Below are 144,179 nucleotides of genomic sequence, written 5' to 3'. Positions count from 1 at the left end.
GTTGTGTCATAATACCAGAATTGTTTTTCTGATTCTTTCTCATTTGAGTAAACTATGTCAGAGGGAAGATCTAGGACTCAAGGCTGCTGTTCAGGTTCTTTTGTCCCAGAGGGTGCTCCCTTGATATGGTACTCTCCCCTTTCCCCTAGGGATGGGGCTTCCTGAGAGCCAAACTGCAGTGATTGTTATCTCTCTTCTGGATCTAGCCACTGAAGAAAGCTACCAGCCTCCAGACTGGTACTGGGGAGTGTCTTCAGAGTCTTGTAATGTGATCTGTCTTCAGGTGTCTCAGTCGTGGATACCAGCACCTGCTCCAGTGGAGACAGCAGGGTAGTGAAGTGGACTCTGTGAGGGTCCTTGGTTGTATTTTTGTTAAAAACACTGGTTTTATGTTGGTTGCCCTCCAATCAGGAGGTGGTACTTTCAAGAGAACATCAGCTGTGGTAAAATAGGAGGAATCTGGTGGTGGGCAGGGCCATAGAAGTCTCAAGGGGTTATGTTCCTTGTATTCTAAAAGAAGCTCTAAATATTGAAACAAATCTTTGAAATATACCAAAATAGAATCTTCTTAAACAACACAATGAAAAAAAGAAGCCAAGGCATACAGGCAACAAATAATGTGATGAACAGAATAGTATCTCACATCTCAATACTAACATTGAATGCAAGTGGCCTAAATGCTTCATTCAAAAGACACAGAATGGCAGAATGGATAAGAATTCTCTAACCAAATATCTGCTGGATTCAAGAAACTCACCTGACACATAAAGATTCACAGAAACTTAAGGTGAAGGAGTAGAAAAAGATATTCTATGTAAATGGACACCAAAAGTGAGCAGGAGTAGCTATACTTATATAAGACAAAACAGACTTTAAAACAACAGCAGTTAAAAAAAGACAAATAGGCACATTATATAATCATAAAAGGACTAGTCCGAAAGGAAAATATCACAATCCTAAATATATATGCATCTAACACTGGCGCTCCCAAATTTATAAAACAATTACTATTAGATCACAGAAATAAGATATATGGCAACAAAATAATAGTGGAGGACTTCAATACTCCACTGAATCAGCATTAGACAGGTCATCAAGACAGAAAGTCAACAAAGAAACAATGGACTTAAAGTATACCCTAGAACAAATAAACTTAACAGATATTTACAGAATGTTCTACCCAACAACTGCAGAATATACATTCTATTCATCAGCACATGGAATATTCTCTAAGACAGACCATTTGATAGGTCACAAAACAAGTCAACACATTTAAAAAAATTGAAATTACAGCATGTACTCTCTCAGACCACAGTGAAGAAAACTGGAAGTCCACTCCAAAAGGAACCCTCAAAACCATGCAAAAACATGGAAATTAAATAACCTGCTTCTGAGTGATCATTGGGTCAACAATGAAATCAAGATGTAAGTTAAAAAATTATTTGAACTGAATGATAATAGTGACACAACCTATCACAATCTTTGGGATACAGCAAAGGCAGTGGAAAGTTCATAGCATTAAATGGAAGCATTAAGAGGAAAGTTCATAGCATTAAATGCCTACCTCAAAAAGTCTGAAAAAGCACAAATAGATAACCTAAGGTCACACCTCATGCAGCTAGAGAAACAAAAACAAACCAAACCCAAACCCAGCAGAAGAAAAATAACAAGATCAGAGCAGAACTAAATGAAATTGAAACAAAACAAAACAAAAAATACAAAATATAAATAAAGCAAAAAACTGGTTCTTTGAAAAGATAAATACAATTGATAGACCATTAGCAAGATTAACCAAGAAAAGATGAGCAAAGAACCAAATAAGCTCAATTAGAAACAAAACTGTTGGGAAAAAGCTGAGTGTTGGAAAGAAAACTGAGGCAGGGCATGCATGTCTGACATAATGTCCTCTGGAATGTGTCTAGACTTGCTGGCTCCTTGCTTCTAGCCCTCCTAAGCTCCTAGATCGATTGTATTCACATTATCTCAAGTAGCAGAACATGTTCTTTATAAATGCTAAACTGTCACAGATGTAGCTCTTGCTCCTGCCCTTTTGACCCCCATTCTCACCACCTGTTTCTTTGTTGGATTACTAATAAATAGCGTGGGCTCCCAGAACTCAGGGCCTTCTCTGTATCCATGATTGTGATGGCCCCCTAGTGCCCACATTTCTGTCTCAAACTATCTTTTCTCAATCCTTTGACTCCGCCGGACTTTGTCACCCCCAGGACTTTGTGTTGGATCTGATCACCCAAACACTAAACAACAGATATTACAATAGATACCACAGAAATACAAAAGATCATTCAAGGCTACTATGAACAGCTTTACACACATAAAGTACAAAACCTAGAGGAGGTGGGTAAGTTTCTAAAAATATATAACCCTCCTAGAGTGAACCAGAAAAATATAGCAATTCTGAACATACCAGTAACACTCAGTAAAATTGAAATGGTGATTAAGAAATTACCAAAAAAAAAAAAAAAAAAAAGAAAAAAAAGAAAAAAAAAAGAAAAAAAGCCAGGACCAGACAGATTCACAGCTGAATTTTATCAGACATTCAAAGGATTGGTACCAATCTTATAGACACTATTCCAAAAGATAGAGAAAGAGGGAATCCTTCCTAAATCATTCTGTGAAGCTGGTATTACCCTAATACCAAAGGACAGAACATAGCAAAGAAAACTACATATCAGTATCTCTGATGAACATAGAGATGCAAAAGTCCTCAACAAAACACTAGCTAACTGAATATAACAGCATATCAAAAAGATAATCCACCATCATCAAGTAGGATTCATACCAGGGATGCAGGGATGGTTTAACATCTGCAAGTCAATAAATGTGATACATTACATAAACAGAGCAAAAATCGCATGATCATCTCAGTAGATGCAGAAAAAGCATTTGACAAAATCCAGCCTTCTTTATGATTAAACCCTCAGCAAAATCAGCATAGAAGGGACATACTTTAAGCTGATAAAAACCATCTATGACAAACCCACATTTGACATTATAATAAACAGGGAAAAATTGAAAGCATTCCCCCTGAGTACTGGAGTAAGACAAGGATGCTCACTTTCACCACTTCTATGCAACATATTACTGGAAGTCCTAGCCAGAGCAATGAGACAAGAGAAAGAAATAAAGGGCATCCAAATCAGTAAAAAGGAAGTCAAATTGTCCATATTTACTGATGACATAATCATATATGTAGAAAACCCTAAAGACTCATCCAAAAAGCTCCTAGAACTGGTAAATGAATTCAGCAAAGTTTCGGGATACAAAATTCAAGTACACAATCAGTAGCCCTGCTATATATCAATAGCAAACAAGCCAAGAATAAAATCAATAACTCAATCCATTTTCTAACAGTTGCAAAAAAAAAAAAAAAAAAGTACTTAGGAATATATTCAACCAAGCAGGTGAAAGTCCTCTACAAGGAAAACCAGACAACACTGCTGAAAGAAATCATAGATGACACAAAAAAATGGAAACACATTTCATGCTTATGGATGAGTAGAATCATTGTGAAAATGACCATTCTGCCAAAAACCATCTGCAAATTCAATGCAATTTCCATCAAAATACCACCAGCATTTTTCACAAACTAGAAAAAAAATTCTAAAATGTATATGGAATCAAAAAAGAACCCACATAGCCAAAGCACGACTAAGCAAAAAGAAGAAATCTGGAGATATTACATTACCTGACTTTAAACTATACTATAAGGTCACAGTCCCCAAAACAACATGACACTGGTGTAAAAATAGACATATAGACCAATGGAACACAATAGAGAACTCAGAATCCAAATACTTACAGTCAACTGGTAGTCAACAAAACAATGAAAAACAAAATGTGGGGAAAAGATGCCCTATTCAACAACTGGTGCTGGGATAATTGGCAAGCCACAGGAAGAAGAATGAAACTGGATCCTTATCTCTTACCTTATACAAAAATCAACTCAAGATGGATCAAGGACTTAAATCAAGACATGAAACCATAAAAATTCTAGAAGATAATGTTGGAAAAACCCCTGGACATTGGCTTAGGCAAAGACTTCATGACCAAGAACCCAAAAGCAGATGCAACAAAGGCAAAGATTAATAGATGGGACCTAATTAAACAAAAAACCTTTTGCACAGCAAAAGAAACAATCAGCAGATTAAACAGACAACCCACAGAGTAGGAGAAAATCTTTGCAATCTATACATCTGACAAAGGGCTAATATCCAGAATCTACAAGGAACTCAAATGAATTAACAAGAAAAAAACCAAATAATACCATCAAAGTGGGCTAAGGACACAAATAGAAAATTCTCAAAAGAAGAAATACAAATGGCCAATAAACATGGAAAAATGCTCAATATCACTAATGATCAGGGAAATGTAAATCAAAACCATAATGTGATACCACCTCACTTCTGCAAGAATGGCCATCATCAAAAAAAAAAAAAAAAAAAAAAGGCCAGGCATGGTAGCTCACTCCTGTAACCCCAGCACTTTGGAGGCCAAGGCAGGCAGATTGCCTGAGGTCAGGAGTTCGAGACCAGCCTGGCCAACATTGCAAAACCCTGTTTCTACTAAAAATACAAAAATTAGCTGGGCATGGTAGTACATGCCTGAAATCTCAGCTCCTTGGGAGGCTGAGGCAGGAGACTCGCTTGAACCTGGGAGGCAGAGGTTGCAGTGAGCTGAGATTGCACCACTGCACTCCAGCCTGGGAGACAGAGCAAGACACCATCTCAAAGTAAGTAAATAGATAAATAAATAAATAAATAAATAAATAAATAAATAAATAAATAAAAGATGTTGGCATGAATGTGATAGATGTGGTGAAAGGGAACACTTCTTTTTTTTTTTTTTTTCCTCTGTCACCAGGTTGGAGTGCAGTGGTGCGATCTCGGCTCACTGCCACCTCCACCTCCTGGTTTCAAGCGATTCTCCTGTCCCAGCCTCATGAGTAGCTGGGACTACAGTCACATGCTCGGCTAATTTTTGTATTTTTAGTAGAGACGGGGTTTCACCATGTTGTCTAGGATGGTCTCGATCTCCTGACCTCGTGGTTTGATCTCCTCAGCCTCCCAAAGTGCTGGGATTACAGGCATGAGCCACAACACCCAGTCAAAAAGGGAACACTTTTACACTGTTGGTGGGAATATAAACTAGTACAACCACCATGGAAAAAGTGTGGAGATTCCTTAAAGAACTAAAAGTAGATCTAACAGTTGATCCAGCAATCAATCCCTCTCCTGGGTATGTACCCCGAGGAAAAAGTCATTATACAAAAAAGATACTTGCACATACATGTTTACAGCAGCACAATTCACAATTGCAAAAATATGAAACCAGCCCAAATGTCCATCAATTGACAAGTATATAAAGAAAATGTGATACATATATACACACCGCAGAATACTTCTCAGCCATAACAAGGAACAAAATAATGGCATTTGCAGCAACCTGGATGGAATTGGAGACCATTATTCAAAGTGAAGTAACTCAAGAATGGAAAACCAAATATTGTATGTTCTCACTCATAAGTGGGAACTCAGCTATAAGGACACAAAAGCATAAGAATGATACAATGAAATTTGGGGACTCAGGGGAAAGGTTGGGAAGGGTATGAGGAATAAAAGCTCACACATTGGGTACAGTGTACATCGCTTGGGTGATGAGTCCACCAAAATCTCGGAAATCACCACTAAAGAATCTATTGATGTAACCAAACAACACCTGTTCCCCCATAAACCTATTGAAAGAAAAAAAAATGATAGTAATATATTATACCTCATTCAGTGAATTTAATATCCATGATTTGCTACTGATATGAAATAGATAGGTAAATAGATGAATTGACAGACAGATAGATAAGGGATAAGGGAAAGTTCTTCCTTACAGCTAATGCTAATCTAATAAATATTGAAGGAATAATGGGTTTAGAAAAATCACCATTTTGCAACCATCATCCTAACAGCTAACTTTGCAAGAATCATTCATGGATGCTAATGGTAGTGGATACAAATTTGATGATATTTCATAATTTCAAAATATCACTTCACTCAGTAATTATGAAAGGGAAAATAATAACTACCAATAAATGGACTTAATGAATGTAACCAGTTCAACAGTATCACCAACCTCAGAACAGACAGACATCACGTGACTGGGCTGTTGAGTGAGGTCTCTTCACTGTGGCTCATTGGAACTTCCCTGTTTTTAGCACTGAGGTTCATAGAATTTCAAATCTTCCAGGGCAGTTATTGTAGAAATATTCATACACACAAGTTTCAGATTATTTGCTATAGAGTTTATAGATATAGACAGATATCTATATTTTATAGATATAGACAGATATTTATATCTGTCTCTTACTGGATAACGATATTATTCACTATGACAGGGAACATGAATGAAATTGTGACTCTTTCCCCACAATTTGAAAACTTCAATTAGCAATACATGTACAGACTCATATGTCTCCTAAGCTTCACAACTGTCAAAAATTAACTATAGAATATTTTGACTATGCTTATAATTTGTTTTTGATAAAAATCCCACCCTGCACTTTTGCAATCCATGATTTGGTTTACACTTTAAGGAGACCTGCATACATATTTATGCATGCATGGCAGTTTTCTCACTGGTATTCTGCCCAGCAGTCCTGGACTTTGATATCTGATTTCCCAGTTCTGCAAGTTCACTGTACCCTGCCTGGGTTCCTCCTCTCTGCCCAGCAGTTCAAAAAGAACCTCCGGGGAGAAAATAAGAGCCATTGGGAGGCTCTCCTCAAGTATTCCCCTCCTTTCAGGCATCACAGTTCTGCACCACTTGCTGTCCGACATTTGAAAACAATTGTCTCCTAGGTACCTGACTAGTTTTGTAGGCAGCGATGGTAGGAAGGACAATCTGGTTATAATAAGTACTCTGTTGTGAATGAAAGGAGGAATCTACTTATTTGAGTTTTAACTAAAACTTTTAATACTTTCTTAAGGCTCTAAGTGAGGCTTCATGGGTAAAACAAAAGAAGACTGTACTAGTTTTCTCCTTCTGTGTGATAAATTATCACTAACTTAGGAACTTAAAGCAATGCAAATTTATTATCTCATGTTTATAAACTCAGATTTCAGTTTATGTGGGTCTAGAGTCTGGAAATGGTTCAGTTAGGTCATCTGTTCAGGATCTCACCAGGTGAAATCAAGATTTTGGTCAGCTGTATCCTTATTTAAAGGTTTAATTAGGGAAATGTTCAGTTCCAAGCTCCCTTAGATTGTTGGCAGAACTTAGTTATTTGCTGTTGTAGGACTGAGGCCTTCAGCTCTCTAGAGGATGATAGCTGTTTCCGTCCACATGGTCCACTCTACAACATGGTAGGGTGCTGCCTCAAAGCCAGCAGGAGAGTGTCTGCTGCTGCTTTCAATCTATATTAAGGACTCAACTGATTAGTTCAGGCATACCCAAGATAATCTCCCTTGTTATTAACTTAAACTCAACTGATTAATGACCTTAATTTCATATGAAAAATTCTTTTGACATATAAAGTGACATAATAACAGGAGTAATGTCCCATTATATTCACAGATTCTACTTACATTTAGGTGAAGGCTGTATAAGCCCTCTCCTACATTACTACACAGAAGTATTTGAGACTAAATAATTTATAAAGAAAAGAGGTTCAATTGATACTGGTTCACAGTTCTTCAGGACATATGGGAACCAAGATTCTGGCATCTGCGTAAATTATGGGGAAGTCTGAGGAAACTTACAATAATGGCAGAAGCCAAGGGGGAAGCAAGGCATCTTCATATAGTGGAAGCAGGAGCAGGAGAGAGACTGGGGAGGTGTTACGCACTTTTAAACAACCAGATCTCATGAGAACTCACTGTCACAATGATAGCACCAAAAGAGATGGGGTTAAACCATGACAAACCACCCCCATGATCCAATAATCTTCCACTAGGCCTCCAACATTAGAAAATACAATTCAATATGAGATTTAGGAGAGATCACAGATCCAAACCATATCACTCCATCCCTGGTGCCTTCAAATATCATGTCCTTCTCACATTGCAAAATACAATCCTGACTTCCTCATGGTCCCCCAAAGTCTTAACTCATTCTAGCATTAACTGAAGTCCAAAGTCTCATCTGAGACAAGGCTAGTCCCTTCTGCCTATGACCCTGCAAAATAAAAAACCTTAGTTACTTTCAAGATACAATGGGGGTATAGGCATTAGGTAAATACTCCTATCCCCCACGGAAGAAATCTGCCAAAAAAAAAGGGGCTACAGGCCCCATGAAAATCTGAAACCCAGCAGGGCAGTCATTACATCTTAATGTTCCAAAATAATATCCTTTAACCCCACATCATACATCCAGAGGATCCCAAAGATTTGGGCCACTCCAGGGATGTGACATTGCAGAATTCAGCCCGCAAGACTACTCTCACAGGCTGGTGTTGAGGGCCTGTGGCATTTCCAGGTACAGGGTGCCAGATGCTGGTGGATCTACCATTCTGGGGCCTGGAGGACAGTGGTCCTCTTCTCACAGCTCCACAATGCAGTGCCCCAGTGGGGACTCTGTGTGGGAAATACAATCCCACATTTATCCTCTGCTTTACCCTAGTAGTGGTTTACACTACTCCCTCCCATGAGAGCTCCACCCTTTCAGCAGGCTTCTGCCTGGACATCTGGGCTTTTCCATACATTCTCTGAAATTTACACAGAAGCTCCTAAGTATCAACTGTTGCACTCTGCACACCTGCAAGCTTAACACCACATGGAAGCTGCCAAAGATTATGCTTGCATGCTCTGAAGCAGTGGCTTGAGCTGTACTTGGGCCTGTTTTAGCCATAGCTGGAGCTGGAGCAGCTGGGATGCAGGTACCAGCATCCCAATAATCCCAAGGCTTCACAGGGCAGTGGGGCCCTGGGCCTGGCCCACAAAATCATTTAGTCCTCTTAGGAGTCTGGGTCTGTGATGTGAGGGACTGCTGCAAATGTCTCTGAAATGCCTTAGAGGCCTTTCCTCATTGTCTTGGTATGAGCACTTGCCTTCATTTTAGTTATGTAAACTTGTGTAGTCTGCTTGAATTTCTCCCCAGAAAATGGGCTTTTCTTCTTTCCCACATGGCCAGGCTGCAAATTTTTCAAACTTTTATACTCTGCTTCCCTTTTAAATACAAGTTCCAGTTTTAGGTAATTTATCTGCTCATGCATATGAACATAGGTTGCTAGAAGCAGCCAGGTCACATCCTGAGTTCTTTGTTCCTTAGAAATTTCTTCTGCCTGTAACACTAAATCATCACTCTCAAGTTCAAAGTTCCACAGATCCCTAAAGCAGGGGCACAATGTAGCCAGGCTCTTTGCTAAAGCATAGTAAAAGTAAACTTTACTCCATTTTTCAGTAAGTTCCTCATTTTGATCTGAGAGCTCCTCAGCCTGGACTTCATTGTTCATATCACTACCTGAATTTTGGTCACAATAATTTAACAAGTCTCTAGGAAGTCCTGTATCAGTCCATTTCTCACTGCTGTAAAGAAATACCTGGTCTGGGCATGGTGGCTCATGCCTGTAATTTGGGAGGCCGAAGTGGGTGGATAACCTGAAGTTAGAAGTTCAAGACCAGCTTGGCCAACATGGTGAAACCCTATCTCTACTAAAAAAAAATCAAAAATTAACTATGAATGGTGATGGATGCCTGTAATCCCAGCTACTTGAGAGGCTGAGGCAAAGGAATCACTTGAACTGGGGAGTGGAGGTTGCAGTGATCCCACATCATGCCACTGCACTCCAGCCTGGGTGACAGAGGGAGACTCTGTCTCATAAAAAAAAAAAAAAAAAAAAAAAAAAGAAAAGAAAAGAAAAAAAAATAAAGAAAGAAATACCGGAGACTGGGTAGTTTATAAAGGAAAGAGATCTAATCAACTCACAGTTCTACGTGGCTGGGTAGGCCTCAGGAAACTTACAATGATGGTGGAAGGTTAACAAGAAGCAAGGATCTTCTTCACTTGATGGCAGAAGAGAGCAATGCAAGCAGGAGAAATACTGGATGCTTATAAAACCATCAGATCTCATGAGAACTCATTCACTATCATGAGAACAGGATGGGGGAACTGCCCCTATGATCCAATTACCTCCCTCCCTTGACACATGGGGATTACAAGTTCCTCTTGACACATGGGGATTACAATTTGAGATGAGATTTGATTTGAGCCAAAGAGCAAAACCGTATTATTCTGCCCTGGCCTCTCCCAAATCTCATGTTCTTTATACATTTCAAAACCAAGCCTGCCTTCCCAACAGTTCCCCAAAGTCTTAACTCATTCCAGCATTGACTCAGAAGTCAAACTGCAAAGTCTCATCTGAGACAAGGCAAGTTCCTTCCACCTATGAACCTGTAAAATCAAAAGCAAGTTAGTTACTTCCAAGATACAATGGGAGTATAGGCATTGGATAAATACTTTTATACCAAATGGGAGAAATTGGCCAAAACATAGGAGCTACAGGCCCCATGCAAGTTCAAAACCCAGAAAGACAATCATTAAATCTCAAAACTTCTAAATAATCTTTGACTCCCTGTCTCACATCCTGGTCATGCCGACACAAGAGGAGGGCTCTCACAGTCCTGGGCAGCTATGCCCCTGTAGCTTTGCAGGGTAAAGCCTCCCTCCTGGCTGCTTTCATGGGCTGGTGATGAGTGTCTAGAGTTTTTCCACATGCACAGTGCAAGCTGTTGGTTGATCTATAGTACTGGGGTCTGGAGGATGCTGGCCCTCTTCTTACAGCTCCACTAAGCAGTGCCCCTGTGGGACTGCTGTTTGAGGGCTCCAGCCCACATTTCCCTTCTGCACTTCCCTAGCAGAGGTTGTCCATGAGGGAACCACCCCTGCAGTAGGCTTCTGCCTGGACATTCAGGTGTTTTCATACATCTTCTGAAATCTAGGTGGAGGTTCCCTAACCTCAATTTTTGTCTTCTGTGCACCTGCAGGTCCAACATCATGCGGATACCTCCCTCCCTTGACATGTGGGGATTACAGGTCCCTCTCTTGAAATGTGGGGATTAGAAATCAAAATGAGATTTAAGTGGGGACACAGAGACAAACCATATCAAGTCCCAAATGTTCCCTCGTCTTCCTATCTATTTCTAAGCCCTCCACAATTTTTCAACCTCTGACTATTACCCAGGCTCAAAATTACTTCCACATTTCAGTTGTAATGCCCTACTCCTTGGGACCAATTTTCTGTATTAGTCTGTTTTTGCATTGCTATAAAGAAATTCCTGAGACTGGGTAATTTATAAAGAAAAGAGGTTTAATTTGCTCATGGTTCTGCAGGCTGTACAGAAAGCATGATTCTGTCATCTTCTTAGCTTCTGGGGATGCCTCAGGAAACTTAAAATCACGTTGTACAAGGCAAAGGGGAGCAAGGCGTTTCACATGGTGAGATCAGGAGCAAGAGAGAGTGGGGAGGAGCTACACACTTTTGAATAACCAGATCTCATGGGAACTCACTATCACTATACAGCACCAAGGGGGAATGTGGTAAATCACAAGAAACTGCTCCCATGACCCAGTCACCTTCCACCAGGCCCCACCTCCAACATTGGGAATTAACATTTGAATGAGATTTGTGCAGGGTGCAGATTCAAACGATATTAGAGGGTGTAATACAGGATGTGGGCACCAGGGAATGGTAATCTCCAGAGCCATTTTTATACTTCTTCCTATTAGAAATATGAAAAAAAAATCACAACTATAAAAACTGTTACCGTAAAAATACACACACAAGTTTCAGATTATTTGCTATAGAATTCTGTATATCATTAGATATCTATATCTGCCTATCACTTATTTTGTTCTCATACTGCTATGAAGAAATACCTGAGAATAGGTAATTTATAAATGAAAGAGTTTTAATTTATTTCCGGGAGGCTGGGGAGGCCTCAGGAAACTTACAATCATGGCAGAAGCCAGAAGCCAGCTCTTCACAGAGCATCAGTGAGAGAATGAGTGCCAATAGGGAAAATGCCAGATGCTTATAAAACCATCAGATATCATGAGAACTCACTCACTGTCAGGAGAACAGCATGGGAGAAATTGCCCACATGATTTAATTACCTCCCACCAGGTGTGGATAATGGGGATTACAATTGAAGATGAGATTTAGGCGTGAACACAGCCAATCCTTATATTACATTATTCACTCCTATGGCAGGGAACATGAATGAAACAGTGACTCTTTTTCCACAATTAAAAAAATTCAATCAGCCATGTATGTAGTCTCATGTCGCCTATTCTTCACATCTATCAAAAATTTACAAATTTAGAATATACTGCTTATGCTGATATTTTGTTTTTTATCAAATGTATAATGGAATATTAAACTTGTGGAAAATGACTCCATTAACAGATCCCAAGATGTACTGGAAATATGAAAACTAAGAAATTACAAAAATTATGAAAATTGGTTCTTTAAGAAAGGAATTGACTAAATATCTTTTTTCCTCACAATAACCTTATTCAATATTTTTGAAGGTTTAAAACTGTAAGTAAAATTTTATCATGTTCAAATGCAAATACAGTAATGAAACTATATGTTCTATATACTTCAATGGCAATTATAGAGAATTATTATCTAATATAACTAATTTGGTTTGGATCTATGTCCCTGCCCCATATCTCATGTCAAATTGTAATTTCCAATGTTGAAGGTGGGACCTAGTTGGAGATGATTGGATCATGGGGACAGATTTTCCCTTGGATAGATACTGTTTCACAATAGTGAGTGAGTTCTCATGAGATCTGGTTGTTTAAAAGTGTGTGGTACATTCCTCACCCTTTCTCCTACTCTGACCATGTAAGACTTACCTATTTCCCCTTCAAATTCCACCATAATTGTTAATTTTCCTGTGGCCTCTCCAGAAGCAGAAGTCACTATGCTTCCTGTACAACCTGCAGAAACATGACTCAATTGAATATCTTTTTTCTTTATAAATTATCCAGCCTCAGGTTTTTTTTTTTTTTTTAGACGGAGTCTCTCTCTGTCACCCAGGCTGCAGGGCAGTGGTGTGATCTCAGCTTACTGCAATCTCTGCCTCCTGGATTCAAGCAATTCTCCTGCCTCAGCCTCCCCAGTAGCTGAGATTACAGGCATGCACCACCACGCCTGGGTAATTTTTGTATTTTTAGTAGAGACAGGGTTTCACCATGTTGCCCAGGCTGGTTACAAACGCCTGACCTCAAGTGATCCACCTGCCTTGGCCTCTCAAAGTGCTGGGATTACAGAAATTAGCCAGCACTCCTGGCCTTAGGTATTTCTTTATAGCATTGTAAGAATGAACTTATATAGAAAATTGGTACTGAGAAGTGTGGCATTGCTTTAAAAGTACCTGAAAAGGTAAAGATGACTTTGGAACTGGGTAATGGGCAGTGATTGAAAGAGTGTGGAAGACTCAGAAAAAGAAAGAAAAATGAGGGAATGCTTGGAAATTCCTAGAGACTTGTTAAATGGTTGTGACCAAAATGCTAATAGTGATAGGGACAGTGAAGGACTGGCTGAGGAGGTCTCAGATAGAAATGAGTAACTTACTGGGAACTGGACCAAAGGTAACTTTTTTTATGCATTAGCAAATAACTTGGAGGTGTTGAGCCCTTTGTCTAGGAAACTGTGAAACTTTGAAGTTGAGAGTGATGACTTCAGGTATGTGGTGGAAGAAATCTAAGCAGCAAAGTGTTCCAGAGATAGCCTGGCTGCTTATAACAACCTATGTTCGTGTGTGAGCAAAGAAGTTACCTTATAAGGTAATTTAATGTATAAACTTTATATTATATGGTAATTATAAGGAACTTATGTTTAGAAGGGAAGCTGTGTGAAAATTTGGAAAATATGCAGCTTAGCTACGTCGCAGAGAAGAGAAGATTTTCAGGGAAGGAATTCAAGGAGGCTGCTGAAATATGTGTAATTAAAAAGGAGGAAAATGCCGGTAGTCAAAACAGTGGGGAAAAGGACTTGAAGACATTTCTCAGAACTTCATGGAAGCCCCTGCCATCACAGGCAAGGAGGCCTAGAAGGGAAGAATGGTTTCATGGGCGATGTCCAGGGCCTCACCATCCTGTGCAGCATCAAACACTGCCTCCTCTGTCCCAGCTGCTCCAGCTTCAGCCATGACTAAAAGGTGTCCAGGTACAGCTCAAACCACTGCTTCTGAGAGTGCAAGTAATAAGCTTTGGCACTTTCCACAAAATGTTAAGACTGGGTGCACAAAGTACAAGAGTTGAGGTTTGGAAGCCTCTGCTTAAGTTTCAGAGGATGTATGGAAAAATCTGGATATCCAGGCAGAAGTTTGTTGTAAAGATGAAGCCCTCTCAAGGAACCTCTACTAAGGCAGTGCTGAGGGGAACTGTGAAATGGAAGCACTGCCTAGTGGAGCTGTGGGAGGAAGGCCACCATCCTCCAGATCCTAGAATGGTAGGTCCACTGGCATCTTGCACCCTGCCCCTGTAAAAGCTGTAGGGACTCAATGACAGCCCAGGAGAGCAGCCTTGGGGGATGAACCCCACAAAACCACAGCGTTGGAGCTGTTCAAGGCATTGGGAGCCCACCCCTTGCACAACTATGCCATGGACATGTGATATAAAGTGAAGGGAGATTATTTTGGAGCTTTAAGATTTAACTACTGCAGTGTTGGGTTTCAGACTTTCTTGGCACAGTTAATGCTTTTGTTTTGGCTGATTTTTCCGTTTTGGAAGATGAGTATTTACCCAATCCTTGTAATCCCATTGTCTTGAGAGTAACAAACTTGATTTTGATTTTACCGGCTTATAGGTGAAAGAGACTGTCTTGTTTCAAATGAGACTTTGGACATTGAAATTTGGTGTTAATGTTGAAATGAGTTATGACTTTGGAGGACTGTTGGGAAGACACAATTGTATTTTGCCATGTGAGAAGGACATGAGATTTAGAGGAGTCAAAGGGTGGAATGATATAATTTGGACCTTGTCCCCATGCATATCTCATGTCATATTGTAAATCCAATGTTGGAGGTGGGGTCTGGTGTGAGGTGACTGAATCATGAGAGGAGATTTTCACCTGGGTACTGTGTTGCGATAGTCAGTAACTTCTCAATAAATCTGGTAGTTTAAAAGTGTGTGGCACCTCCCCCTGCCTTCCTTTTTTTCTGCCCATGTAATTATTGGCTGATTCCCCTTCATCTTCCATAGTGATTGTAAGTTTCCTAAGGCTTCCTCAGAAGCAGAAACAACTATGCTTCCTGTACAGCCTACAGAACTGTGAGTCAATTAAACCTCTTTTAAAAATTACCCAGTCTCAGATATTTCTTAATAGCAGTATGAGAATTTTCTAATATAAAAAATTTTTGATGGGGCCTCGTGGCCCATGCCTATAATCCTAACACTTTAGGAGGCCTAGGTAGGTGTATCACTTGAGGTTGAACGTTCAAGACCAGCCTGGCCAACATAGTGAAACCTTGTCTCTACTAAAAATATAAAAATTAGCTGTGCATAGTAGTGCACACCTGCAATCCCAGATACTTAGATGGCTGAGGCATGAGAATCACTTGAGGCTGGGAGGCAGAGGTTGCAGTTAGTCAAGCTATGCTACTGCACTCCAGCCTGGGTGACAAAGCGTGACTCTGTGTTAAAAAAATTGGTACTGAGGAGTGGGTCATTGCTCTAAAGATATCTAAAAATGTGGAAGCTATTTTGGAGCTGGGTAATAAGCAGAGGTTGGGAAGATTGTGGAGGACTCAGTAGAATATAGGAAGACAAGGGAAAGTTTGGAACTTCCTAGAGACTTGTTGAATGGTTGTGACCAAATGCTAATTGTGATATAAACAGTAAAGGCCAGGCTGAGGAGGTCTTGATAGAAATGAGAAACTTATTGGGAGCTGGACAAAGGTAGCTTTTATTATGCATTAGCAGAGAACTTGGAGGCATTGAGTTCCTTTCCAAGAAAACTGGAACTTTGAACTTGACAGTGATGGTTTAAGGTATCTGGTTAAAAAAGTTTCTAAGCAGTAAAGTATTCCAGAGGTAGCCTGGTGGCTTGTAACATCCTATTCTTATGTGTGTGAGCAAATAAATTACCTGAAATTGGAACTTATATTTAAAAGGGAAGCAGAGCATAAACGTATGGAAAATTCTCAGACTGGTCATGTTGTAGAGATGAAAAGCCCATTTTCAGGGGAGAAATTCAAGCAGGCTGCACAAATTTGCATAATTAAAAAAGTAAATGCTCATAACCAAAACAATGAGGAAAAGGCTTTAAAGCCATGTCAGAGACCTTTGTGGCATTTCCTCCCATCAGGTGATGAAGGCCTAGGAGGGAAGAATGGTTCATGGACCAGGTCCAGGTCCTCACCAACTTACGCAGCCTTGGGACACTGCTTCCTACATTCTAGCTGCTCCAACTCCAGTTGTGGCTAAAAGGTGCCCAGGTACAGCTCAAGCCATTGCTTCAGAGGGTGCAAGTCATAAGCTTTGGCAGCTTCCACCTGATGTTAAGACTGTGGGTGTGTATAGTGCAAGAGCTGAGAATTAGGAGCCTCTGTATAAATTTCAGAGAATGTATAGAAAAACCTGCAGAGTCAGGCAGAAGCTGCTGGAGGGATGGAACCCTCATTGAGAACCACTATTAGGGTAGTGTAGAGGAGAAATGTGCAATTGGAGCCTCCACACAGAGTCCCCACTGGGGTACTGCCTGGCGGAGCTGTGAGAAGAGGGCCACCATCCTCCAGACCCCAGAATGGTAGATCCATTGGCAACTTGCACTCTGCCCTGGAAAAGCTGTAGGCACTCAATGTCAGCCCATGAGAGCAACCTTTGGTGTTGAATTTTATAAAGTCACAGGGGTGGATCTGCCCAAGACTTTGTGAGCCCACCCCCTTGCCCCAGTTTGCCCTGGGTATGTGATGTGAAGTCAAAGAAGATTATTTTGGGGATTTGAGATTTAATGACTGCTCTGCTGGGTTTTGGACTTGTATGGGGCTAACAACACTTCAATTTTGGCTGATTTCTTTCTTTTGGGATGCGAGTATTTAGTCACTGACTGCCTGTACTTCCATTGTATCTTGGAAGTAACTACTTGCTTTTGATTTTACAGGCTGATAGGTGGAAGGACTTCCCTTTTCTCAGATGAGACTTTGGACTTTGAACATCGATGTTAACTTTGGCATGAGTTACTGTGGCAGGCCAGGCCTCACTAACAACTCTTTCAGTCCTGACTAAGGGGTAAAAGCCAGTGCCCTTATACAAAGGCTGGGATGTAATGAAAGCCCATCAGGGGTTTTGTCTAGACCTTTTCTGGGCCTTAAAGCATGACAAAATAATGATGAAATTCTTAACAGGACCCAGTTAGGGTTAAACAAGTTTTATTGTGGGTCTGAAGAACCCTGCCAGGCTTTCACAGTCAAGTTTATTGGGTGTCTGAAAGAACTCCTGAAACCTCTGTGATTTAGCAGGAGACAAGATAAAGATAATCACCCCAGCACCTGGACCCATTTAGATTAAGTATTCATTTTTTATTTATTTATTTATTTATTTTTAAAATTTCAACCTTTATTTTAGATACAGGGGGTACATATGCAGGATTTTTACGTGGGTATATTACACCAGGTAGTGAACATAGTACCTAATAGGGAGTTTTTCTTTTCTTTTTTTTTTTAATTAATTTATTATTATTATACTTTAAGTTGTAGGGTACATGTGCATAACATGCAGGTTTGTTACATATGTATACTTGTGCCTTGTTGGTGTGCTGCACCCATCAACTCGTCATTTACATCAGGTATAACTCATAATGCAATCCCTCCCCCCTCCCCCTTCCCCCCTCCCCATGATAGGCCCCGGTGTGTGATGTTCCCCTTCCTGAGTCCAAGTGATCTCATTGTTCAGTTCCCACCTATGAGTGAGAACATGCGGTGTTTGGTTTTCTGTTCTTGTGATAGTTTGCTAAGAATGATGGTTTCCAGCTGCATCCATGTCTCTACAAAGGACACAAACTCATCATTTTTTATCGCTGCATAGTATTCCATGGTGTATATGTGCCACATTTTCTTAATCCAATCTGTCACTGATGGACATTTGGGTTGATTCCAAGACTTTGCTATTGTGAATAGTGCCGCAATAAACATACGTGTGCATGTGTCTTTATAGCAGCAGGATTTATAATCCTTTGGGTATATACCCAGTAATGGGATGGCTGGGTCATATGGTACATCTAGTTCTAGATCCTTGAGGAATCGCCATACTGTTCTCCATAATGGTTGAACTAGTTTACAATCCCACCAACAGTGTAAAAGTGTTCCTATTTCTCCACATCCTCTCCAGCACCTGTTGTTTCCTGACTTTTTAATGATTGCCATTCTAACTGGTGTGAGATGGTATCTCATTGTGGTTTTGATTTGCATTTCTCTGGTGACCAGTGATGATGAGCATTTTTTCATGTGTCTGTTGGCTGTATGAATGTCTTCTTTTGAGAAATGTCTGTTCATATCCTTTGCCCACTTTTTGATGGGGTTGTTTGTTTTTTTCTTGTAAATTTGTTTGAGTTCTTTGTAGGTTCTGGATATTAGCCGTTTGTCAGATGAGTAGATTGCAAAAATTTTCTCCCATTCTGTAGGTTGCCTGTTCACTCTGTTGGTAGTTTCTTTTGCTGTGCAGAAGCTCTTTAGTTTAATGAGATCCCATTTGTCAATTTTGGCTTTTGCTGCTGTTGCTTTTGGTGTTTTAGACATGAAGTCTTTGCCCATGCCTATGTCCTGAATGGTATTACCTAGGTTTTCCTCTAGGGTTTTTATGGTATTAGGTCTAACATTTAAGTCTCTAATCCATCTTGAATTAATTTTCGTATAAGGAGTAAGGAAAGGATCCAGTTTCAGCTTTCTACTTACGGCTAGCCAATTTTCCCAGCACCATTTATTAAATAGGGAATCCTTTCCCCATTTCTTGTTTCTCTCAGGTTTGTCAAAGATCAGATGGCTGTAGATGTGTGGTATTATTTCTGAGGACTCTGTTCTGTTCCATTGGTCTATATCTCTGTTTTGGTACCAGTACCATGCTGTTTTGGTTACTGTAGCCTTGTAGTATAGTTTGAAGTCAGGTAGCGTGATGCCTCCAGCTTTGTTCTTTTGACTTAGGATTGTCCTGGCGATGCGGGCTCTTTTTTGGTTCCATATGAACTTTAAAGCAGTTTTTTCCAATTCTGTGAAGAAACTCGTTGGTAGCTTGATGGGGATGGCATTGAATCTATAAATTACCTTGGGCAGTATGGCCATTTTCACGATATTGATTCTTCCTATCCATGAGCATGGTATGTTCTTCCATTTGTTTGTGTCCTCTTTGATTTCACTGAGCAGTGGTTTGTAGTTCTCCTTGAAGAGGTCCTTTTCATCCCTTGTAAGTTGGATTCCTAGGTATTTTATTCTCTTTGAAGCAATTGTGAATGGAAGTTCATTCATGATTTGGCTCTCTGTTTGTCTGTTACTGGTGTATAAGAATGCTTGTGATTTTTGCACATTAATTTTGTATCCTGAGACTTTGCTGAAGTTGCTTATCAGCTTAAGGAGATTTTGGGCTGAGACAATGGGGTTTTCTAAATATACAATCATGTCATCTGCAAACAGGGACAATTTGACTTCTTCTTTTCCTAACTGAATACCCTTGATTTCTTTCTCTTGCCTAATTGCCCTAGCCAGAACTTCCAACACTATGTTGAATAGGAGTGGTGAGAGAGGGCATCCCTGTCTTGTGCCAGTTTTCAAAGGAAATTTTTCCAGTTTTTGTCCATTCAGTATGATATTGGCTGTGGGTTTGTCATAGATAGCTCTTATTATTTTGAGGTACGTTCCATCAATACCAAATTTATTGAGCGTTTTTAGCATGAAGGGCTGTTGAATTTTGTCAAAAGCCTTTTCTGCATCTATTGAGATAATCATGTGGTTCTTGTCTTTGGTTCTGTTTATATGCTGGATTATGTTTATTGATTTGCGAATGTTGAACCAGCCTTGTATCCCAGGGATGAAGCCCACTTGATCATGGTGGATAAGCTTTTTGATGTGTTGCTGAATCCGGTTTGCCAGTACTTTATTGAGGATTTTTGCATCGATGTTCATCAGGGATATTGGTCTAAAATTCTCTTTTTTTGTGTGTCTCTGCCAGGCTTTGGTATCAGGATGATGTTGGCCTCATAAAATGAGTTAGGGAGGATTCCCTCTTTTTCTATTGATTGGAATAGTTTCAGAAGGAATGGTATCAACTCCTCCTTGTACCTCTGGTAGAATTCAGCTGTGAATCCATCTGGTCCTGGACTTTTTTTGGTTGGTAGGCTATTAATTATTGCCTCAATTTCAGAGCCTGCTATTGGTCTATTCAGGGATTCAACTTCTTCCTGGTTTAGTCTTGGAAGAGTGTAAGTGTCCAGGAAATTATCCATTTCTTCTAGATTTTCCAGTTTATTTGCGTAGAGGTGTTTATAGTATTCTCTGATGGTAGTTTTTATTTCTGTGGGGTCGGTGGTGATATCCCCTTTATCATTTTTAATTGCGTCGATTTGATTCTTCTCTCTTTTCTTCTTTATTAGTCTTGCTAGTGGTCTGTCAATTTTGTTGATCTTTTCAAAAAACCAAGTCCTGGATTCATTGATTTTTTGGAGGGTTTTTTGTGTTTCTATCTCCTTCAGTTCTGCTCTGATCTTAGTTATTTCTTGCCTTCTGCTAGCTTTCGAATGTGTTTGCTCTTGCTTCTCTAGTTCTTTTAATTGTGATGTTAGAGTGTCAATTTTAGATCTTTCCTGCTTTCTCTTGTGGGCATTTAGTGCTATAAATTTCCCTCTACACACTGCTTTAAATGTGTCCCAGAGATTCTGGTATGTTGTATCTTTGTTCTCATTGGTTTCAAAGAACATCTTTATTTCTGCCTTCATTTCGTTATGTACCCAGTAGTCATTTAGGAGCAGGTTGTTCAGTTTCCATGTAGTTGAGTGGTTTTGATTGAGTTTCTAAGTCCTGAGTTCTAGTTTGATTGCACTGTGGTCTGAGAGACAGTTTGTTATAATTTCTGTTCTTGTACATTTGCTGAGGAGTGCTTTACTTCCAATTACGTGGTCAATTTTGGAGTAAGTATGATGTGGTGCTGAGAAGAATGTATATTCTGTTGATTTGGGGTGGAGAGTTCTATAGATGTCTATTAGGTCTGCTTGCTGCAGAGATGAGTTCAATTCCTGGATATCCTTGTTAACTTTCTGTCTCGTTGATCTGTCTAATGTTGACGGTGGAGTGTTGAAGTCTCCCATTATTATTGTATGGGAGTCTAAGTCTCTTTGTAAGTCTCTAAGGACTTGTTTTATGAATCTGGGTGCTCCTGTATTGGGTGCATATATATTTAGGATAGTTAGCTCTTCCTGTTGAATTGATCCCTTTACCATTATGTAATGGCCTTCTTTGTCTCTTTTGAACTTTGATGGTTTAAAGTCTGTTTTATCAGAGACTAGTATTGCAACCCCCGCTTTTTTTTGTTCTCCATTTGCTTGGTAAATCTTCCTCCATCCCTTTATTTTGAGCCTATGTATGTCTCTGCATGTGAGATGGTCTCCTGAATACAGCAGACTGATGGGTCTTGACTCTTTATCCAGTTTGCCAGTCTGTGTCTTTTAATTGGAGCATTTAGTCCATTTACATTTAAGGTTAAGATTGTTATGTGTGAACTTGATCCTGCCATTATGATATTAACTGGTTATTTTGCTCGTTAGTTGATGCAGTTTCTTCCTTGCCTCGATGGTCTTTACATTTTGGCATGTTTTTGCAATGGCTGGTACCGGTTGTTCCTTTCCATGTTTAGTGCTTCCTTCAGGATCTCTTGTAAGGCAGGCCTAGTGGTGACAAAATCTCTAAGCATTTGCTTATCTGTAAAGGATTTTATTTCTCCTTCACTTATGAAACTTAGTTTGGCTGGATATGAAATTCTGGGTTGAAAATTCTTTTCTTTAAGAATGTTGAATATTGGCCCCCACTCTCTTCTGGCTTGGAGAGTTTCTGCCGAGAGATCTGCTGTTAGTCTGATGGGCTTCCCTTTCAGACTGTGGGTAACCCGACCTTTCTCTCTGGCTGCCCTTAACATTTTTTCCTTCATTTCAACTTTGGTGAATCTGGCAATTATGTGTCTTGGAGTTGCTCTTCTCGAGGAGTATCTTTGTGGCGTTCTCTGTATTTCCTGGATTTGAATGTTGGCCTGCCCTACTAGGTTGGGGAAGTTCTCCTGGATGATATCCTGAAGAGTGTTTTCCAACTTGGTTCCATTTTCCCCCTCACTTTCAGGCACCCCAATCAGACGTAGATTTGGTCTTTTTACATAATCCCATACTTCTTGCAGGCTTTGTTCATTTCTTTTTCTTCTTTTTTCTTTTGGTTTCTCTTCTCGCTTCATTTCATTCATTTGATCCTCAATCGCTGATACTCTTTCTTCCAGTTGATCGAGTCGGTTACTGAAGCTTGTGCATTTGTCATGTATTTCTCGTGTCATGGTTTTCATCTCTTTCATTTCATTTATGACCTTCTCTGCATTAATTACTCTAGCCATCAATTCTTCCACTTTTTTTTCAAGATTTTTAGTTTCTTTGCGCTGGGTACGTAATTCCTCCTTTAGCTCTGAGAAATTTGATGGACTGAAGCCTTCTTCTCTCATCTCGTGAAAGTCATTCTCCGTCCAGCTTTGATCCGTTGCTGGCGATGAGCTGCGCTCCTTTGCCGGGGGAGATGCGCTCTTATTTTTTGAATTTCCAGCTTTTCTGCCCTGCTTTTTCCCCATCTTTGTGGTTTTATCTGCCTCTGGTCTTTGATGATGGTGATGTACTGATGGGGTTTTGGTGTAGGTGTCCTTCCTGTTTGATAGTTTTCCTTCTAACAGTCAGGACCCTCAGCTGTAGGTCTGTTGGAGATTGCTTGAGGTCCACTCCAGACCCTGTTTGCCTGGGTGTCAGCAGCAGAGGCTGCAGAAGATAGAATATTTCTGAACAGCGAGTGTACCTGTCTGATTCTTGCTTTGGAAGCTTCCTCTCAGGGGTGTACTCCACCCTGTGAGGTGTGGGATGTCAGACTGCCCCTAGTGGGGGATGTCTCCCAGTTAGGCTGCTCAGGGGTCAGGGACCCACTTGAGCAGGGAGTCTGTCCCTTCTCAGATCTCAGCCTCCGTGTTGGGAGATCCACTGCTCTCTTCAAAGCTGTCAGACAGAGTCGTTTGCGTCTGCAGAGGTTTCTGCTGCGTTTGTTATAGTTTACTGTGCCCTGTCCCCAGAGGTGGAGTCTACAGAGACAGGCAGGTTTCCTTGAGCTGCTGTGAGCTCCACCCAGTTCGAGCTTCCCAGCGGCTTTGTTTACCTACTTAAGCCTCAGCAATGGCGGGCGCCCCTCCCCCAGCCTCGTTGCTGCCTTGCCGGTAGATCACAGACTGCTGTGCTAGCAATGAGGGAGGCTCCGTGGGTGTGGGACCCTCCCGGCCAGGAGTGGATATGATCTCCTGGTGTGCCTGTTTGCTTAAGGTGCAGTATTGGGGTGGGAGTTACCCGATTTTCCAGGTGTTGTGTGTCTCAGTTCCCCTGGCTAGGAAAAGGGATTCCCTTCCCCCTTGCACTTCCCAGGTGAGGCAATGCCTCGCCCTGCTTCAGCTCTCGCTGGTCGGGCTGCAGCAGCTGACCAGCACCGATCGTCCGGCACTCCCCAGTGAGATGAACCCAGTACCTCAGTTGAAAATGCAGAAATCACCGGTCTTCTGTGTCGCTCGTGCTGGGAGTTGGAGACTGGAGCTGTTCCTATTCCGCCATCTTGCTCCGCCCCCAGATTAAGTATTTATTGAGGCTCTCAGATGAAGGTCTTCAGGACTTAGACCTTAGTTATTCATTAAAAGAAGTTAATCTCTTACATCTTTAGATGAATGCACAGTTACATGTAGACATATAGCTTAGAATGTATATAAGCTCTGGAAAACGTTGAATTTTGAGTTGGTCTGGTGATAATTTCCAGGCCTTCTCTCTGTAACCAGTTACAGAAATAAAAACTCTCTTCCTCTCCAGTTCATCTGCATCTCATTATTGAGTCACGAGAAATAGCAGCCTGACCTTCAGTTTGGTCCGGGAACATTATGACTTTGGAGGACTGTTGGGAAGGCATGATTGCATTTTGCAATGTGTGAAGGACATGATTTTTTCAGGGGCCAGGGGTGGAATGATATTGTTTGAATTTGTATCCTTGCCCAAAACTCAGTTTTAATTGTAGTCTCCAGTTTTTGAGGTGGAGCATGGTGGTAGGTGATTGAATCATTAGGGTGGATTTTCTGCTGGGTACTGTGTCACAATAGTGAGAGAATTCTAGTGAAATATGATAGTTTAAAACTGTGTGGCACCTCCCCTGCCCTTTCTTCCTTCTGTTCTGGTCATGTAAGATGTGGCTTCTTCCCCTTCACCTTCCACAATGACTGTAAGTTTCTTGAGGCATCCTAAGAAGCGTAAGCTGCTGTGTCCCTTGTATAGCCTGCAGAACCATGAGCCAATTGAACCTCTTTTTTTAAAATAAATTACCCAGTCTCAGGTAATTCTTTGTAGCAGTGAGAGAGTGGACTAATACAACTATATTGCCCGAAGTGACTTAGCTGGATTTCTGGTTACAGAAACATCAGGCTAGTTACCTCAGTAATTGGGCTGTTGTCTCTCAGCTTTGGCTTTGATCCCACCTTTCCATGTCCTACTCTGCATCTTCACCCCATGAAGATGGGGTGAAGACTCTGAAGATTGCATCCCAGCTCACTCCCTATTGGGATCCACTAATAGTGGACATATAGGGATACTGGAAGTCTTCAGGGACAAAAAAGGACTTGTTCCTTCTTGCTTGCTCCCTGTTCTTCTTGTAAACACAATAGCTATGTTTTTTTTGTTTGTTTGTTTGTTTGTTTTTTAATTGTGGTAGTGATGGTTTTAAGCACAGGAATTGTTTTCTGCTTGCAGCTTTTCTAAATAACTGGAGTTAGCCTCACTGGGCCCCTTCACAGATATTAGAACTGGCAGGCTGGTGATCCCTCCTCAAAGGTCTAATTTCAGCTCTGTGGATTCCCTCTCTGAGTTCCTAAGGCATTAGTACCAGCTAAGCAGGATTCTTGTCCTTCCCCACAAGCCTTGCAGAACCTCCACTTGCAAGGCTCTAACTTTTATCAATTCTTTCTTCTTCCTTCTGTTTCCTTAGCCTTAGGAGTGGTAGTTGCTTTCCTTAGCTACTAACTCTAATATCTCAGTGTCTCTTATTTGCCTTCTCAGTTCTCCAGTATCTGGTTAACAAGTCTTTATTTTCAATTTCCTTGGTTAGAATAATTGAATAATTAAATAATTGAATGTGGCGTCTGTCAATGAAATGTCAAACTCTGTAAAATATTTAAAGAGATTCATTCTGAGCCAAATATGAATGACCATGGCTCATGACAGAGCCCTCAGGAGGTCCTGCGAACATGTGCCTAAGGTGGTTGGGGTGCAGCTTGGTTTTATATCTTTTAGGAAAGCATTAGACATCATTAAGAAATACATTGATTTGGTCCAGAAAGGCAGGACAACTCGAAGCAGGGGTTGGGGGTAGGATTGCGCCGGGATGGTGCTTCCAGGATGTAGATACATGTAAACATTTTCTGGTTTACAAATGGTTGAGTTTGTCTAAAGACCTGGGATCAAAGAAAGGAATGTCTGGGTTGAGGTTGTGGAGACCAAAGCTTTATCACGCAGATAAAGCCTCCAGGTAGCAGGCTTCAGAGAGAACAGGTTTTAACATGTTTCTTCTCAGACTTAAAGTTGGTGTTGATATTAATGCTGGAGAGGTATAATGAGGTATGTTGGACCCCCACTTCCTGCCATGGCCTGAACCAGTTTTTGAGGTTAAGTTTTAAAAGAACCCTGGCTGAGGAGGAAGTCCATTTAGATGGTTGTGGAGGGAGGGGGCTTAGAATTTTATTTTTGGTTTATACTTCTCTCTCCATACTGAAGTTCAACTGACATATCAAGTTATTCAGACCATTCTCCCACAGGAAACAAGTTTTAAAAGTTGGATAAAAAAGAAAAAAAGAATCTTAAAAGCACCAAAGAGCTAACAGCATAATAAGAAATTACCAAGCCAAATTCAAAAGAAAAGCTGGAATTCTTAGAGGCAAAAGGAGGAAAAAACCTTTTGCCCCAAGGGTTTGTTGATCCCTGGTAGATTTGGACTTAGACTTTGGTTGTGAGAGGGGTAAATGTCAAGCCCAGAGATGAAGAGGCTGCATCTTCAAATTAATGATGAACTAGAGATAATTCTATCCCTCCCCCCTTACCCTCATGGGTCTGCATGGCATGCTGTCTTGGTGCTGAGCAGAGTAGGAGTTAAAAAAAAAAAAAGATAAATAGATAAATAAATAAAAAGAAAAGAGAAGAAAAAAAAAGAAAAGGAATCTTATCCCTGAGAAGCTGTCATTATGGGTGTGGAAGGAAAGATAAAATGGGACAGAGAAATATGTAGAGGAATAATGAAAATGTTTGGATACTTTTCTAGAACTGATAAAATGATATCAATACATAGATTCAAGGGGTCAAAGTAAGAGATACATTATACAGAAATTTTAGAACCCCAGCAACAACAGAAACATCTTTAAAGCTGCCATGGGTGGGGGTGGAGGGAGATAGATTAAACTCATGGAGCCTCAGTTAGACTCCCAGCAATTTTTCATGATACACAAAAATGGAAACAGAAAAGATGGTGGAAGGATATCTTCAATGTGCTAAAAAGAAGTAGTAAATTTATCTTTTAATTATGAGGATGAAAAAAGTCACTATCAGGGAAAAGAAAAGGAGAAAATTCTCACTGTCTGATTCTCAATAAAGGAAATGCTATAGGATATACTTTAGGAAGAGGTGATTCCAGGAAGAAGGTCAGGGTGGAAAGAAAATACAAAGAATAACAGGATTATGGTGGCTCACACCTGTAATCCCTGCATTTTGGGAGGCCGAGGTGGGTGGATCACTTGAGTTCAGGAGTTCAAGACCAGTCAGGCTAACATGGTGAAACCCCATCTCTACTGAACATACAGAAAAAAATTAGCTAGTCATGGTGGCAGGCACCTGATATTCTAGCTACTTGGGAGGCAGAGACAAGAAAGAGAATCTTGAACCCAGGAGGCAGAGGTTGCAGTGAGCCACTGCACTCCAGCCTGGGCAACAGAGTGAGACCCCATCTTAAAAAAAAGTAAATGGAATGGAAAATACATGGATAGATCTAAGCAAGCATTGGGAATAAAAAATTTAAATAATAATATATGATGATAAAATTATTAAGTTATATATAATTTGTTTGGGTGCAGTAGATCATGCCTGTAATCCCAGCACTTTGGGAGGCTGAGGCAGGTGGATTGCATAAGCTTAGGAGTTTGAGACCAGCCTGGGTAACATGGTGAAACCCTGTCTCTACAAAAAATACAAATATTAGCCAGGCATGGTGGCATGCACCTGTAGTACCAGCTACTCGGGAGGCTGAGGTGGAAGAATGACTTGAGCCTGGGAGAGGGACGTTGCAGTGACATGAGATCACGTCACTGCACTCCAGTCTGGGTGACAAAGCCAGACCCTGTCTCAAAATACACACACACACACACACACACACACACACACACACCCCTTTCACAATATAGTTCATAATAAAGTTTACACATTAGGTATTCCAATGGTATAATCACTTAGCTTCAATCTTTGTACCACAGACAAGCATTGAAGATGTTAGATGGCATATAGAGGCATTAACAAATTACACCCCAAAAGCCCTAAATGATAGCTGCATGATCTCTCTTTGCTAAATAATGAAGTCATGCTTATGAGGAAAGCTGTGCTGCCAAATCTTATGGCTTTAAGTATACTCAAGACAGCCCAAGGGGAAACCTGCACCACCATAAAAATTGAATGCTGTGTTTATATTCCAGATGAATCTAAGAACATAACCTGACTTATGACTAATATGAAAACCCAGATAACCAACCTGTCAGATCCAAAACCCTCACTAATCAATTGGTTAAATGGTTGGTTTAAATCCTTGGGAACTTGGTGGCAGAAGCTAAGTGATCATACCATCGGAATACTGAATGTGTCCAAAAAGATTGTAAATAAAGAAGATTTGCTGATTTTTGCAAGGTTTGAATTACTTATCGTGGTGCCCAAGCATAACCTGAAAAACATTGTCCTAACCACCCTGGAAGTAACCACAGCCATAAGTTAGTGCCACATAGCCAATATGTCCCATCTGGAGCTAGTCAATAAATACCTAGTCACTGCATACCATCAGTGGCATGCTAGTCAGTGTCTTGTAATACGATAATGTGGTCACCGCATTCTCCAGGTTTCCACCCCATATCTCTTGTACTTTTTGGCCATAGGTTCTTGGTGTGGTTTCTTTGCTCCCAGTATAAAGAAGCATTTTGACTGAGTTGGCCAAATGAAGGGGTGAGCCAGATAAATCCATCCCAAATTTGCATTATCTCATTTTGAAAATGGGCTGTTGTTTGGGGTGTGGTTACCACTTCCTGTTTTTGTTGGGGGGATGCTAAAGTGAGAGCTAATGAGCTGATCCTTTCCCTTGAAATACTTTTCCTATGTCCCTTGTTCTTAAACATGTTTTTAATGGGCCAATTCTATATATTGTCTTTTGTTATGCCATTACTAAGGATACCAGGCCATTTCTGTGATGTAATAAATTTTTGGTATTCTATCCAGTCCTGACCTTGGAAGGGGGATACCCACCGTGGCAGACCAGAGCCACTGGAAAGAGGCATGAGTCCACATATCCAGTAGGTATCCTTTTATAATCTGTCTGTATAATCCTGAGCCCATTGTAGAAACAGGTTCATTTCATTGGCATCGGTGATTGGCAGTGGCACGAAGGTGTATGGACCTAGGATCAATGAATCAGTGATAGCAAGGTTGGGAAATTCACTTTAGTTACTAAAGGATGTTAAATCAGACAGTTTAAATGCCCTGTTCTTTATAAGATAGGAGTTGCTGTTATATCTAGGACAATAATTGTAACAGTTATTGTACAATAAACGTAGGCATTCCTTTGTATACATACCTGGTCCTGTGTCTTGGGGTTAAACAGTCCACAACAGCTGTCATCTGTTTTTAATCGTGGGTCGAAGATTTATGTTTAGTAAACTGGAGGTAAAGGTCTTTGTTAGGAGTTACAGTCCACTCAGGAGGTTGTGCCTTTCTAAGATGAGAGATGTGAATCCATGAGTCTATATCCTCTAATTTTGCGGCATATGGATTTGTCAATGGTATCTGGTATGGGACCTTCCATCGTGGTTGAAGGGAATCCTTTATTAGATGTCTTTTCCAATAGACAAAATCTCTGGGTTACAGATCATGACCAGGCATCTCATCTTCAGGGAGCACACTGTAAAAGGAATTCTTTAATGAATCTTGGCTTTTTGAAGAGATGATAAAGGAGTCCCTCACAATATTGCAATATACCTCCCTTGGGAAAAGTTGGATTGGTTATCTTCATTTCCATATACATGGCCTTCCTGTTGTAATTTCATAAGGGGACAGTTACTGTTTACCAAAAAGGGTGGATTGGGGTGTAAGCAGCACTAGGAGGAGTGCTTTGGGCCAGGGGAGGTGAAATGCCTTTGTGAACTTAGATAGATATGTTTTAATTATTCCACTGAGCCTCTCCACCAGGCCTGAGGACCAGGGATAGTAGACACATGGAAATGTTAAAATATGGGCCGAATTTTACAAATATTTTGAATAACCTGGCCAGTAAAGGGAGTTCCCCTGTCATTGTGAAGTACGCAGGGGACTCTCCGCGGTGGCATAATTTTTTTCTAGTAGATTTTTTCCAGCTGCCATAGCTGTTACTTGCCTGCAGGGAAAAGTTTCAACCCAAAGGGAAAATATGCAGACCATTACTAAAACATACTTGTAATTTTGAGATGATGGCAGCTGGATAAAATCAATCAATACCTCAAAAGGTCCAGCTGGAACAGGAAAATGACCCTTGGCCCCATGGAGAGACTTTCCTGCGTTATATTTGGACAAATATCACGTGAAAAGTAAACCATTTGCCACCATGAAGGATGGTTTCCAGTAATATTTTTTTACACAAGGGTTTCATTTTATCTGGAATCCAATGGGTCAGATTATGAATATATTCCATAAGGGCATCTGATATCCCATTGGAATAATGGATTTATTATTAGGTCCACATCATATTTTAGTTTCGAAAGTCAAGGATCCCCCTGCTTGTTTCCAAGTGGATTTCTTTTTTGTTGGAGCTATGCTCTTGGTTTCTTTCAACATGTTCTTTAAGTGTTTCAGGTTTTATGGCCATTTCCTGGATTGGGGCTGGTGGCTCGAATGCTGCTTTTTCAGCTGTGGCATCAGCCAATTGGTTGCCCTGACTTTCTGTGGAGTCTAGTTTTGAGTGACCTGAGATTTTTATAATTGTCAAACGTTTTGGTTTTAGTATAACTCCTAACAGCTCTGATATTTATTGTATATTTTATTATTATTATTATTTTGAGATGCAGTCTTGCTCTGTCGCCCAGGCTGGAGTGCAGTGGTGTGATCTCGGCTCACTGCAAGCTCTGCCTCCCGGGTTCATGCCATTATCCTGCCTCAGCCTCCCGAGTAGCTGGGACTACAGGCTCCCACCCCCACACCTGGCTAAATTTTTTGTAGTTTTAGTAGAGACAGGGTTTCACCGTGTTAGCCAGGGTGGTCTCGATCTCCTGACCTTGTGATCTTCCTGCCTTGGCCTCCCAGAGTGCCGGGATGACAGGTGTGAGCCACTGTGCCCGGCCTATTGTACATTTTTTATGGGTTGCTTTGAGGAGGTTAAATACTCTCTCTCTTTCCATAGCATCCCAAAGTCATGAGCAACCCCAAAAGCTGTCAGTGTAAATGTTTGCAGCCTTCTCTTTTGCCAATTGACAAGCTCAGGTCAGTTAGGGCAATCAATTTGGCAACTCCACTTGAGCTGATCTGGCTTAGGGAAGAAGACCGGCTTCAATTACCTCTCATAAGGAAACCACAGCATATCCTGCTCTAAAATTTCCATCCTCTCCTCTTAAATAAGATCCATCTGTATACTATTCTATCTTAGCATTATCCAGTGCCATCTATTGTAGGTCTGCCATGGGGGTAACAAGTCGGTCAGTCATTACAACACAGTCATGAGGGGTTTTGTTGGAAGGGCCCAGCAAGACAGTGGCTGGATTAAGATCACTATAGTGGGAAATAGTTATATTGGGAGATAATAAAAGCAAAAATTTATAAGAGGCTAACCAGTTGACAGACAGATCTTGAGTGGGATGACAGTTTAGAAGGGTCTCCAGAGAATGTAGCACAAAAATGATAAGGGGGTAACCCATAATAATTTCTTCAGCAGACTTGTACAGAAGGGCCATAGCTGTGATTGCTCTCATACAAGGAGGCAGCCCTTGAGCCACAGGGTCCAGCTGTTGGCTACAATAGCCAATAGGTCTCTGATGATCACCATGTTTATGGGTCAGTACTCCAAATGCAGCACGTACAATTTCGTGTGCAAAAAGGGAGAAAGGAAATTTGTAGTTTGGGTTTTCTAAGGCAGAGGCATTACTTAGAATTTCCTTTATTTGTTATACTGCTGATTGTCCCTCTGGAGTCCACGTGATGGGATCAGATTGTTCATTTTTTTAGGTATGCATACAGAGGTTAAGCCACAGGGAAAAAAGTCGGTATCCAGTTTCTATAATAGCCTGCCAGGCCCCAAAATCCTCTAAGTTGTTCCTTAGTGACAGGCATGGGGATAGCTGAAATTCCTCTTACACTGTCAGGGTTCATACTCAGTCCTTTGACAGAGATAATATGCCCCTGATACTTAAGTCTCAGTAAACATAGCTGAAGTTTGTCTTTGGACACTTTGAGTTCTTTGGTGGCTGTTTGAGTAAATATAGTCTATCTTCTTAAGAGGAAGAGAGTGTGTCTGAACAAAGGAGAAGGTCATCCACATACTGGATGAGTGTTGAGCCCTGGGTAAAAATTAAATCCTCTGGTTTGGTGCTGTGGTTCGTGCCTGTAATCCAGCACTTTGGGAGGCCAAGGTCAGGAGTTTCAGACCAGTCTGGCCAACATGGCGAAACCGTGCTTCTACTAAAAATACAAAAGTTAGCCAGGCATGATGGTGGGCCCCTGTAATCCCAGCTACTCTGGAGGCTGAGGCAGGAGAATCACTTGAACCTGGGAGGCAGATGTTGCAGTGAGCTGAGATCTGCCATTGCACTCCAGCTTGGGTGACAGAGTGAGATTCCATCTCAAAAAAAAAAAAAAAAAAAAAAATCAAATCCTCTAAATCAGCTTTTAATATTTGGGAAAAGTAAGTGAGACTTTCTGTACACTCTTGGGGCATTTCTGTCCATGTGTATTGTTATTCTTTCCAAGTAAAGGCAAATATCCAAATATTGGTAGTCCAGACCTACAGGAATACTAAAGAAGGCCCTGCAGAGACCCACAACTGAGAAATACTGGCTGTAGTGAGTATAGTTGATAGAAGCGTATGTGGGTTGGGGACTACTGGGTGCCTGGGTATTATGACATTGTTTATTGCCCTCAAGTCCTGCACACGTCTCCATCTTCTCCTGCTTAGTTTCTTTACAGGGAATATAGGGCCATTGCAGGGGATTGTGCAGGAAATAATGAGCCCCTTTTTCAGATAATCTTGTGTGATAGGGACAATTTCATCTATGGCTCCCTGTCATCGAGGATATTAAGATTGAGTAGGGGTTTCTTTGGGTTTTTCTCTACCTTTATTGGAGTAGTTGAGAATATATTCCCTATATCTGTATTTGACTGAGACCATAAGTGGGATGGGACATCCTTTAGCAAGTGCTCTGCTTCTGTTGTTAACAGGAAGATTGGGGAAGCTAAAAGGAGTTTTGCTGCTTTCTGCTCTTTATTCCAATGTTCTTTCTTCTCCCCTAATATTTCCTTCTCTGTCTTCACTTCACTTTCCTGGTCACAAGAGAATGTTTTAACATTACTGGTACTAAATTGTGGTACATTGTCAGGACCTTTTTTAATTTGGTATTTTTGGTCCCCGGACTCTAATTCTTAAAAAAGTTCAACTTTTGATGAAAAAGAGATATGGGCATTATGGATGTTGAGGAGATCACAGACCAAAAGATTGACAGGGGCCCCAGGGCATATTAGAAACACATGGGACCTACTAACCGTGTCACACTTAGAGCCTGTGTCAAGGGGGCTGATTCCGATGAAATGGTAAGGTATACGTTTTGACTTAAAACATGAGATTGTTTTATTAGACACACCCAACATGTTAATTATTTTATTATGCTGAAGAATGAGGTTTCTAAATAAGGTGGGATTTATCAGAGATATAGTCATGCGTGTGTCAGTTAAGGCAGTTGTAAGCTCATGGTTTATTATTATATGAATCTCTACCAATTTGTTTGTCAGGGTAGAATATTTGGAGAAGTGAAACCCCTGTACTTTCTCAGAGCATCCTAGTCTTCCTGAGTTGCATTCTCCTGCCTTTTCTTTTGTTTCAGCCTAAGGCAGTCTCTCTTAAGGTGTCCTGGTCTTTTACAATAGTAACAGACTGAGAGGCAAGAGTCTTCAGATGGAGGGAGCTTAAAATCTTTCTGGGGCTGAGAGATTTGAGAGGTTAATTGCTTTAGCTGTAAATGCATAACCCGGGCAATCTTCTATTTCTCTTTTTTTTCATCATAGTGCAGGAGATTTGATCAGCTAAGTTAACTAGTTCATTAGTCCAATCATGGCCCAATTTGTCATGTGGCATTTTATAAGGGTGGCTAAATCATCATCCAGTCTGTTTAAGAAATTTGCATTTTATAATGTATCATTTTTTATTGTTTTCAAAGCAATCAGCTGACATCCTGCAATACTGTCTTAAAGTTTTATTGAAATGTGTTAAATAATTTAAAACTGATTCATTTGGGTTCTGGTAGCATTGTCGAATTTTATTCCAATTCACAACCCTTTGGAACACTGAGGGAAAAATATTTAACAGAGCGGTCACTCATTCCCATGCCTCTTTATGCCTGTCTTCTGGATTTTGGGGGGTTGGTTGTTTGTGGCTCTATTGGGTCTTCAGGGGTTAAATCTGCTATAGGGTCTGACCATTGTGCTTTTTCCAGCCATTCCTTAGCTTTAGCTTCTGAGACCAACATGTGGACTAGCTGATACAGGTCTGAATGACTTGGGTCATAGCTTCTGATAATGATCTCATATTTTTGGGCAAACCCAATTGGATCTTCATGGAGGTCAGGAAATTCTTTAACTATGCCTCGTAATTCAGCCTTTGACCAGGGTTGGTAAACAATTGGCAGGGATCCCCTACCTGTTACAGGTTGTTCCTGAAATGGGGCAATCATGAGAGATGTCCCTGCGGCTCCCTCTTTTTCACCCAGATGAGATGCTGCCATTGGGGCTGTCAGGGAATCGTCAGGGAGTGGGGTCTTTGAAGTCAGACTACTGTTGAGTGGTAGACATGGAGGACAAGGGGGGAACAGATCTGATCAGGGAAGTTCAGAGAGGTCAAGGTAGAGTGAAGGTGGAGATGGAGGTAGAGGAGGTGCCAATAGCTCTTTAAGAGAGAGAAAAGATTAGAGAGTTCTTGATGAGCATTTCTAAGTTTTTCGTTGGCCTCCTGTAGGGAGATGAAGCAGTCTTCCTCCCTTTTGTGACTCTCCAGATACCATTGAAAGTAGCTCCCCCATTCTGGTTACTTAGTTTTTATGCCTGCATTTTCCACCCTGGTTCACAGGTACACTAATTTGGGCATATCAAAAGATCCTCATTTAGGTCATGGTAACTTAGAATCTGCTTTAGTTATTGTGGTCCACTTGGTTAAATATTTGCATGACTATTTGCCACAATACCCATCCGGAGTTTCTGAAGGGAGAACTTTATGTTCTTCTAGGGTCTTAGAGACCTCATTCTCCATAATTTAGAGTTCCTTTTTGGATTTCACCAAGTTGGGATGTATGTTGGACCCCAAATGTGCTGCTTGTAGACCTAGCTTTTCAGGGCCATCACACCCTGAACTGGTTTAGTCCACCCATATCACGGCTACCTGGCATATGTGTCAGGGGCCCAAGGTGTGGGAGGGGTCAACTCCTTATATGCACCTGTCAGTTGAGATTAGACCCTAAGTATGTTCTCCTGAGGGGGAAACCTATTCAGAGGCACTGAACATCTTAGAGGGTGTTTCTCTCCATCACCCTCAAATGATTCTCAGTCACCTGAGAATGCCCCAAAAGGCTGAGAGGAGCAAGGTGCTCTTATTTCTTTTTCAGAGTGGAAAATTCCACCCTCATGAGCTAGAGGGTTTGGAGTTGGTCAAATCTGATAGGGGAAAGAACCAACACATACACACACACACACAAAACAAACAAAACTGGCAACAAACAACAAAATCGTTAACCAAACTAACAATAATGACACAAATTATATGATTTCTGAGTGCTCTGTTAGCGGGAAATTAACACCAGCTGATTGTTGATGCTAATTTTAGTCATTTAAAAGAATTTGCAAGGCAGAATCCCAAACCCGTTCTTTACCTAGTGATGGAGATCCAAGCTGAAGTCTGCTTTCTGCTGATACAAAAGCAGACAGGCTCACCTTCCTTGATGGAAATGAGTGGAAACTCCCACAAAAAAAAGGATTTTTTTTTTTTTTTTTTTTTAACAGCAAATAATAAACCTCAGACCCCTAGATCCCTGAAAAACTTTGGAAGATCAGGGATCCCTGGAGGAAAGAGGTCCTGGACTTCAGAAAATTGTCCTATTGGTTTGGGCTATGAGGTGCCCAAGCTGGTACCAAACACTGAGAGATGAGAGACTGCAGGCTGGGTCACTTTCACTCAGGATCCCTCCATGGTTACTAGATGTCAATAGAGAAGAATGATGAGACAATACTCAATCATTTTAGGAGATTTATTTGCCAAAGTTAAGGATGCGCACCAGGAGATAGGTCTTTGCCTTTCTCCAAAGATGATTTTGAGGGTTCTAAATTTAAAGGGGAGATGGTAGGATATTGAGAAGTACACAATTTTCATGTAAGGGGTGGGTAGGGAAAAATAGTCATTCACACCTTTGTCTGGCTCAGTGAATCGGAGTCTCGCTCTATCACCAGGCTTGAGTGCAGTGGCGCGATCTTGGCTCACTACAGCCTCTGCCTCCTGGGTTCCAGCGATTCTTCTGCCTCAGCCTCCAGAGTAGCTGGGGTTATAGGCACGTGCCACCATGCCCAGCTAATTTTTGTATTTTTAGTAGAGACAGGGTTTCACCATGTTGGCCAGGATGGTCTCAATCTCCTGACTTTGTGATCCACCCACCTCGGCCTCCCAAAGTGCTGGGATTACAGGCATGAGCCACTGCGCCAGCCGATCTGCATTTTTTATATAAGATGACATAAAACAAATGGAGCAGAGAAAAAAATGCAGGGAATCTGCATTTTTACATAAGATAACATAGACAAAATGGGGCAGATATGCATTTATATGTGGTGGACTGGGGGTGACTGCACCTGTAAAAATAAGCTATCAGTTTGCATTGCCACCACAAAATTTTAAGAGCTCATTAGGAATTTTCTTGTGGGCAACATATGGGGGCGGTGTGTAGCTTTCCATCTTGTAGCCATCTCATTTAGGAACCAAAAGGGAGAGGCAGGTTTGTGCGACCCAGTTCCAAGCTTGACCTTTCCCTTTGGTCAAATGAGTTTGGGGTCCCCAAATTTAATTTCCTTTCATAATAACATAAAATTCTTCTCCAAAGCAACAGTAACTACTTAATATCATCAAGTATTGTGCTCATTTTTCTCTCATACTCCAGTAATTTTTTAGAGTTGGTGTAAATCATACTAGACCTTTCATATCTCTTTCCTTGTTTGCTTTCTCTTGGTAGCATTTCCCAAGAATATATTATGTATTTCATTTCTTATTGTGTTTAGCATCTGTCTGACAAGCAAACAATAACTGGTGTAATAATTAGCTGTCAAAATAATTGCTGAATAAATGAAGAGCTTGGAGCTTGATAGCAAGTCCTTTATTTTGCTAATGCATTATAAAAGGTATAAGAATAGATGGACTGGAGTCTTGTGATGACCGGTAAACCTTCCCTCGCCACACTTCTCTTTCCCCTTCTCCCTTTCCCTTCCCCCAGCCCGTGTGTGTGTAAGTGTGTGTGTGGGTGTGTGTATGTTTGTGCATGTGTCTGTCTAACTCTCTCTCTTTCTCATTTCCTCCCTCTCCACAATGGACATGTCTAGGTGAGGGATGCACAAATGCAATGCTTTAAACAAAATGTAATGCTTTAAATTCAGATTAAAAATATAATACTTGTAAACTGAAGGCAGGAATAGGACAAGCAGAATTCAAGGGCCCATTGCAGCCGGTAGATATAATCCATGGAAGGATTTCTCTGCCTATCTAGAATTGCTCTGAAAGCCTTTCCTAAAGGAAGTCTTGGTTTGAGGATAGAGAGTACAAAGGTGACCATATCTGGTATAGTGATCCCTGTCCTTCCCAGGGTTTACCTTTCAAGGGGGTGGAATTACAAGCTATTCTCAGTTTGTGCTTTGGGGAGATTATCAAAGTATCACCAGGTCTATTTTATGATACACATTCAGAATCATAGTCTCTGTGTTTGAATTTCAGTCTCCAGGTACAGACCCAGAGTGACTTCCAGAATTAGAACACTAGTAGCTCCTCTTCATGAACGTTATCTTCTAAAGAGGCCCTCAGAGAGGGTAGATCAGTTTCCCTTAAGGATTTGCTCTCGGGGACATCTTGAGCTTGCGACACTAGCTAGAGATTTTCAGCAGGTTTCTGGGGAAAATGGGGGCATGGAGATGGCACTGTGAGGTAATAGAGGCAGCTGGAAGGGAAGTAGAGTACCATAAGTTCAGACAGCTCCACAAAAGACAGGCAGTTTCCTTGGGGATGGAGCCTTCATTAACGTGGTTTACTCAGGCTCCTGTCATTCCTGGCTCTTAGTAAGGATTTTCCAGATAGGACAGCTGTGATTACACAGGCAGAGAAAGATTACAGATCAGGTTACCAACCCCCTCCTACTGACTTCAGGTAGTTTGATAGGGTGAGGGCAGATTAACGCATGGAGCATGCACCCAGGGAGGAGGGGCAGAGGGAAAGAGAACGAACAGAAGGGCAAGAGAATTGGCAGAATCCTCTCTCCTACGTCTTCCTAGGCCCACAGCCGGTGCCTTTGGCGCACTGAGGTGCACAGAGTTCCTTAGCCGGGCGCAGGGCGCGCAGCCCAGGCTGAGATCCGCGGCTTCTGTGGAAGTGAGCATGGCTGGGCAGCGGGTGCTGCTTCTAGTGGGCTTCCTTCTCTCTGGGGTCCTGCTCTCAGAGGCTGCCAAAATCCTGACAATATCTACACTGGGTGAGTGCTTGGCCGGAGAATTCCCAGACAGGCGCGTCCCGGATACCCGCACTGCCAGGGCTCCAGCGAACGGCGCTTGATCAGAGTCATCCAGGCGATTTTCCAGGCTGGGCTTGCGGACCCGGCTGGAGGAGGGGGAAGCCCATCCAGCTGTGGGGCAGAGAGGGGCCTCTGTTGCTGAAGAGGGGAAGATAGTTTTGGAGAAAAGAGACTCTCCTTTCCTCTCTCTTCTTGTTCAGGACGCGCTCCCCATCCCGCAGGGTTGGGGCCAGAAATTTGAGACCAGGACCAGAGCTTGAGTTCCTGCGCTGCCTTCTCCAGAGCGCAGTGGGACTTTCAGAGGCTCACCCTAAGCTCCATGGGGCGGGGGTGCGCAGTAGCTTCCAGTAGAAACGGTGGTGAGCGTTTTCAGGCTCTTGGAGACCAGGGAAAGGCGCTCCTGAGGGCAGGACCGCAAATGTTGTGAAGCTGCGTCCGGAGCCAGGGTGGCGCAGGCAGGTATTTCATGGCTGCAAGGCCAGTGGAGTGTTTTCCTCCACGGGAAACCTGGAGAACTGCCCAGGGCTGAGGAGAGGACTCAGGTCATTCGGATCTTTTGGAGCCTCCTTCTTTTACCTGTGCCGCTGACCGTTTTTGAGGGATTCATGGAACTGTTAATTCAGCATTTTGGGCCTCAGTTTTATTTTACTTTTATTTCAAAGGAAGTAGAAGATGAAAGAGAATTATATATGAGCTCAATCCGAGGATCGAGCCTCCCCAAGACTTTATTTCAATCCGTAGTGGGCTCTAATGGAGTCCTTTTAGATCACGGAGAATCAGGGCTTGTAGAGCTGGAAGGAACCACGGATCATCTAATTTAGTGTCCACTTTGGTTTTCTGAGAGGGCAACTGAGGGACAGGAAGTGAGATGCCTTTCTTAAGAGCCCACGAGGCCTCCCTAATGTCCCATGAAGAATTGTTTAGGGTTTCTTACCCCAAGACCACGCTCACCACAAGTTCTGCTCTGAAGCCCTTTTGACTAAGGATTTTCAAAAATCACTAAGAAACCGTGTTAGTCCATTGCAACAGAGCTTCTTGACTTCTTGAAAGTACACCGTCCTCCTTCCTCAGACTCCAAAAGGAAGCTGGTGTCATTTCTGAATCCAGGGGCTGGAATCCTGGTCTTTGCCCCAGAAAGCCATTTGACCTCTTAAGACTCACTATGAATGGCTGTTTCTGTGAGGACCCCTTCTTCCCGATTCCCTGTTCTTACATGGATTAAAATTTGAGCAAGACCTGTTGCAGATTTGTACTTTATACATCCCTCGTTGCTTTAGACTATTCACGTCTGGGTATAAGTAAACCGAGTCATTCAGAGAGCTGCACAGTACTTCTCTACTCCCCTTCCACCTCCATCCTCAAACTCTTGGCATTTTTCCATTAATTTCTCTTCTGATCTTCCTTTTCTTTTGCTGCTGAGACCCTTAGATTCTAGTGAAGGATCTTCTAAGAGAAGATATTAACGTGATAAAATTTTTACCTCTTTTGAGGACCAAGCTTCTCTTTCCTTAGCGTGGTAGGGTTTTCCTCGAATCAGTGATTCCTTAGTTTTTGGTGCAACCAGGATCTTGTAGGCCCACCCCAAGGGCTTCACAGTTGTCCTCAGATATCTTAATTATAAGTTGAATACTGGCCAAATTGAGTAATTTCCTGCCAAATACATTTGAATCACAAAGATTTGGGCTCTAAGTAGTAGCTTCTGTCCAATGGCAGTTTCTTAGACTCACCTTGTAACTTCTATATTTCTGTCTGCTACAGTAGCATACTTTTCCAGAATAGAATGACAGATAGCTCTGACTGATTGCTCATTAGGAACTCTTCATACTAATGTTGACACTACTGTGCTGTATTTTCTATCATTGCAGTTATATTTTGGAGACAGTGTCTCTCTAGGGCCCCAATTAACATGCAGTATGTACCTTAAGATGAGCAACTTTTACAGGCGTAATCACAGAGAAGCTCATTATACTGACACAGAGACTTTGAGCCACAGATGGAAATCTTTGATGGAGGATTGCCACAGATCCTGCACATAGGACAGGAAGGCTTTGGGTGCATGTGCCAGGCATTACCCAAAGTGAGATTGAGGAACAGGAAGCGCTTGTGTCCATCTGCTCACTGTTCACCTTTCCTCTTCCCTAAACTTTTTCTGCTGAATTTCCATTCCCTCCTGCCAACTCCCATATTGTCATCAGAAACTCTATTTTCATCTGTACAGAATGACATTGTGCATTGTTTCTAGGTGGAAGCCATTACCTACTGTTGAACCGGGTGTCTCAGATTCTTCAAGAGCATGGTCATAATGTGACTATGCTTCCTCAGAGTGGAAACCTTTTAATCCCAGGTATCTTTTTAAAAACTAATTTTTATATTCTTTTACTCTAAGAAAAAAGTGATAATATCTTTTTTATAGAGCTGCATAGTAAAATCTTTTTTGAATGTAGTCTTATTTCGGGATGAATAAATGTGTGTGTGGGTGTGTGTTCATGTTAAGTATTGGAATTCTTATTGGGGTCTGTAGACTAAGACTTCACATGCCATACTTCTGTGTTTTACCACTTACCTGAGTGTCATCCTATTCTAGACAACTTTCCACACATTATTATTAATAATTTTGAGGAACACTACACAATAGTATGGCTTAAATTTTTTTTGAACAGAAATATTTTGCCATATTTCAAGCTTTTATTATGTAAGTATAGAAGTTCTTCCTATCCCACAGGTTACTTTCTATTCTTGAGAGACTTGAAATTTATGAAAGATTTCCCAGGGAGCCTCTTAATTATGAACTGAGATGGGAATATATGATTAACATGACCTCATATGCTTGAAAATTTTGCAGCTATACATAAATTGTGCATAATGATGTCAAAAGTTCTTAATTGACTCATTGCCTCCAAAGAATGGTAACTAAAATGAACCTCATCAAATTCTGTTGACAGACACGTAGAAGGAGGACCAGAGAACTTAAATAATTTGTTTAATGTCAAATGAGAAATTAATAACAGAGTTGGGTGAATCTGGGTCTTCAGGTTCTGGGTTTCTCATTCTGAGGGTTTCTGAAACTTTGAACAACATCAAAAATTAACCATCTTGGGAGAAAAAGTCTGAGTCATTATAAAATTCTGAAGGTAAACTTTAGGCCTTGTTAATGTTCAGATAGTTTTAATGCACTCTTGATCACCCTCTAGATTGAGTTTCAGAATGTTCACTGAATATCCTTTTTATACATTTCCCTTTGTATCTGCCTTATAGTCAATCTGATTTCTCAGCAGTAATATATGGTCATCTTATTTTGGTGGTTCCAGTAGCCTTTGAGAAACTGCTGAAAGCTATAGACCCACTACTTTAACAGACCATGCACACCAAAATCCACAATGATTCTGTGGATCCATGGATCTGTTCAGTTTTATCTTTAGGTTCAAGTGTTGGGGTTCAGTTGTTCTGGAGTTTCTTTCAGTATTCCTCAATCTTTGGACAGTTCTGAGGTTGAGATGAAATATTCTTTCTTCTATTTTGCAGTCGTATTTGGGTAGAGCTCTGAAAATAGGAAAAACACTTGATTGGGTTGTTTTTGATAGTCTGATAGCCAAATCAGTGTATTGAAATATTTCAACATTTGTTAACTACATGTTTCCATCCCTTCCTTATTTAAAACTTTAATAACTGAATGACTTCAGGGATACTGAAGAAGTGTAGGTTTCTTGTGCTCACATGTAATATTTTTCCAATTCATAACTGAAATATCAAGTATAGGATAGCAGCCTAAAGGAGAACATAATTATTTGAGGTTCTGACTCTTTTTCCTTTTAAAAAAGATTTATACTTTTTTATTGCTGCATAATAGATGTACATATTTTCAGGGTACATGTGATAACTTAATACATTTATATAATTTGTAAGGATCAAATCAGTATAATTGGGATATGCATGACCTTGAATATTTGTTCTTTCTTTATTCTAGAAACATTCAAATTATTCTCTTCTAGCTACTTTGAAATATACAATAAATTATTGTAAACTATAGTCACCCTACTTATCTTTCAAACACAAGATCTTATTTCTTCTGTAAAGCTATAGCTGTGTACTCATTAATCAACCTCTATCCATCTCCCCTCTACACTACCATTTCTGGTCTCTAGTAATCACCGGTCTACTCTTTACTTTCATAAGATCCACTTTTGTAAGCTGCTACATATGGATGAGAACATGGGATATTTCTCTTTCTATGCTTGGCTTATTTCACTTAATATAATGGCCTCTAATTCAATCCATGTTGCTGTAAATTACAGGATTTCATTATTTTCTATAGCTGAATAATATTTCATTGTGGATTTAAATCACGTTTTCTTTATCCATTAGTCCACTGATGTGCACTTAGGTTGATTGCCTTATTTTGGTTATTGTAAACAGTGCTGCAATAAACCTGAGAATGCAGCTATCTCTTCGACATACTGACTTTTTTCTTTTGGATTGTATATCCAGTAGTGGAATTGCTGCATCATGTGGTAGTTCTGTCTTTAGTTTTTTGGAGATTCTTAGTAGAGTTTTCCATAGCGGCTGTACTAATTTACAGTGTATGAGGGTTCCCCTTTCTTGACTTTCTTGTCAGCATTCATTATTCCCTGTCTTTCAGATAAAAGCCATTTAACTGTGATGAGATGATATCACATTGTGATTTTGATTTGCATTTTTCTGATGATAAATAATGCTGAACATTTTCTTATATACCTGTTGGTTATTTTGAGAAATGTCTATTCAGATCTTTTTCCTATGTTTAACTAAATTATTTGCTATTAAGTTGTTTGAGCTGCTTATATATTCTGGTTATTAATCCATTGTGAAATGAATAGTTTGCAAATATTTTCTCCATTCTTTGGTTTGTCTTTTCATTTTGTTGACTGTTTCCTTTGCTGTGCAGAAGCTTTTTGGCTCAATGTAATCCCATTTGTCTATTTTTGCTTTGGTTGCCTGTACTTTTGACGTCTAACTAAAAAAGTCTTTGCTGAGACCAATATCTTGGAATAGTTCCTCAATGTCTTCTTCTAGTAGTTTCATAGTTTTAAATCTTAGAATTAAGTTTTAAATCCACTTTGACCTTATTTTTTTGTATGGTGAGAGATAGTGGTTTGGTTTTATTGTTTGTATCTATCCAGTTTTACAGTTTCTCCAGCATCATTTATTGTAAAGACTGTCCTTTCCTCATTGTATGTTCTTGGTATCTTTATTGAAGATAAGGTCACTATACATGTGTGAGTTTTTATCTAGGCTCTTCTGTTCCGTTGGTCTATGTGTTTGTTTTCATGCCAGGACCATGCTGATTTGGTTACTATATGTTTGCAGTGTATTTTGAAGTCATGTAGTTTGATGCCTCTGGCTTTAATCTTTTTGCTGAGGATCACTTTGGTTACTTAGGATCTTTTATGGTTCCATATACATTTTATAATTTTTTTTCTATTTCTCTGAATAATGTCATTGATAATTTGATAATAATTGCATTGAATTTGTAAGTTTGCTTTGGATAGTTTTGGCATTTTAACAACATTTATTCTTCTAGTCCATGAACAAGGAATAGCTTTCAATTTCTTGTGTCCTCTTCAATTTCTTTCAGTGGAGTTTTACAGTTTTCCATATATATCTTTTACATCTTTTGTTAAATTGATTTCTAGGTATTTTATATTTTTTTGTAGCTATTATAAATGGAATTTCTTTATTGCTCTCTTTTTCAGGTTGTTTGCTGTTGGCACATGGAAATGCTACTGATTTTTGTATGTTGATTTTTTTATCCTGCAACTTTACTGAATTTGCTTATGAATTCTAATAGTTTTTTGCTGGGGTCTCTAAGTTTTTTAAGTATAAAATCATGTTTTCTGTGAACAAGGCTAATTTGACTACTTCCTTTCCAATTTGGATGTCTTTATTTCTCTTGCCTAACTTCTCTGTCCAGAACTTCCACTATGATGTTGAATAAAAGTAATGGAAGTGGGCATCCTTGTCTTATTTCAGATCTTAGCTATTTTCAATTTTTCGCTATTTGATATGATGTTAGTTGTGGTGTCTCATATATAGCCTTTATGATTTTGAGGTATGTTCCTTCTATACCTAGTTTGTTGAGGGTTTTTTTTTTTTAAATCATAAAAAGGTGTTGGATTTTGCTGAATGCTTTTATGCATCTATTGAAATGATTATATGGTTTTTGTTCTTGGTTCTGTTAATGTGATGTATCATGTTTGTTGATTTGCATATGTTGAACTACCCTTGCATCCTTGGGATAAATCTCACTTGATCATGGTGAATGATCTTTTTAATGTGTTGTTGAATTTGATTTGCTAGTATTTTGTTGAGGATTTTGCATCTATCTTCATCTGTTATATTGGCCTATAGTTTTTTTTTTTTTTTTCCTTATTATGCCCCGGTCTGATTTTGGTATCAGAGTATGGCTGGTCCTATAGAATGAGTTTGAAAATAGTCCCTGATCTTTAATTGTTTTGAAGTCTTTGAGTAGAATTGGAATTAGTTATTTGGATGTTTGATAGAATTCATCAGTGAATTCACCAGGTCCTGGGCTTTTCTTTAATGAGAGACTCTTTATTATGGCTTTGATCTCATTCTTCATCATAAGTTTGTTGAGGTTTTCTATTTCTTCATAGCTCAGTCTTGGTAGGTTTTATGTGCCTTGGAATTTATCTTTTTCTTCTAGGTTTTCCAATTTGTTGGCATATTGTTGTTTGTAATAATATAGAGACTTTTAATGATACTTTGTATTTCTGTGGTCTCAGTTGTTATATCTTTTTTTCTGTTTCTGATTTTATTTTTTTGATCTTCTTTTTATTTTTTAGTCTGGTGTATTAGTCTGTTTTCACATTGCTGTAAAGAACTACTTGAGACTGGGTAATTTATGAAGAAAAGAGGTGCAATTGACTCACAGTTCCACAGGATGTATAGGAAGTGTGGCTGGGAGGCCTCAGGAAACTTACAATTGTGGCAGAAGGTGAAGGGAAAGCAAGCACATCTTACCATGGTGGAGTAGGAGAGAAAGAAAGCAAGGCAGGAAGTGCTACACACTTTCAAACATCCAAATCTCATGAGAACTCAGTCACTGTCACGAGAACAGCAAGGGGAAATCTGCACACATGATCCAATCACCTCCCACCAGGCCTCTTCTCCTACACTAAGGATCACAATTTGAGGCGAGGTTGGGTGGGGTCACAAAGCCAAGCTGTGTCATTCCACCCCTGGCCCATTCCAAATCTCATGTCCTTCTTATAATTCAAAACAAAACCATGCCTTTTCAACAGTCCCTCAAAATCTTAACTCATTCCAGCCTTAATTCAAAAGTCCAAGTCCAAAGTTTCATCTGAAGCAAGACAAGTCCCCTCTGCCTGTGAGCCTTTTAAATCTAAAACAAGTCAGTTACTTCCAAGATACCATGAGAGTGTAGTCATTGGGTAAATACTCCCATTCCAAATGGGAGAAATTGTCCTCAACAAAGGGAGTATAGGCCCCATGCAAGTCTTAAACCCAGCAAGGAAGCCATTAAATCTTAAAGTGCCAAAATAATTTCCTTTGATTCCATATCTCACATCCAGGGCATGCTGATGCAAAGGATGACCTTCCAAGACCTTGGGCAGCTCTGTCCCTGTGGCTCTGCAAGGTATAGCCCCTATGACTGCTTTAGTGATCTGGTGTTGAGTGCCTAAAGCTTTTCCAGGGGGATGGTGCAAGCTGTTGGTGGTTCTACCATTCTGGGGTCTGGAGGACAGCTCCACTAGGCAATGCCTCAGTGGGGACTTTGTTTGAGGGCTTCAGCCCCACATTTCTCCTCTGCACTGCCCTGGTAGACGTTCTCCATGAGTGCTCCACCCCTGCAGCAGACATGAAGGCATTTTCATATGTCCTCTGAAAACTAGATGGAGGCTTCCAAATCTCAACTCTTGCCTTCTGCATACCTGCAGGCCTAACTCCACATGGAAACCACCAAGTCTTGGTGCTTGCACCCTCTGAAGCAATGACCTTAGCTGTACCTGGGCCTCTTTTAGCCATGACTGGAGCTGGAGCAGCTGGAGGTGCCATGTCTCCAGGCTGAACAGAACAGTGGGGTCCTGGGCCTAGCTCACAAAACCATTTTCCCCTCCTAGGCCTCTGGGCCTGTGATTGTAGGGGCTGCCATGAAGGTCTCTGACATGCCTTAGAGATATTTTCCCCATTGTCTTGGTTATTAACATTTGGCTCCTCTTTACTTATACAAGCTTCTGCAGGTAGCTGCTTGAATTTCTCCCCAGAAAATGGGTTTTTCTTTTCTACCACATGGTCAGGCTACAAATTTTTCAAAAGTTTATACTCTATTTCCCTTTGAAATATAAGTTCTTTTTGCTTATGCAAATGAACATGGGCTTTTAGAAGCAGCCAGACCATGTCTTGAATGCTTTGCTGCTTAGAAATTTCTTCAGCCAGATACCCTAATTATCTCTCTCAAGTTCAAAGTTTCAATCTCTAGAGCAAGGTCACAATGCCACTAGTTTCTTTGCTAAAGCATAGCAAGAGTGACCTTTGCTTCATTTCCCAGTAAGTTCCTCATTTCCATCTGAGATCACCTCAGCCTGGACTTCATTGTCCATATCACTGTCAGCATTTTGGTCAAAATCATTCAGCAAGTCTCCAGAAAGTTCCAAACTTTTCCACATCTTCCTGTCTCCTTCTGAGCCCTCCAAACTGTTCCAACCTCTGCCTATTACCCAGTTGCAAAGTCATTTCTACATTTTTAGGTATCTTTATAGCAATGCCTCACTTCTCTGGTACCAATTATCTGTATTAATCTATTTCCACACTGCTATGAAGAACTACCTGAGATGGGTAATTTATGAAGAAAAGAGGTATAATTGACTCACAATTCCACAGACTTCACAGGAAGCATGGCTGGGAGGCCTCAGGGAACTTACTTTTACATACAGCAGAAGGCAAAGGGGAAGCAAGAATGTCTTACCATGGTAGAGCAGGAGAGGAAAATGAGCAAAGGAGGAAGTGCTGTACACACTTTCAAACAACAAGATATTGTGAGAACTCACTCACTATCATGAGAATAACCAGAGGGAAATCTGCCCTCATGATCCAATCATCTCTCACCAGGTCCCTCTTCCAATACTAAGGATCACAACTTGAGATAAGATTTGGATGGGAACACAGCCACACCATATCATCTGGCTAAAGATTTGTTGATTTTGTTTATTCTTTTAAAAAGTCAACTTTTTGCTTCATTGATCTTGTGTCTTTGTTTTAGTCTCAATTTCACTTATTTCTGCTCTGATGTTTTTACTTTTTTCTTTCTACTAATTTTGATTTTTTTTTTTGGTTCTTGTTTTTAGAGTTCCTTGAAGTGTATCATTAGATTGTTTATATGAAGCCTTTCGAACATTTTAGTATAGGCATTTATTACTATCAACTTAACTCCAGTGTTTCTTTGTTGACTTTCTGTCTAGATAATCTGTCCATTACTGAAAGTGGGATGTTGAAGTTCCCTACTATTATAGTATTGCACTCTATCTCTCTCTTTAGATCTATTTATGTTTGCTTTGTATACTTGGGAGCTCTGGTATGAAGTGCACAGATATGTAAAATTGTTATTATCTTTTTGCTGAACTGACCCTTTAATCATTCTATAGAGACCTTCTTTGTCTCTTTTTACAGTCTTTTATTTGTATTCTTTTTTTTTTTTTTGACAGAGTCTTGCTCTGTCAGCCAGGCTGGAGTGCAATGGCACAATCTTAGCTCACTGCAACCTCTGTCTCCTGGCCTCAAGCTATTCTTCTGCCTCAGCCTCCCAAGTAGCTGGGATTACAGACATGTGCCACCACACCCAGCTAATTTTTGTATTTTTGGTAGAAACGAGGTTTCTCCATGTTGGCCAGGCTGGTCTCGTACTCCTGACCTCAGGTAATCTGCCTGCCTCTGCCTCCCAAAGTGCTGGGATTACCGGCGTGAGCTACCGCGCCTGGCCATATTCTATCTAATCTGATATGTAAGTATAGTATTCCTGCTCTTTTTTGGTTTCCAGTTGCATGGCATATCTTTTCCCATCCCTTCACTTTTACTCTACTGTGTCTTTATGGGTATAGTGGTTTTTTTTTTAATGTAGCATATAGTTGAGTCTTGTTTCTTTCTCCATTCAGCTATATGCCTTTTAATTGGATAATTGAGTCCATTTATATTCAGTACTTTTTTTTTTGATATGTAATTACTTTTTGTTGCTTGTTTTCTGGTTGTTTTGTAACTTCTTTCTTTCTTCCTTTCTGTCTTCATTTGTGGGTAAGTTGTTTCCTCTGGCAGCATGTTTAATTCATTGCTTTTTATTTTTAATGAATCCTATTATAAATTTTTGTATTGTGGTTGCCATGAGGTTTCTAAAATATCTTATAGACATAACAAATTATTTTAAATAAATGATAACTTAGGTCACAAAGAACAGAATACAAACAATAATCAAAAAGAGAAAAATGACCTCTGCACTTTAACTTCATCCCTCCCTCATTTTGACTTTGTGCTATCTCAATGTGTATACTTTTGTATTGCCTACCTATTAATAGGTTGCTGTGGCTATTATTTTGTTTTCAATCGATTTGTCTTTTGGGCTTCGTAGTAGAGTAATGAGTGGGTTTCACACCACAATTACAGTATAGAGTATTCTGGTTGCATCCATGCACTTAATTTTACTAGTGGATTTTATACCTTCAAATATTTTATTTTTGCATGTTAGTGTTTTTTTTTCCCCCAGATTGGAGAGCTCTCTTTAGCCTTTCTTATAAGACAGATCTGGTAATCTAGTAGCTGTGAATTCTCATAGCTTTTATTTGGGAGATACTCTGTCTCTCTTTCGTATTGGAAGGATAGCTTTACTGTATACAATATTCTTGGGTAACGGGTGTTCTTCTTTCAGCACTTTGAAAATGTCATTTTACTCTCCCTGGCATGTATGGTTTCCATTGTGAAGTCTGTTTTCAGATGAATTATACCTCTTTTTTATGTTACTTGGCACTTTTCTCTTGGTGCTTTTAGGATCCACTCTTTGTCCTTGATCTTTGAGAATTTATTATATACCTTGGGGTAGTTTTATGTGGGTCTGTTTGGTGTTCCCTGACCTTCCTTTTCCTGGATATTTATCGCCTTTTCAAGTTTTGGAAAATTTTCTGTTACTATTTATTTGAAGATTTCTATCCCTTGCTCTTGCCCAACTCCCTCTTGAACACCAATACTTTTTAGATTTGGTCTTTTGAGGTAATTTTATATACCTTGTAAGTAATCTTTGTTCCATTTCATCCTTTTTTTCTGTCTTTTCTCCTCTGACTTTATATTTTCAAATAGGCTGTTTTTGAGCTTACTGATTCTTTCCTCTACTTGATCCATCTTGCTGTTGAACATCTCTAATGAATTATTCAGTTCAGCAAATGTGTTTCTTGGTGCCAAGATTTGTTTGATTTTTTCCTATTATTTCATTTAAAACATTTTTTAGAGATAGGTCTTGCTCTATCACCCAGGCTGGAGTACAGTGGTGCTGCAATCATAGCTCATTGCAGCCCTGAACTTCTGAGTTCAAGAGATCCTCTGCCTTAGCTTCCTGAGTAGCTGGGACTATAGGCCTGTGCCAACTAATTTATTTTTTGATTTATTTATTTTTTTTTGAGATGGAGTCTCACTCTGTTGCCCAAGCTAGAGTGCAGTGGTGCAATCTCGGCTCACCGCAACCTTCACCTCCCAGGTTCAAGCAGTTCCCCTGCCTCAGCTCCCCGAGTAACTGGGACTACAGGCACACACCACCACGTCTGGCTAAATTTTTTTGTATTTTTAGTAGAAACGGGGTTTCACCATGTTGGCCAAACTGGTCTTGAACTCCTGACCTCAGGAGATCCACCCTCCTTGGCCTCCCAAAGTGCTGGGATTACAGGCACGAGCCTCCGTGCCCAGCTGATTTCTTTTTTTTAAAGATGGGGTCTCTATATGTTGCCCAGGCTGGTCTTGAACTCCTGCCCTCAAGCAATCCTCCCACCTCAGCTTCTGAGTAGCTGATGTTACATGCGTGAGCCACTGTGACTGGACTAATTCAGTTTTTCAAATTAAATTTCTCTGATAAATTTCTGAATTACTCTTCTGTGTTATCTTGGAGATTGACAAATTTCTTTAAAACTACTCTTTTGAATTCTTGGTCAGAGAGTTTACATATTGCCATCTTATTAGGGTCAGCCACTGATTTCTTGTGTCTGTCTGGGGAGGTCATGATTCTCCATTTCATGTTGTTTCTTGTGGATATAGGTCTATGTCTTTGCATTGAAGGATTAGTTATTTTTTCCAGTTTTCTTTGTCTGTCTTGTCTTGGTTTCAATTGGATATGTTTGGTTAGAAATTCTTTGCACTTTGCCTGTTGATTTTTTTTTTTTCTTGCTTTTTATTTTCCACTAGGCTGCTGCCTCCTTTTCAGCTCTAGATGGCACCTTAATCCCAGGTTTGCCTTGGTTCTAGCACAGTCAGAGTGCCACTCATCCTGAACCAAGAAAGTCCCAAAAGGGATATATTGGTAGTGTAGGGAGGCTGGTTAGGGATTTGCGTCGAAAAGACCTGTGGAATGGACCTTTTACAGCATGGTGTTACTGAACATCCATTCTGATTTGGCATCTCCTTTGACTGAGTTACAGAGCTGAGTATCCAGAGTTGGAAATGGTAGTCCTGCCTCCTCCCTTTGTTTCTGGGCTCCTTTTGTCTCTGTCCTCAAGGCTATTTCTCCTTTCAGACACTCTCATGCTTCTTGTGGGTTGAGGCAGGGACAGGTCTTCTATCAGAGGACCCAAGATGGTGGGGAAGTTGGTTGTCCACCTCGACTTCACTTTTTTCAGTGTAAAAGTGAGAGACAGGGGAAAATTTTTGACATGCTTGGTGATGGGCAGATATGGGGGAGGGGCATCATAGATATGGAATTTCAGTTCTCTTAATGCCTATTTGGAGTTTTTTCACTCTTCTGTGGCCCTTGGAACTGTCTCCTTCTCATATTTGAGTTCTGGGATATTGCAGGTGATAATTTCAGCACTGTATATTTATTTTTGGTTTTCTATAATTGGGGAGAGAAGCTAGCTTGATTCTCTGACACCATTTTGGAAGCAGAAGGCCTCTTTTTCTTTCTTTCTTTAAGACAGTTTTCTGTGCCTCACTGTCTACCTGGTATATTTTTCTCCAAGTGACAGGTCCTCATTGTTTTTGGGTGACTGCCCAAGTTATATCAGTGATCTTCATGGGCTGACTCCAAACACTCAGGGCAGTGATTTTCTTCTCCTGACCAGAAAATTCTCATCCTGACCGGCAGGTCAATTTTGAGTTTTTTAGTAACTAGGTAGGAGAGCAGATCAATAGCTAATATGAGGAAATCTATAATTGCAATTCAGGTTTCTAATTTGGCCACTGGGCTTTTCTCTTTCTCTATAAGTGGTGTTTACCGTAGCCCTGAGGAGTGAAATGTACAGCATCTTTATCTGTCATAAAAGGTAAAATAATTTCATGTTGTTAAGATTTATGGAACTTAATAAAGTAAAATTGCCTTTCTTCTGAATATCAGAACCCATGGATAGATAATGACAGGAGTTAGATAATGATCAAAATGCCATACTTTTTCCAACTGCTTGGAAAACTTATCTTTAGATCTTTACTAAATATCAAGAGTTGAATCCAAGATGAGTAGGGGTTTGGAGAGAGGCCTTGTATGATGTCTGGGTATTATGCTACCTGATTATTTCTGGTAGTCATTCCTGACCTTGGTAGTGTTCTGACATATATGTACTGAGCTGTTCTCTGGAAGATCCCAACTTGACTTTTCTCTCTGCAGCTCTCTCCCCTCTGGTATTGTTTTGTGAATTCTGTCTGTCTTGTTTTCTCTGAAATCTGAATCCAGTCTCCTCCATTCAGGGAGAAGCCCTGGAGCTCTATTATGAAAATGTTCTCCAGCCGGTAATAAATGTTCTGCACTGACTGGTGTGCAGTGTACAATTTTTTTTTTAAATAAATTGTATCTTCTTTATTTTTAGTTGTGTAAAGTAGGAAGGTAAATCTGCTCTATTACTTCCTCATGGCCACAGATTGAACTTCCTTTTCTTCATTTTTAAAACATTTTACAGAAGCAATATTGACCTATAAATAATAAACTGCATATATATAAAGTATACAATTAGAAGCTGGGCGCAGTGTGATATGTTTTGACTGTGTCCCCACCAGAATCTCATCTTAAATTCCCATGTGTTGTGGAAGAAACCTGGTGGGAAGTAATTAAATCATGAGGGCAGGTCTTTCCTGTGCTATTCTTGTGATAGTGAATAAGTCACATGAGATCTGATGGTCTTAAGAAAGGGGAGTTTCCCTGCACGAGCTCTCTCTCTCTTGCCTGCTGTGACGTAAGACATGCCTTCTGCCTTCTGCTATCATTCCCCAGCTATATGGAACTGTGAGTCCATTAAATATATTTTTCTTTATAAATTACCCAGTCTTAGGTATATCTTTATCAGCAGCATGAAAACAAAATAATACAGTAAATTGGTACTGGTAGAGTGGGGTGCTGCTGTAAAGACACCCAAAAAAGTGGAAGCGACTTTGGAACTGGGTAACAGGCAGAGGTTGGAACAGTTTGGAAGGCTCAGAAGGAGACAGGAAGATGTGGAAAAGTCTGGAACTTCCTAGAGACTTGTTGAATTTTTTTGACAAAAATGATGATAGTGATATGGACAATGAAGTCCAGGCTGAGGTAGTTTCAAATAGAGATGAGGAACTTATGAGGATCTTGCTATGTTTTGGCAAAGTGATGGGGGCATTTTGCCCCTGCCCTAGAGATTTGTGGAACTTTGAACTTCAGGGAGATGATTTAGGGTATCTGGTGGAAGAAATTTCTAAGCAGCAAAGCATTCAAGATGTGACTTGGGTGATTTTAAAAGCATTCAGTTTTATAAGGGAAGCGGAGTATAAAAGTTCAAAAAATTTGTGGCCTGACAATGTGATAGAAAATAAAATCCCATTTTCTGAGGAGAAATTCAAGCTGCTGCAGAAATTGCATAAATAAGGAGAAGCCGAGTGTTAATCCCCAAGACGGTGGGGAAAATGTCTCCAGGGCATGTCAGAGGTCTTCAGTCTTTACAACAGCCCCTCCCATCACAGGCCCAGAGGCCTAGGAGGAAAAGATGGTTTCGTGGACCAGGCCTAGAGTCCCAGTGCCATCTGCACTCTTGGTGCCCTGCATCCCAGTTGCACCAGCCATGACTAAAAGGGGCCAAGGTATAGCTCAAGCCATTGCTTCTGAGGTTGGAAGATCCAAGCCTTGGCAGCCTCCATGTAGCATTGAGCCTGCAGGTCACAGAAGTCAAAAATTGAGGTTTGGGAACCTCTGCCTAGATTTCAGAGGATGTATGGAAATGCCTGTATTTCCAGGCAGAAGTTTGCTGTAGGGGCAGGAATCTCATGGAGAACCTCTGCTAAGTCAGTGTGCAAGGAAATGTGGGTTGCTGCCCTCACTCAGAGTCCTACTAGGGGCACCACCTAGTGAAGCTATGAGAAGAGGGCCACTGTCCGCCAGACCCCAGAATGGTAAATTCACCAATACCTTGCACCGTGTGCCTGGAAAAACCACAGACACTCAACAGCTGCCCATGAAACCAACTGGGATGGAGTCTATACCTTGCAAAGTCACAGGGATGGAGCTGCCCAAGACCATGAGAATCTACCTCTTGCATCAGCATGACCTGGATGTGAGGCATGGATTCAAAGGAGATCATTTTGGAGCTTTAAGATTTGATTGCCTTGCTGGATTTTGGATCTGCATGAGACCTGTAGCCCCTTTGTTTTGGCCAATTTCTTCATTTGGAAGGGCTGTATTTACCCAATGCCTCTACCCCCATTGTATCTAGGAAGTAACTAACTTGCTTTTGATTTTACAGGCTTGTAGGCAGAAGGGACTTGCCTTGTCTCGGATGAGACATTGGACTGTGGACTTTTGAGTTAATGCTGAAATGAGTTAAGACTTTGGGGACCTATTGGGAAGGCATGATTGGTTTTGAAATGTGAGGACATGAGATTTGGGACGGGCCAGTGGCAGAATGATATGGGCTGGCTGTGTCCCCACCCAAATCTCATCTTGAACTTTCACATGTTGTGGGAGGGACCTGGTGGGAAGTAATTGAATCGTGGGACAGTTCTTTCCCATGCTGTTCTTGTGATAGTGAATAAGTCTCATGAGATCTGATGGTTTTATAAAAACTTGTGTGTTTCCCTACACAAGCTCTCTCTCTCTCTTGCCTGTTGTGATATAAGATGTGCCTTTCACCTTCTGCCATTATTCTGAGGCCTCTCCAGCCATGTGGAACTGTGAGTCCATTAAATCTATTTTTCTTTTCTTTTGGCAAATTACCCAGTCTTGGGTATGTCTTTATCAGCACCATGAAAATGGACTAATAAAGAGTGGTTCATGCTTGTAATCCCAGCATTTTGAGAGGCCGAGGTGGGTGGATCACTTGAGGTCAGGAGTTCAAGTCCAGCCTGGCCAATATAGTGAAACCCCATCTGTACTAAAAATACAAAAATTAGCCAGGCCTGGAGGTGTGCACCTGTAATCCCAGCTACTCAAGAGGCAGAGGCAGGAGAACGTCTTGAATCCAGGAGGTGGAGGTTGCAGTGAGCCAAATCACACCACTGCACTACAGCCTGGGTGACGGAGTGAGACTCTGTCCAAAATAGAAAAAAAGTAAAAATTAAAACATATATACAATTTGATGTTTGAACATGTGTATATACTTGTGAATCCAACAACATAATTAGGATATGAATATTTCCATCATTCCAAGAAAATTTCTCTTGTCCCTTTACAATCCCCACTATGTGTCATCCCACCTTCCAGCTCCCATTGCTAGTTAGTCACTAACATATCACTATGTGTTAGTTTGTATCTTTTAAATTTTATGTAAATGGGATTATAAGGTATGTATTCTTTTATTTTGCCTTGTTTTAATTAACATTATTGTATTAGTCCATTTCACATTGCTATAACATGTCTATTGCCTGAGGCAGCATAATTTATGAAGAAAAGAGGTTTATTTGACTCACAGTTCTGCAGGCTGTACAAGCACGGCACCAGTATCTGCTCAGCTTATGGTGAGGCCTCAGGAAGTTTACAATCATAGCAGAAGACAAAGGGGGAGCCGGCTAGTCACATGATGAGAGAGGGAGCTAGAAAAAGCGGGTGGAGGTGCTAAGCTCTTTTGAACAACCAGCTCTTGTGTGAATTCACTACCATGGTGACAGTACCAAGCCATCCATGAGGTATCTGATCCCAAGACTCAAACACCTCTCACTAGGCCCACCTCCATTTTTGGAGGTCACATTTCAATGAGATTTGGAGGGGGCAAACATCCCAAGAATATAAATTATTATTTATAGATTCATATTGTGTTTATGAGTTATTTATTCATTTTTATTGCTTACTAGTGTTCTATTGTATCCATTACTAAAATGTGTTTATTTAGTTTTCTGTTGATAGACACTTGGGTTATTTTCAGTTTGGGAATATTACAAATATACCTGCTATGACCATTTTGTGTACAAGTCTGTTATAACTTTCTTTCTTTCTTTCTTTCTTTCTTTCTTTCTTTCTTTCTTTCTTTCTTTCTTTCTTTCTTTCTTTCTTTCTTTCTTTCTTCCTTCCTTCCTTCCTTCCTTCCTTCCTTCCTTCCTCCTTCCCTCCCTCCCTCTCTCTCTCTTTCTTTCTTTCTTTCTTTCTTTCTTTCTCTTTCCCTTCCTTCCTCCTTCCTTCCTTCCTTCTTTCCTTCCTTCCTTCCTTCCTTCCTTCCTTCCTTCCTTCCTTCCTTCCTTCCTTCCTTCCTTCCTTCCTTCCTTCCTTCCCTCCCTCCCTCCCTCCCTCCCTCCCTCTCTCTCTCTCTCTCTCTTTCTTTCTTTCTTTCTTTCTTTCTTTCTTTCTTTCTTTCTTTCTCTTCCTTCCTTCGTCCCTCCTTCCCTCCATCCCTCTCTCCCCTCCTTCCTTCCTTCCTTCCTTCCTTCCTTTCTTCCTTCCTTCCTTCCTTTCTCCTTCTCTCTCCTTCCTTCCTTCCTGCCTGCCTGCCTGCCTGCCCTCCCTCCCTCTCTCCCTCCCTTCCTTCCTTCTTTTTTCTTTCATTATTTTTTTGAGGCAAGCTCTTGTTCTGTTGCCCAGGCTAGAGTGCACTGGCACAATCATGGCTCACTGCAGCCTCAGACTTGGGCTAAAGCAATCCTCCTACCTCAGCCTCTTGAGTAGCTAGAACAACAGATGTGCACCCCCAATCCCAGCTAATTTATTTTTTGTAGAGTCGGTATCTCACTATGTTGCCCAGGCTAATCTCAAACTTCTGGCTTCAGGTGATCCTCCCATCTTGGCCTTTCAAAGTGTTGGGATTACAGACATGAGCTACTGTGCCTGACCTACATTCTTTTCTCTGGGTTAGCAACTAAAAGCGCAGTGGCTGAATCGTATTGTTTAACTTTTTAAAAAATGGACATACTTTTCCCAAAGTGGCTGTACCATTTTAAATTCTTACCAGAAGAAGAAAGTGGGGAATGAACCATTAGTTATCCTTCTTAAATTGGGTTGTTGCAGGTTTTCACTAATTTTAATCACAGGGCATATTAATACTTAGAGATGCCCTAAGAGATCTTCTATAATGCAAACTTACCCTTTTTTACCTCCAATGTGTAGGAGCAACACAATTTCAACTTGATAATCAGGATCACCAATTTCAATCAGTACAGTAACTTCTTTCTTTGACATTTGATTCAGAGTCATGGGGAACCAAAAATGGCTGGATCACATTCTTACTTTTCTGTTTAATAGAATTATTTTTGTGTCTCTTGGTGGAAACATTCCTTCATTTGGAACTAAAATCCCTAGTCTGAAAGAGCATAAGACTGCAGGAACAGGAAGCAAAAACATTGATAGTGGATCACTAGGGGAAATAGTGAGTGGTGATGCTGCCATTTCTACCCCTTGATACCTGAACCCATGAATCCTGGCTATAGGAGAAGCAACATCATATATTACATGTGATTAAGCACATATATAGTCTCCTGGAGAACACTACCCCAGGCTTGTAATGTATTTCCACCACCTGTAGCTGTAACTTTGTATTTTAAAAATCCTTCACTGTTTCATTAAGTCAGCCACTTTAGGATGGTGGGGAACATGGTAAGACGATAAATTCCATAATTATGCACTCATGCTGCAGTTCATTTGCAGCGAAGTAAGTTTCTTTGTCAGAGTCAATGCTGTGTAGAATTCCACATCAGTAGATAAGGCATTTTGTAAGTGCATGGATGGTAGCTTTGGCAGAAGCACTGCATGAAGGGAAGGCAAGTCAAATCCAGAGTAAGTGGCTTTTTGAGTAAGAATAAAGTTCTATCTCTTTCATAATGGAATTGATCCAGTGTAATCAATCTGCTACCCAGATAGCTGACGGGGTTACCCTGAAGAATGATGACAATCAGGCAATCAATGCTGTTCTCTGTCGCTGGCTGACTGGGTACTCTGCAGTGGCAGTATCCAGGTCAGGTTGGTGAGTGGAAGTCCAGTTTGATATGCCCATACATAAACTCCATCCCTACTACCATAGCCAATATGTTTATGAAACCTTTAGGCAAATAACAGGGTTGGCTGAGGAAGGAACCTAGATGTTATCCACAGAACAGGCCAACTTCTCCACTTGATTCTTAATGTTCTTGTCTGCTGAGGTCACCCTTAAGTGAGCATTTACATAGGACACAAATATATTTATGTTTGGCCCATTCAGTTAAGTCTTACAACATACCTCTTCCCCAGAACTTCTTGCCACCAATTTTTAACTTATGTTCCTTGCAGGTCTATGATGATCTAGCCGAACCATTGGCCACAGACAATGCAATGGACAAGTGTGATTTATTGTGGAAGAGAAATGTTAGTAAGTTTCATCTAGACTAAATGATGTCACAGAGCTGGAACATTGATATATCCTTGAGGTTAGAGAGTGAGGGTGTATTGCTGGCTTTGTTAGATAAAAGCAAACTGCCTTTGATGGCCTTGACTAACGGGTGTCAAGACAAATTTGCCAGATCAATAGTTGCATATCAGGTATCAGGGATTGTGCTAATTTGCTCAAGCAATGAAACTATTATCTGGAAGAGTAGCTGCAATTAGAGTTTCCTATGTGGTTATGTTTATGACATCTATCATTCTCCAAGATCCATTTGTTTTCTGCACAAGTCAAAAATGCAAGTTGAATAGGGATGTAATGGGAATCACCACCCTTGTAATCTTTAAGTCCATAATGGTGCCATTAGTCTTCGAAATCTCTGTAGAGTGCAATATTGCTTTGGTTTTCTGTTTTTCCAGATACAGGTCATTTTAGTGACTTCTACCTGGACTTTCCAACCATGATAGTTTACACTCCACACTTCAGGGGAGCAGCATGATTATTCTGCCACTGCTGAGTATATCTATTCCAATTACACATTTCAAATCTGGGGAAATAATCACAATCAGTTTGGGGAATTAGACCCTTGGAATTAGGGTCTGATTTCAAGATCTAATGTTCAGTAGTCTCTTGAAAAATATAATTATTTTATTTCCCCAGTGCATAGCCACACTGGTAAAAAGCTGTAGGTTCCTTTGGAGAAGGCTGGAGAGGGGGTAACAGTATATATTTCTGGTAGTGTAGTGGGGTATTTTCCCAAGGGACCTTGCCTCCTCTTTGTTCCAGGGCTTTTGTGTCTATAGATTGTCTGAGGTCTGTGTGTTTGAACTGAAGTTATACTTTTGTTTAATCTATTTAGGACTCCTTTGCTTGTACCAATCAAGTAACAATTTTGTAAACTTCTCATTTTCTTTTCTTTTTGGGACGTCATGATGAAGTAGCTAATGCTCTAGGTCTCCATGAATCAGATTATTCTAATTATTGCTTTGACTCTACTATTCCTCATGGTAACCATGCCTACCTTGATTTTGGTGCTTAAGTGCTACCACTTGACCCCAGCCACCCCAAGATGCAATTAACTCCATTATATTTAGGGATCCCACTTCAATGGCATCATAATTTCCGACCATGAAGAAGAACAAACATAGAGCTCTCACCCCTTGCAAACTCACACTCATGGTGAAAAAAAATGTGTCCTCTTGTTCTGTTTCCTTCCTGCACTGGGTTAGCAGGCCTTACATCTTCATTTCCCTAAGCTGTTTGATACTTTTCAGGGTACCAAGGCAGATCTGGCATTTTATTTTTATTTAGTGTAGGCCACCCTTTCATCCATGTTTAATTTAATTAACCAAACAGATCCCCTTTTAACCTATTGAGCTACAATGATGAATCAAGAATCTCTGTCTAGTGCCTCATATCAATAAATTCAATCTAATCAAACTTTACATGCCTTTCACCATTACCTCACATACTCTCCTACACATGTACCCCAGATTTTTGTCATACATATTGTTCTTTTGGTGTATAGTGAAACTTCTTATGGGTAACCTTTGACACTTCCTTGAGCTTGAGTCTATTTTTGAATCTAAAAGTAAAGAGGGATGCTAAAACAGTATCTTTCAGCAAAATAACTGAAAGAGACTGTACAGTTTCTCATGCAAATGAGATTAACTTCTCCAGATAGGTGTAGGAAAGTTGCTTCTACTGATAAAGAAGATTCAACAGAAGTTAGGGGTTCAATAGCCCCAGATTCATAGGATCTGCCCATATGTCCCCATCTCAATTTTTAGGATCTCATTTCCCAATCATTGCCTGGACTTCAACAGAAAATACCTTGCAAGGTGGGGAATTAAATTTCATTGTAATTCAGTCTCAGGAGGAGACTGGGTTTGATTTTCAGAAACATTCAACTCAGTAGCTGTAGGAGATTTTTTTTTTAGGGCAGACAAAGAAGCTTTCAGGTCATTAATGTGGAGATGGAGCTTGGAATTTAAAGCCTTGACCTCATTCTTTTCTTTCTGTGCTTTCTCTATCAAATTAGGAGAAACCAGCTATACTCATTATACTCATGAGTTTGATTTAAATATCCCAGAACATTGCCTTTTAGAAACATTTGCTTAGGAGTATCCAATGATGATATTTTGCCACATATCTATTGCCACCTAATGCCACAGGATGAGTGCCCTCTTTAACACTGAAAAGAGTTATTGACTTCAAACATAATCAATATTTGAATCACTTGGTCCTTATAATAGAGAACCAATCCTAGGAAATCAGAATCTTAGGAAATCAGAAAAACAGAATCAATTGGAGACACCCACACCCACACCCACACGCACACGTATTTCAAGGACTTGGTTTACATAATTTGAGGTGTTAGCAAGTCCAACATCTATAGGTCAGGTAGGCAGGCTGGAAAGTCTCAAGCAAGATCTGATGTTGCAGTCTTGAAGCAGAATTTATTTTTCCTCTGGGAAACCTCAGGGTTTTTTGTTTGTTTGTTTTTAAAACCTCTCAACTGATTGGTTAAGACCCACTACATTATTGAGGATAATCTATCTTACGTAAAGTCAACTGATTGTAGATAATAAGCATGCTATAAAATATTTTCATATCAACACCTAGATTAGTGTTTGATTAAATAACCATGTACTCTATCCTAGCCAAGCTTACAAATAAAACTAACCATCAGAGAAGAAAATTTGGAGTGCTCTATTTTATGGCTTCCTTCTCTACTTGTGAAAAAATCTTTGAAGTACAGCTCTGGACTTGAGGGTGGTGCTCTTCTTTCTGAGTCACATCTCTACTTTGGTATCTGAGTGCTATGTGGAGGGGTGGGCAGTAGGCATAGGTCTCCTTGCTTTCCTCCCCCAGCAGGAAACCTCACACTTACAAGGTGGGTCATGGTTAAGTGGCACCCCAGTATTCGCAACACTGCTGTGCCCAAGGTAGAGCTCATGCTTCACAAGTGGGGGCGGGTTGGTAGAAGGGAGTCCCTACCTCCTGGACACATTTGGCCAGAACTTAGCTGCAGCAACAGGTAGAAGAGGGCAGGATGAGAAATGTTTACATCCTGCTCCTCCCAGAAAAATAACTCTCTGGCTGAGAGCTGGGGTAGGGGCAAGAGAGAGGGAGCCTGCATTCTTGGCTGCAGTTTGGGAGTTGGTGGGAGCAGTCAGAGGAAGTCGGCCTCTCAGAGTTGGTTGAGTAAAGGGAGACAGTGGGTGTTCATTCAAATACCACAGACCCTAGGCTCAGTTTTCAGTGAATTTTTGTAGATTTTCTTGAATAAATATTTCTTCTTTTTCTGTATGCCCTAGAACAATGTCCAGCATTTGTGTGTGTGTGAGTGGGTGTGTGTGTGGTTTTCACCAGTTTTGGTATGAACAGTGTCTGAAGAGTTACTCATGCTATTATGCTGGGAATGGAATGCTGGTAATGATGGAGCATTGTTAAACTTACCAGGCAATTCTTCTCAGGAATGTAACTGAAGCACCATGCCTTCTACTTTGTGTGTGGCAATGGCACATCCCTTTTTGTGAGTTCCTTTTTATATATAGTATGTCTTGAATAAGTGCACCTTGTGTATGTCTTGAATGATTGTGCTTGATGAATCTCCTCCAAGGAGGACATCTTCATTGTAATGTCATAACTGCTCCTGGATATGGTTGGATATGGTGGTGGTCTTCCTGGCAGTGATTGTGGGCCAGGATATTAAGGTTCCCCACAGTGAGCCAGTTACAGGTGATTTATGGCCTTTTAAAGATAAAAATAAAGGGAAACTGACTGAGATCCTATTGAAATAGGCCTTGAATGGAGCATATTTGCAAATCTATGGTTGCAAAATATTAGTTAGTTAGTATTCAAATGTAGTAAGCAATTTTTAATAACCATGGGTATGAGGTTCTAAATGTGATGGATCCTGGCATTAAGGCTATAGTAAAATGTTGTGAGGCATCATTAATTCTTGCTAGGTTTAAAAATAGTCCAATGTGGGCTTTTAAAGGGAGAAAGAATGGAGACAATCGACCCTTTTCTAAATAGATCTTTCATAATGGAGTTTAATCCTTAGAGGCCCTGTTTTAATCTGTTTTGGACAGTGTTAATAATTTTAATATGTTGAAGCAGATCCACAGCATCCCTTTTTGTTAAGCAATTCTAAGTGCCAAAGAAATAATTTTATGTTAGTTTTTTAATTGTTAGATAGGAGTAGCCATGCCCAGAATGGAATGGAGTATTTTAGGAAATGAGTCTTAAGACTATGGAGTACTGATATGGTTTGGCTGTGTCCCCACCAAAATCTTATCTTGAATTCCCACGTGTTGTGGGATGGACCTGGTGGGAGGTAACTGAATCATGGAGACAGTTCCTGTGCTGTTCTTGTGATAGGGAATAAGTCTCATGAGATTTGATGGCTTTTTTCTTTTTCTTTTTTTTTTTTTTGAGATGGAGTCTCGCTCTGTCACCAGGCTGGAGTGCAGTGGCGCTATCTCAGATCACTGCAACCTCCGCCTCTCAGGTTCAAGTAATTCTCCTGCCTCAGCCTCCTGAGTAGCTGGGACTACAGGTGCGTGCCACCATGCCTAGCTAATTTTTTTGTATTTTTAGTAGAGGCAGGGTTTCACCATATTAGCCAGGATGGTCTTGATCTCCTGACCTCATGATCCACCTGCCTCAGCCTCCCAAAGTGCTGGGATTACAGGCATGAGCCACCACGCCCAGCTGAGATATGATGGTTTTATAAGGGAGAGTTTCCCTGGGCAAGTTCTCTCTCTCTTTGCCTGCTGCTACCCATGTAAGACATGACTTGCTCTTCCTTGCCTTCTGCCATGATTGTGAGGTCTCTTCAGTCGTGTGGAACTGTAAGTCTATTAAATCCTTTTTCCTGAATAAATTACCCAGTTTCAAGTAGGTCTATTGGGAGAACCCACTCCCGATGTTTAACATGGGTTCTTTTCTATTTCCCAAGTGTCTCGGCTGGGTTGAGAAATAAAGGGAAAGAGCACAAGAGAGAGAAATTTAAAGCTGGGTGTCCGGGGGAGACATCATATGTCGGCAAGATCCGTGATGTTCCCCGAGCCGTAAAACCACGAAGTTTTTATTAGCGATTTTCAAAAGGGGAGGGAGTGCATGAATAGGGTGTAGGTCACAGAGATCACATACTTCACAAGGTAATAAAATGTCACAAAGCAAATGGAGGCAGGGAGAGATAACAGGACCACTGGATGAGGTAAAATTAAAATTGCTAATGAAGTTTTGGGCACGCATTGTCTTTGATAACCTCTTATCAAGAAACAGGGTTTGAGTGCAGATAACTTGTCTGACTAAAATTTATTAGGTGCGAATTTTTGTCCACCTGATAAGCCTGGGAGCACTACAGGAGACCGGGGCTTACTTCATCCCATCGGCTTCGACCATAAAAGACGGGATGCCTTATATAGGCTTACCTATATAAGGCCGTCTATAGGCTTACCTTCAGGGCGTATTCTCTTTCTCAGGGATGTTCCTTGCTGAGAAAAAGAATTCAGCAATATTTCTCCTATTTGCTTATGAAAGAGAAGGAATATAGCTCTGTTTTCGTCCAGCTCACCGGCGGCCAGTTCAAAGTTACCTCTCTTGTTCCCTGAACATCGCTGTTATCCTGTTCTTTTTTAAAGATGCCCAAATTTCATATTCAAACACACATGCTCTACAAACAATTTGTGCAGCTGACACAGTCACAGGGTCCTGAGGCGACATTCATCCTCCTCAGCTTACAAAGAAGATGACGGGATTAAGAGATTAAAGTAAAGACAGGCATAGGAAATCACAAGGATATTCATTGGGGAAGTGATAAGTGTCCATGAAATCTTCACAATTTATGTTCAGAAATTACAGTAAAGACAGGGGTAAGAAATTATAAAAGTATTAATTTGGGGAACTAATAAATGTCCATGAAATCTTCATAATTTATGTTCTTCTGCTGTGGCTTCAGCCGGTCCCTCCATTCGGGGTCCCTGACTTCCCGCAACATAGGTCTTTATCAGTAGCATGAAAACAGACTAATACAGGTATTTGGTAACAACGCTTAAGATGGGGCATATATGTTTGCCCTCTATATTATATTGGATAACTCCTTAAGAGTATAGAAGTGATATTACTTAAATTTAGTGAAATATTCTGATATACCTGTAACTTTTGCCCCATTGTTGATTAAGGTTATTATGGTTTGCATGGGTGTATTCGATCTGATGTTAATCTAGAACTTATAATGTAGGGAGAAAACAGCCAATCAGTGTCCTTTAATTTTTCTGTAAAAATAAATGTTAGATTTCCAAAAGGTTAAGTTGTAGACCTTTGTTTTAGTTTTTGTTCTTGTATCCCACCTGTCCCCCTCCCCACCCCTTCTGGCTAACCTAATTCTCTCTTTCTCTTTTTGGTTGTTATCAGGTGTACTTTTGTGGTGGTGGGTGGGTGTCGTTTCTAACATGCTCATCTTTGTAAGTTTCTTTCTGAGAGAGTTCCAGTGAGTATCAGCAAGGTTAGAGACCTTCTTTCTGGTAATTTTGAGAGACCGAAGGCTTAAATTGGGTTTGAAAGAACTCTTTGGCTGTACATTGTTGTCATGGGTGCTTTTCCTGATAACTCTGTTCATCTGGAGCATTTTTAGCTATAGAGATATAATCAGCAATACAAGCAAATACATTTTCTGAGGTCCCAGTGGACCATCTATTTTTAGGATTGTGGATGTGAGCATGCCATGCAATGACTGCCATTCTTCACACCATTTGGTGGGATCATATATTGCACTGATGTCAGTCTTAACCCTGAGTGCTCTTTACAATGATGTGTGTGTGGGAGGTAATATCTGATTGGGACACATAACCAGTGCTCATAGGGTAAGAGTTATTCAACTGATCTAGCGTCAGCCACAGCTCGTGCTGTAATTGAGAAACACAATTCCATCTGAGTCATACAGATAGCTTTGGTTTGAGACACATCACCCAGAGCTACTGAAAAGAGGGTCCCAATTTGTCATTCCTGTCTCACAATGCAAATTATTGAAACTTCTGATTGAAACTTGAATTGAGGTGAGGATTTTCCCACTTTGGCCTGGCTTGCTTGGTTTGAAGTTCTCATTAGTAACAAGGGAGAATGAGTTGAAGTTTTCTTCTTAGTTTGCCCAGATGAAACACAGAAAGTGAAGTAGGAGCTGAGGCTGGAAAGGAGTCAGCAGTCGAACTCCAAGAATGGAGTCAGACTTCTTATTACACATGGGTGATGGGGGAGGGGTGGGACTGGTAAATATAGTGAAGGGAACTACCATTTTTAAATTTTGCCCTTTAGAACTTTTTGACTTAATAAAAACCTATTTGTAGGTATCATTTTAAATAATGAAAATGAATTTTTCTGAAAGAGAAAAGAGTATGGGCTCTGAAATCAATCTGACCTATATTTAAAAACAAGCCCTACAGGTCATTATGTGTGCAAAGGAGACAAATTACCTCACACTGCATTACTCTCTATTGTCTCATCTATAAGTGTAATAGCTGTTCCTTTAAATAAAAACTTTAAGTGGAAACTTTTATAACTTTAAATTGAATAAAAGTGCCTGGATAATGATAAAGTCTCAACATTATCAGGTTGTGCAATAGAATGAATGAAAAAGAAAAACAAAACCAAATCAACATAAAACTTTAAAAGTAAACATTTCCATAAATGTAAAATTAATAGAATAAAACTTTAATATCATCATGATAATGTTAATCCATGTTGTATGATATATTTACCTTTTTTAACCAATTGGTATTTTCTTAGATATTAAAGAGGAGGAAAAATCATACCAAGTTATCAGGTGGTTTTTACCTGAAGATAATCAAAAAAGAATTACGAAGCATTTCAATAGCTACATAGAAACAGCATTGGATGGCAGGTAACTTCTTTTTATTCTATGAAGCAAAGAGTCACTATTTTAGTAATACAAATGAATAGAGAGATGCATCATATTTGGAGTGAGTTTTAGAGAAATGGATGGGTGGGTGATGGATAGATGGAGGAATAGATGATATGTGAGTGGATGAATGGATAGATGGATGAATGGTTGGATAAATGAGGGGATGGAGAAATAGAGGACAGGTGGGTGGTCAGGTGGATACAGTAGACAAGGTTTGCATTCCCAACAATTGAGTCTATATTGTCCTTCTTCTACCATAAAGATTCTATAGAAAGCAGGAGATTGCTCCTCTGAGCCTTCCTTACAACACTTCATGTATAATCTTTGTATGCATTCTCCCCAATAAAGAAGCTAGGATCTTCAACTCTTTTGTTTGTCAAGAAAAAAGAAACACCTATTCTCACTTATTTTCCCTCCTTTGTCCTTTCATAAATTCACCAGTGGAGAAAACTCTTATGAATATTGATTTTTCACACCTTGAACCTTCACCTTTTAAACTCCTTAAAGATAATCAAATACCTGGATCGTACACAATGAGAGATGAGCCTGAGACTTTTTGACCTCACCTGGAATACAAGGAATCTCCTTCATCTGCCACATAAAAGAGGAGAAACACAAATCCATGCCATTCTTAGTTAATTATAGTGGCTTCATCCTCTTTGCTTTCCTTGAAAATTCTACTCAGTAGTCAAGGTAGTGCTCAAATCTAATTATTCCATAAAGCTTGCTTCCTCACTCAAGCTGGAAGACCACATGCTCTCCTCCATAGATCTGGTATATAGCACTCATTTGATACTTAGTCTATGGCATCTTGTGTTGTTATACATTTTTAAAGTGTATGTCTTGTCTCTTTTCTTCCAGCTTGATTTCTTTGAAGACAGGTTCCAGATACATGTTAAATATTGACTAAGTTACTGGGATCAGTGCCTTCCTGTGATTTTTTCAATTTATTTACTTGAAATATGATTAATGTTATACTTTTGAGAAGTTTATACTGTATACATTGAATTTATCCACAATATTTAAAAATCATTCTTTATGTAAAATCTTTTTAAAAAATGAAATAGTGGATAATTTCAGAGAATCATCATTGTTGTAATTTAAAGTTGATTCTTAAGAACAGGCAGAGATCTGCATGTCACTCATGAGTTCTAAACCTGTAGGCCTTCTTTATGTGAAGTGACAGGCTTGCTGGGCTATTGCTTCTTCCTTTCTTTATGTGATTAGGAGGTCTGTGGTCTCCAGAGCACCTGTACCTATTACCACTGCTCAGGAACTTCTTCATCTATTCTTCTGGATTCTATACAAACAGGATCATTTTCTATGCAAGCAATGATGGGAAGACATTGAAGGGCAGTAGCTTCTGGAATAGTGACATAGGCAAGAGTCTTAACTAGGTGTCAGTAAAACTTTAGCATTATTTTATATGAATGTTCCAGCCAGCATGAAGTGAAAAGACTGATAATAAACTTCAAACCAGGCTTTCATTTTTATTTGTTTTTTACTACTTAACTCCTAGGCTAGGAAGACGAATCTCATTTCAGCTGAGATTTTGGATTCTAATATTGTGATCAAAAAGTTCACTGCACGAGACAATCTGTCAAATGCAAGATACACAGCATTTTTTAAAAAGACTACGTCATCAATAGTTAAGGAGCCTGTCAAATTACTTACATAGATTTCTGGAGAAAAGATAGTCACTCACAAAAGTCAGTATATAAATGAGGGTTAACAGAGCATCACAGGATTTATAAAGGAGACATAGAACTCTGAGACCTGCTATAGTCAGAGTTGGCTCCCAGAGTAGAAGGACATTGAATTGGCATTGATGGTGGGTGGGAATTGGGTCAGGGGAGGAAATAGGATGGGAGCAAGAGGGGACATTTTACAGAGCAGAAGTATCTGGACCAGAGTGACCAGAGCTGAGAGTATTTGTTGAAACATTGTAGAATGGGTGGATGGATACTGGTTATATTCTTACATACCTGAAATATTTTTTTGAGTCCAACATTCTCCCAAATACTGTAAAATTATACTTTCCCAAATATTTACTATTTATTTTCTTTATTACAGAGACGAATTTGAAGGCCTTCTAAAGTTAATGGAAATATTTGGGATTCAATGTAGTTATTTGCTAAGCAGAAAGGATATAATGGATTCCTTAAAGAATGAGAACTTTGATCTGGTATTTGTTGAAGCATTTGATTTCTGTTCTTTCCTGATTGCTGAGAAGCTTGTGAAACCATTTGTGGCCATTCTTCCCACCAGATTCGGCTCTTTGGAATTTGGGCTACCAAGCCCCTTGTCTTATGTTCCAGTATTCCATTCCTTGTTGACTGATCACATGGACTTCTGGGGCCGAGTGAAGAATTTTCTGATGTTCTTTAGTTTCTCCAGAAGCCAATGGGACTTGCTGTCTACATTTGACAACACCATCAAGGAGCATTTCCCAGAAGGCTCTAGGCCAGTTTTGTCTCATCTTCTACTGAAAGCAGAGTTGTGGTTTGTTAACTCTGATTTTGCCTTTGATTTTGCCCGGCCCCTGCTTCCCAACACTGTTTATGTCGGAGGCTTGATGGAAAAACCTATTAAACCAGTACCACAAGTAAGTAAACCCTCAGCATTCAGTTTGGGATTCACATAGAGTCCTTGGGTGCATAGTTGGTGGCTGCCACCTGCCAGTGGATTCCTGAAGTTGAAGTAGGGATTGGCAAGGGAGGCACCTAGCGTATGTTCTTAAAGGAAGTGCTGACTTTCAGAGTTTGGCAAGTACAGTGTCAGGTCTTGCAGGATCCTGAGATAGAAGATTTCCTTAAATTGGCTCTTCTCTTGCCATGCGCTGGACTTAGAATCAGTGAGATGAACCCTTCAATTAAAGTTGCCATTTTAATTTTTATTTTGTGTGATTATGTGTAAAATAAATATGTAGTTAGTGCCGATTACATGCAATAATTGTTAAGGAGATGAGCTACTCACAGTGAAACAGACAACACTGTGGATTCGGAGTAAGCAGGGTGGGACTGCATGGGACTGACAGCAAGAACTGACAGTGGTATCTCCAGTGTTCCCTGCCTGTAGAGCCCTGGCTCCTGGCTCCACCTAGACTTTCTGACTTGATTTGTCTGGAGTGGGCCCCTGCTATTGTAATTTGTAAATGCTGCCGGGTGATTCAAATGCACAGTGCAGACTCAGAACCACTGCTATAGAAGGTTTTCAAAGGGAGGAGAACTCAAATGAGTTGGCTGCCTGTTGCCTCTGAGCACTGGGTTCCCATTTTACAGAAATCATCATATTTAGTATCTTGCCCTCTATAAGGAGGTGTGGTCATCTTCATTTTTATTAATGGAGGAGGACAGAAGCACAGGTGATGTAGGTGACCTTCCCACCACTGTGTAGTGCAGAGGCCCCCAAGACCCTGGATTGGGCCTGGACTTTCCAGGTACCAAAGTGACTATTCTTCCTCTCCTGATCTTACATTGAGTAAGCAGGAGGAGTTGGGGAATGATCTATGGATGAGATGGGCTTTGCATTAGTGGTAGGTGTATTTAGGAATGGAGCTGGGAGGGAAAGCACCCCAGGTCAGAGAGCAGGGGACCTAACGTGTGGAGGTGCAAGTGAGATGGCCATAACACTGGGTTCTCTGGGTGACGCTGGCTAGATTAGTGTAGTAGAAGATTTGTTTGCATTAATAAAACCATGGGGATTTAGCCGAGGTCTTAGCTACTGGGAGGGTGGGTCAGGTCTTGGCATTGGGGCAGCTGTGGAAATTGTTAAGAAGAGAATAAAGGGAGTTGAGATTATGAGATAACAGATGCTTATTTTCAAATATTTTTTCTCTTTTTGATTATTTTAATTGCAGTCAAATATATATAATATAAAATATACCACTTTAACCATTTTTAAGGGTATGCTTCAGTGGCATTGAGTACACTTATATTGTTGTGTAACTATCATTACCATCTGTCTCCAGAACTTTTTTTTTATCTTCCAAAATTGAAACTTCCTGTGGATTAAACAATATGTTAAATAGAATGAGCATTTGACTCAGCCGTCAAAGATGCGATTCAGAATAAAGTGGTTTCCATTTTTTCTTAGAGGTGCCATACCCACCCCACATTCCGACAACTACAGGCATGAGCAGTGCACAGCACCTCCCCTCTTATCCCCTACCTTCCCACCTCGGTACCTGGCTGTGTCCACAGCATGAACAAGCCATTCCCAACAGCTACAAGGGGTGGGAAAAAAGTGAGGCTGCCATTGTGGCCCCATGAACCAGCTGGCCAGCGCCTCCCAGTGGGACTTTTTCTCCCCTGGCCAAGGAGTTCAGCCTGGCCTGAACTGGGGGAAGGCTATAGTGATTAAAGGAACCTATTTGCACAGAGCAAGAGGTTCTTTCCCCAGGACCTCCCCCTTTTGCCCCTTAAGCTGTGTTTTTCTTTCTTTTATTTTTTTCGTTTTCTAAGCGAGAGGGTTCCTTTTCCCAGCACGCTGCTCCTGATAGAGAAAATAATGGAGGAGCGACCCCTGCTGGCTGATAACTGCAAATTCGGCAGGGCCCATTTGAGACAATCTGAACAGACACATGCAACCCCTGAAATCTGTTTTTGTCCCAAACTCAATTCCAGGTTTCAGGCTGAGGCCCTAGAAAGGAAAACCTGATTTGAGGGATCAAAAGTCAGGCAACAGGCACAATGTAAATGGGCAGGACCAATTCCTGCTGACTAAACCCCCACTTCATGGAGGGAGGCTATTCTCCATGGCATAAATGAGGCCCAGGGAACTCAAAGGTTTTCAACAGCAGGGGAAATAGAGGCATAGGTGAGGGGAGATAATTCCTAATCTCTAGTCCCACCCTGCTTCATGGGTGCAGACCACAATGGCACCTGTGGGTGGCATCCATGAGGTTGCCAGGACTCAGGGACAACAGATGGAAGAGAAAGTCCCTTGCTTTCTCTCTCCCTCACACCCTGAGTTTTCTTTGAAAGAAGGAAGGGAAATGAGGGACACCTCTATTTCCCTGTCTTTCAGAATGGACAACCAGCTCTCTTCACCACCCCCAGCTTATTCTCCTCTGGAGTGTATCTTGAACCACTGAGACTGCTTTGACCCTCAGAATCTGGAGGAAAAACACCTCATAGCCCTCAAAACAAAGGTTTGGCCAAATTATGAAGGACTGGCTTGGTTTCAGGAAGGAACCATTCATTTTGATACCATCTAGCAGCTGGACCTTTTCTGTAGATGTGAGGACAAATAGTCTGAGGCCCCATATGTGCAGGTTTTCTATACCTTGCAGGGAAATCTAGACCCTTGCTGACAGTGTAGGATTGATCCAGCCCTCCTGCTTGTCATTTCAGGAGAGGCTGCAAAGGGCAATTCCAGGGAACTAAAGAAACAAATCCCAGAGGCACTCCCAACAGGGGAGTCAGCTCCCTCCAGCTCTGCTCCTCTGGGTCCACCTCAACCTCCCTGTCCAGCTTCAATCTCTCGCTTGCCTAATCCTAGAAATTCTCACCCTAGACAAGCCCCAGTCTCACTCCTGCCCTTCCAATAGATGCCTGGTGAATTTGGCCCCAGTAAGGTCCAGGTCCCCTTCCCCCTACAGGACTTAAAGTAAATTAAGGGGGATTTTGGTAAGTTTTCGCATGACCCTGACAGATATATAGAGGCTTTCCAGAATTTAACCCAAGTATTTGAACTCTCTTGGAGAGATGTTGTGTTACTTTTGAATCAGATCCTGATGGAACACTGAGAAGCAGTCTGCTCTGCAAGTAGCTGAGAGATTTGGGGATGAACTTTGTTTCACATATAGTATCAGGAAAGGGGGCAAACTTTATCCAACTGGAAGAGACGCAGTACCAGTAAATGACCCTGGATGGGATCCCAGTGATGAGATGGGAGACTGGAAGAGAAGACACTTTCAGGTGTGCATCATGGAGGGATTAGGTGGGACTAGGACCAAGCCTCTTGATTATAGCAAGCTATCTATGATAGAACAAGGATTTAATGAAAATCCCACTGCCTTCTTGGAGAGGCTAAGAGGGGCCTTGGTAAAGCACACCTCTCTCTCTTCTGGTTCAGTCAAGTGACAACTAATTCTGAAGAATAAATTTATTACTCAGGCAGCCCCTGATATGAGGAGGAAGTTGCAGAAATGGGCCTGGGACTAGATAGTACTTTAGAGGACTAACTGAAAGTGGCCACCTTGGCCTTTTACAATAGAGATGGGGGGACACAAGAAAGAGGCAAAAGCCTTAATGGCCGTGCAAGCCCAGAAAGCCCAGAATTCCCAGGGTACACTTGTTAACTGCTACAGATGTGGCAAGAACAGTTATTTCTCTTCTAAAGTTGAACTGCTTCTATACAAGGTTTAATTTCTTCCACCAGGGTGAAACAGCTCAAAGCACAATGTTATCAATATTTTGACTTGTTATTTCTGTGATCTTTGGCACTAGATTATTTTCTTGTATAATACACATGTTTAACTCATGCATACTTAACCTTATAAAACTTGGTGTTTCATCTCACCTAGAGGCCATCAAACTGCAAATGGTCAGGCAACCGGAGCCTCAGGGACAATGGCTCCCTTTTGCAAGGACTCTTAGATAAACCTCTGGGAGGAATCTGACTGCTGTTTTCTCCAAAACAATGCCCCCTGTCAGCAAAAATTAGCTAAGATTGGCCATCATTCATATTCTAATGGCAGTTAGATGTGCCTCTTCAGAGAGGGGAGTTGATACTGCTAGGAGACAGGGAAATACTGGGTAGAAGAGGGCAGTTCCTTGGCAAAGGTTCCACCTTCAAGCCTGGAAACCTCTGGCCCTAACTGAGAACATGCATTCCTGTTTTCACACAAAAAAGTTGCCTTTTGGCTCTCCACATGCCCCTGTCCTGTACCCATATAAACCTCAGACCTCAGGTTCCAGAAGCAGATGAAAAGTAGATGAACAGGAGAGCAGAAGAATGGCATAATGGTGTGGCAGAGAGAAAAGGAGAATCTGAACACCAAGAGGAGTTCAGCTGGGGGTGATTGGAGAGGAAATTGGCCACTGGACGGCTGAACTCCAGGAAGACCATCTTCCCATTCCATCTCCTTTCCAGCTCCCCATCCATCCCACCTTCACCACTCAATAAAACCCCCACATTCACTACCCTCAAGTCCATGTGTGACCTGGTTCTTCCTGGATGCCTGAGAAGAACCTGGATACCAAGAGAGTATTGAGCTGGTTAACACTTAAGCTGTCTGAGGATAGCAAAGCTAAAAGAGTGCACTGTAACACACACCATGCTCACTTGGGCTTTAGGAGTTGCAGGCACCCACCCTTATGCACCGCTGTGGGGCTGGAGCCCCAAAGCACTCACCCAGGCTCCTGCACCTGCCCATCTGCCTGCTCCCCCTACCATAAGGAGTTTGAGCAGCAGCGGAGGCTGCGGCCAAACTGACAAGCTACACCCTTGTCACATATCCTGCGAGGGAACTTTCCCATTTCGCTGTCATCAAAATTTATTTGACCATAATGCAAAAGTCTATTTCTGGGCTCTCCCTTCTATTCCACTGGTCCCTGTGTCTATCTTTATGGCAGTACTACACTACTCGGATTACTGTAACTTTGTAATATGTTTTGAAATCAGCAAGTGTGAGAACTCCTTCTCTGCTCTTTTTCAATGTTGTTTTGACTATTCAGGGTTCTTGATAGTTCTTATACATTTTAGAATGATTTTTCTGTTGCAAAAGAAGTTATTGGGATTTTGATAGGATTTGTATAGAATATGTACATCCCTTTGGATTGTACATATTTGACATCTTAATAAGTGTCCCAATTCATGAAGCCAGAATGCCTTTCCATTTTTTGTGTATGTCTTTAATTTCTTTCAGCAAAATTTTGATGTTTTCAATGTACAATCTTTCACCTCCTTGGTTAAGTTTATTTCATTCTTTCTGATGTTATTGTTGATGAAATTGCTTTCCTAATTTCTTTTTTGAATTGTTCATTGTTAATGTATAGAAATGCAGCTGACTTTAGAGACTTGATTTTTTTCCCTTCCATTTTGCTGAATTTGTTTATTAGTTCTAACAGATTTTTAATTTTTAGTATGTGTGTATATTATGTTTAAGGTTTTCAATATATAGAATCATGTTATCTGCCATTATTTCTTCAAATAGCCTTTCTTTCCCTTTCATTTTCTCTCATAGTGCATATATTGATCCACATGATGATGTCCTATTGTCCCTTACATTTTGTTCATTCTTTTTTCTTTTTCTTTCTCAGAGTTGACAATTTCAAATAATTTGTTTTCAAGTTCACTGATTATTTATTTTGCCCGTTTGAGTTACCTATTGAAACTCTCCAGAAAAAAATTCAATTTGATTATTTCATATTTCAGCTCCAAAAATTTCCCCTTTTTAAATTTCTCTTTGTTGATATTCTAAATGTGTTTAAATATTGATTTTCTTCTTTACTTTAGTTTCTTCCATGTTTTCCATGAGCTCCTTGGGCATATTTAAGACAGTTTCTTTAAAAGTATTTGTGTAGTAAGTCCAATGCCTGTGTTTCTTCAGGGAGGGTTTCTGGAAATGTATTTTGTTTTTAAAAATTATGCGTTTTGACTATTTCTTTGCATGCCTTGTGATCTTTTGTTGAAAATTAGACATTTGAACAATTAGTTACTTCTGTCAGTCTTTGCAGTCTGACATGGAAGAGCATGTTTTGAGTGTTTTTATCAAGATTAAGGTCTTCTCAGGTGTTTTTTTGGTTATGTGTCTCATCTGGACCTTTGTGTGTGTTTTTCTTCCCCCAGTTCCCTCTGTATGCTCAACTGTTTTTGAATGCCTTACTTTCCCAATGAACCTCGCCCAGACTCTTCTTGGACTTTAGATGTTCTATTATATTCTTCTGCCCATAACCTCTTGACCCAAACCTTCATAGGTCTGCAGTATCCCTGAAGCTTTCATACGTCTTGGTACCTACCACTGCTTTCTATGGCTTCTGTCAGCTTGAAATCTGAGCTATGTCACCATTCCCAATGTGAGCTCTGAATCAGGTGAGACAAACCAGTCACTAAGTAGCCAACAGACAGGTTAGAATGTTGTAAATAGTTTCTATTCTGTTCCTTCCAGCTGAGGGAGGGAATGCACAATTGAGCTTTTGCTTCTGGACTGTGGTCTGCCACTCCAGGACAAAGGTAAATAAAATGGATTAGAAATTTATACTGTTTGAAAGTGGCTTTTTCTTGATTGGGCATTCAGTTGCTTGCTATGTATGTTTGACTGGTTTTCAAAACTCTATGGAGTTATTTGTGTCAGTCTCCAGTTGATTTTCAAATGTTTCCCTGAAAGAACAAGGGCATGCGGCTTCTGATTAACATTATTGCTCTGCTTCTTTTGATTTTATATTATGATTTTATAATTACAAGAACAACAAAGCTGTTTCCAGTTTGTTAATTGAAATGGTAGTTCAGGCAGTGTTATGCTGGATGGAATCAAGTTATCCCACAGAATGACCCAGTAGAATGAAGCGCTCAGAACTAGAGACAGTCACAAAAATGCTGAGAGAGGAAGAGTCTGAAGAAATGTTTGGAAGTAATAAATGATGAAACAGTGCTAAAGCTAAGTTTTAGGGCATTAGATCATAATCTTTCTTAAGAATTACCTGAGGACCAAAATAGGCTGGGTAGCTATGCAAATATCAGACAAAATAGAGTGTATGTCAAAAATATTTACAAGAGACAAAGACATTACATAATATAAAATTTTATGTTTGCAATAACATAATTATAAGTATTATTTAAAAATATATGAAATATCATCAACAATATATAAGAGCTATAAATATATATGCACCACACAACAGAGCACCAAAATATGTGAAACAATAATTGATGGAATTGAGGAAGAAATAGACATTACTACAGCAATAGCTTGGGACTTCAATACCCCATTTTTAGTAATGGAAAGATTATCTACACAAATGATCAATAAATAAATAGTTATCTTGAACACCATCATAAACCAACTGGACCTCATAAAAATTTAGAGAACACCCCACCCAACAACAGCAGACTACACCTTCTCAAATGCACACAGAATATTCCCAAGATAGTCCATATGTTAGGCTACAATATAAATCTCAATACATTTCAGAAGATTGAACTCATCAAAGCATTTTCTGTGATCACAATAGGATGAGCTAGACATCAATAACAGGAAAAAAAACTTTAAAAAATCAGAAATTTATAATTTATATGCAAAAAAGTGTCCTCAGGTATCAGAAAAATGACTTCTAGGTCATCCAGACAGAATATGAGCACAGTGCAGAGGACACTGAGCTCTGCCAGGAGCCATAATAATAGCTTCAGGAGAGTGAAGACAAGGCACTGATGGGAGGGTGTGTTTAGTAAATAGACTGGGTTTCATTTCATGGCCACTTAGGCTTTCTCAAACAATTTTGTCACCTCCTTTCTTTTGTCATCTCTCTCTAGGACTTGGAGAACTTCATTGCCAACTTTGGGGATGCTGGGTTTGTCCTTGTGGCCTTTGGCTCTACATTGAACACCCAGCAGTCCCAGGAAGTCCTCAAGAAGATGCACAGTGCCTTTTCCCACCTCCCTCAAGGAGTGATATGGAAATGTCAGAGTTCTCATTGGCCCAAAGATGTTCGTTTAGCCACAAATGTGAAAATCGTGGACTGGCTTCCTCAGAGTGACCTCCTGGGTAAGGACTGCTGAGATCTGCTCTTCTCTTTCCATTGACCTGTCTTTGGGGCTCATTGGTGTTCTGACCTCTAGCTGGGCATTTGTACCAGCCTAGGAAGTAGCTAGTCATAGGTAAAGGTAACGCTCAGAGGGCAGGAAAAGAACAGCTAGCTGGAATTCTTTGGGAATCAGGCTGTACTTCAAAAGTGGTGAAAACAGTCATTTTCTCTTTTTCTTTCTAACCCGAGAGAGGCCTGAAGTTTCCAACCAGAGGTGATATGTGGTCATGTTCCCTTGACCCTACTACATTTGACACTGAAGAGTCACCCCAACACAATCTAAGACAATATGTAAACTCCAAGAGCACATATCTGGGGGTATTTTGCCCCTGTTCTGTGGCCTCCTGACCACCTGTTTAGCAATGAATGTGCCATTACACAAACGCACGTGTATCTATATAAATACATCTTCTTTATCTACTAAGGAAGTGAAGGATTCATACACTCACAACATTGATTCCAACATTGTTTGAAGGATGTGCCACGATATTAGTGCCAAGGTGAGTAATCACATAGTCAAGTATTGAGTCATTTGGTAACAGAGTTCCTTACACTTCAATAGGTTTTATTGTCCTTGTGATAGTTTTTGGAGATTTCTCACTGACATCCTCAGTGACTGGATCAGAGGTTCATAACTAAGTTTATGGCTCAAAGTCAGCTTGGTAATTTAAGGTACAGATTTCTGTATATTTAATTTATAAGACATGGGGCAAGGAAAAATATTTTCATTTTCAAAGGAACACAAGTAGAATAGAATCCATGTTTCTGTTGAGAAACACAGATTTAACTCTACATTATCAAAAGTCACTAGCTTGCTCTAAATAAGGGTGGGGCAGGCAGACAGGAACTAGAAATACGGAAGTAGAAGTGTATGGTTTATTATTCCTTACTTTCACAGCACTCTTCAAATGGAGAAAATAGCACGTACAGTGTAGGTACTATGAAGGAACAGAGAGCAGGAAGTACAGGGAGAGACGAGGTGAAGAGAGAAGGATGGCTGCGTGGATGGAGAAATATGCCTTGTTTATCATTCTTCTCTGCAGCTTTCCCTGCATTCAGAGCCTTAGATGGGTTGGGGCTGAGGTGAGGAATCGCTACAGAAAGGGAGGCTGGAATCTTGTTTCCTGGAATGTGCACACTTAAGTGCACATTTCCCAAGCGAAATGAATGAATTCATTTTCTCAGCAGACCTTGATTTCATTGGTGTTTCCTCTGACTTTTCTGCTTTACCTGGTGTTCCAAAATTTTTCATCCTGAAGTGTTCCACTCTCTTTCTTATTTGCCACAGCTCACCCCAGCATCCGTCTTTTTGTCACTCATGGCGGGCAGAACAGCGTAATGGAGGCCATCTGGCACGGTGTGCCCATGGTGGGATTGCCAGTCAATGGAGACCAGCATGGAAACATGGTCCGAGTAGTAGCCAAAAATTATGGTGTCTCTATCCAGTTGAATCAGGTCACAGCTGACACACTGACACTTATGTTGAAACAAGTCATAGAAGACAAGAGGTATGTGGCTCTCTGAGCATGTGGTCACTAAGGCTGAATGAAGATAGAAAACACAAAGGATACTCTGTATTTTTCACAATAATAGCTGAAACTTCTGTGACATGGAATAATATGTGTGTGATGCTAACAGTCCACCTGTTTTCTCTGGTAAGTCTCTAGGAAGACTAATTTAGGTTAGATGCTGAGAGTTTATCTGGGAGTACCTCTAGTGGAATTCCAGCTGAAGCAGGGTGTTTCTTTGTGTGGTTCCCCAGTGTGCCTGCTCTTCTCACCTCTGGCTTCTTTGTCTGTGCTGCTCCCTAGGACACCCTTCCTTTCTCTTCACAGGACTGGCTCCTTCATGACATTCGGGTCTCTTCTCCAATGTTTCCTCCACAGAGAGCGTTGTGTCTTTGACAATCCTAACTAGCCTCCTCTCTCACTCAGCCCAATCATAATATATTATTTCCTTCAGAACACTTTTCAAGATTTGTAACGACTCCATTTATTTATGTTTTTAGTAATTGTCTGGCCCCCAACACAAGAGAGTAGAGAGTCAGCTTCATAAGTACAGCAGTGTGTCTCTCTTTTTTTTCAACTGTGTTCCCAGTGCTTACTGCAGAGCCTGCCACAAAATAGGTTTCCATGAATTTCAGTTAAGTGAGAAAATAAAAGTGGCATAGTGACCTTCTTGGTTACTGCCCATCCAGCCAATGATCTTATAATCAAGAAGGACTGAATATCTTATTATGGCTTCAGGAACACAAACCCTGAATCAGGTATATATTCTCTCATATATGGTCATATATATGGTGTTTTTTCCTTTAGTATACCATAAGCATCCTGGGGACATGGACTAGTTCTTAGAGATTAAATCACTTTCCTACAGCTTAACACTTTTAGAATTAATCATTGATCTTTGTATGTGGGTGTTTCTATTGAACTTTTCAAGAGGATTCAGCGAGACAGTGGCAAGGCCATGACAACAAATTTTCTTTGCAGCCCAGCCTTGGTGCATGTGTTAGAAAAGTGTTTGTATGCTTGTGTGTGCACTCACGCAACACAAAGTCTCTAAGACTTGTGAGGCTGTGTCAGTAACACACCCTCTCTGTCTCTGCCAACAGGTACAAGTCAGCAGTGGCGGCAGCTAGTGTCATCCTGCGCTCTCAGCCCCTGAGCCCTGCACAGCGGCTGGTGGGCTGGATTGACCACATCCTCCAGACTCAGGGGGCGGCGCACCTCAAGCCCTATGCCTTCCAGCAGCCTTGGCATGAGCAGTACCTCATCGACGTCTTTGTGTTTCTGCTGGGGCTCACTCTGGGCACTGTGTGGCTTTGTGGGAAGCTGCTGGGTGTCGTGGTCAGGTGGCTGCGTGGGGCCAGGAAAGTGAAGAAGACATGAGGCTAGGTGTAGCCTTGGGTGAGGGGAGGGCATCCCTGGTTCTTTGAAGGTTCTCCCCACCCCAGCACAGGCCACCCTGTGTTCTCTCTTCAGCTCCACCTGCCAATGATCCTGCAACTTGCTTCTTTCAATTATCTGCCTCTGTTTAGAAATCTTCATGCACTACTAAGGTTTCTTGACTTGCCCCTTGTGACCTGGAGCCCCCAGCTCAGATACGAACTTTCACCTGCCAGCCCTGCCTCCTCCTTTCTCCCTTTTCCTAGACACAGGACTCTGACAACTTCACCTTTCTTGTTTAGATGACTTCCCAATCTCCAGTCCCCATTTCTCCTTCTATCACTTTTCATAAAAAAACACAGGAAATATTTGACATATCTTCCATTTCAAATTCTTCCATTTTATACATATATCTTGCCCTTCCTATAAGCTCTCCTCAAAGCTCAGGAAACCTGGTCCGCTCTCCTGCATTTAGGAAAGGAGAACCTCGGCCAAGACCTTTGCTCACTGCCTGAGACCCCTTCCTTAGAGAGCACTTCCTTTGCTGGTCAGACATGGAGCCTGCACTTGGTCCCAGATGATACTGCTTTATTTCAGTTTTTACAGTTTCCTTCTTAAGATTCCCATCTTATAAATGGAGTACAGGAAACCTCAAGAAGCGAAGTGGAAGCCCATGTGTAAGGCTTTGTGGCTTCAGGTACCAGTGGCTAAGGCAGTTTTAAAGACTTCGTTGATTTTAGAAAAATTCCATCTTCCATCACCTACATGGTAGTTAATACCGTTATATATGGTAAAACCTTAGAGATGACATTAATCTGCTAGGAACAGAAGCAAGAAAAACCATGGCATAAACAACCCCAGAGTTTTTGTTCGTTCGTTTCATCTTTCTTGATAAAGCCCGAAGGTAGCCCATTCAGGGCTTGTGTGGTTGGTTGCTCCATCATGTCATCAATAACCCATATGTTTTCTTTTTGATCTTCCTTAGTGTAACACCAGACTACCTTTCTGATAGCTGGTGTTCATGAAATATTTTACGTTCAAATGATTGTACCTATTTTTGGCTTTAGAGTTCTGAAATAAAATGAAATTCCACTGTAATAAAACTGTCAAATGTGTGGTATCTGATGACTTAAAAACATAGAGTAGAAAACAGGCATATGGAGTGGCCCTGGATGAACCATAGTTTTAGATTGTTTAATTCTAGAATTGTGAAACAGATCTTGAAACAATTCAGATCAAAAGATGAAACTGTTACAAATGCTCCTGCAGAAATAGAGAATGCCCCCCATCAAAACCTTTGCCAGTTCCTTGAAAGGATTTGCTTGGAAGTCTGCAGAGCTGAGTGCTGGATGTCTATGCATTTTGCGAGGTCTCATGACACAAGAGCCAGAAGCATGAAGCATGCAGAAGTACATTAGAGTGTGTGTATCTGTGTGTGTATAATATAAGGTTTTATTGCTGTAATTTTTAATGAAACCACATGAATTGATCAATGACAATACTCCAATGAAGGGCAGACATGGAGCCTTCTCTATGTTTTCTTTTGAATAAACAGCCACAATTTCATTCCCCTCATGAACAACACAAGGTCTTAGGGATAAGCCTCCCTGGCCAGTAACTCCTCTCCCACCTCAGCACATAGCCTTTTTCTAACACTTGGTAATTCATCGAGGTCAACTTTGTGCCAGTTGTACAAACTTGCATCCCTAAAATCTGATCATAAGCAGCCAATCAGCCAGACTGATGCTTCTAATCTTGTTATTTCCAAGCACCCTCCACAGGGCTGTGAGCATGGCCCTGACAACCTAGAAATCTGGTGTTATCCTTCACTGTTTAAAATCTTAGTTCCCATTGTGTGGAATGTAATGGTCCTGGCTACCAATCTAGGCACACCTGGAGCAGTTCTCCACCTACTCTTTTCCAAATGTTCACTACACCCCCTCAGAACACATTTTGCTGTTTTTAACCTCTGGGCTTTGTCTATGCCCTTCCCTCTCTCAGAAATATCATCCTACTCTTGCTGGACTAAGAAACTTCTGCTTATCTCTCAATATCCAGTGTGATCATGTTCACATTGGTAAGCCTGTGCCTGACCACTACACCCGAAATGGAGCTCACTGCCTTCTCTTTTGAAGCATTTTTCTTACTACTATATGGCAATTATTTATTACAATATCTGTTTCCTATTTAGAAACCATAAGGTCTTTGTCATAAAGACATGGACTGGTTCCTGTTTATCTTGTTATTACAGAACCTGGCATAGTACCTGGAACAAATACTGCTGAGACAACTGGATAATATTTAGAAAAAAGGCAATATTTGATCCAGACTTCACACTATATCAAAAATTGAAATCCAATGCACCAGATATCTAAGTACAAAAAATGATACCATGCTGAGTCTAAGAGAAAAAGTGAATTTTTCCATAGCCTGCGTATAGGGAAAGACTTTCTAAATAGGAATCAAAACTCCTGATACAACAAGAGAAATGTAAATTAATTTGACATAAAAACTTTGGTATGACAAAAATCATGGTAAGAAGATTAACAATCCAAATTAAAAAGTCAGAGAAACATAGCTGCAACATATATCTCACATATAGACCTAATATTTATGATAAACTAAAAACTATTAACATTGAGGAAAGAATCTATGATACATATATATACTGAAATAATATTTAGCTTTAAACTACAATAAAGAAAAGCAGAATAAGCTATGGAGTAAATTCCAATACAGTTAAGTAAAAAGAGCAAAGAGTAAGAGTAACTATAAGATGTATCCTTTTTTTTTTCATAAGAAAAGGGAAAGTATGTATATGGCGGATAATGAAAAATGTATATCTATGTGCATTGCTTTGCAAAAACAGTGCGGAGGGAACAAACCAGAGTGTGATAGATTATCTATGAGGGTGGTATTTGAATAGGGTGGAAGGATCCATGGGTTTATGTTTTTACATAGTTTGGATTTTGGAAACATTGATACTTTGCATACCAAATATATGTTTAAATTAACAAGGAGAGAAAAACCAAGTACTGAAATACAGATGGAAACAAATGAAATCGATTTTTTTCCAAATGAAAATGTAACTATACTGTAGAAAAAAAATTAACATCATTACCTTTTAAACACAGTACTTTTACTATATACTGTATACAATCAATCAAAAGACAAAAAAGAACTCCAAATGAATCTTGTAGTCTATTGAGTAATTGTATTCTCAGTTGGCAAATTAGTATATCTGAACCTAATTTCTGTGCATATTAGGCTTGAATAAATGCATCAATGACAGTGAGAGTCAGGTTTCTTATTTTGGAAAAAGGAATTAGAAATGTGGGAATGGGGAAGATTAGAATAACCTGTAGTGTTGTATTGGAATTAGAGTTATCAGTATAAATTTATAATTTTACGTAATACAAATATAAATATAGGTATAGGGAGAGATATAGGTATGTATTCTTTATACCCACATTTATATATGTATATTTCTTAGCTCTGTCCGTGGAAGAGGAACTACAAACAATGGTGCTTCATTAACAATGAACACACCTAGCAACATACCTTGTTTCTGAATATCACCCCTCACTAAAAGGTTTCCTTGAGAAATTGTAGGTTCTAAAATTGGGACAGGGAAAGTGCAAGATAACCCTAGAGCATCATGTGTAAGAAATAAATAAAAAGCTAAAAAATAATGGAGCTTCCACAGGAGCAACACAATGAACAATGATAGTAATAGGTTGTATCTTACTGAATAAATAAGAATTTAAGAGACAATACTGATAATAAATAAATAGATTACATAGATAGATAGGATCGAAGATAAATGTTAAACACAATGTGATATAAAACATAGAAGGGATGTTAGAGATTAAAAAGCATTAATTTGCCACCATCATGATAATTGATTCAGACAAGAATCCTAAAGGATGATAAAATGTGAGTGGAAGTTTGATAAGGAGTAGGATGCTTATACAGTTTCAAAATAGCTCCACACAAATTAATTACTAATTATATGGGGAAATAGTAACTTTACAGTTGAGAATGTTGGTGGACATGACCTTAGCCAAATGATCGAAGCCAGTATCATGAATAATGGGACCATCTCAGGTCATCTGGCTCCTACTGTGATTCACTGAGATAGAGATGATGTACCTTTGTAGCATTTTAAGCAAAACTCCACAACACCAAGTATAATGAAAAATCATCAGATAAATCCAAACTGATAACCATTCTACAAAACAAATGGCCTGTATACTTCAAAATGTCAGTGACATGAAATATGAAGAAAGGCTCAGAAATCAGTCTTTATTGAAGGGGGTGAAATCTTCAGGATAATCAAATGCCCTGCATAATCCTGGATTAAGTTTTGCACTATAAAAATAATATTACCACGTGCGACATTTGATGTTAGTGGGACAATTGGCCAAATTTGACTAAGGTCTAAAGATGTTATTATATCCATGTTAAATGGTACCTTCATAATGAAGATTGTTTACTGGGAGGCTACAATATCTGAAATATAGTAATTGTGAACATGTATGCATGTAATGCCATGGTTTCAAAGAGTATAGCACAAGAATGCATAGAACTACAAGAAAAAATTGAATAATGTGAAGAGACTTTTAAAAGCTTTCCAATGAAAATTTCTAACATTTATAAATGCAGTACTTAGTGTCTCCCATCCAGCCTCAATGATTACTAACTCCTGGCTGATACAGTTTGTCTCTGTGTCCCCACTCAAATCTCATATTGCATTGTAATCCCCAGTTTTGGAGAAGGGACCTGGTGGGAGGGTGATTGAATCATGGGGGCTGATTTCCCCCTTGCTATTCTCATGACAGTGAATGACTTCTCACAAGATCTGGTTGTTTGAAAGTGTGTAGCACTTCCCCCTTCTCTCTCTCTCTCTCTCTCTCTCTCTCTCTCTCTGTCTCTCTCTCGATGCTCTAGCCCTGTGAGACGTGTGCCAGCTTCCCCTTCACCTTCCCCCTTTATTGTAAGTTTCCTGAGCACCCCCAGCCATGCTTCCTGTAATAGCTGTGGAACCTTGAGCCAATTAAACCTCTTTTCTTTCTAAATTACCCAGTTGCAAGTAGTTCTTTATAGCAGTGTGAGAATGGACTACTATGTTGGCCAACTTTCTTTATACTTTCGGTGACCCACTCATTTTCCATTCCTTGTCACCCAAATAATTTTGAAGCAAATTCCAGATATCATAGCATTTCATCCGTAAATATTTCAGAATGTATCTCTGAGAGTCTCCCTTTTTCCATACCACAATAACATTATAACACATCCCCAAATCAACAGTAACCTCTTAATATCAAATATTCATTGTTCAGAACTCTCTGATAGGGATATGAGATTTGTAAGAGTTCAGTTGGATCACCCTGATACCCCACCCTTCATGTGTCCTTCCCTGTTATTTATTACTAACACACCACATATTTGATTTATTTGTTTTGTTATCACTTGACTCCCCAACAAGGATGTAAGTTCTGGGAGGTAGGTGTTTTTATCTCTGTTGTTCAATGCACTCTGTGCAGCAGCAGAACAGTGCCTCACAGATACTTACCTATTAGTATGATTGTTGAGTTAATGAATAAGTTTAGGATGAAAAAACAAATTCTCTGTTTGCTAATGCATTATTGGAGGTCCAAAAATAATAAATGGGCTGGAGCCTTGTGACGCCTGGTAAAGACCTGCCCCTGCCCTTTGCACCAACTCCTCAGTGACCAATGAACATGGCTATGTTGCAGAATGTCTAAGGATGCAATACTTTAAATTCAGATTTTTTTTTAAAAGGCATATGGACAGAAAACATGTAATAGTGCAAAGCAAAATTCAAGGATCCACTTCATCTTGCAGGCATTGAAGGACTTTCTCTGTCAGTTTGTTGTTTGTTTGTTTGTTTTTTAGATAGAGGATCTCAATACACTGCTTAGGCTGGCCTCAAACTCCTGGGCTACAGCCATCCTTGTGCCTAAGCTTCCTGAATAGCTGGGGTGACAGGTGCATGCCACTGTGCCTGGCTCTGCCTGTTTGAGAATTGCACTGAAATCCTTTATTAAAGGCAGCATTATATTGAGGATAGGGAATGCAAAGATTATATTTGGGAGTAGTGTGCCCGCCCCTTGCCAGGGCTGACATTTCAAGGGAGTAAAATTGTAAGCTGTCTTCAAATTGTCCCTGAGAAGACTGTGGAAAAAGCCTTGATTCTATTTTATGATACTTATTCAGGATTATAATCTAAACTTTAGAGATTCATGCTTTCAATGAAAAAGTGAAATTACAGGGGGGCTTAACCTGTGTGGACACTAGAATCATTTTATGGATATGGTATCTTCTAAGGAGGCTGCCTGGATAATAATCACAGGCCATTCCCCCTTTGTAGATCATTATGTCTTGGGGGATTGGCTTCCAGAGTTCTAGAGCTTGGGACACTAGCTAGAAATTTTATGCAGGTATCTGGGGAAATGAAGCACAGGGATGTCAGTATAAGATTATGAAAGTTGTCAGAATCAAAAGGTAGTCACCTGTGTTAAAACTGTGACCAGTGGAGCCAGGGAAGGCAGTGAAGGGAGGTTCTCACACAGTATCCCTGATAACAAGAACTATCACATAAGATTGCAAAAACCACAACCTTGGTTAGGCCACTGCATCCTTACACAAAAAAATACTTCTGTGAGGATATCTGTCCAGCAACTGCCTATCCTACCTTGGACTGATGTCACTCTTGTTATTGACCCTTCTAGCCAAGGATAACTGTCTAAAAATGACCTGTGTAACTCTCCTCATTTTTCATTTAAAAAGCCTCATTGTCTTCCTTTATCTCCCTGAATATGCCCATGTGTACTCCCACTGGAATGCTCGTTTCTTTCTTTTCTTTTCTTTTTTTTTTTTTTTGAGACGGAGTCTCGCTCTGTCGCCCAGGCTGGAGTGCAGTGGCCGGATCTCAGCTCACTGCAAGCTCCGCCTCCCGGGTTCACGCCATTCTCCTGCCTCAGCCTCCTGAGTAGCTGGGACTACAGGCACCCGCCACCTCGCCCAGCTAGTTTTTTGTATTTTTTAGTAGAGACGGGGTTTCACCTTGTTAGCCAGGATGGTCTGGATCTCCTGACCTCGTGATCCGCCCGTCTTGGCCTCCCAAAGTGCTGGGATTACAGGCTTAAGCCACCGCGCCCGGCCGCCCATTTCTTTTAAAGAGGGTCTCCAAAAGGTTTCTTTTAGAGAGCCTCTCTCAATGTAAGTTATTTGGGTTTGAGAAGGTCATCAGAGTAAGAAAGGAAGTGTGGTACCATAAGATCAGGGAAGGATCCAAAAAAGGGAGATGGGTTCCTTTGGTGCAGAGGGTTCCTTAGGTGCACAGGGTTCCTTAGGTAGGTGCAGGGCACACAGCTTAAGGGCTGGGTTCTGGGGCTTCTGCAAGAGTGTGCATGGATGGGCAGCTGGGCTCTGCTTCTAGTGGGCTTCCTTCTCTTTGGGATCCTGCTTTCAGAGGCCTCCAAAATCCTGATGACTACCACACAGGGTGAGTGCTTGGCGGGAAAATCCAGAGACAAGTATGTTCCAGGTACCAGGCATGGGCACTGGCAGTTCTGTCACAGGGTCATCCAGGTAGGTCTCCACGCTGGGCTGGTGTCTCGGGCTGGAAAAGGAAGAGGCTGGTAGGGGCCGTGGAGCCAAGAAGGGCCTCTAACCTGGGGTGAAAAAGACAGTTCTGGAGAAAACGGAAGTTTCCTTTTCCCTCTCCAGCTCTGGACGTGCGCTGCATCGCACAAGGCTGGAGCCAGCATTTAATTTCCCAGTCCAATACGTTCGCCCTGGGCCACCTTCCTCAGTGCTGGAGAGACGTTCCCTTGCTCATTCAGTTCTTCTAAAGGGGTGCTCGGTAGTTGCCAATAGAAATTGTAGCAAGCATTTTCAGGCTCTTAAAGACGGAGGAAAGGTGCTCCTGGACGTGCCACAGCAAACTGGGGTTGTTTTCGTCCATAGGAATCCCGGAGAACTGGCTGGGGCTGGTGAGAGGACCCCTGGACAATCGGGTGTTTGGAAGCCCTTTTATCTTTCATTCAAGCTACTGGAAAGGTTTTGAAGGATAAGTGGGGCAGTTAGTTTTGCATTTTGTGCCCCTATTTTTATTTCTTTTACTTTTATCCCCAAAGGAATAGAAGATAAAAGAGAAAATATATCATGGGAAAGGAGGGCGCGCCCCAAGACCCTTCTTAAGCCCACCCTGAAAGGATGGTGGGCTCTCTCTTAGATCAATTTAAGATGGTGGAGAATCTGGGATTCCTGGAGCTGGATGAAACCAAGGAGTCCATTTAATTCGGCCTTTCCCTTTTATTTTCCTAAGGGGGATACCAAGGATTAAGGAAATCGAGGCACCGTTTTCAACAGTGCACCCAGCCTTCCTAATGGCCCTTGAGGTGTTGACTCCTGATGCCTTACTCTGAGTCGGGAGTGGTGGCTCACGCCTGTAATTCCAGACCTGTGGGAGGCCGAGGTGGCTGCATCGCCTGTCAGAAGTTGGAGACCAGACTGACCAATATGGTGAAGCCCTGTCTCTACTAAAAATACAAAAATTAACCGGACGTGGTGGTGCATGCCTGTAGTCCCAGCCATTCGGGAGGCTGAGGCAGGAGAATCGATTGAACTCGGGAGGTGGAGGATGCAGTGAGCCGAGATGGTGCCGCTGCACTCCAGCCTGGGTGACAGAGCGACCCTCCATCTCAAAACAACTACAACAAAAACAGTTGTAGAAAGCGGTGACTCCGTGTTAATCCTTTTTTGCGTGTTTGTTTTTCCTGATCTTTAGGAGAAATTAAAAGTGGATCTCTTCAATTACACTGTTTCCCTGCCTCAGTCTTCAAGAGGGAGTTGATGTGGTTTGTGAGGTGCTAAAATCCCAGGCTTTGTTCTAGAAAACATTCTGGCTCATCAAGACCCACCATGAATGGATGCATATGTGGTCACCCCTTGTCTCTGCTTCTTACATGGATAAAATGTGAGTAAGAGCAGGCAGTCTGAGGGGTAGGAGATTTTCACTTTATGTATTCCTTATTACCTCAGACCACACAAGTGTGGATGTTAAAAATAGTCACTCCCACAGATACATACTATTTCTCTAGCACCACAGCCTCTACTTCGAATCCAGTCGCTATGGGACTTCAGCTCCCAAATAATACTTGCTTCTAATTTTTGGCCATTGCCATACCTTCTTTCCTGATCTGGCTTTCTCTGCTGCCAAGACTCTTAGATTCAAGAAAACGCCCATATTGAAGCATGGTTTAGGAGAAGACATATGTAGAATTAAATGATTCAGACTTAGAGCTGTTGGAATTTTAACTTACTCTGAGGCTTGAGAGGAATGTGAGTTACATAACATGCAGTCAAGTAGCATGCAGCTGCAATTTATGCTTCTCTGATTATAGATTAACCTCCTTCCTTATTCTTCTCTGGTAGATAATTAGGAAGACCAAGAGGTGCCAGAGACAAGACTCCCTCAGGTCCTAGCCCTTTTAAGGAGTAACAAAGTAATCTTCCTGGGGATGCAGCAATCTGTAACCAATCAAATCACTGTAATGTGTGCACTGATTTTGTATGGCAAATGTTGTAATACTGCTAAAACTTCTCTGTTCTTACCTTTTAAGTGAAATCTTAACTTCTCCATTTCAGAACACTGACCCCATTTGTTTGGAGTCAGTGTTTTCTGGGTGGTCATCCTCAAGCTTTGCACTTGAATAAACTCTGTACCTAATCATGTTTTCTAAATGTCATTATGTAAGGTCGACACATTAGTGTGATGGAACTTGTACCTCTCCTGAGAATCAAACTTTTTTTTCCTTAGTATCCCAAGATTGTTCTAGAACGGGCGACATCCCATGGAATCCAGTTGCAAGAGAGACTAGGATGTCGCCCGTTCTAGAACAATCCCACAATTTTCCTGAATGTCTTAATTTGACTTTGCACAAAATTCAGGCCCCAAATAAGAAATATCCTGCCAAATATTGAAAGTAATGGCAAAACTGCAATTACTTTTCCACCATCCTAATACATTTCAATTTCAAGAATTTTGGCGGTAAGTGTTGACTACATATTTCTCCCTCCAGTGGAAGTTTCTTGGATTCACCCTTTAGCTCCTATATTTCTATCTCCTACAGTAACATAAAATTCCGAAGTGAAGGATCCCAGAAATAGCTCTGATTGGTTGTCCATCAATAATTCTTCAACTCACATTCACAGCTCTGTGCCATATTTTCCACCAATGCAGTTATTTCTTTTGGACACAGTACTTCCATAAAATCTCTGGTCAGAATGCAACATGTATCTTGGAATAAGAAATGCCTAAGGTCTGAGCACAGAGAAGAAGCTCATCACACTGACATGGAGACCACGAGTCATAGAAGAAATCTTTGGTGGAAGATTGCCACAGATCAGGGATTTGGGCAGTTGGAATATAGGTGCCTGGGCTGGGGCTTACCCAAAGTGAAATGGAAGAACTGGTGAAGCTTGTCTTCACGTGTTCACTATTCCACTTCTTGTTTCCTGGACTTTTTTCTCCTGGCTTTCCCCCATACCTCCACAAACCCCTATCATGTGAGCTGCACCCAGCAAAATCATAGAGGTGGAATTGCCTGAGGCCTTGAGGGCCCAATCCTAGCCCAGCGTGTCCAGGAGGTGGCACATGGGGTCAAAAGAGATTATTCTCTAGCTCTAAAATTTAATGTCTACCTGCCTTGCTGAGTTTTTGTCTTACTTGGAGCCTGTTATTTTTGTTGGGAGAGGGAGCATGGAAGGGTGCTCTTTCTCACTTCTGGAATGGGACTGTCTGTCTTACGCCTGTATCACCATATGCCTGTATCACCATTGTATCTTAGAAGGTGTCACCTTATTTTGATTTTACAGGTTCACAGATGAGACTCTGGATTTTGGACTACTGAGTTGATACTGAAACCAGTTAAGACTTTGAAATTAGAGGGTTGGAATGGATGTATTTGTATGTGATAAGGACATGAGTTTTTGGAGGGCAGTGACAGAATGTTCCTGATATTCCAGTCTTGAGGCACAATATCTTCAAATAAACTGCTTGCAGATATTAATCACATCTAAAAAATAACATCAGAGGCCGGGCGCGGTGGCTCAAGCCTGTAATCCTAGCACTTTGGGAGGCCGAGACGGGCGGATCACAAGGTCAGCAGATCGAGACCATCCTGGTTAACACGGTGAAACCCTGTCTCTACTAAAAAATACAAAAAACTAGCCGGGCGAGGTGGCAGGCGCCTGTAGTCCCAGCTACTCGGGAGGCTGAGCCAGGAGAATGGCGTAAACCCGGGAGGCGGAGCTTGCAGTGAGCTGAGATCTGGCCACTGCACTCCAGCCTGGGCGACAGAGCTAGACTCCGTCTCAAAAAAAAAAAAAAAAAAAACATCAGAGCAACACACAGATTAGAGTTTGATTTAATAACTAGGTTCAATGGCATATGTCAAGTTGACATTTAAAAAACACAGTTTAATACAACTCTTCTATAGCATACTGGGAATATACTAACTCTTCCCCAGAGTAGAGGTCCTTGGGTGATGTTCACTCTTATCTCTGATATTCTGTAACATAAATACTGTGAAGTAATATATTAGATTTTAAGGTGATAGAGTGAGAAGAACACAATAGTATTCTACACACTCACAAATTCATAACAAAATATAAGGTAAATACTCATAACATTTACAATCCTTTTGCAACTGATCATACGGTGATAGCTAGCATTTGTATATCATATGCCCTTTGCCCTCGACAAGTACTGCAATTGATTTTTTCCTGACTGGGAAGGGGTTCCAAATATTCATTTTTGAAGAGTTGGGGTTATTAGTTTTCCTTCCTGAATTGGGCTATTGTAGATTTTTTGTTGACTTTAATAAAAAGGCATGGGCATATTTAGTGATGTGCTAACAGAGTTCCTATATCCCAGGCTTACTCTTCTTTTTAATGACCTATAACAGTAAACCAAAGAAATGATCGCAGTTGTGACAAGTGCTACAAAGAAAATGAAAACATAGCATTTGCTTCTTTTTTTTTTTTTTTTCCCAACTTTTATTTTACGTTCGGGGGTTTATGTGCAGGTTTGTTACACAGGTAAATGTGTGCCATGGTGGTTTGCTGCACAGATCCTCCCATCACCTAGATATCGAGCCCAGCATCTATTAGTTATTCTTCCTCATCCCCTCCCTCCTCTCCCCACATCCTCTGACAGGCCCCAGTGTGTGTTGCTCTCCTCTGTGTGTTCATGTAGTCTCATTATTTAGCTCCTATTTATAAGAGAACATGCAGTATTTGGTTTTCTGTTCCTGCATTAGTTTGCTGAGGATGGCTTCCAGCTCCATCCATGTCCCTGCAAAGGACATGATTTTGTTCCTTTTCAGACTTACTCTTTACATCAGTGTGTAGTAGCAACCCAATTTCCCTTGGTAATCATGTCTTGCATGATAAATCCAGTCCAACATTTCAATCTCCCTACACCTTTACATACCTTCCTCTTCAGTGTCCCAAGGCAATTCTGGTATTTCAGCTTCATTTAGTGCAGGCTACCCTTTGTTTCATTTTTAACTCAACCAGACAAACACAGAGCTGTATATTACCCATCAAGCTGCAACTCTATATTGAGAATTTGTGCTTTGTGGGCCTGTATCAATAAATTCATCTCGAGTGAACTTTATGTTCCTTCAACCATTATTTCACACTATTAACTTACATTCTCACATGTATTCACCAGATTTCTGTCTGTATAAATTGAAAAAAATGCGCACTACTTTTGGTATGTACTATGTTTTCTGTTGGTTCACAATTTTAATTTCTCTTTCAAGCCTGTTGGGACTAGAGTCTAGATAGAGTTCTACAAGTCAAGAGGTTTGGTGGAAGTAGATTCTGAGGATAATCAGCAGTGTCTTCCAATTAAAATACTTCAGAGGTGCTAGTACACTTTCCTTTGAAAAATCAGGATGAACCTTCTCAGACATGAATAGCAGGGTTGCTCCTACTGGCAAAGAAGATGCAGGAGAATTCAGAGGTTATCCTCAGCTTCATCAGGATCTACCCTACATGTTTCATTCCAATTTTCAGAATCTCATTCCTTCCCAATCAATTCCTCAGTTTAGCAGAAGATACTTTGCCTGTTTGGGAATTCAATTTGCACTGTAATTCTGCCACTCTCAGGATGAGACTCTAGATTTGATTCTCTGAAACCTCAGGCTGATGACAATGGGAGATAAATACATTCCTCTGGGAAGACATAGAAGGTTTCAGATCATTTATGTGGAACTTGAACTTGGAATTTCAAGCCCTGAGTTCATCCTTTTTCTTTACTTCGTCTACCACAGTTAGGAGCAGTCATCCTCATTACATTTATTAGTTTGACTAAAATATTTTAAGGTATCACAATTACTCAGAGATTTGCCTTTTATGAATATTTGATTAGGAATCCAGTAGTAATATTTTACAAATCTTTTTACCACATTGCACCATAGACTATCATTGTCTTCTTTACCACTGGAAAGAATACTTATGCCTTAAAATATAATCAATCATGTCAGAAACCCAATACCACAAACCCAGATCTAGTTTTTTGAACTGGATCTGGTAGATACTATCTCTACACATGGTGAAACCCTTGGAATTACACCAGTTGCTAGGAGTAGAAACAAGCAAAAATGTTGCTTAAGTACTCCAGAGATTTTGTTCTTTTTACTTTATTTGACAGCCTAGAGGCAGACTATTGAGGGCTTGCACGATGGCTCCATAATACTGTCCGTCGTCCCCATTTTCCTGTTTCTTTTTTATCTTTATTGCCCCAAACTTGCTCTCTGGTAGGTGGCTTTCAAGAAAAACTTAATATTTAAATGTTTGTACCCTCATATTTGCTTTTGCATTTGCAGATGGAATTAAGTTTCTTCTTAAAAGTTTAAAATGCATGATATCTTGTGGGTTAAACCACTGAAAAGAAAACATTAGATATCTGAGGTCGCCCTGGAGGAACCATAGTTCTAATTGCTTAATTCTGGGACAATTCTTCAGACAATTCAGATAAAAGGATGAAATAGCTACTATGCATACTCCCTGCAGATACAGGAAAGGACCCAGACCCTTGTCAAATCCGTGAAAGAACTTGCCTGGTAGTCTGTAGAGCTGGGTGCCTGGCATCTACTCAGTTCTGTGAGTTCTCATACTGCAAGGATGCTGCACACAGCCAGGATTATGTTATATACAGAGGGGTGTGTGTGTGTGTGTGTGTGTGTGTGTGACAGAGAGAGAGAGAGAGAGAGAGAGAGAGAGAGAAAGAGAGAAGTGTAAGGTCTGAATCACCAGTAATTACACCTGCCTGCTCCTGAGAGCAGGATGTGCAGGAGTGGGAATGGCAAGGATAGGGTGGATGTCATAGACACACAATGAAAGAGAGCATAATGTAGATATTTTCCTCTAACTAAGCCACAAGGTTTCTTCTTATCTGGCAAAGTAACTGCTAGGGAACATGTGAAAAACAGAAGTAAAAAGAGACAAAAAGAGAAAAGAAGAGAATAAACCAAGGATGAAAACAGCAGAAATGTCATCCTCTGCAAATGCAGAGAAGGAGGGAGAACCTTGAATCACCTATAATTACTCCTGCCTGCTCCCAAGAGTTGTGGTTTTAAGTTTCACCTAGTAATGAGGCACCCTAGCAGTAAGGTTTCTGGGGACAACAGAAGGACAGGTCTTCTTTCTTTTAGCTGCCTAAAAGAAAGAAGACCATGTGCTGAATACTACCTTACAAAACATGGGAGACAAGTTTTGATGCTGTTCTAGAAACCAAACTATTGCCAGCAAAACTTCCTGCTTGCTTCTCTCCCAGTGCAAATGGCTTGAGCTTTCACAGTCACTGAGATTTCCTAGGCAACAGGAGTGTAAACTTGAGAAAAGGCAGAACCAGAGTAGAGATTGACAGTGAGCTGAGCCAATCAGGCTGTGAGTCTGCAGCAGTGATCCCAGGCCGTCCAATTAATACTAAGAGATTGGACGAGGGCCTCTGAGGAAGACAGGTAAGAGGGAGGAGGCTAAGGTGGCTTGGGAGGAACCAGTTTTCCTAGATGCAGGAGAGAGCGTCCATAGTTTCAGTTTGAAGCAACTGGTGGCAAAAGGTTAGCATTTAAGGTAAATCAATTTTTTTTAAAATCTATTCTGTGATTTGATGTTTGGTTTATTTCTTCTTGGTGTGTCTTAGCCAAGAAAAGAAGACAGTAGATGTTACTCTCTAAAAAGAAAACCTAAAAGTCTTTGAGAGTTCTTGGACTAATGAAGCCATCACTAGGCTGTCAGTGAAAACAGGAAAGAGCTTGGTACTGGGAAAGATTTTTGTAATCTTTGCAAAAAAATGCTTAGATAAACATGTACAAAAACCAATCTCATTCAGTAAAGGGGAAGGAAGTAGACATTATTGAGCAGTCACTAAGTACTAGGTATTTGAGCGTGAAGGGTTTGGGTGAATTGCTCTAACGATCCTGATGACCACTGATAAAACTGAGTTTCAGAGAGGTTCAGCATTTCCAAGGCACAGAACAATAAAACATTTCAACTTTCATTCAGACCTTGCTTTGTCTGATACTTAAACTTATGCTATTTCTGCTATACACTGATAACTGAGAATCAGAATAAAAATTAGAATGCTTATTAAAGTGTACTTACATGGCTTGTTCAAAATTATATCAAATATTTTATTTGATTCATCAGAGACTTGAGTGGGTCCTTCTTTACGTTCTCAGTATAGGACACCACCAATGACCCAGGCAGCCATCTCTATTGCCTTCAGTCTGAGGAGTATTTAAGCCATATTAAGTAGATGAAATTCTTTCCTTTTTTTTTTTGACTTATTTTTTCCTCAAACCCTACAACCACAAAAATCTATTTTGTTATTGAAAGTTTTAAATATTGAGATTTGAATTTCATGCATACATTTGTATTTATATTCTGATAGCAATTACCCAATAGTAATGGCGATGATAAATTCTGATAGCAATATAATAGCATCCTGCTAAGCCCTGATGATATGATGATAGGAAACACAAAGGATACAGCCCTTGCTCGTAAGGACCTTATAGTCTGTCTAGCAAGGCAAGCAATTCTGAAAACAAATTACATTGTCGTGCAATGTGAACGCTATTTGGACTTCACCACATGATTATGGAAGGATGGGTGGGACTTCTCTGGGCCAACAGGAAAAAGAAGGTGTACCTGAAAGTATGACAACATGTACAAAGGCACAGAGATATAGAATGCTATGGTGTGTTTGGGGAAAGTGAGTGAGTAGAGATGCAGGATAGATTTTGAATGGATGGAGAATTACTAGAAATGGCTAGAGACATAGGAAGGGTCATTGCATGAATTCAATGCTAAGAACTTTCATTTTACCTGTATACAATGTGGAACCATCAAAAAGTCTTAAACTAGATCGTGAAGTTCATGTTTTCATTTTCTAAAGATTGCTCAGTCTTCTGAAAGACAAAGCAGAGAGGGCAAAGCTAGGAGCAGGAAACCAGCTAGTAGACAGTTGCAATGGTGGAAATGAGAGGTTACCATGTCCTGGGCTGAGTCAGTATCCGTGGCAATGGAGATGAAGGAATGGAAATGCAGGATGTGTCAAGGTAGTGAAACTCTATAGGACTTAGCTGCCAATTGGATGTAAAGGGAGAGGAAGAGTCTAGGATGATAGTCAGTTAGTGATCTGGGTAAATGGTATTGCTGTTTCCTGAAGCAAGGAGTAAGGAAGATAGGTAATGAATTTGGCTCTGGAACCTTAAACTGAAAGTGTCTGTAGGTCATCCAAGTGCACATGTTTTGTGAGAAATCTGGCTCCAGAGTGCCCACATTAGAATAAAGGTTTGGTAGTCATCATTTTATCAGGGGATATGGCTGAGATTGCCATAGGATAGTGGAATAGTGAGAAGAGAATAGATAACTGAAGCCTGAGAAACAGCACTTAAGAAGCAGGTGAAGACAAGGAAGAAACAAAAATAGGACAGATCCAAGAGGGAGGAGGAGAGACAGGAAATTAGATTTATAGCCATTGACAGAAAGGGTGTTAAAAAGGAAGAATGACCAATAGTCAACTCTTGGGAGACATGAACTAAGGGCTAATGACTGTTGAAGTTGGCAAACAGTTTAGCAAGACTTATTGGAGAGTATATTTGTTGGAATGACAGAGTGAAGACCATACTGAAATGGACCGAAGTATGAATGGGGCATGAGAAAGTGGAAAGTCTGGACATTCTTTCAAATAGTTTGACTTTGAGGGGTGATAGCTAGAGGGAGTCCAGGATTGAGGGACAACAGCGGATTCATGAACTAAAGGAAGGAGCTGGTGGAGAGGAGGAAAAGGGTATAACTGATGGCTGAGAGTCTTAGAGGGTTAGGCTTCTGTGTTGCAGGTAGAGAGGGCATCCTTAGATGGGAGGAAGTTCAGAACTCTCTTGGGGGAGGGAGGATGAAGTCAGGATGCCCTAATAGCTCTATATTTTTTATAGATTTGGAGGAGGGTGATGTGAATTTGTTCATAACTTGTGGCTCCATTTTTTTCTGGGTCTTTCAAGGCAAGGTCTGGAGTGGCAAAGATTTGGATTAGCCTTTGAGGAGACTGGAATAAGAACCTGACCAACATCATATAAAAGTAGAGTTGTGTGTTGCAGAAGGCCTAGCTGTGGTTAAGGAAGAATTGCAGTGACACCTGTCCCTGCTGGTATGTGGGTTTATTCAGCTACACTTCAGTCTGCCTTTAAGTACGTGGAGCATGGGCAAATTGAACCAAGTTAGCTATTATTTTGAGAGGGTGGGAGATTGACAAATGAGAGTCAAGAAGGAAGGCACTGGTACCGGATGGTCAGAAAGATGCGCACAGTGTGTAAAATGGATAAGAAAGGAAGTGAATCCAGAAGAGAGAATGAGGTAGGTAATGTCTGGGGTGAAAATGTAGGGCCAAAAGACTGGAGGTCCCATAAGGTCAGAAGCAAGTTGGAGTAATGGAACTGAACAGTGCAGAGAAAGTCAATCTTGAATTTTGAACTTTCAGTCTGGGCATAGTGGCTTATATCTGTAATCTCAGTATTTTGGAAGGCCAAGTTGGGAGGATTACTTGAGCTTAGGAATTCAAGACCAGCCTGGGCAACATAGCAAGATCCTGTCTCTACTAAAAAGAAGAAAACATTAGTTGGGTGCTGTGGTGCACACCTGTAGTCCTAGCTACTTGGGAGGCTTTGGTGGGAGGATCACTTGTGCCCAGGAGATTGAGGCTGCAGTGAGCTACGATGGCACCACTGTGCTCCAGCCTGGGCTACAGAGTGAGATCTTGTCTCAAAAAAAAAAAAAAAGAAAAAAAAAAAAGAATTTTGGACTTTCAGAGGAGACCAGATTTGGTTGAGAGAGAATGCTGAGACAACAAACAGATAGAGTTGAGTTGGTAGAAAGCAAGGAGCTCCAGGAACTTCATAGCTGCCTGTTGGATGGATTGCCTAGATGAGCTCTGGGTTTTCCCAGATTGATGACACCATTTGAAATGGAGAGGACATCTCTGAGGCAACATTCAAAGTCTCAGTGATTTATAAACTGACAGAACCAAAGAGGAATATAGGAAGTCTGTCCAGCTAGGCTGTGCTTCAAAGAAGGATGTGGGTATAGGTCATGACGTGGAGTTGACAGGCTGCATCTTAAAATTTGTGAGGTTCCTTAATACCTAGAATTTGGGGTAAGAGGTGCTTTCATCTGAGAAGACTGCAAGAGGGGTAGGGTTCCTTAGGCAAAATCAGATACCATCCAGGATAAAGACATTGTACCAATCAGTGTCTTGGCAGGAAATTGATGGCACATTCAAAAGTAGTAACAGAAAAGAGTTTAATGAAGGACAATTTACAGAAGTGTGGGTAGGGCTAAGCAATATAGAGAAAGCATAATGAGACACCCAGCAATGCCACAGTCAGAAGGGACAAGAAAGGTGTTATCCATAGCCCTAAAGGGCAAAAGGAGGAGTGGTTTTCATATCTCAATCAAAGCATTTCTGTAGGGAGGGCTGCCTTTGGTGAAGGATATGGTCACTCAAAAACTGTGGCTTGGCAGAGTGGAAGCTGGGGAAATAAATACTCCAACCTCTATCTCCTCCTCTCCTCTGATCTGCTGATGTCTCCAAATGGTGGAACACAGCTGGAAGCCAGCGAGCAAGGAAGTGTGGTTAACACAGTTTATGGAGGTCAACCTCTTGTAGCACAGATGTGGGTAGGGAACGGATCAGGAGAAGCACACGGACAAACAATATTCATCTCGTCAGTGACGACTGCTGTTCAGAGGTTGATCAAGATGAGGAGGCTTATAATTGAATAAGGAATAGAGGAAAATCTGGGTGTCTCTGGATGGAAGGTGTGCTTGGTGCCAAGAGGGCCAATCTCTGCTCGTAACTTGTGGAGGTGGTGGTGAGGTGCTCGAGAGCAAGGAGTGGGAGTGTTTAGCTCGTAGAATAACACTTTTGGCTTCAACTGTTGCTTTAATCACTTGGTGAATGAAATAAGAATTTTCCTTGTAAAATGTTGCTCTTTATTCTGATATCAGACAGCTTTGTATAAAGAAAACATATCAAGGTTCAAAAGAGCAGTTTTCTGTATTTCAGAAGTCAACAGATTGGCATTTGGGAGAAGATGGCATTACAAGACACTGAAATGTAGAAATGGCCACGAGTTGGCTTCTCACAGGGTTCCTAATGCCCACGAACATTTGTTCAATTAATGATATTCTTTGGAACAGATTGTCTCCCACATTTTTAGCCATAATTCCATTGCCACTCAACATCTTGCTTTTCCTGCAGTCTGAGAATAATTTTAAAATTCTTGTATATTTTCTTCTAAACTGAAGTCAAATAGAATTAAAATTTCCCAAACTAAAAAGTACAGTTTGAGACAGCAGGACAGTCTTTGGTTGAGAGGTGGATGACAGCTCTTCTTACTTTCTTTGGAAGCTCTGCTTAGTGTGTGTCCCCTCTGCAGTTACCCCTCTAGCATAGACAGGAGTTCTTCACGCCTACGGAGGAGCAGGCAAACACTCTTCAGTAACAAACAGCATCAGTCCTTCTTACTTAGTGTACTTTGGACTCAATATTGCTAATAAGCCTGACCCAGTTTTATAAATGAGTGCCCTGTGAGAAATGCAAATCAAAACCACAATGAGATACCATCTCACACCAGTTAGAATGGTGATCATAAAAAAGTCAGGAAACAATAGGTGCTGGAGAGGATGTGGAGAAATAGGAACACTTTTACACTGTTGGTGGGACTGTAAACTAGTTCAGCCATTGTGGAGGACGGTGTGGCGATTCCTTAAGGATCTAAAACTAGAAATACCATTTGACCCAGCCATCCCATTACTGGCTATATACGCAAAGGATTATAAATCATGCTGCTATAAAGACATATGCACACGTATGTTTACTGCGGCACTATTCACAATAGCAAAGACTTGGAACCAACCCAAATGTCCATCAATGATGGACTGGATTAAGAAAATGTGGCACATATACACCATGGAATACTATGCAGCCATAAAAAAGGATGAGCTCATGTCCTTTGTAGGGACATGGATGCAGCTGGAAACCATTGTTCTCAGCAAACTATCGCAAGGGCAGAAAACCAAACACTGCATGTTCTCACTCATAGGTGGGAATTGAACAATGAGATTACTTGGACACAGGGTGGGGAACATCACACACCAGAGCCTGTCATGGGGTGGGGGTAGGGGGTAGGGATAGCATTAAGAGATATACCTAGTGTAAATGACGAGTTAACGGGTGCAGCGCACCAACATGGCACATGCATACATACATATGTAACAAACCTGCACATTGTGCACATGTACCTTAGAACTTAAAGTATCATTTAAAAAAATGAGTGTCCTGTGGTGACTATAGGGGTTCCCTGTTTTAAAAAATGAACATTTTCTGAGATACACCAGGTCAGGGGCCAAATTTGGCCCATGGGGTGTGGTCTGATGTCCCGGGCCTAGATTATTTTAGATTATGTTTGCCTGCACTGACGACGTCCTTCCTAACTGCCCATGCAAAAGTGAGTCTTATTTGCTTTGGGTGAACAGAGGTGAAAAGGGAGAAGTCATCAATGTGTTGATGTCTGCCCTTAGGGCTTTCCTTAGTCTTCTGCATCAGAGTGACCCGGTTGCTCCATGTTTAGAAAGCTTCATGCTCCACATGGTTTTGTGAAATAAATTATCCACAGATAATTTACAAAAGGCTGCTGGGGGACTGGCAGATGCAAAAGGTCCTGCTCAGAATCTTGGTTTTGCTACCGATGTATGAACTGAGACAACCTCCAAATCTCTCTGTAGCTCAGCTTCTTTATTTTGTGAAAAGTGGATATAGCTATGTCTGTAACCTATACGAATTGTTATCAAGACTTACTTTATACCAGACAAATTTTCTGTTCTAAACAAACTGTGAAAAACTTGCAAGACACAGGCCACCCTTTTAGCAGAGAACATGGGACAGAGTAAGTGTGCAGAAAATGTTTCCTATTACTATTGTTCGTATCTTTTGCATAGTCCTGGAGGTCAGCAAAGTATTTCTATATAAGGCCAGAGAGTAGGAAATTTAGGCTTCATGGGCCAGAAGGTCTATGATGCAGCTATTCAACTTTTGAGTTGTAATGTGAAAGCCACCACAAACCATATATAAATACAAGCATGTGGCTATTTTCCAAAAAAATGTTATTTACAAAACCAGGTGGAGGGCCAAATTTGGCCCATGGGGTGTGGTCTGATGTCCCAGGCCTGGATTATTTTAGGTTATGTTTGCCTGCACTGAGGGCGTCCTTCCTAACTGCCCATGGAAAAGTGAGCCTTATTTGCTTTGGGTGAATGGAGGTGAAAGGGGAGAAATCATCAATGTGTTGATGTCTGCCCTTAGGGCTTTCCTTAGTCTTCTGCATCAGAGTGACCTGGTTGCTCCACATGTTTAGAAAGCTTCATGCTCCACACGGTTTTGTGAAATAAGCTGATTTAGACATGCTCGCACTCTTACTTTTTGGAATAACAATATTTCTTCTGGCAACTGAGGCAGAAACTGTAAGTTACCTACTCAATAGCCACTGTCTTCTTTTTTATAAACAGAACCTTGTGGGTGGCAAAGTATCCAGTCAAAAATCAGGTTTCCCAGACTCCTTTGGAGTGGCTGATGAGATTTACATAGAAGGAACTGGGCGAATCTTCTGGGAACCAGTTCAGAAAGGGCTGATTTCGTTGAGAAGAGCATCCTTCTTGCCTTTTTCCCTTTTTCTTTTCTTTTGCTTGGAGTGTGGAGGTAATAGCTGGAGCTGCTATGGCTATTATGTATGAATATTATATACCTTTAGGCAACTTTGAGTATAAAAACTACGCTAGGGTAGAAAGATAGGAGAGTCTGGAAACATTGATGACGACTTGAAGCACTTCCAGACTTCTTTTACGTGAAAGTAAAGTAAATCTCTATCATTTTCAGAGACAGGACCTACTTCTATTATGAGTTGCTGGACACAATTCATAACTGATATGCTGATCTACACTGATGTTGGCACTATGACATTGGATTTCTTTTTTTTTTTCTTTTTGGGACAGAGTTTTGCTCTTGTTTCCCAGGCTGGAGTGCAATGTTGTGATCTCAGCTCACAGCAACCTCTGCCTCCCGGGTTCAAGCCATTCTCCTGCCTCAGCCTCTGGAGTAGATGGGATTACCGACATGCGCCACCATGCCCTGCTAATTTTGTATTTTTAGTAGAGATGAGTTTCTCCATGTTGGTCAGGCTGGTCTCAAACTCCGGACCTCAGGTGATCCACCCGCCTCAGCCTCCCAAAGGGCTGGGATTACAGATGTGAGCCACCGCGCCTGACCTGACATTGGATTTTTATCCCTTAACACTTTTTGGTTTTCTAGAAGTATCAGTTAAGAACAACTAGGATACAAATAATTGACTAGATTTCTAAGTGGTCATAAAATAAACATTAAAATAGACAAATGACTCCAAAAGAAGCATTCATTCTAACGGACTGCAAGATAGTTACTAAGTGATTTTGGTGACTAATGGCTGCAAAAGGGCAAATGTCCGCCAGAGCTGTGGCTTTACCTGCATCTAAAAGGGTGATAGAAGATGTACCAGTTGGGCTTTGTCCTTGCAGTGGGTTTGAAATAATTTTCTGAGGTCACGACTTCATAGCAAAAATGGAATATTTGAAAGTTACCTGGTTGATCTTAAGAGCATAACCATTGAAATCAACAGAAGTTTTATTTTTCTTTTGTCTTGGTTTTATTTATTTGTTTATTTATTTCTCTATTTTGCAATTCAGCTAAATCTTTGCTTACCTTCGCATAGTTTAGGTAGCTTCTTATTCTGTTTCTTTAAGATGTTGCATCGAGCAGGTTGACCTAACTCAGAATAGACTGTAAGCTATTTCTTGGTAAAAACCCTAGAGACTCAAGGCACAGCAAAGGGAAAAGCAAGATGGAGAAGACAGCAAGGAGAGAGCTATTAGGAGAGTGCATGCCCCTGACATTCCCAGTGGGTGCTTATTATGACAAGGACCCTGTAACCTTGGGGCCTCTGTATTTTATTAAACCTCGGTTTCTTTTTTTTTTTTTTTTAACCACATTGTGTCAGTTACATGGGTTCTTGAATATTATGCCAAGCTGTTTATTTTGTTCTCTTTCATAGTCAAAAGTGCTGGAGAGGCTGCCACTTGACAAAATTCTGCTGAGAGAAGTGGTTATAATGGAGTGACTTTCTCTCTCGTCATGATTCTCAGGGGTGAATCTCTTCTCACACTGGATTGCTAGTTATTTTACCCAGCTAAAGGTCACTATTTACGGTCAGTCCAAACATAGCAGGAATAAGCTTTTTGCCGTCTGTATCAGTTAGGAATAATTTGACTGCAAGTGACTGAAGACCTGACCAACAGCCTATTAAACAGATAATGCAAAGAGATTTATGTTTCTTACAAGACAGGAGTGTGAAGTCAAGAAATTGCCAACATTGGTGCAGCAGCTCGATGATGTCAGGGCTCTAAATTGGTATGGATATGATTCCCTTGGCCCTTCCCTCATGATTGCGTAGAGGCTGCCACAGTTCCAGACATTACATCCTCACTCAAGGCATGAGGAAAGCAAAAGAGATGAGAGAGATATTCCAGAGCTCTCAGCACTTTCCTTTGGGTCCCTTTGGCCAGAACTGGTTCCTATGCCTACCCAGTAGAAAGTGGAATACAGCAGAGAAAAAGGGGAATAGAATGACTTTCGTTCAGCCAGGTGGCAGTGTCTAAAAAACTAGCTGTAATTCAAATTTAATCAAGTTAAAACTACTTCTAGGAATGTAAACTTCCAAGGGTTGGAAGCTTGGCTGTCTCATCCATTCCTCTTGTATGGCACATAATAGGTGTTTAATAAACATGTGTTAATGCAGAACCAAGACTACAGTGAGGCAAGGTAGGTGTTTAGGGTGCACTATTTAAGGAGACACTCATTCTCAGGCTTGGGCAAGTGTATGGTTGACATTTGCATGATTCTGAGACTGTGTGCCTCTTTAAACATTATGCCTTTTTCTTACTTAGCCCTACCCCCAACCCTGGTTCAGTGAATAAAATGAAATACGAATATGTATGAAGTAAACACTTTATCACAATGATATTTATAAAATATTATTTTTAAAATGTACCATATCACAAACATTAAAATAAGGACTGAATTCACATCTCGAAGATCAATAGAAAGAAGTAAAGACTAGTTTACAATCCCACCAACAGTGTAAAAGTGTTCCTATTTCTCCACATCCTCTCCAGCACCTGTTGTTTCCTGACTTTTTAATGATCGCCATTCTAACTGATGTGAGATGGTATCTCATTGTGGTTTTGATTTGCATTTCTCTGATGGCCAGTGATGATGAGCATTTTTTCATGTGTCTGTTGGCTGTATGAATGTCTTCTTTTGAGAAATGTTTGTTCATATCCTTTGCCCACTTTTTGATGGGGTGGTTTGTTTTTTTCTTGTAAATTTGTTTGAGTTCTTTGTAGGTTCTGGATATTAGCCCTTTGTCAGATGAGTAGATTGCAAAAATTTTCTCCCATTCTGTAGGTTGCCTGTTCACTCTGATGGTAGTTTCTTTTATTCACAATAGCAAAGACTTGGAATCAACCCAAATGTCCATCAGTGACAGATTGGATTAAGAAAATGTGGCACATATACACCATGGAATACTATGCAGCCATCAAAAAGGATGAGTTTGTGTCCTTTGTAGAGACATGGATGCAGCTGGAAACCATCATTCTTAGCAAACTATCACAAGAACAGAAAACCAAACACCGCATGTTCTCACTCATAGGTGGGAACTGAACAATGAGATCACTTGGACTCAGAAAGGGGAACATCACACACCGGGGCCTATCATGGGGAGGGGGGCGGGGGGAGGGATTGCACTGGGAGTTATACCTGATGTAAATGACGAGTTGATGGGTGCAGCACACCAACATGGCACAAGTATACATATGTAACAAACCTGCACATTATGCACATGTACCCGACAACTTAAAGTATAATAATAATAATAAACAAATTAAAAAAAAAAAAAAAGAAAGAAGTAAAGACTGTGGTTTAGCATAAATGGGCTCTACACAAACCTGCCTATTGAGAGTGGCTGCAACATGCATTTTAAGCATTTTGAGAAAATTTATTTTGATGCACAGAAAAACTGGTAAGATGCCAGACCTCAGTGACATCTTATTTCCACAGTATGCTATTTCACTGAAGTATAGATGAAATGCCGTCATACTTTATGTGGTATGTGGAAGTTGGCAATCCAAACAAAAACCAGATGTTTCATATATTCATACATTTTAGAAAAAATTTTAAAAATAAATTGTGGGAAAATAGTAAATGATATGAAGGTAATCAGTGCAGAAGTTTTGAGTTTGATTTAAAAATCCTCACACATCTTTTTTTTTTCTTTTTTATTGTACTTTAAGTTCTAGGGTACATGTGCACAACATGCAGGTTTGTTACATATGTATACATGCGCCATGTTGGTGTCCTGCACCCATTAACTCATCCTTTACATTAGGTATATCTCCTAATGTTATCCCTCCCCCCTCCCCCCATCCCACAACAGGCCCCAGTGTGTGATGTTCCCCACCCTGTGTCCAGGTGTTCTCATTGTTCAATTCCCACCTATGAGTGAGAATATGTGGTGTTTGGTTTTCTGCCCTTGCGATAGTTTGCTGGGAATGATGGTTTCCAGCTGCATCCATGTCCCTACAAAGGGCATGAACTTATCCTTTTTTATGGCTGCATAATATTCCATGGTGTATATATGCCACATTTTCTTAATCCAGTCTGTCATTGATGAACATTTAGATTGGTTCCAAGTCTTTGCTATTGTGAATAGTGCCGCAATAAACATATGTGTGCATGTGTCTTTATAGCAGCATGATTTATAATCCTTTGCATATACACCCAGTAAGGAGATGGCTGGGTCAAATGGTATTTCTAGTTCTAGATCCTTGAGGAATTGCCACACTGTCTTCCACAATAGTTGAACTAGTTTACAGTTCCACCAATAGTGTAAAAGTGTTTCTATTTCTCCACATCCTCTCCAGCACCTGCTGTTTCCTGACTTTTTAATGATCACCATTCTAACTGGTGTGAGAGGGTATTTCATTGTGGTTTTGATTTGCATTTCTCTGATGGCTAGTGATGATGAGCATTTTTTCATGTGTCTGTTGGCTGCATAAACGTCTTCTTTTGAGAAGTGCCTGTTCATATCCTTTGCTCACTTTTTGATGGGGTTGTTTGTTTTTTTCTTGTAAAATTTTTTGAGTCCTTTGTAGGTTCTGGATATTAGCCCTTTGTCAGAAGAGTAGATTGCAAAAATTTTCTCCCATTCTGTAGGTTGCCTGTTCACTCTGATGGTAGTTTCTTTTGCTGTGCAGAAGCTCTTTAGTTTAATGAGATCCCATTTGTCAATTTTGGCTTTTGTTGCCATTGCTTTTGGTGTTTTAGACATGAAATCCTTGCCCATGCCTATGTCCTGAATGGTATTCCCTAGGTTTTCTTCTGGGTTTTTATGGTTTTAGGTCTAACATTTAAGTCTCTAATCCATCTTGAATTAATTTTTATGTAAAGTGTAAGGAAGGGATCCAGTTTCAACTTTCTACTTATGGCTAGCCAGTTTTCCCAGCACCATTTATTAAATAGGGAATCCTTTCCCCATTTCTTGTTTTTGTCAGGTTTGTCAAAGATCAGATGGTTGTAGATGTGTGGTATTATTTCTGAGGGCTCTGTTCTGTTCCATTGGTCTATATTTCTGTTTTGGTACCAGTACCATGCTGTTTTGGTTAGCGTAGCCTTGTAGTACAGTTTGAAGTCAGGTAGTGTGATGCCTCAAGCTTTGTTTGGCTTAGGACTGTCTTGGCAATGCAGGCTCCTTTTTGGTTCCATATGAACTTTAAATTAGTTTTTTCCAATTCTGTGAAGAAAGTCATTGGTAGCTTAATGGGGATGACATTGAATCTATAAATTACCTTGGGCAGTATGGCCATTTTCATGATATTGATTCTTCCTATCCATAAGTATGGAATGTTCTTCCATTTATTTGTGTCCTCTTTTATTTCACTGATCAGTGGTTTGTAGTTCTCCTTGAAGACGTCCTTCATATCCCTTGTAAGGGATTCACTGATTTTTTGGAGGGTTTTTTGTGTCTCTATCTCCTTCAGTTCTGCTCTGATCTTAGTTATTTCTCGCCTTCTGTTAGCTTTTGAATGTGTTTGCTCTTGCTTCTCTAGTTCTTTTAATTGTGATGTTAGGGTGTGAATTTTAGATCTTTCCTGCTTTCTCTTGTGGGCATTTAGTGCTATAAATTTCCCTCTACACACTGCTTTAAATGTGTCCCAGAGATTCTGGTATGTTGTATCTTTTTCTCCTTGGTTTCAAAGAACATCTTTATTTCTGCCTTCATTTTGTTATGTACCCAGTAGTCAGGTTGTTCAGTTTCCATGTAGTTGAGCAGTTTTGATTGAGTTTCTTAATCCTGAGTTCTAGTTTGATTACACTGTGGTCTGAGAGACAGTTTGTTATAATTTCTGTTCTTTTGCATTTGCTGAGGAGTGCTTTACTTCCGACTATGTGGTCAATTTTGGAATAAGTGTGATGTGGTGCTGAGAAGAATGTATATTCTGTTGATTTGGGGTGGAAAGTTCTGTAGATGTCTATTAGATCTGCTTTGTGCAGAGTTGAGTTCAATTCTTGGATATCCTTGTTAACTTTCTGTCTCGTTGATCTGTCTAATGTTGACAGTGGGGTGTTAAAGTCTCCCATTATTATTGTGTGGGAGTCGAAGTCTCTTTGTCAGTCTCTAAGTACTTGCTTTATGAATCTAGGTGGTCCTGTATTGGGTGCATATATATTTAGGATAGTTAGCTCTTCTTGTTGAATTGATCCCTTTACCATTATATAATGGCCTTCTTTGTCTCTTTTGATCTTTGTTCGGTTAAACTCTGTTTTATCAGAGACTAGGGATTGCAACACCTGCCTTTTTTTGTTTTCCATTTGTTTGGTAGATCTTCCTCCATCCCTTTATTTTGAGCCTATGTGTGTCTCCGCATGTGAGATGGGTCTCCTGGATACAGGAAATTGAAAGGACTTGACTCTTTATTCAATTTTGCCAGCCTGTGTCTTTTAATTGGAGCATTTAGTCCATTTACATTTAAGGTTAATATTGTTATGTGTGAACTTGATCCTGTCATTATGATGTTAGCTGGTTATTTTACTTGTTAGCTGATGCAGTTTCTTCCTAGCCTCAATGGTCTTTACATTTTGGCATGTTTTTGCAGTGGCTGGTTCCTGTTATTCCTTTCCATGTGTAGTACTTCCTTCAGGAGCTCTTGTAGGGCAGGCCTGGTGGTGACAAAATCTCACAGCATTTGCTTGTCCGTAAAGGATTTTATTTGTCCTTCACTTATGGAACTTAGTTTGGCTGGCTATGAAATTCTGGGTTGAAAATTTTTTTCTTTATGAATGTTGAATATTGGCCCCCACTCTCTTCTGGCTTGTAGAGTTTCTGCTGAGATATCTGCTGTTAGTCTGATGGGCTGCCCTTTGTGGGTAACCCGACCTTTCTCTCTGGCTGCCCTTAACATTTTTTCCTTCATTTCAACTTTGGTGAATCTGACAATTTTGTGTCTTAGAGTTGCTCTTTTCAAGGAATGTCTTTGTGGCGTTCTCTGTATTTCCTGAATTTGAATGTTGGCCTGCCTTGCTAGGTTGGGGAAGTTCTCCTGGATAATATCCTGCAGAGTGTTTTCCAACTTGGTTCCATTCTCCCCATCACTTTCAGGTACACCAATCAGATGTAGATTTGTTCTTTTCACATAGTCCCATATTTCTTGGAGGCTTTGTTCATTTCATTTTACTCTTTTTTCTCTAAACTTCTCTTCTCATTTCATTTCATTCATTTGACCTTCAATCACTGATACCCTTTCTTCCAGTTGATCGAGTCAGTTACTGAATCTTGTGCATTTGTCATGTAGTTCTTGTGTCATGGTTTTCATCTCTATCAGTTCATTTAAGGACTTCTCTACATTGGTTTTTCTAGTTAGCCATTCATCAAATTTTTTTCCAAGGTTTTTAGTTTCTTTGCACTGGGTTCATAATTCCTCCTTTAGCTTGGAGAAGTTGGATTGTCTGAAGTCTTCTCTCAACTCGTCAAAGTCATTCTCCATCCAGTTTTGTTCTGTTGCTGACAAGGACCTGCATTCCTTTGGAGGGTGAGAGTCTCTCTGATTTTTAGAATTTCCGGCTTTTCCATACTGTTTTTTCCCCATCTTTGTGGTTTTATCTACCTTTGGTCTTTGATGATGCTGATGTACAGATGAGGTTTTGATGTGGATGTCCTTTCTCTTTGTTATTTTTCCTTCTAACAGTCAGGACCTTCAGCTGCAGGTCTGTTGGAGTTTGCTCGAGGTCCACTCCAGACCCTGTTTGCCTGGGTATTCGCAGTGGAGGCTGCAGAAGAGTGAATATTGCTGAACAGAAAATGTTGCTGTCTGATCGTTCCTCTGGAAGCTTTGTCTCAGAGGTGTACCCGGCCATGTGAGGTGTGAGGTGTCAGTCTGCCCCTAGTGGGGGATGTCTCCCAGTTAGGCTACTCGGGGGTCAGGGACCCACTTGAGCAGACAGTCTGTCCATTCTCAGATCTCCAACTGCATGCTGGGAAAACCACTACTCTCTTCAATGCTACATCTGCAGAGGTTTCTGCTGTCTTTTGTTTGGCTATGCCCTGTTCCCAGAGGTCAAGTCTACAGAGGCAGGCAGTTCTCCTTGAGTTGCGGTGGGTTCCACCCAGTTTGAGCTCCACCCAGTTTGGCTACTTTGTTTACCTACTTAAACCTCAGCAATGGCGGGCACCCCTCCCCGAGCCTCACTGCCCCCTTGCAGTTAGATCTCAGACTGCTGTGCTAGCAATGAGGGAGGCTTCATGGGTGTGGGACCCTCCGAGCCAGGCACGGGATATAATCTCCTGGTGTTCCATTTGCTAAGACCCTTGGTAAAGCACAGTATTAGGGTGGGAGTGACCCAATTTTCCAGGTGTTGTGTGTCATGGTTTCCGTTGGCTAGGAAAGGGAATTCCTTTCCCCCTTGCGCTTCCCGGGTGAGGTGATGCTTCGCCCTGCTTCGGCTCTTGCTCGTTGGGCTGCACCCACTGTCCTGCACCCACTGTCCGACATGCCCCAGTGAGATGAACCCGGTACCTCAGTTGGAAATGCAGAAATCACCTGTCTTCTGTGTCGCTCACGCTGGTAGCAGGAGGCTAGAGCTGTTCCTATTCGTCTATGTTGGAGCCTAATCCCATACATCATTTTAATTAAAACAAACAGAGAAAAAAATAGCTGCTGCAACAGGAAGAGGCTAAGTAAAACTTTTCATCTTAACCAGAAGGGATTTACACTGAGCCTTAAGGACTTGAAAACCCAAGCAAGGACTTGAGATGGGAGAAGGGGTCATGTTTAGGGACTGTGAGTGGCCCAGCTTTGCTCTGTACTGCCATCCTCACTCTCTGCTGGTATGAAATCCAGCAGCACTCCAAAGCATTCTTTTCCCTGAAGTTTTTCTTTTCCTGCATCTCTTATTTCAGGAACCTTCTCTGAGTCCCCAAAGCAATTAATCAGTTTTAAGCAACATCATGGTGTAGCTGTTGCATGAAGTGACTTAGAACTGTTTTCAAGGCCGGGCATGGTGGCTCACGCCCATAATCCCAGCACGGGGGGGCCAAGGTGGGTGGATCACAAGGTCAGGAGTTCGAGACCAGCCTGGCCAACATGGCGAAACCCTGTCTTTTCTAAAAATACAAAAATTAGCTGGGCATGGTGGCAGGCATCTGTAATCCCAGCTACTTGGGGGGCTGAGGCAAGAGAATCACTTGAACCCAGGAGGTGGAGGTTGCAGTGAGCTGAGAACACACCACTGCACTCCAGCCTGGGGGACAGAGCAAGACTCTGTCTCAGGAAAAAAAAACAAAACAAAAAACAAACAAAAAAACAAAACAAAAACAACTGTTTTCAGCCCTGGCTCTGCTACTCCCTAGTGACACATTCTCAGACAAGTGACCTGGGTTCTTCAGGTCTCTGCTGACTTCCTGTAATAGGGCAGCAGTATTTGATAGAATCCACCACATGAGGCAATATGTGGATGTATGTAAAGTCCTTAGCCAAGGGCTTGGCCCCCAGCATAGTTACAACTGTATTACTACATGTTCTCTTCATGCCTTTATCTTGCCCTGTGTTGTGTTATAATAAGGCTTTACTCCTCTTACTAGAGGGTGACCTTGTAATTCCTATAGCTTATGTTCTCAAATTTAGGGATACATAAAAACCAACTAAAAACAATAAAATGCCCAGCCACAGCATCTACACCAAGAGAGTCTAATTTACTGCACTTGGTGAGTGCTGTGGGCATCTTTGTTTTTCAACAGCACCCACAGTGGTCCCAGGTCTTTCCCTATTGCAGGACTTCTCAACATCAGTACTGCGGACATCTCTGACTGGTAATTCTTTGTTGCTAGGGGCCATCTTGTGTATCTTGTGTAGGATGTGTAGCAGCATCCCTGGCCTCCACCCATTAGATGCCAATACACTCTACCCTACTTCCATTGCAACAACCAAAAATGTCTTGCAGGAGGCATTATCAAATGTCTCCTGGGGTTGGGGAGGCATCATACCCAGTTGAGAAGCACTTCTCTATAATTATCGCCTGAAGAGTTAGCACAGTGTCTTGCATAGCTAGTGGTGCTAAGGGTATGTTCAGTTGATTCAAACTCAAATGGGCTCCGTGAAGTAACTCTCACGATGTCAACAACACTGACAAACATTCTTGTCTGAGGCTTCTGTGTACTGCCAAAGCCACGTATTCAAACTGTCAGAGTCTTCAATTTCAGTCTCTTTGGGAGGACATCACTATTTATTCCTTTCCTAGCCACCTACTAGGCTATACTCAACACCTAGTGCTATGATTTGAATGTTTGAAATTCATGTTGAAACTGAATCCCCAATACAATAGTATTAAGTGGTGTGGTCTTTAGGAGTTGGTTAGGTCACAAGGACCCCTCCCTCATGATTATAAAAGTGACTTTGCAAATTGTTCAGCCCTTTTTTGCCCTTCTGTCTCTTCTGCCATGTGAAGACACAGCATTTGTCCCCTCTGGAGGACCCCGAGTTCAAGGCACCATCTTAAAGGCAGAGAGAATAGTCCTTGCCAGGCACTAAATCTGCTGATACCTTGATCTTGAACTTTCCAGCCTCCAAAACTATGAGAAAGAAATTTCTCTTGTTTATAAATTACCCAGTCTATGGTATTTTGTTCTAGCAGCACAACTGTACTAAGACATCTGAAATGCAATATATATTTCAGAAGGGCATTTTCTAAGGGGAAACTTATTGAGGAACTATGGGTTTTTGCCATCTACCATGTAGTAATATCTAGTTTATTGAATAGACTAAAGTCAGTGCAGATGGTTTAATTTTTTTCCGTTAATTGCCTTCAGACATGGTCTGTTGTATCTCTCTTCTCATACTGAGATGACGTTTCAAGTATTGAAAGGTCCACTGAGTCTTAATCAAAATTTCACCCTTATACTCAGTTTCCAAGTACAGAGAGAAAGAGCAAAAACCATATCAAGTTCCCCATCTCTGTGGGGGACTAGTCTCAGTGCTCAGGATCAAGCCTGAGCTAGCAGAAATAGGAAATGTTTTGTCTTGGATGAGAATTTAAAAGAAGGCAAATGTTTTCCACCTTCTCGGAACTAGCTTGATGCCCTACAAGCTTCATCAGTAGCTGCTTACTGTATACATTTCTCCTTTCTTCTCTTCTCATCGTAGAATGTTTTAAAAGCACATGGAACCATTGTAGCAACCCCAGGTTCCTTGCTATTGAAAATAGCTAATGTACTTGCACAGGCATCTAACCATTACAGAAATGCCTACAAATGTTCGTAAGGCAAAAATAATGACATGGCCTGGCTGTGGGGAAAACGGGCTCAACAGCATCAAGAGGTGGGTCAGGTGCTCGGAACAATTGGACTGCAGATGGCTGCTGTTGTCACAAGGTTGGACCTGCAGGACTTCCTCAACAGGACAGCTTCCTCGCAGTACCTGCTGTTCCAAGCATTGGGGTGCAAAAGAAGACTGTCCAGGAAACATATGGTCCAGCCATCACAACTGCACGTCCCTGTCAGTGGGGAAGCCTCCTTTTCCTCCTCAAACACATCTCGCCTCTGTCCCCTACACCACATTTACTGTCCCTTTCTATTTATCTAATTCTGTCCCTCCCTCTCCACTTTAAGACAGGTTAACCCTGCTCTTCTCTAAAGTTCATCCGAGCTGACTAAACCTGCTTCAGTTCCCTTTCAAGGAACTATATTTCCCTGTAAAAGGAAAACCAGGAATGTACTGTCAGAGAAGTCAAAGGAGGGAGGGTTTCTTGAGGGTGAGATGAGAATTTTCCATTGGATTTTGCAACAAAGAGGATGTAAAAGCCTTGGTGCCTTATGGTGTCTGGATCAATGATCTCTAGGGTTGCCTCTTTAGCAATAAGATCCCCTTCTGTGTTTGCAGGTGGAGAGGAACAGAGAAAGAGGGAGAGAGAGATGTAATTCAGCTTACTGCCACCAGGGAGCACCGAAGACAAGTCAATAGATGCGGGCTAGGGCTAGAGCGGTTCCCTCTTCTAAGGGTCCACGTCAATCTGTCTCCGAACCTTATAGAGGGAACCGTGAAGATATAGACCCCACGCATTTTCCGCTTTCCACATCCTTCCTACAATAATTCGCAAAATCCAGGCCGACAGAGAGTTTGGCGTGGCAGTCGGTTGTGCACCGGGAGAGTGGAATGAGATAGCCTTAATGGGACCACTGCTACTGTGGCTCCACTCTGCCTCTGCCCCAAATCTCCAGGCTTCTGTGAATATCCTCCCTTGCCACCAGCCACTGGAGGGTGGGGGTGGAGAGTGCAAGCAACAGCTCTGGATGCCAGCCCCGAGTCCGCCCTCTCCCTCAAACTGCACGTTCTGCCACTGGCCATCTTGTATCTCTTCCTCTCTCTCCATCCACACCGTCCAGGCAGCATAGCTGGAAACAACAGTCTCCCACTGGCTAGCCTTATGTCCCACCTTCCTATCCATTCTTTTCACTGTACAATGCAAACGGCCTTTCCCTTTTTAAGAAGACTTTGTGGTTTCCTGTTGCTCTCAGGACAAAGTCCAAACCTCACCCTGGCACCCCAGGCTCTTTGGGATCTGATGGCTGCCCGCCTGCTCAGTGTCATCTTTACCCCAAATTCCTCCGAATCTCCACGACTGTTCATCTCCCCCTGCCACCCATACATCTATTCTCCAACCATACTGAAATACTTGTACTTTCCTAATTATATTGGTTTCCCTCTTACCTTGGTCTAACAGTTGGTACACCTGCTCTCTAAAATATCCTTCTATCCCCACGTCCCCAGCCTCGATAACTACCACCTTCCATTAGGATGAAAGCTCAGACATCACCTCCTCTGAGAGGTCCTCAAAAAGCCCCACTCCCAGGCCAGGTAAGCAGCCCTCCCTCTTGTGATTGCATTCTCCACTCAACCCCCAGGCTGTAAGCGTTGTCTTGGTCCCGCTTTCATACTACCCCTGGCACACTGCGTGGCGCTTCCTGAGCTCTTAGTAGACCTGCGTGGAAGGCAGACTGAACCGCACGCCTGGCCGGGGGACTGCGCAGACGCCTGAGAACACGTGGTGGCGCTGCGGCCAAGTGGGTCGGGAGTGCAACCTCTTCTCCGCCTTGCACAGGGATGCGCTCCGTTGTCACCACGCCGGATCTTTAAGGTTCAGTCTTCTGCAGGCAGGGACACTTTGTGTACTGCTGTGAAGTCGGTGACATATGTTTGGGTACTGACTCTTGGCCTGGTGCCTGGCGCCTTTATTGAAACTTCAACGCTGAGGAGCTCCCTTCTTCACTTGAGATCCTGTGCAATCCTGCCTTCCTTAAAAGCCCCGGTGCTTAATAAACTTTTTGTTTTCCGTTCTGGTTAAATATAGGAGATCAGGATTCAAACTAATGAAGACTCTAGGCTATTCAAGGGCTTGGTTCTCTGAATAATTCCTCACACTCCCGCACTCTGTTCCTGCATAGTGCCTTGAAAAAGTACACAATACAATTAGCTAGTGGTTGGTGAACTGGGTGATTCAATGATTAAAAAGGATGGTTACTATGGGCATTTCAAGCTTCATGGTAGGGTAGCAGGAGAGAATGGACTTTTTTTTCCCCTTGAATTTATTAAAGACTCCAGATAAAAACTGCCCACGTCATCCCTGGGTAGGGTCAGCCACAAGAGGTGGGACAGCCTGGAGTACTGGGCTGGCTGTTTCTTGCCTTCCTGGACTTGATCCCACTTTCCTATGAGAAAGCACCATCAAACTGTGCTTTGAGATCCTTATATTTTATTTCATAAACCACAAACATGATGAAGCAGAAAGAGCCCTGCTTGGGAATCAGAAGCCCTCTGTTTTGGTCTTGGTCAGGACTTTTGAGCAAGTCACTTTGCCAACCCAAGCCTTCGTTTCCAAGTTTGCAAAATGAGGTTGCACCAGAGGATCTTAAAGGGTCATACAATTCTAACAGCGTGTGGATTACTGTGAGCCACGTTTCCGTGTGACTTGGGCAAGTTACCTGATTTCTCTACATCCTAATTTCTTTATCTGTGAAATACCAATAATAGTAGTAACTAGCTCATGGGCTTGTTTTACTTTTTTAACTTTCGCTAATTTACCAAGATGACCACATGCCCAGCACACTTTAAAATTTATTTTTTAAATTAACAGATAAAGTTGTATTTACCTTGTATAACATGATGTTTTGAAGTATGTATAATTGTGAAATGACTAAATCAAACTAGTAACATCTGTGCATGGGTTTTATTTTATTGAGATGAATACACATAACATAAATTAGCAATTTTAAAGTGTATATTACATTCACAATGTTGACAAACCACCATCTATATCAAGTTCCAAAACATTTTTATTACCCCTGAAGGAAACTTTACACTCATTAAGCAGTCACTCCCCACTGGCCTTCTCACCCCAGCCCCTTGCAACCACTAATTTGCTTTCTGTCTCTATGAATTTGCCTATTCTGAATATTTCACATAAATTAAATCGTACAATGTGTGACATTTTGGGTCTGGCTTCTTGTACTTAGCATAATGTGGCCAAGGTTTATCCACATTGTGGCATCTGTCGGTACTGTGTTCCTTTTTATGGCTGAAGAGTGTTTCATTGTATGGCTACACCACAATTTGTTTATCCACTTATCCATGGATGGACATTTGGTTTGTTTCTACCTTTTGGCTGTTGTGAATAATGCTGCTATAAACATGGGTATATGTGCACTGGTTTGAGTTCCTGTTTTCAGTTCGGCTCACGGGGTTGTTGTGGGAACTGGACACATGGTTACTACCTAGTCGGGGCATGGGGGCACCACTGATGCCTTTAATATTATTCTGAAGGTGTGCAAAGAGGGTCCTACTGGGGATCTGTCCCAGATCCAGGAGCCAGATCGCACTTTCTCTCCATGACTGGTTTTTAGTCTCTGTTTCTCTTCTTTCTCACTTACTGTCATGGATGGCAGAGAAAAACCAGAGCAAAATGAATAAACTGGACAAGGTAGGGGAGATGTCATGGGAAATGAGAATGGGAGGTGTATGGCTGGGGACAGCCATTGGGAAAGTATCATGAAGCAAGGTCGAGGGTCAGGAAAGATGGTGGTGGTCCTGGGAAGGATCAAGACTCTGAGATGGGTTTGGAGAATGAGAAGTGCATGTTGTCGACACCTGTTCCTGCTTCCATAGGGATTGGGGTGGGGATGGGGCACATGCCACTGGCAGAATATGGTCAGGGCAAGGGAATGGCTCAGGCAAGGATGAGTAAGGCAGCAGGAGATGGCTAGATGAGTGAATTGGTGGTTTTGTCCGTGACTCAGGATTCTGGCTGTTAATGAGGGGAGAGTTAGTGCTGAAGCTGGGAATGAGCTCTGGGAATTGTCAGCGTGAGGTCGGGTGACAAAATAGTAATAAGCAAACACCAGTTATTAGAAAGCTAAAGCTGCCAGGAAGGGCATGGTCTTAGCTGCAGGTGTCCCTGTTGGATGAGAATTGGAACATGCTCCTTGTGTGTGCCTGGCAAGAACGGAAGCCTCTAAGCGCAGGGTGTGCCACCGTCTTGAGTTCCAGGGAAACTCTGCTTAGGTGCCAGAGGAAGCAGAGGAAGACTGTGTAGCTTTAGACAAAGCAAGTTTTTCCTAACGTGGAGTAAAGCAGCTGAGACCTAGATAGGTTTCCTTCTTGACCCGAGGTTCAAGAGAACTGAAAGGAATTGCTCCCATCTTCACCCACATACTGGGAATCTGGATACAGGGCAAGAAGGTGGGATCCTGTACGTTGGTTCAGTTGAGGCTGCAAGAAAGTGGCCATGTCAAGTGTGTGCATCCCTGAATTGTCTATTCTGGCCTCAGTTATTGGTTTGATGAGATTCCCTTTCCCAAAAGTCAAATAAGGAGTACCCTGTGTGGGAGACCTTTCAGGGTGTATAGGAGAACAACAGTCTTGGCATAGACGAGGTTGTGAATCTGCAGGTTGCTCTCTTTGATGAAACTAATTCCGTCCTAACGTAGCACTTAGGGGAAGTGCCAGAATTTGACTAGGCAGGGAGCCTTGAAGCCAGGGTGGAACCACATTCTAATACTATTTTTTTTTCTGCACATTGCATGCTGTCCTTTGCACATCCTTCAAGCCTCTTGCCTCTCATTCTTTTTATTTCACAACTCACAAGTAACTTCTAGAGCCTCCTGAGAGCACCCATGAGACTTAGTGTTTTTTGAAGCTAGAATGGAATTTAAAGACCATCTTATCCAATCCTCCCATTTAACAGAGGAGGAAACACAGGCTGTGAGATTCACTCACAGGGAGGTTACCAGGCAGATGGGGGTGAGGAGTAGGGGGAGTTGTGGGGTGGGGATTGAAGAGTCAGGACTATAACCCAGGTCTCCAGGCTCCCAGCCCAGTGCTCTTCCCACTGTTGTGCAAGCTTTGAGAGCTCATGTGTGGTTACAGGAGTTTGTACGTCCCTTGGGGACCACTCAGGAGACAGCGCTTCACTGCACCCATCCTAAGAACCTTGTTAGGTGTTAGTGGACACTAACTTGTGAATCAAGGAGACCACACCCATTACTAGTAAGAATCATTAAGGATCAAGTGCTGAAAATCACATTCAAGACAGAAGCAACAAAATCGGAGGAGAACATTAAATGTCAGGGTCAAGGGAATATGGAAAATTCTACATAAAATAATGTGGCATATAAGGTTGGTTCAAAAAAGAGAGTATAGAGAAACTGGACTTCTTTTATGGATGGAGGAGGGCCTCAGAAAGACCACAGCATCTCGGGAAATGGTGATATATTTAAGATTATTGTCTGGGCTGGAGAAACCAGATGTCCTCAGGACTAGATAAGTAAGTTATAAATATGCCAGGCACACAGTTGGCATAGAGAAAAATGGGAAATTTTGAGAGGTTCCCTGACAGGGAAGGCTGTAGATTTCCTTCTCAGTGAGGCTGCTGTCACCCTGCCCAGCCAGAGGCAGTGGCAAGGCCTGGACTCTGCTAACATGCTATGGCTTCCCCTCAGATGGCAGGGACAGCGCGCCATGACCGAGAGATGGCAATCCAGGCCAAGAAAAAGCTCACCACGGCCACCGACCCCATTGAAAGACTCCGACTGCAGTGCCTGGCCAGGGGCTCTGCTGGGATCAAAGGACTTGGCAGGTAGGACTCAGCTACGGGTAGCAGGGAATGGAGTGGGAAGGAACGACTCGGCGAGGTGAGGCTAATGTTGGCCACGTGGTCTTGGGCAAGTCATTTCCTTCTAGGGCTCAGTTCCTTATTTGTAAAATGTGGAGTGTAGAAGAGTTGATCTATGAAGTCCCTCATAGTTTTTGGATCTTAGTCCCAGATTCAGCAAGACTCATATCTGCTACAAGACAGTGCAGCTCTGGGAAAATATGAGGTACGGAGATGCCTACCAGGACAATGAAAGGAACTCTCTCTGCAGCTGTGATAATAAAGTCCAGGGTGGAAGAGGGAGGAAGAAACAGCCATTTAGCCCTAATTGCAGAATTTGGAGTTTTGCTCTCAGGCAATCATTTCTCCATCACTTCGAGGGACACTGGTATTGCTTGTCAGATAACTGACGGCTCACTGCCAATGAGGTTCTATCAGCTGGGTAGCTCCTGTTCTCCCACCCTCTGTCCTCTGAGTGTGAATAGTTTTAAGGACTGAGAAACCCAAGGGGAAAGAAGATTGTGAGCCTCCTGAGGGCAGGTCCTGTGCATCATAACAAACTCCATCAAGAGCCTGCCATGGGCCAGGCATTGGACACATCTCAGGGACCCTTGGGTGAACAAGGCTTCTTAAGCCCCCATGGAGGACTAAGACTATGGAGTACATGAGTGATCTAAATGTATCTCAGTGGTGTGAGAAGTTGTATATTAGAGAGTACAGGATGCCAATGGGAGGGAAATCCAGCCTTGCACCCAGATGATGTGAAAGGCTTCACTTCCAGCAAGGTACTGAGTGTCTGGGAGACAACTCTGAACAGTCCCAAGTCTCAGACTAAGCCCAGATCTGTCAGAAGGCCAGGCAGTGGGGATATGGACCCTGGTGGCCAGGCTGCCCCAGTCCAATGGGAAGACCAGTCCCCATGCCCTCAATATTGTGTCACTTCAACCTCTACCCTGTTCATAATGGGTCCACATCATTGTCCTTAGTGCAAACCCTTGAGGAATCCCCTCTTCCACTCTCTGGTTCACTCAGTGGAATCCCTCCTGCTGCCTGTGCTGTCTTCATCCCATACCCACACTGCACACTGTGTCTCTACCAGCCTTTCCACTGGGAACCAGTCTACGGTGAACAGACACCATTCCATCCTAGGCCTTTTGCAGAATGTGCCGTCTGCCTGCCTTACTGACTTTGGCCTTCTCTAAGTACCTCCTAACTCAAGTGGAAGCTGCCCCTTCTCTTCCACTCCTACCTTAGGATCAGTTGAAGACTAAATACTCTCCTTCAGTCTAACTCCAAATCCCAGGTCATATTCACCCCTTTGTTCATTTATTTCTTTCCCATAAATCCTGTCTTAGAAGGGCATCTCTTCAGGTTAGACTCTGCCATCTTCCCACCTGCACAACATTTAGCATTCTGTGAAGTGTTGGCTCCTGGCACCATCTTTCCACCCTGTCTGAGTCTTTACCCTGACCAAGATCAAGATGACTTTATCATTTATAACCTTGACACCTTCATTTTTTGACATGAAATTCTCCTGGTTTTCAACAGTATATGTTCTTTCTTAGTAATTTCCAATTGCTTGTAAATGTAGATACTTCTCTAGTATCTAAATTTTCAAGACTCTTTTGCCAGTATCCTTAATTTATCAGACACCTTGGCTACTCCTGAGTTAGCACATCTCTACTCTGGCCCCTTGCCACATTCTTGGAATGATATCCGTTCCTGAGATACAAACTAATTTCACCATATATATATATATATACACATATACATGTGTGTGTGTATATATATATAAAATCAGGAAAGATATAGCTAATTAGCCAACTAACCAGTGAATATCTCTGTGTGGTTGCCTTACAGAGTATCTAATCCAAACAAAACAAAAGTCTTTTTTTTTTTTTTTTTTTTTTTTTTTTTTTTTGCAAATACGGCTTCTTCTGCAGCCCCTGCTGTCTTCGTGGTATTACTACTCTTCCAGGTCCTTGGGTTGAAAACTTTAGAATTACCTTCATTAGCCCACCATATTGACTCCTTTATTTTTATAATATCTTGAAATCTTTCTTTTTTAATTTTCATTCCAATTGCTCAAGTATAGACACTCAACATTTTTTCACTGGACTCTTACGATAGTATTCTTACTGGTTCCTTTGCTTCTAAGTTTTCAGTCCTCCAATTCATTCAACCCACTGTTGCTAGAGTTCTCTTAGTTCTCCTATTGCTAAAGTTCTCATTATTTTGATAATGTCACTTCAAGTCAACCATTTAATGACTAAAAATGACTTGCTAATAAAGTTCAAACTTTTTAGCATGTAAGGACATTTAAAAGTCTTTAGATTCTGATTACTTCAACTTTCCATTTTTTAAAAAGATTATTCTTTAATTGCTGGGATACATGGGCTGAATGTGCAGGTTTGTTATATAGGTATATACGTGCCATGGTGGTTTGCCACACCCATCAACCTGTCATCTACATTAGGTATTTCTCCTAATGCTATCCCTCCCCTAGTCCCCCACCCCTGACGTTCGTGTTCCCATGTGTGATGTTCCCCTCCCTGTGTCCATGTGATCTCATTGTTCAACTCCTACTTACAAGTGAGATCATGTGATGTTTGGTTTTCTGTTCCTGTATTACTTTGCTGAGAATGATGGTCTTTTAATTGGGGCATTTAGCCCATTTACATTTAAGGTTAATATGATTACATGTGAATTTGATCCTGTCATTATGCTGCTAGCTGGTTATTTTGGCCGTTAGTTGATGCAGTTTCTTTATAGTGTCGATGGTCTTTACAATTTGGTATGTTTTTGCAGTGGCTGGTACCAGTTTTTCCTATCCATGTTTAGTGCTTCCTTCAGAAGTTCTTGTAAGGCAGGCCTGGTGGTGACAAAATCTCTCAGCGTTTGCTTGTCTGTAAAGGATTTTATTTCTCCTTCGCTTATGAAGCTTAGTTTGGCTGGATATGAAATTCTGGGTTGAAAATTCTTTTCTTTAAGAATATTGAATATTGGCCCTCATTCTCTTCTGGCTTGTAGGGTTTCTGCAGAGAGATCCACTGTTAGTCTCATGGGCTTCCCATGGTGGGTAACCCAAACTTTCTCTCTGGCTGCCCTTAACATTTTTTCCTTCATTTGAACCTTGGTGAATCTGATGATTATGTGTCTTGGGGTTGCTTTTCTTGAGGAGTTTCATTGTGGTGTTCTCTGTATTTCCTGATTTTGAATGTTGGCCTGTCTTGCTACATTGGGGAAGTTCTCCTGGATAATATCCTGAAGAGTGTTTTCCAGCTTGGTTCCATTCTCCCTGTCATTTTCAGGTATACCCATCAAATGTAGGTTTGGTCTTTTCACATAGTTCTATATTTTTTGGAGGTTTTGTTCGTGATTTTTTATTCTTTTTCTCTAATCTTATCTTCACGCTTTATTTCATTAAGTTGATCTTCAATCTCTTATATCCTTTCTTCCACTTGATCGAATCAGCTATTGATAGTTGTGTATGCTTCACGAAGTTCTCATGCTGTGTTTCTCAGCTCCATCAGGTCATTTATGTTCTTCTCTAAACTGGTTATTCTAGTTAGTAATTCCTCTAACCTTTTTTCAAGGTTCTTAGCTTCCTTGCGTTAGGTTAGTACATACTCTGTTAGCTCAGAGGAGTTTGTTATTATCCACCTTCTGAAGCCTACTTCTGTCAATTTGTCAAACTCATTCTCCATCCAGTTTTGTTCCCTTGCTGGCAAGGATTTGTGATCCTTTGGAGGAGAAGAGACATTCTGGTTTTTGGAATTTTCAGCCTTTTTGTGCTGGTTTTTCCTCATCTTTGTGGATTTATCTACCTTTGGTCTTTGATGTTAGTGACCTTTGGATGGGGTTTTTGTGTAGACGTCATTTTTGTTGATGTTGGTGCTATTCCTTTCTGTTTGTTAGTTTTCCTTCTAACTCTCTGCTGCAGGTGTGCTGGAGTTTGCTGGAGGTCCACTCCAGACCCTGTTTGCCTGGGTATCCCCAGTGGAGGGTGCAGAACAGCAAATATTGCTCCCTGTTCCTTCCTCTGGAAGCTTCATCCCAGAAGGGCACCCACCAGATGCCAGCTAGAGCTCTCCTGTATGAGGTGTCTGTTTACCCCTGCTGGGAGGTGTCTCTCAGTCAGTATGCATGGGGTTCAGGGACCCACTTGAGGAGACAGCCTTTCCTTTAGCAGAGCTTGAGCACTGTGCTGGGAGATCCGCTGCTCTCTTCAGAGCCAGCAGGCAGGAACTTTTAAGTCTACCGAAGCTGTGCCCACAGCCGCCCCTTCCCCAGGTGCTCTGTCCCAGGGAGATGGGAGTTTTATCTATAAGCCCCTGACTGGGGCTGCTGCCTTTCTTTCAGAGATGCCCTGCCCAGAGAGGAGGAATCAAGAGGGGCAGTCTGGCTACAGTGGCTTTGCTGAACTGCACTGGGCTCCACACAGTTCAAACTTCCTGGTGGCTTTGTTTACACTATGAGGGGAAAACTGTCTACTCAAACCTCAGTAATGGTGGCCCCCCTCCCTTCACCAAGCTCGAGCATCCCAGATCAATTTCAGACTGCTGTGCTGGCAGCAAGAATTTCAAGCCATTGGATCTTAGATTGCTGGGCTCTGTGGGAGTGGGATCCACTGAGCTAGACCACTTGGCTCCCTGGCTTTAGCACCCTTTCCAGGGGAGTGAAGTGTTCTGTCTCACTGGCCTTCCAGGTGCCACTGGGGTATAAAAAAAAAACTCCTGTAGCTTTTTTTTGGTGTCTCCCCAAGTGGCCACCCAGTTTTGTGCTTGAAACCCAGGTCTCTGGGCATGTAGGCACCTGAAGGAATCTCCTGGTCTGTGGGTTGCAAAGACCATGGGAAAAGCATAGTATCTGGGCCAGAATGCACCATTCCTCATGGCACAGTCCCTCACAGCTTCCCTTGGCTAGGGCAGGGAGTTCCCCAACCCTCTGTGCTTACCGGGTGAGGTGATGCCCCACCCTGCTTCTGGTCACCCTCCATGGGCTGCACCCAGTGTCTAACCAGTTTCAGTGAGATGAGCCTTGTACCTCAGTTGCAGATGAAGAAATCACCTGCCTTCTGCGTTGATCTTGCTGGGAGCTGCAGACCGGAGCTGTTCCTATTGGCCATCTTGCTCAGATCACCCAACTTTCTATCTTAATTTCATTATTTCTTCCTTCAGAGCTGTCCTCTAGCTTTCTGAGATGCCCCAAGAATACTCTAGAAACAGCCATTGCTCTGAAATGCATCCTTTCTCCCTTCACTTAAAACCACTAATTGTCCTTTTTAGTGTTTCTCTTTCAATAACTTCTTATGACCAGAGACTGCATCTCGTTCACCTTTTTATTCCTCTTTACAGGGCTTAGTGCAAAGTTTCATGCATTATAAATTCCTAAGCAGCGAATTTTATTGAATAACACATGGTGGCTTAATAATACATAATTAATTTCAGATTTATTTATGTTTTACAAAGAAACTGATAAGTTCACTTTCTGTAGCACTGCTGTCTGTTCATTAATTAGTTATATGTGCTTATTGTTACTGGAACATTATTATTTCTAGGTCTTCTTGGCTGACAAAACAAAGAAATATGTGTGTGTATAGTAATCTGCATATAAACATTTTTTGTTTATTTGTTTATTTTTAAAAGACAGAGTCTTGCTCTGTCACCCAGGCTGGAGTGCAGTGGTGTGATCTTGGCTCACTGCAACCTCTGCCTCCCAGGTTCTAGCGATTCTCCTGCCTCAGCCTCCTGAGTAGCTGGGATTATAGAAGCATGCCCATGCCTGGCTGATTTATTGTATTTTAGTAGAGATGGAGTTTCACTGTGTTGCCCAGGCTGGCCTCGAACTCCTCAGCTCAGGCATTCTATCTGCCTCGGCCTCCCAAAGTGCTAGGATTACAGGCATGAGCCACCACGCTTGGCCTAAATATTTTCATATGTAATGATTTATGTCTATATTAAGCTAAACATGAGTTCACACTGATGTCTCCAACTCTAATCCATGCCTGTTTTCCTATCTTATCTCTAAATTCTCACTTCCACTTTGAGAAACCTGGCTTCCATCTTTGTTATCCATTTACTTGATGGTTCAACTTCAGTATACATGTACATCAGTGTCAGAATTGTTAACCTGTATCCCTGTGGGAAACAACTTTATCAACTAGAGTACAGTAAATTGTGTGCAGTTCCTGTGTTCTTACAGACTCTACTCATTTTCAAAATACTTAAATCAGCACCTTTCTCTCTTATCCCTTTACCCCTTTTGGGGATGTTTTGTTCTTTCGTAATACAGTGAGATTTTCTTGTCACAGTTTGCATTCCTTCCTGTGATTTTCTGACTTCCTAAATCATTTTTTTAAAAATTCATATGCATTAAGGTTTACGCCTTGTTTTGTAAAGTTCTATGGGTTTTAAAAAATGCATAATGTCATGTATCCACCATCATAGTATTATAAAGGATAGTTTCATTGACCTAAAAATCCCATGTTTCACCAATTCAATTATTTCCTCTCCCTTTCATCTTTTTACTGTCTCCACAGTTTTGTCTTTTTCAGAATGTCATGTAATTAGAATTATACTTTGTGTATGTGTGCGTGTAGGGGGGGGTGGGGTGGGAAGAGGCTCTTTAGTTTTGGAAGGGAGGGTGCAGAGAAGAATTTAAGACTTTTGTATTTTTATTTGACGAAACCCTGAGTGTGGATTTTTTTTTTAAAAAAATCTTTACACTTACACCTGTTCTTTGTAAAATTCTTCTTAATTTTTGTGTGTATTTTCTTCAGAGTGTTTAGAATTATGGATGACGATAATAATCGAACCCTTGATTTTAAAGAATTTATGAAAGGGTTAAATGATTATGCTGTGGTAATGGAAAGGGAAGAGGTGGAAGAGCTTTTCCGGAGGTTTGATAAAGATGGAAATGGAACAATAGACTTCAATGAATTTCTTCTCACATTAAGAGTAAGTGGCCCCATTAATCAGTATATCTGGTGAGTTTGGCTTTCACGTGGTTTGGGTTGGCTACCTTGAGGTTTTGTTTTCACAAGTTGTTAGTACACTGTGGGGAGGGGGATGAGCAGAAGACTGTGAACAGACTTAAGAACTTTTTGGAGCAATCATAGTGCTGCTTATTATATAATAGCACACAAATACTATTTCACATCATTGAGGGGAATAAGATATTTTGTCACATAGGATACCAAAAAATCTCATTTGCTTATGTATGTCTCTGCATGTATTCTTCTATTTTTGTAGCCTCCAATGTCCAGAGCCAGAAAAGAGGTAATCATGCAAGCTTTTAGAAAGTTAGACAAGACTGGAGATGGCGTTATAACAATCGAAGACCTTCGTGAGGTGTATAATGCAAAACACCATCCAAAGTACCAGAATGGGGAATGGAGTGAGGAGCAAGTATTTAGGAAATTTCTGGATAACTTTGATTCACCCTATGACAAAGATGGATTGGTAAGTAAAACAGTCTAATCCAGGGGAAATTTCTTCAATTTGAAATTGTAAGTGGGAAATAGGTTCAAACCCTTAAAAATTTTAACACGTGGATATATATTTGTAGTAAATAGAAGTAAACTATTTCCCTAGGAACCATCTAGAAACTTCCCCATTGCCAGAGGAAACTTTCATGTTACTTCAGTTGAAAACTAATATATGTATGTGCACACACACACTCATAGACATATATTGACATATATTGGTAAGGGATCCACATAAGTGATGACCTGTCATCTGGGGAATGTGATGTTTTGATTAAACATGCCATTTTATGGTTATTATATTTATCATACTCAGCTAGTTGCATTCCAATGAACTATAATAAAACATTTAACTTTGAAATGAGATCGTAATTTAATTTTGGGAAACAGATTTACAAGGCTTTTCAGGATGTTTTAGTGCCTTCACACTCATCCTTATGAGCCTCATTTGTCATCACACTTTGTTATGTGGAAATGCCATTTGAAGGTAGTTTTTGGTAAAGGGGATGTCAAATAACAGAATTTACTCTGATTTATTCTTTAGTGTGCTTTGAGATTAACTTACATTTCTAAACTGCACTGAATTTGAAAACAAAATCAACCGCCCCATCTCCATTAACTTTTATCTTCAAGTTACAAATGCATAGCTTGGTAGGGTAAGGAATTATATAGCTCCATGACTGTGTCTAGGCTGAAATGAAAATGTCATCTGTCCTTTATCAACAGCCATAAATGGACTTTTTAGAAAAAAAAAAAAACAAACAACCAGAGCCAGTTCTGTTCTTAGGTGACCTAAGGATTTTGGTGATAAGGAAAGGGGGTTATCCCCTGGATAACAGTCAGCAGCAGCACAACCCCAGGGTTCATTGTCTCTTAAGCCCTTTACAGTACAGGAAAAGATTAGTGGCCCAGTGGACAAGAAGACGGTGGTTAAGGGAAGAAGAAATAAACCTTCCTCTTCTGAAGTGAATGTCCTCCAACTTTTTAAATGAAACTTTGTGATGAGTCTCATTAGCAAGGGGTGGGGGATAGGAAAGTGACCTTTCTGTCCTTCCTGCTGCCATTTCCCAGTCAGGGATGGAGATATACCCTCTATTTCAGGCTGAGGATTGTGGAGGCAGGTTTACAAAAGGGCCAAAATTCAATAGGGCAGCCAAAATCTTAGGGACAGAAATAAAAACTATATGTTTTCTTCCAGTATTGCTGGCCTTGATCAGTGAGATGTCAGTGGAAAAATAGCCAACTGCCATTTCCCCAAATTAGCCCACCCCTTTGTGGATCCCAGAGTGTGTCTGCTTCCTCTCTGCAGGTGGTTCCTTCTCATTGCCAGGGGAAACCTCAGCTACCCTTTTCTCAACAAAAGTCAAAATCGCCAGTTGTGATTCGGCTGATTCAAGTCTGCACACAACCCTTTTTGATATTTATCTTAAGAAGCCACATTAAGCTCTCAAAAGCTCATAAAGGTTATTGAGGTTTTTAGCAGTTATAGCACTTGATGTCATCTGAATGCTACAGACCCTGTATTGATACCCAACTCTGGCTGTTCATAATCATCACCAAGAGGGTTTATTAATAATGTAGATTGCTAGCTGTACTGCAGAACCACAGAATCTGATTTTTTGGAGGGTGGAGTCCAAGGCTTCACATTTTAATGTGTATCAGATGACTCTTACACGCATGCGTATTTGTGATCCTTAGCTCTAAAAGGTTCAGAAATGACTGTTTTAAAATTACTAAATATAATATGCACATGATACCATTTAGCATAATAATGAATCTGGGCAACATTTTTAAGCACATATCAACTGGGCATTTGCTAACAGCTTACCAGGGATACCTCATTTAATAGACATAATAAAAGTTTTCTGAGAAGTGATGTGTAATTCGAACTTTTGCATGCTGAATTGTATTTTAAATGCACAAGAAATTGTTGATGTAGAGGAACTCCATGGTAAAGTCTTTTATGAGGAGAATAATTAGCTTCTGATTTACCTCTTGCAAGTTGAATTATTTTGCATATGAAGATTTTTTGTGTTGAAGCATAGCTCTACTTGAAGCCAGTGTGCTCATTTATGGTTAAAAACATCCCATATGAGGCAAAATTTAAAATAATGCAAAAAATTCAGCATAGCTCCTAGTTAAGGATATTGTTTAAACTTGATAATCTAGGCTAAACTCTCAAATACCCAAAAAGGTTGCTGGAGTTTGCAGCAGTCATGGAATTTGATGTCATAAATCTTGCACTAATACCCTACTGGACTCCCATAGCAGCTGGAAGCCATTTGGATGGAGGTGTGAAGCAATCAGATAACCTGTGAAACAAACTTTCCTTACCCCTTTTCTATCACTAAACCCCACCCCAATTTGGTGAGACATTTACTTCTTATTTTTTAATATCTAAGTTTTGAATTCTTCATGTGTATATATGACTTTATAATCACCATATTTTTAAAAAGCCTCTTAGGACTTAAGCCCTTCAGGGAATATCAGTCTATTACCTCATCCATCTCATAAAAATTTTTTAAATAATTAAAAACATGTTAGGTCTATTACTGAGTGTATGTATTAATAGTAACCTAGATTTGTTTTAGGATTTTTCTGATGAATTTAGAGCTGAGGAAAAGGGATTGTATTGTGACTTCCATTATCCCCATCTGGGACCTTCCCCTGTATATATGATATATACCTTGTCACATAAATGTAGCCTAGTCAAGAGGCCTGCTAAAAGTAGGAGTGCCCAGTCTCTCATTTTTTCTAATATCAAATAAAATGAATAAGGATAGTAATTATTGCTAACCAGCAATTTACTGTGATGAGGGCAAATTTACAGGAGATTAGAGAATTTGCGATTCAGTCCATTCCCAATATAAGTTGAGTCTCAGAAAACAAGCAAACACCTAGCCAAGAGTAACTGATGGCTTTTTCTGAAATGATCAAATACATTAGCTCTGACCTCTGGTTTGACGTCATCTGACTTCCAAGTGAGATTTAATGCTTCCTTTATCTTTTGCTCATCTTGGATTCCTTCTCCATTCTCCATCAGAGCCAGCTCAACTCAGGTCACCCCATCCCATTGGGGGAGTTTGGGATGGAAGCATGGGGGTTTCGATACCAGTCTCAATCATGTATTGGTGTTTCAGTTAGGGTTTGCTTTCAATCCAAGAAATAGGAAATCTTATTAAACATTGGAATACACAAAGTAGGTTTTTTTAAATTCTACTTGATGTTCTCGCTTAAGTGGCTTAAAGAGAACACAGCTGAGGTCTTTGTGATTTTCCTGGCCTTTCCTTCATGATCTCAAGATGGTTGCCTAACTTCAGCCAGCACATCTGAGTTTCAGGCAGCAGGACAAAGGAGGGAGAAGGAGGGAATGAGAAAGGGCTAGAGCCTGCATAAGGAAAGCAAAAGCTTCCCTAGAAATTCATGTCAGATTTCTGTTGTATCTTATTGGTGAGAACTCTATCACTTGGCCATCCCAAACTGCAGCTGCAGGGGAGTCTGGGAAAGTGAGTTTTGAGTCCTTCAACTTTCATGGGAGAGAAAAGCTAGGGACAGGAGTATTACAGTGGATTTGGAGGGAGTCTCACTCAATGGCTGTCACCCCTGGTCGACCATAGACAATAGAAACAACAAAGTAAAAATATTAGGAGTTTGGTAATTTTAATTAAAAAATAATTAGCTGTAAAAATGTTCCTCAAACTGTCACAGTAAAGTGCACAGTCAAAATGGCTCAGGGTCTCGTGTATAATGCTTATACTTTACTTGCTATTTGCTGTTAAAATGATCCACTTACTTTGTTGGAGTATTTCACCCCTGAGGCCTTTTTGAGGACTATGACTTTGTCTTAATTATCTTTGATATTCCCTGTTAAATTATTGTAGTGTGCACAACAATTAACTGGGATGTTTAGATTTTTAAGTAGTAAATTCCACAACCACTTGCTTCCGAGATTCTGATTTAGCAGGTCCATGTAGGGTAGAGCCTGGGGACCTAGGCTTATGACAGGCACCCCAGGTGGTCCTGATGTAGGTGGTATGGATCCACACTGATAAACATTTCCTTGGAACCTCACAGAACATGAGAAAGATAGAGAGAGGGCAATAATGATGTGTGAAACTAAATGTAATCCCTTAATGAGGGAATTGAAAACAGAGGCTGAGGAATCCAAAGGAGGAGAGGAATAAAGAAGTTCAAGAAAGGGGGACGCAAATGGTATCCTAATTTTGACAGAGGCTGTATGCATGTATTGTAGATGTGTATTTACAGTTCAACTATGAGTTGCGTTCAAATGCCTTTCTTTCTACTGCCCTTCCTTATGTTTTTAGTGGGAAGGGGTGGTATGAGAGAGAATTATGGATCCTGTGACTTTTCTTTATGTTCACTTATAATTTCAGCAAACAGGAGAAGGGGGTCAGTCGTCTCTTATGATTCCTGGAAGGCATAAGTATGTCCCCAACTGATCATGTCAACCGACATGGTTAGAGTGTACATATTATCTAGACCTGTCAAAAATAAGACTAATAACTGTTTTTTCTTCTTCTCCAAAGGAAAGTAATATAAAATCCCAGCATAGATAAACACATTAGTCGATATTTCAAAGAGATGGTCATGGGTGTAGAGTGGAGAGAAGCCAGGATGGGTGGGAGGCATGAAGCAGGCGTAAGCTTTTTAGTCACCCTGGGCCTTGAATGAGTTATTTATGTGTTAGAAAAGCTTGCAACCCAGGAGTGTTTAACTAGAAATCTGTTTCTTCACCCACAGGAGAGAACTCCATTTCTGGAAAGGAAAACATCGCTTATCCTGACACAAGGACATGAAATGTTATTTCTGACGTGTCACAGAAAGACAGAAATAACTACAGTTGCAGAGCACTTCCTTCTTACTCTGAGTTTCAGTCTCCCTTATCTGAACTGAGGGCTCCCACCCTTAGAGAAAAGATGACAACCTGTGTCACTTTCCATTTAGGTTGGCTTAGAAACTTTCAAGACTTTCTTTCTCTCTTCCTAGGTGCTGTTCTCACACCATCCTCAACTTCACTTGTTCTTTTGTTTTAGATCAGTTCCTCAGCCATGATCACACACACAAAGAAATCCTCTATTTCCCTTCTATTTACAGGTGCACAAGGTGGGCCCCCATTGACAGAGTGAGAAGCAAAGTTTTGTTTTTGTTTCTAACTTTTCCACTGCAGGTGACCCCCGAAGAGTTCATGAACTACTATGCAGGCGTGAGCGCATCCATTGACACTGATGTGTACTTCATCGTCATGATGAGAACCGCCTGGAAGCTTTAAGCATGTGACCTGGGGACCAGGCCTTGGGACAGCCATGTGGCTCCAAATGACTAAACCTCAGTTCAAAAACCAGAATCATATTTGATTTCACACTCATCCTAATGTTTTTTTCTGTGTCAAAATACTGCATTTTCTGGGGCCAAAACCAGGCAGAAATAAAAGACATCGAGTAGCCAACTGTGAGCTTGCCTTCCCTGAGACTGTTTCCTTTGCTCTAAAATAGAACTTAAATAAAATGAGCTCTGTAAATCTCCTAGTGCTGTGCTGATACATGCAGGTGCCTAATCAACTTTAGGTTTTATCCCTTGGCTATTAATGAAAGCTTGAGTATTTTAATTAAAACGCTCACCCATGGACCCATAGTTTTTTTTTTTTTTTTACCTCTTTTGAGATGATCCGTTTCTAGGTGAGATGACAATTTATCTCTTTTTATGACTGATTGAAAGTCTTTAAGTGTTTCAGTGTCATTTGGGGACCAGAAGAAGACCACGTGTTAGCCTCAATTTCTACAAGAAAATCTTGAGTTTCACTGCCTAGGGTTTAGGGAAGCCACAGTTTGACAAATAGATTTAAAATGATTTATTTAAATAGTCATTTTAAAGACTAGTGTGAGAGAGGAGGCCATTTCTTTGAGCAGTAGATCCACGACTGTTCACAGTACTCCTGTGGCTAAAGTTTTGAAACTGGACTGGGCGCCCAGATTTTATGTGGGACATCTTGCCCTGTGTGTGGGCAGGCTATCCCAGAAAGCCTTTACCTGGTGGAATGTTTACCTCTTCTCTCTCTGCTTTCTGCCAATTATGTTGAAATCCCCACCAGCGAGGGCTGGGTGCAGTGGCTCATGCCTGCAATCCCAGCACTTTGGGAGGCTGAGGTTAGTAGATCACCTGAGGTCAGGAATTCGAGGCCAGCCTGTGCAACATGGTGAAAACACTGTCTCTACTAAAAATAAAAAAAATTAGCTGGGCTTGGTGGCACATGCCTGTAACCCCAGCTACTCCAGAGGCTGAGACATGAGAATTGCTTGAACCCGGGAGGCAGGAGCTGCAGTGAACTGAGATCATGCCAATGCACTCCAACCTACAGCAAGACTCTGTCTCAAAAAAAAAAAAAAATTCCCACTAGCAAAAGGAGATTGCGTGTGACACAGACTAGGATCACAATAATATTCCAAAGCAGGTTTTCCATCTTGACGCTTCACAGCTTAACGCCTCCTCCTCCCAGCACTAAGCTTTGGCTTCATATCGTTAATGTGTAGGACTCTGTCCATGAAAGGCTACTAGAAGCAAAGACAGCCCAGAGGCTGGAAAATAGATAAGGAAACTACAGCTCTCCTTCTGTGTATTCTGCATCTGGGGCCAGAGATAAAAGCACAGTGACTGGTCTCTGGTTATGGTGCTAGAGACAATGTCCACCCACCTTGCTGCTAGGTGAAATACCTCCTTTTGCCTCTGTCCTTAGCTGTACTCATCCCCCAGTTTGGAGACATAGACTGAGTTAATAGTCCTCTTTAAGATCTTATATATTTAATTGGCTCTGGATTCAGGGTTTGAACACACTTGCCATATTTTGTATCAATTCACTGTTTAGGTTTTATTTCATAGGCTTGGAAGTTGAGATTCGGATATGTATTGATTTAAAACATGTGAAAATCAGTGTTGCTACATAAGCATTATAGCAGTTATTAAATAACTTGATGAGATGCTCAACTTTTTCTTGAGGATGGGTGCATCCCTGTATTACCAGAAACTAGTTTTTTTTTTTTTCTTGATTGCACAAGTCTGATTTTGTATTGGATTTATTATCTCTGCTCATAGAGAGATTGGTTGGGCCAAAGATATCAAGTGTTATGAAGAAATGTGTAGAATTATGGAGAAAAGCAGAAGAAATCGTGAAGAAATGTATAGAAAAAAAATCCATGTATTTTTGCAGCCTGCACCTTGCAGATTGTGGCTAAGGAGAGGTCCCCTGTTTCCTGGGGATGGTGGGTTTCAAACCTTTTGCTCTAGAAAGATTCTTGTCTTTGATTCTGGGTATGACTCATGCCTCAGCTTAACTGGGGCTATAGAGTGAGCATGTGATTCTGAGCAAGGACTAGGTTGCAGCTATCAGCTTAGCCTTCTCCGGTGATACTTTGCTTCCTGTCTAATGGGGGCACGGGGCACAGCTATCCAATTTCAGATAACCCCTACCTCATAGTGTATTTGGTCATATTTAGTTGCTTCTCTTCTAGCGCTTTGGGTTCTGGGCCCATGAGCAAGGTTCCACCAAGGCCCTTTCACCCTCTGGAAACAAAGTCTGCTAATAACCTAATGGTCAAGGGTCACTGCACTCCAATTCTCATTCTCCTCTATGGCTTCTGGCACAGTCAGGAATTGTGCATTATTTAGCTCTACTCCTAGTAGAAGTGGGAGGAACATAGAAGAGACATTTAAAGAAATCATTTGCTAACACTCTTCTGGATATATTTTTGGTTATTTAACTTACAGATTTTAAAGCTTACTCTGTTTACAATTTTAAAAATAAGCCCTTAGTTCAGAAGATAAAACACAATAAAAAATTGTCAAAACATCCCCCAGGAAAACCTCACCTGTTGGATCTGGTCCTCAGATGGAAAATTAAACAAGCCAAAGAAAAGAGAATGAAATTAGCGACTTTTTATGAGACAAGAATGATGTATGCAAACATTCTGAGCATGAGAGTTTGTCAGAACAAGCCACCCATAACAATACTGAATTTGGATTTCTAACTCTAACAAAGGCAAACCCATGCAACAATGGCCAGAGACTGACTCTCTGCTGCTGTGCACATCGTACCTGGATTCCATTCACAGTGCAAATGAGAAACCCAGAATGTACAAGCTGTGCAAGCTAAAGTGTAGACTGAGGCAGAATTCTTTCTGCTGGTCTGTGGGACTGGTTTTCACAGTGATATAAACTGTGATAGGATCTTCTGAGGCACAGATGGCACTTTGGAGGACCATGTACTTCTTCTGTGTGGTTTGGCAGCAGGCATGGAGTCACATTTCATACCCTAATCATGCTTTTCAAAGTCAGAGCTGGGTGTTCTCCAAGTAGGCTGCAGATTGACTTGGCATACATCATGGCTTGCAGGGGGAAATACATCCCATCAATAAATATTTTTTGAGATACATGCTTTTTTCTAGGCTGTGGGGACAGAGCAGTGAACTAGAATAATTGCAAGCAAAACCACTGGCTTTCAAACCAAACTAACAACCCACAGTTGTTAAGAGATCAAAGAGGGTAGAGAGGGAAGAGAAGAACAGGCAACCAAATTCCCCTCCCAGAATCTCATTCAGCCTCTGAAGCAAGTACAGTTGGAGCCCTTTCTATGGCACTGTGTTGGGGAGTGACGTAATCAATTTCATGAACACAGACAGCCTATCAAGACAATGCAAGGAAAATCCCTCTCTATATTTGGAGGCAGATAATTGTCTTGGCTCTTTAATTCTCTTGGCCAAAGTAGATTGTCTCACTGAGCCATGAGAGTACAAGTAGGTAATAATTCCACTCTCACTAAACTACCTGCAGATGCAGTCTATGTTGAAGTTTAATCAAATGGAGAGAGATAATTTACCAGATGTATTCATAGATGGTGTGTGGGGGCCCTTCTACCTCTGCTTCCTGCAATTCTATTAACCTTCTCTGAGTAGTATACCTTTTTTGGATTTACGCATATCTATTTTGTTATTGTTTTTATTTATTTTTTTTTTGATATGGAGTCTCGCTCTGTCGTCCAGGCTGGAGTGCAGTGGTGCCATCTTGGCTCACTGCAACTTCCATCTCCCAGGTTCAAACGATTCTCCTGTCTCAGCCTCCAAGTAACTGGGATTGCAGGTACCTGCCACTACACCCAGATAATTTTTTTGTATTTTTAGGAGACAGGATTTCACCATGTTGGCCAGGCCAGTCTCAAATCCCTGACCTCAGGTGATCTGCCCGCCTCAGCCTCCCAAAGTGTTGGATTACAGGTGCGAGTCATCACTCCCGACCATGTGTATCTATTTTGAATACAGATATGAAGAACCTCATATTTTCCAATTTTCCAAATTGGTCAACAAACTTGCTTTCCTGGAGATTATTGATTGTTCTTTTAAATTAAGATCCTGTTGAATGAAGCAGCAAAGTTTTAAATCCTAGAAATGCTTAAGACTCAAAGAAAAAACAACGGCATCAGGGGTCTGACAGATCGCCATATAATGTTGTTGAGTTTCGTGTAACTGATCCTTTTGAAAGCCAATATTTCTCAGCATGATTTTACTCCTCCAAGTCACTTACACGAAAACTATGTAACTTTGATAGAGGTAACTGGTTCTTTTATTCTGAAAAAATTAAACCCACCTAGTTAACCCCTAAAATTATATATTCTAAAACAGATGATGGGTGAGATCTGTTGAAAGAAACATAAACAAATGATTGATGGGGTTCTGAGAACATTGCTGTGTGAGAAGAATTCTTTTTGCCATTTCAGCTGGTGTGGTGAGAGGTTGTGGTGAAACAGCTCTTCCTCTCTGAGAATAGCATGACCTTCTTGTTTAATTCTCACACCTGCCTCGCCAAAGCCATATCTTTTCCCCTGAGCAAAGTATAGTGGAAGAACCTCTTCAGGAGTGAAACTCACTGAAAATACGAGCAGTCAACCAGTAAACAAGGTTTTAACACGGACCTTGCAATGACCAGAAAGGTAGAGTTCATCGGGGAAAAAAAGTCTCAACACGTAATAGCCTTTTTAAAAAATTTTGTATTAGATTCTTCTTTTGATTCTTCCTAATGGAATTTATTTATTGTTTCTCTGGGATATTTCAAAAATCCTAGCAGCCACTGAACATTGTTGATGCCATGTGAGTTTCACGAAAGTCCCCGTGAGCACCACGGGCTTCCAGCTCCGTCTCCCGACACTAGAAGTGTGACACTCAGCTCAAAAACTCCAAGGATCACATCCAGCTTTACATTATGCCACCATATAACTGTTACTCATTTCCAATTTTGTTCTGCTCTAGACCCTGTAATAAATGTACCAGGGACCTTGTGACTCAGAGCTCAAGCACTTTAAATTTGAAGAAAGAATTGAATATATAGTAGTTTATTATCCTGTACTCAAAGACTTGAGTAACTTTTTCTTTTCTGACCTGAATACTTGGCATTCAGAGCCTGCCGTTGACTTGGGAACATCTTGATCTTAAGCTTGAAAGGTTTGAGTTGCTGAACTCCTGGAAACACTTAGGCGACATGTGGAACTAATGACAATCCGCAACCCTAGAGAGACTTAGAACAGGATGAGGACCTGGAATTGAGAGAAAATGACAAATGCAGGAGGGACTTGCTCCTTCCAGCTATAGTGAGTCTCAGAGTACTTCCTGTTGATGGGATAAAGTGCTACACAATCGGAGGTTATTATCAAACGTTAGCCATTACCTTACTAACCGGCTCGCTCCTTTTGTTTCCAAGGGAACTGGGAAATAATGTACCATTCCACAAATGTCATACTTAGTTATGCTTAAAATCTCATTTAGCAATATTACTCAAAATCCATTTATTTAAGTTTATTATTGAAGTGGCTAAGTGTGTTTAGCAAATCACTGTGAATTCAGCCTCTACTAATTGAGGTCATTTAGACAGGGTTTGAGTGGAAGTTTACTCCTATTTTATCTGTACCAGAAAAAAGAGAGAATGGAGGTTGTTAAGCAAGTCAGCAATGCAAAGACTGTAAGGGCTGTGCCTACATAGGCCAAGTACCTGTAAAACATATATACATTCATATAAATATATTTCCATATATTCATATATGTTTTACAAGTACTTGGAGCTATCTATTTGCATATAAATATAATTAGTACGCTAGTCATAAAATGTTTTCACATATCTTTTAAAATAGTCCTAGGTTAATTGTTAATTGGCAACAGTTTATTGGACAACTATAGCTCAAGCTGTTTTCTAGATAGTGAAATGTTTCTATTATGTAAATCCTATCTTGATAATATTTTTAAATAGAAATTGAATAGACATTGAAGCTGAAAACAACATTCTGCTTTATAAGGAAAAAATTTTCATGATATTTATGGTGTAAATTTTTATATATTTTATTTGAAAAGCTACAGGTGTTTCTAGTGGTAAGCTATACATGCATTGAAAGCAAGAACTTGGCTTAATAAAAAGAGCTGAAATATCATTTCTAGCAATGAAAAATTGAGCAGTTCTTGAGTTACAAAGTTAGATATGATTTAATTTATAATACCAGCTTTGTCATTTTTTTACATTATCAGACTGCACTTTGCCATTAACTTGGTTCTAATTTAATATCATCTCTTCAATTTAAGGTTTGAAGCATTAGCAACTATTGCAACAAAAGACTACATCTGGCTGCGCGCAGTGGCTCGTGCATACAATCCCCCCACTTTGGGAGGCCCAGGTGGGTGGATCACTTGAGGTCAGGAGTTCAAGACCATCCTGATCAGTGAAACCCCGTCTCTACTAAAAATACAAAATGAGCTGGACGTGTTGGTGCATCCCTGTAATCCCAGCTACTTGGGAGGCTGAGAGGCAGGATTGAACCCAGGAGGCATAGATTGCAGTGAGCCAAGATCGCGCCATTGCACTTCAGCCTAGGCAACAAGAGTGAAACTCCATCTCAAAACAGCAACAACAAAAACCCCCAAAACACATCTAGTTCTGTATTTCAGTTTTTTTTTTTAATTTATTTTTTACTTTTGTTATTTCCATAGGTCTTTAGGGAACAGGTGGCGTTTGGTTACATGAGTAGATTATTTAGTTATGATTTGTGAGATTTGGGTGCACTCATCACCCGAGCAGTCTACACTGTACCCAATTGGTACTCTTTTATCCCTCACCTCCCTCCCACCTTTTTCCCTGAGTCCCCAAAGTCCGCTGTATCATTCTTATGTCTTTGCATCCTCATAGCTTAGCTCCCACTTATGAGTGAGAACATATGATGTTTGGTTTTCCATTCCTGAGTTACTTCACTTGGAATAATGGTCTCCAATTCCATCCAGGTTGCTGTGAATGCCATTATTTCATTCCCTTTTATGGCTGAATAGTATTCTGTGGTGTGTGTGTGTGTGTGTGTGTGTGTGTGTGTGTCCTTTATCCACTCATTAATCAATGGGCATTTGGGCTGGTTCCATATTTTTGCAGTTGTGAATTGTGCTGCTATAAACATGTGTGTGCATGTGTCTTTTTTGTATAATGACTTCTTTCCTCTGGGTAGATACCCAGTAGTGGGATTGCTGGATCAAATGGTAATTCTACTTTCAGTTCTTTAAGGAATTTCCATAGTGTTTTCCATAGTGATTGTACTAGTTTACATTCCCACTAGCAGTGTAAAAATGTGCCCCTTTCACTGCATCCCCGCCAACATCTATTTTTTTTTTCATTTTTTGATTCTTGCAGCAGTAAGGTGGTATGTCATTGTGGTTTTGATTTGTATTTCAGTTTTAAAGTGTTTCCAAAAAATATTTCTTCTTATTAGCAAACACATAACGTATCATACTTCTTTAAAAGTATTATATTTCCTTGACAGTGCTTTTGGATCATTTAAAAACGTTATTTGTGTGATATTTCAGTTACAGGTGATGACATTTCTTCTTTGAAAATCATTCAGGCCTGTTCACATTCGCTCATGAGTTCACACTCGCTCATGTTCTTAAAAGAGCAAAACATAATTACTCATAAAACTATTATTTTGACAGTCAAGAATGAAAGTTTGAACACTTGATGTTAATATTACTTTCTTGCAGGGATGAACTACTTCCATCTAGCAGACCGAGCAAGTTTCCAGAATGCCCAGTCTTTGAGTGGTGCTTCTAGGACTGTAGGAATAGTATGACTGTATATGCTGGTATTAAGGAATTGGGGAGGTTAAGAGGGAGGAGAGAGAGATGGAATTTAGAGGCTGATTCCTACTCTTTGCATCTTTGCTCTTAACTTCATTGCCCAGCATAGGAAGCACAAGTCCAACCATAAAATGTTAACATGCATCCTGGCCAAATTGAGAAGTGGGTAGAGTTGACCTTCCAGTGCCTCCTATAGGGCTAGTACCTCTGTACTCTGCCACTGAATGTCAGGCATCATGTACTTCTGGGTGCACAAGGATTCTGGGAGTACCCATTCTCTAGTTCTATTCCTACCTGTGTGTTTTGTGTAGACTCCCTTTCACTAAAGCACTTTTTATCTGTTCATTTATGCTGTAAATTTCTACACCCTAAAATGCTATTAATAGTCATGAGAGTGGTTATACAATGTCCATTCTAGAGCACTACTGTCCCACAGAACTTTCTAAAATGGTGGAATTGTTCTATATCTGTGCTCTCCAATATGACAGCCACTAGCCACATATGGCTAGTGCAACTGAGAAGCTGAATTTTTCATTATATTTTATGAATACATTCACATTCATATTCATTTTATGAATGTATTCATAAAATATAAAATATGAATACATTCATAAAATATAAATATGTTCATAATATCAATTATAAAATATACTAATATTTAAATTTAATAAATAATTATTAATTTGATAATCATTAAATAAATAATTTAATTAATATATTAATTAGTATGTTAATATTAATATAAAATATATTTTATAATCTATATTATGAATATATTCATAAAACATATATTATAAAATATATATTGGTAAATGTGTATATTTTAATCAGTGTAAATTTAAATAGCCACATGCGGCCAGTGGCTACCATATTGGATAGTACAGTAGAGATCTAGAAATCTTATCTTAATGTACAAAGTGATGGCCATGAGGGAACTGTATGTGGCCAGTGAGCAGGTGAATCTTTGGCTACCCTTGCACATGTCCCATCTCAGTGAGCCATCTCAGCAGGGACAGGCAAGCCAGGCTCTCCTTGCCTAACTCGAACCTGCTTGATTGACAGTGGCAAATGACACTCAATAGAAGATATCTTGGAGAATGTAAAATGCTCTTTCATGACTCACATATTTTGACACCATTTCCTTCTTTCTTTTCTTGCCTTTTTCTTTTCTTCAGGTTTCAAAAGAAGACTTTGTGAATTATTATGCAGGTGTCAGTGCTTCTGTTGACACTGATGCCTATTTCATTTTGATGATGACAAAATCTTGGAGATTATAACTTTTGCCTATTAATTCTTTTGGAAATCAGGGACTCCCAGAGTGGAATGAGTTTGAAAGAATTCCAAGCTATGGATTTGGATCAGGTGTAAACTAAATTTCCTAAAAGATCTGGAATTTTAAAAGCAATAAATAGATCTTTGGTCATCTTAATTATCTGGAATGTGTTCATTTTTATAAATGTCTGAGATTATATTTTTAAGTCATGAAGGAAGGAAGAAGGGAGAAAGGAAGGAGAGAGAAAGGAAGGAAGAAAACCATGAAGTGATATTGGGAAGTGGCTCCCAGGTAAAACAATCTGCTTGTTGTTATAGATGTTCCTCTTATAGGTGTAAATGTAGCTGCTTCCTCACACTTTCACTTTACAGTCTTGGAACTCCATAGCAGAAGGTGATAATACAGGGATTAGAAGAACCTCTAACTGTGTAAAATGTCCTGAACTTATTTATTTTAATCTTGGTGAATACAAATAAAAGAACATTTATTTTATTCTGAAATGTATGAGTCTTTTTTGATTTTCAGATTTTAATGCAAATTTCCACACGTGCTTAAACAGGGGACATAAGTGCCTCTGGTAGGAAAAGGAAGGTGAGCTCAGCTGGCCCACTTGGTTGAAGGCTGGGCTTTCATGGAGTGATCTCACTTACTGGGTCAACCTATTAGGAGGAAAAAGAGTGCAAGGGAAAAAGGAAGTGCCTATTGCAAACTTCAGAGGCTTTTTGGAGCTTTAGGTTAGATTGGAGAGGAGGACTTTAAGCCTGTTTTGGGGAATTCATCTTTTTGAACCCACTTTTAGGCTCCTTCGCCAGACAGGTGATGTCAGGTTTTTTTTGACTGATTTCTCTCCTCCATTAATGGCTTCTTAGGTAGCAAAAGCAGCTCTGAGTGGATTGCACACACCTATAAACCCTTCACCTTGGAAAAGGGGTAGAAGTATGGGAAAAGGGTTGGAAGGGGAAACCTGTGCTTCTCAGGCTTTAATGAGCACATAGATCACCTGGGGGTCTTGTTACCCTGCCCATTGTTTTTTAGAAGTCTGCGTGGGGGACTGAACTTTTGCCTCTAAGAAACTTATTTATTTTATTTTATTTTTTTGAGATGTAGTCTCGCTCTGTCACCCAGGCTGGAGTGCAGTGATGCGATCTCCACTCACTGCAAGCTCTGCCTCCTGGGTTCACACCATTCTCCTGCCTCAGCCTCCCAAATAGCTGGGACTACAGGTGCCCACTACCATGCCTGGCTAATTTTTTTTTTTTGTATATTTAGTAGAAATGGGGTTTCACCGTGTTAGCCAGGATAGTCTCGATCTCCTGACCTTGTGATCCACCTGCCTCTGCCTCTCAAAGTGCTGGGATTACAGACGTGAGTCACCATGCCCGGCCAACCTCTAACAAACTTCTCTATGATGTTGATGCCTTTGGTCTTCAGAAAACACTTTTGAGTAGTGAGGGGAACAGTGTATATTTCCAGTGTGTTTTTCTTATTATTTGCCCACCTTTGGTTGGCCGTAATAGTTTGTGCTTTTTGACTGCTGGGCTATCCCTTTGTCTTTAAAGTTAGGAACTTATGAAAGAAATAGAAAAAAAAAAAAAAAGTACCTCCCAGGTATGTGTAGGAGGGAAATGAGAGATAACATTTGCAGTTGAAGAATTTCTCATAGTCTAGGATGGAGTCCTGCAGTTTTCCAGCATCAAAGATTCGAATCTGTCAGTCATCCAAGAGTAGATCATCTCTTTAAGACCTACATTGAGCAAGCTCATAGCAATTTATGCAAAAACTAGAATGCCAAGCCACTGATCAACTATAATGAGGATATACTTCTCACGTTTGCTGATAAGATCAAAGAATTTCATCTGGATTGAGGATGTGAGAGAATGACAGGATAGCTCTCAGTTCAGGGATGCTTTTAATAGTTTATTCTCAGATACTACAAAGCAGTACAGAGGATATATTCATGGTATGTTAGAGTAATGCTATGGCTATAACAAATAAATATTTCAATTTATAAAAGTTCAAACACAATATATATTTATTTTTCATTCATAAAACAGTACCTCTGTGCAGTGGTTTTCAGTTCCAGGCTTTCTCCATCTTGTGATTCTGTTGTTTTCTAGGACCTTATAGTAACTGAGTCCATGTGACTGAGGAGGAACAGGGAGTTGAGAATGCTGAAAAGCTTTCTGAAAAGCTTTGACCTGGAAGTGACACACGTCACTTATGCTTGAATTTCATTTGATGGTAGCTAGTCACATGATTACATCTAACTGTGGGGGTCGGGGAAGGGGTGGCTAAGAAATAGTCCTTGCAGGAAAACTTCTTGCCAGAGAAAATGTACTTCATGCAAAGAAAGTACTATTTTGGTCAACATCTAGCTATCTCTGCCACTTGAAGTAGTAGTCTTCACTGCCTATAGTTCATGTTTGGTGATCTCAGTAGTTCATGTGGAGTGAGATATTTGTCAGTTTGGAGGAGTGAAAAACAAGTCTCTCCATCCTCAGCCATGTTAGCAACCAAGAAAATAACTTATATAACCATATAAAGTAACAACTCTCCAATCAGAAACCCTGTCACCTGGGCCTCAAGACTTTATTGAAGGCCTTGAAATTTATGCTACAACACAAAGGCAACTCGTCCTTTATTGCCTATATAATATGGGTCCTAGGAATTTTCTACCTATGTCCACATAAAGGCTTTCTGGGGGGAGTTGAAGCTATGTCTTATTGTACAAGTCAGGACTAAGTTAT

The 144,179-nt window shown here is 40.9% G+C and overlaps 2 protein-coding genes and 1 long non-coding RNA gene across 4 annotated transcripts; 2 read left to right on the top strand and 1 right to left on the bottom strand.

Moving 5' to 3' along the window:
* The first annotated feature begins 38,257 nt into the window (after positions 1-38,257).
* On the top strand, positions 38,258-81,174 carry UGT3A1 (UDP glycosyltransferase family 3 member A1). The gene is made up of 7 exons (XM_005556719.5): positions 38,258-38,484; positions 40,766-40,867; positions 66,303-66,417; positions 68,512-69,043; positions 76,915-77,146; positions 78,475-78,694; positions 79,798-81,174. Exons 1-7 carry the CDS (start codon positions 38,391-38,393, stop codon positions 80,072-80,074), a joined length of 1,572 nt encoding a protein of 523 aa, XP_005556776.3. The 5' UTR covers positions 38,258-38,390; the 3' UTR covers positions 80,075-81,174.
* Positions 81,175-93,797: 12,623 nt separating this feature from the next.
* Positions 93,798-94,988, bottom strand: LOC102144929 (uncharacterized). The gene is made up of 2 exons (XR_001491216.3): positions 94,865-94,988; positions 93,798-94,057 (listed from the first exon to the last, which is right to left on the bottom strand). It is a non-coding gene; the product is annotated as an uncharacterized lncRNA (long non-coding RNA).
* Positions 94,989-95,164: 176 nt separating this feature from the next.
* CAPSL (calcyphosine like) lies at positions 95,165-132,542 on the top strand. Of its 2 annotated transcripts, none has more exons than XM_065546155.2 (5): positions 95,165-95,235; positions 119,362-119,498; positions 126,295-126,472; positions 126,767-126,976; positions 132,188-132,542. In XM_065546155.2, the coding sequence occupies exons 2-5, from the start codon at positions 119,362-119,364 to the stop codon at positions 132,287-132,289; spliced, it is 627 nt and encodes a 208-aa protein (XP_065402227.1). In that variant the 5' UTR covers positions 95,165-95,235; the 3' UTR covers positions 132,290-132,542. The 2 variants fall into 2 exon arrangements, with proteins under 2 accessions (XP_065402227.1, XP_015306758.1); XM_015451272.4 differs by having other exon boundaries at positions 95,165-95,248.
* Positions 132,543-144,179: the final 11,637 nt, after the last annotated feature.

This window comes from Macaca fascicularis, chromosome 6, assembly GCF_037993035.2.
Source record: "Macaca fascicularis isolate 582-1 chromosome 6, T2T-MFA8v1.1".
In the NCBI taxonomy this organism is placed as follows: domain Eukaryota; kingdom Metazoa; phylum Chordata; class Mammalia; order Primates; family Cercopithecidae; genus Macaca; species Macaca fascicularis.
The sequence above is the reverse complement of the archived record's forward strand: the minus strand, read 5'-3'. Positions and strand labels throughout refer to the sequence as shown.

Coding starts and splice junctions, on each gene's coding strand:
- UGT3A1 (XM_005556719.5), top strand. CDS start 38,391: ATGGCTGGGCAGCGGGTGCTGCTTCTAGTGGGCTTCCTTCTCTCTGGG. Junction 66,418..68,511: donor GAAACAGCATTGGATGGCAG/GTAACTTCTTTT, acceptor TCTTTATTACAG/AGACGAATTTGAAGGCCTTC. Junction 78,695..79,797: donor CAAGTCATAGAAGACAAGAG/GTATGTGGCTCT, acceptor CTCTGCCAACAG/GTACAAGTCAGCAGTGGCGG.
- CAPSL (XM_065546155.2), top strand. CDS start 119,362: ATGGCAGGGACAGCGCGCCATGACCGAGAGATGGCAATCCAGGCCAAG. Junction 126,473..126,766: donor AATTTCTTCTCACATTAAGA/GTAAGTGGCCCC, acceptor CTATTTTTGTAG/CCTCCAATGTCCAGAGCCAG. Junction 126,977..132,187: donor CCTATGACAAAGATGGATTG/GTAAGTAAAACA, acceptor TTTCCACTGCAG/GTGACCCCCGAAGAGTTCAT.